General features: G+C 33.9%; 2 protein-coding genes across 2 annotated transcripts; one reads left to right on the top strand and one right to left on the bottom strand.

The window, feature by feature from the left end:
* The first annotated feature begins 49,808 nt into the window (after positions 1 to 49,808).
* LOC6036135 (tissue factor pathway inhibitor) lies at positions 49,809 to 56,796 on the top strand. Its single transcript, XM_001846176.2, has 2 exons — positions 49,809 to 50,280; positions 56,407 to 56,796. The coding sequence occupies exons 1-2, from the start codon at positions 49,949 to 49,951 to the stop codon at positions 56,516 to 56,518; spliced, it is 444 nt and encodes a 147-aa protein (XP_001846228.1). The 5' UTR covers positions 49,809 to 49,948; the 3' UTR covers positions 56,519 to 56,796.
* A 147-nt stretch (positions 56,797 to 56,943) lies between these two features.
* On the bottom strand, positions 56,944 to 101,332 carry LOC6036134 (dymeclin). The gene is given in 9 exon segments (XM_001846175.2): positions 56,944 to 57,670; positions 59,380 to 59,502; positions 65,042 to 65,076; positions 65,079 to 65,223; positions 65,290 to 65,634; positions 65,695 to 65,820; positions 99,725 to 100,349; positions 100,410 to 100,835; positions 100,981 to 101,332. Coding segments are annotated over 9 exon segments (2,118 nt in total). The 5' UTR covers positions 101,124 to 101,332; the 3' UTR covers positions 56,944 to 57,520.
* Between the last annotated feature and the right edge of the window lie 739 nt (positions 101,333 to 102,071).

The raw sequence follows: 102,071 nt of genomic DNA, 5'->3' as shown, positions 1-102,071 counted from the left end.
TTGCTTGTATTATAAATCATTAGAGCGTGAACTTCTCCTCTTCCATTCTTCCTCCAATCTCAAAACCACGAAACCCCTTTTCCCTCATCAGAAAGTTCAAAACTTTACAAAACGCTCGTCTCTTCTCGTAATCCAATTCACGCCTCCCGAAAGTGGTGTGGTGCCCAATCAATTGTTTATCAAATCGTCAAGAAATTCAATTAAATTTCCCCACCATTTGACAGCAGATAATCCCAAAAACAAGTGGGTGCGAGGGTGGGAGAAAATCTCACTCTGATAAACCCCTGTTATTCCGAGTTGAGCTCTCGAAATAACCTGTGTCGAAGGGAGGTTTGCTTGAAACAAGACAAGACAGTTGAAAAGGCCTTAATTTCCTGCCTGCACAGAAATCGAACCACCCATCAAACGCACGGAGAATGCTCATCTGTGGCCCATCCTCTAGGTCGGAGCAGAGTTCTGTTTCCTGCCGAGATTAGCTCCGAACGAACGAACCAACTTCCTCGCGAATTGAGCCAGGAAAGTTGTTCTTATTGCGATTACCCTCGCGAATAAATTCATAAACTGGCGTTTAAAGATTATAAGCTTCATCTGGGCGCGGGAGGTGGGGTGAGGTGGCAGGAAAACCCGGTATTGTTTATTTAAATAATAATACAATAAAGCGACATTAAATGAAACACGGCTGAGCAGCGGGGAAAAGAAGAAGAAAATGACGACGAGGAAAACTTTTCCGATACACAAAAGAACCAACGGGAAAACTTTTGCTTCGAAGATTTTGTCCTTTGCGTTGTCGTCGTCGCCGATGCTGCTGCTGTTGTTGTCCTCTCTCTGATGGTTCATACTTTGCGATGAACACGTGGGACTCGATACCTTTGGCTGATCCGAGACAACAACCTGAGTGGGGGGAGGGTTCAAACATTCTTTTCAATGAAAATAAAAAAAGGTTATTAGAAAAAAATACTATGTGGAGTTTTCACAAAATGTATGCCATAAAACCATGAGATTTGATGGTTGTACACTTTTTTGCATTTCTGAAAATAATTTTGATTTTAAATAAGTCTTCTTCAGAGATATTGTAAAACTATTAAGGATTAGTTACCACTATTTTTTTAAAGAAATTTATAAACTTAGCTTATTTTTCATATGACAGTATAAGGTTGGAATATGTCCAAAATAAACAACAGTATATCGTTATTGTTCCATGATAAAAATCTCTTTAATCTCTTTTATCTTTTAAATTTATAATTATCTTTTTAAGTGATTCCAAGTGATTGTAAGAGCAAGGCATTTTCGCTCGATTGGAACTCAGAGAATAACATTTCACCTCCTTATAAAGGAATTTAGAGTTATTTAATAAAAAAAAGTCCAAAAACAAAATTTTGATTTTCTTACTTTTTAGGTGTTTTTGAATATTAATGACTCAAAGCGGTTCCAAAAAAAGCTCAAACAGCCATAATTTAAAAATCAGTTTGCACTTTTTTGCTCTCGTTCGTGAATACTTGTGGATTTTAATATCAAATATAATATTTTACTTTAAAAAAATCACTCTGGAAAGCGAAAAGTACAATTAAGATATGTTAATATAAGGCTATCTCAATAATACTTATCTTTATTCAACATCACTCTTAAATTTGACCAAAAATTTTGATTTTCTAAATTGTGTGCTATTTTTTAACAAAATAATTATAAAAATCAATTTATTATACTTTTTTAGAAAATAAATCAAAATATGTAAAATATTACTTATGTAATTATATACTTAAATTGAATTGTATGCGCCAATATTTATTGTATTTCGAGATTATCAAATTGCATTGTTAAAATTAACCAAACAAATAAATTCTGACGTTTTGGATTCCTCCTCTGTAGATAACCTTTAATCCTACTATTTTATTTTACAGATCTGCTACTGATTGGCCACTGCCTAGAATTGAAAAATCTCCAAGAGATTTTTTTGTCAAGTGTCTTGTCTGTTTCAAAATGGTAGTTTATGCAACAAGTTGGAAGAGAAACATTTTTTCAATGCGAGGTTTACCGAGTTGAATTAAAACGACAAGTGCTGAAAAAATCTAATTTTGAAACGAGTTGCTTACCTTTTTTTTGCAATCCCTAAAAACGTTTTTTGAATGGAAATTCACCTAAGTCATAAAAAAATATTGAAAAAATATTCTTTATAGCACTGGTATTGAATGTTATTAATTTTCCATTCTGTTATTTTTAGTTTAAAATAGTAGATTGCTTCGTCGTTCGAGAATGACAGGAAAAATAAATTGTTTCACAACGAAATTGCACAAAATATTTTAATATCAATTTCATATTCGAAAAAAAATATTGTACAATTAAAAAAAAGTTTTGTTGAAACAATGATGAGTGTTTTATAGCTAACAATACCTGATTTTTTAAAACATATCTCAGATATATCAAATTGAAAATTGCTTTTTTATTATCTTTTATAGCCGCTGCAAGGAGATTTTCTTCAACTTTTCGTAAAAAGTCAAGTTCAAAATATTTTTTTTTTCATTTTTATGACATTTAGTCACAGATAACAATCTTTTTATCATTCTTTTTTTTCAAATCTTTTAATTCATTTCAATCATTTTTTGATAAATCTCCAATGACCCGGTCATCTCTGAATAAATATTCACAGTTTTTAAAGATATCTTTAAAAAATTTCATAAAAGTAATATTCTTAGTACAGTCCAGACTCGATTATCCGAAGGCCTCGAAAAAAATCACTTCGGATAATCGAAGCACAAAAAAAAAATTCGTTGTCTAATTATTGATTGTCAAGCTTATGTATGACCCCTAAACTATGCTAAAGTGATTTAAAATTTTTAAATCCAAGATGGCGCCCAATAAGGCGGTGACGAAATATTGAAAAAATGCATTTTATTATTTAATAGGCAATCAACTATTCGAATTGGACTAAAATTAGGTCGCAGAACTCGAATTTGAGGTTAAAACAAGAAAAAGAAATAAAAAAAGAACATATTTTTGTTCGTGATTCGATTTTCCCTTCGGATAATCGAAACTTCGGATAATCGAGTCTGGACTTTACAGTAATTTGTTATTAAACACATTGTCAACTATCAAAACGTCTTCATCGAACTGCTTATTGCTTAACATTAGGCCTCATTCTAATTTTAAGCTGACTTGGTTGAACTTTAGTTAGACCAGTGATTTTTTTAGAAATACTTCAAACCCCGTATAAATGATTTATGTAGGTATCACCTTTAATTTTATTAAAAAAATAATCATTTTTGCGATTAATTTAATTTTAAGGGTTTCGATGTATTACGATGAATTTGGTTTATATTTTTGTGTTTTTCAAACTCTGTCTCACGCAAAACATTCGAATAATAGAAAAATGTGCTTCATCTTTGAAAAATAAGTTTTGTGTGGAGATTTTCTCAACATCAAATAATGTGTTGGGATATCATAAATTTCAGTTTTCAACTTTTTCTCTATTTATTTTATCATTTCCACCACCTCGGGTATCCTCTTGCAGAAGCCTCTCTATCTCTCTCCCTCCCTCCCTTTTGTTCCTCGTGCAACAAAAGTTCCTCAAGAAGTTATTCAAATGAAAAACAAATTGATTATTGTGTTTTTCTTCATTTTTCCCTTGTTCCTCTCTGCCATTTCTAACGAGGAAGGGAGGGGTGATGGGAGCGCCACCGGTTCGGGCATAGCGAGTTCATCTCATTTTATGAAAATGGCTCAAAAGTCTCGGGAAGCCAGTGAATATGGCGAGGAAGAGTTTTGCTGCCTTGTGGGGTGGTGGAAGGACATCGTGTTTCTGAGAATCTTGAGTGTGTTTTGATCAGGGGTTTTAAATAAAAAGTTTTTTTTAATTAACTTAATTAAATGCAATTTTATGTAGTTCGAATTAGTTAATTTCCATTGACAAATTTTCAAAAATTACTCCATTTACAGTTTAGGTAACACACAAGTACCAGGCATTACAACGAGGCAGAATGGTACAAGAATGAACAAACGAACGTAAAACCGGCAGCATCATCTTCATTAAACTGAGATATCTTCCCCGACCTCCTACACAAAAATCAGTTTGGGTTCCAGTGTGGGGAGGGATGTCACTTTTTCACCGGGATTCTCTTGTTGATTCCCACGACTAGCAAGTCAAACCAAACCAGGCGTGGCTTTGTGATTTCTCAACCTTCTCTTTGGCATTTTGGGCATTATTGTAATGCATCTGCAGCAAGTTTTTGTTGTAGTTTCATCTCACAAAAGCGGAAATTAAACTCATTGAATTGTGAGTTGTTTGTTGATTGAAATTAATTTCATAGAAGATTTGACTTCACTTTCTATCTCTAACTTCATCAATTTATACTTACTGCCCAAACTGCAGTTTAACAACCTGTAGCAACCTTCTAAACTGTTTTAACTTGCTCCTTGTGCAGTACACGACACAAGAAAAATGTAAAAATTCAGCTAAGCGATCGTAAAACGTTTACTGCTACTCCAAGGGAAGCAGCTCCCTCTAGACCAGTCTGACGGTCATAACATGTCTGATGGAACATTCGCCTTCGTACGAGGGCCATAACCGGGAACGTGCCAGGATGGCCATCATTTCGGGGCCACCTCCACCGAAGACGACGACCGGAAGTTGTTGCAGATCTGGTCTCTGGTCGACAGAAAAAAAAACTGTCGAGGAAAAAATAACCGCACCACCCCAAAATGCTGAATCGCCACACCACCAATTTGGACTGTATGACTTCGAATTCACTTTGTAAATAAATAAAGCGAGCAAAATGTTTTCTCTATAATTTAGAATATTCTGCATTTTTCTGGGAACAGTTTCTTCTATTTTGCGGTGGACAAAGGGTTGAAGGGTTACGATTTTTGAGAAATTATCTACGTTTTTGTTAAAAGATTTTAGATGTGTTTTTTTTTTATTTTTATCAAATATCACCCGTGATTTTTGAATTTTCTGAAAATATTTTTTTTAAATTGAGATTCATCCCCTAAGCTCCTCTTTCTATAAAGGGTTACAACCAAATTTGTCTATGTTTATAGTCAAATTATTTCAGTAGTTCGACAATTTATCCAAGACAAAACTTTTCGATTTTACAAGAGTAGTCATCAATGAGACACGGGAACATGATAAAATGGCTCACAAGTCGTACCTTTAACTAATTAGGCTCATATTTGGGGGAAAGGCATCTACTGACACACACCTATAATATTGGCTTTGGTTATGGACGGTCCCTTGAAAAGTTATTCATAAATGTTTGATTCTGGGTGTAAAAGTAAATTATGATAAATATGCGCTAGTAGGCTGCGATATTTACACGAAAGCGATTTTTCAAATTTCTTTTCGACGTTCCATAGGGTTGAGTCGGCCAATATCTTTCATTAGGTTTGACCAAAATTTAATATACCCAGATCCAGGACTGTCTTATTGTTCAAAACTCATTTTCGTAATGGTAACAATACACTTTGATTTTCTTATTAAATTTAAAATTATTTAATTGTCTGCTCTACAATTGAAGTGATTTTTGGCATATTTATAAAGTTTTAATCCCATTTAACAAAAATACACGAAATTTTAAAATGAAAATTTTGTTTCTAAAATTTAATGACTTTTGAGTATATAATTTGAAAAGTTCAATTCATTTCCCAAAATTGACCCTAAAATGTTTTAAGTCGAGTAACGGAAAATGGGAGAATTTTAAAAAATAGTGTTTTTCTAGAAAAAAGTATTGTTTTTCGAATTAGAGTAGCTATCAAATCAGCGTCTCATTTTACATAAAAGTCCATGATTCGTTGAATAACTTGACTGTTATGTTGGATCGATTTCAAATGGTCAATGTTAGAACACTAAACAAAGAAAATGCACAAAAAGCTCATTAAAATATGCAATAAAAATAAGAAAATCGTTCAAAGTTAAATTTAGGAATCAAGAAGACAACCCTTGGTTACTGTGTACTCTTAAATATTTTTTTCTAAAATTTATTGTCTTTCATCATAATGCTATACTTTATTTATCTTTATCTTTTTCTTCTTTTAACTTGAACTATTTCTTGTTTAAAAATACATGAAAAAAATATATTTATTGTTGCTTTGAATTTTGAAAGCCTGTCGCTGGCCTTTTCATGTATATATATTTTTTCATGTCAACAATTCTCTGAGATTTCATCCACCCGAATTTATTGCATTTTTTTAATCTGACTGAAACATTTAGGGTGCCTTCCTTAAGCCCAAAGAAGCCATTTTGCCAGGTTATCCATATGTATTTTCCATACAAATTTGGCAGCTGTCCATACAAAAATGGTATGTGAAAATTAAAATGTCTCTATATTTTGTAATTATTTTTATCGATTTGTTGATGTGAAAAAAAACAGTATGAGCAAAAAATGCTGGACCAAAGTAAAACTATCCTTAAAAAGGTGGTAAGAATGGTTAACTAAGAAAATCTTTGTTTTTGCATGGCAACTTCTCAGAAGCCAAAGTTCAACAAGTCAAAATTCAAAATTTATTACTTTTTTTCTAATCATGTTATCTAAAAATGGGTTTCTCGTAAAACGGTGCACTTTATCGAAATTTCATTTTTTTTTTTTTTCATTGCCAATTTGCATTTAAAAATGCAGAATTTTTTGATGGCCTTTGGTTTTTCTTTTGAAAAATCATGAAAAAATAAAATAAGGACTTTTTCAAATATCTGCAAAAAAAACTCCACCTATCTTTTATTTCTGGCGTAGTTAATACCTACAACTTTGCCGAATTGATGAAAAGATTGTTGAAAACTTACAGATTTTTTTTATTTTAGCATACCATATTAGATGAACAGCTGCCAAATTTGTTTGAAAAGTGAAATTAAAATAAAACATAAATATTCAAATATGAAATAATGATTAATTGGTCATATTTAATCATTTAAAGTCTGCAATTCAGATTGTCATTTGCTTTTTGAATTCCAAAATTAAAAAAATATTGTAATTTTTTATAAGACTTATTCATTTCAGAGATACATATATAATTCACAGTAAATGATAATAAATACAAAGTTTAACAAAATTACTTTTCTGTAAACAAAAAAAAATGAGGGCAAATTTATTTTTTTACAAAATTAGGTCGTTGCAAATATTTTTAAAGTTTATGTCCCTCAGATCTGACCAAAGTCGGGGGAGCAAAAATAAAAATATAAAAATTTAAATAACAAGCCTAGGATTCAACATTTGGATGAAAAAGTGTTTTAAAATGCATTTTACAGGCGTACAGTTGCTTTCCAATCATCAGTTTAAAAATATCGAGGTATTGACGGATTTTTATTTCGCAAAAAAACTTTTTGTGACTGCACATTAATATTACATGAAAATTTAAAATGTTTTCATAGGAGTTCAAACATGCTGAATATGATTGTAAACGCGGAAAATGCATTTTAACTGGTTTTCAGTTGATTAAACTTTAATTTTCATTAAAATTTTGAAGTTTTTCGAAAAAATATTTTTTTGCCCCCTGATTATTCAGGCCATTTTTCAAACATTGAAAAATATTTGCAACGGCCTTACGCTCATTTTTATGAAAATTGCGAATCAAAGGTATGTTAATATTCCTTAATTATTTCATTGAAATTTAATCATTTTTTGTTGAAACATAAATATAACTAAAATAATTCATAAATTTCCAGCTTTTCAAAAAATGTCACATATTTGTTTGAAAAATACAGGTCAGGTTCGATTATCCGAAGACCTCGAAAACTTTTAACTTAAAATAATCGAATTATTAAACAACATTAAATATGATTTTTTTTATTTAATATGACCCTAAAAATGCAACTAAATTTTAACTGTTTATTCAAGATGCCTGCCAAAATGGCTATGGTGAATAATTGAGAAGAATTATTTGGTAAAGTAACAGGCAACAAATCGCTAGGTTTAATAGTTTTGTCAAACTATTGGTTTGAATTCATATAATTGCTGTATATAAAAGAGCTGTTAACAACAAGACGTTGTTGATTTGAATTAAGGAAATCAAGGATTATCATCTAATTTGAAAGGTACACAGTAAAAAAATAATGGTAGTATTACATCTGGAAAGGGGTACATCTTTTATGTCAGAATATATATGTAATTTTACCTCTGAAAATGTGTAATTTTACCACTTTTCTGGTGTAGTGTCACTTTTCCAGTCTAAATTGAGGTAAAATTACATCTTAAAAGAGGTAATATTCAACCTTCCAAATTTACACAATTTTTTACTGTGTATACACTACAAGTTATGGTAACCAATAATGCAACAAATAAAAAATATAGAAATAGGTACTGTAGGAGTCTATAAATATTTTTATTGCTTTTTTTTTCGAAGATTTCGATAATATTTTTTAAACATATTTATTTAATAAATTTACTTCAAATAAATGATTTTAGTACTAGTGAAATACTTCCCAAAAGTCGTTCTCCAAGCTGGCCACCAGGTTTGGACCATTTCAACCCACCCCCTTCTACTCACACCACACCACAACGCGCTCCTGCTCTTTTATTAATGAGCTCCACACCAACCGTTCCGTCCGTCCGTGAAAGAAAAAAACCGGGGGCAACCAAATGCAAGTTAGTTTATTTTCTCCATCTTCATCTTTTGGTTCGTTCTTCCGTGAAATGTTTATGCTGCCGCTCACCCCTTATTTGACCACCCACTTGGGGGGTGGTGAGAGAGAATTTTTTTGTTTGTTTCACTTTGCAAGTGTTTTTCGTTTTTTTTTTTTGTTGCTTTTTGTTGGCTGCGCGACCGGACTCATTATTAATGAGCCAATGTACGTGTTTATGTACGTATGATGCTGGTAGTGGTGGGTGGAAAAGCGTGCATTTTCTCAGCATATTTTTGCTTTCCTTTTTTTTTTTTTTTTTTGCTTAGCAAAATCGTGCAGATGCAGGCGACATCCTCATGTTCGGTGGTTTTGGACCAACTTTAGATAAAATTCAGGCATGCGATAAGATATGCACGAAATGCGCGCAAATTTCTAAACCAGAGACAAGTCTGAAGCTGTGGACAACAAAAAAACAGCTGCAACGTCAGATGCAATTTTCCGCTAAATGCTGGGACGTTTTCTGCGTGGTGGAAATAATTGGTTTCGGGAATGCATTTGCGAAATTATTTCCTCCGCAGCACGTCCAGATTCTCGGACTCAGAATTACTCAATTTTCCAAACCAGTTGCACCACGCACATTGTCGTCTTCCGGAAAACTCAAATTAGCTTCCCCTTGAATGAACTCCAAGTCCCTTAAGAAGTCACAAACGGAACAGAACTACCCGGACACAGCAATCATAAACATTTTTATTCGAAATTTACGTTTGCTTGTTCGCAGCAGCAGCCAGCAGCTGGAACCTTGTTGCCAAGCTAAACTCCGAGTTGCATGCAAGCGGTAGATATGGCTTAAAAAACTCGAGAAAAACTTGTTCTTGAGAAGGAGGGCGGTGAATTTTTATGGGGTTCTTTCTCCTTGGGGAGTGATTGTCGTTGGGAGAGCATAAAAATGCATACACAATAATTAAATATAAATAATTCTGAGGCGTGCTCCGGAATACGGAAACAGCACTTGACGAGGGGTTTAGGTTGGACAAGAATTTAGTTTTTTTCTGTTTATCGTTGGCTATTTAAGCATATTCTGCTGTGACACCAAAATTAAACAAGGCGGAATTATTGATTTAAAACTGCAAGAATATCAAAAACTTATTGCAAACATTTTTTAAGAAAGCCGATGTTTAAAGGGCAAGTTCTCGTGGACTAACTGCATTTTTTTCTTATGATGGAATATGTTTGAAGCACTGAACGACCTATGGTGACCTTTTTTTAGCACTCGCCCAAGACAACCAGCCAACGCAGTCCGCGGACACAAAAGTCGTTGACAGCGCCAAATTCTATAAAGCTCGCCACGCACAGCCCTAAAACCCCGGCTCAACCTCACGCCAAGGTCTGGTGAAAATTCATACACCCCCAAAAAATATGAGTTGTAGCCATAACCATAAATAAAACCATTGATCCGGGCGAAACTCTCGCGAATGTTCCCCGCCCCCAGGTTGGTTGGCCCTGACCACCAAAAGGACCTGGCCGCTGGTGATGATGCCCGGAATGGCCGTTACCTTTTACCTTCGCCGCAGCAAATAACTAAAACACATTAGAGGAACCATCTAAAACAGAGCAAACCGCAGCAGCCAGCGATGTTGGCGATTTTTTATGGACTCCATACCGTGGGTTTGGGCAAGACGCGAAAGCTGGTTCCCGCGGAAGAGATGTAGCGGTGTAGGGGAGAGTAGCATATTTTGAATAATTTTCTAAAATAATTCTTCAATTCTAAAACTAAAAACTAAAAACTAAAAACTAAAAACTAAAAACTAAAAACTAAAAACTAAAAACTAAAAACTAAAAACTAAAAACTAAAAACTAAAAACTAAAAACAAAAACTAAAACTAAAACTAAAACTAAAACTAAAACTAAAAACTAAAACTAAAAACTAAAAACTAAAAACTAAAAACTAAAAACTAAAAACTAAAAACTAAAAACTAAAAACTAAAAACTAAAAACTAAAAACTAAAAACTAAAAACTAAAAACTAAAAACTAAAAACTAAAAACTAAAAACTAAAACTAAAACTAAAAACTAAAAACTAAAACTAAAACTAAAACTAAAAACTAAAAACTAAAAACTAAAAACTAAAAACTAAAAACTAAAAACTAAAACTAAAACTAAAAACTAAAAACTAAAAACTAAAACTAAAAACTAAAACTAAAACTAAAAACTAAAAACTAAAAACTAAAACTAAAAACTAAAACTAAAAACTAAAAACTAAAACTAAAACTAAAAACTAAAACTAAAACTAAAACTAAAAACTAAAACTAAAAACTAAAACTAAAAACTAAAACTAAAAACTAAAAACTAAAACTAAAACTAAAAACTAAAAACTAAAACTAAAAACTAAAAACTAAAAACTAAAACTAAAAACTAAAACTAAAACTAAAACTAAAAACTAAAACTAAAAACTAAAAACTAAAAACTAAAACTAAAAACTAAAAACTAAAACTAAAAACTAAAACTAAACTAAAACTAAAACTAAAAGCTAAAAACTAAAAACTAAAACTAAAAACTAAAACTAAAAACTAAAAACTAAAACTAAAAACTAAAAACTAAAAACTAAAAACTAAAAACTAAAAACTAAAAACTAAAAACTAAAAACTAAAAACTAAAACTAAAAACTAAAACTAAAACTAAAACTAAAAACTAAAAACTAAAAACTAAAACTAAAAACTAAAAACTAAAAACTAAAACTAAAACTAAAAACTAAAAACTAAAAACTAAAAACTAAAACTAAAACTAAAAACTAAAAACTAAAACTAAAAACAAAAACTAAACTAAAACTAAAACTAAAAACTAAAAACTAAAACTAAAAACTAAAACTAAAACTAAAACTAAAAACTAAAACTAAAACTAAAACTAAAAACTAAAACTAAAAACTAAAAACTAAAAACTAAAACTAAAAACTAAAACTAAAACTAAAAACTAAAAACTAAAAACTAAAACTAAAAACTAAAAACTAAAACTAAAAACTAAAACTAAAAACTAAAACTAAAACTAAAAACTAAAAACTAAAAACTAAAAACTAAAAACTAAAAACTAAAAAAACTAAAAACTAAAACTAAAAACTAAAACTAAAACTAAACTAAAAACTAAAACTAAAAACTAAAAACTAAAACTAAAACTAAAACTAAAAACTAAAACTAAAACTAAAAACTAAAACTAAAACTAAAAACTAAAACTAAAACTAAAACTAAAAACTAAAACTAAAAACTAAAACTAAAACTAAAACTAAAACATAAAAACTAAAAACTAAAAACTAAAAACATAAAACTAAAAACTAAAACATAAAACATAAAAACTAAAAACTAAAAACTAAAATAAAAACATAAAACATAAAACATAAAACATAAAACATAAAACATAAAACATAAAACATAAAACATAAAACATAAAACATAAAACATAAAACATAAAACATAAAACATAAACATAAAACATAAACATAAAACATAAAACATAAAACATAAAACATAAAACATAAAACATAAAACATAAACATAAACATAAAACATAAAACATAAAACATAAAACATAAAACATAAAACATAAAACATAAAACATAAAACATAAAACATAAAACATAAACATAAAACATAAAACATAAAACATAAAACATAAACATAAAACATAAAACATAAAACATAAAACATAAAACATAAAACATAAAACATAAAACATAAAACATAAAACATAAAACATAAACATAAACATAAAAACATAAAACATAAAACATAAAACATAAAACATAAAACATAAAACATAAAACATAAAACATAAAACATAAAACATAAACATAAAACATAAAACATAAACATAAAACATAAAACATAAAACATAAAACATAAAACATAAAACATAAAACATAAACATAAAACATAAAACATAAAACATAAACATAAAACATAAAACATAAAACATAAAACATAAAACATAAAACATAAAACATAAAACATAAAACATAAAACATAAAACATAAAACATAAAACATAAAACATAAAACATAAAACATAAAACATAAAACATAAAACATAAAACATAAAACATAAAACATAAAACATAAACTACTTTTTTTGCTGTGTAAATATTAGGATGTTACAAAAATACCTGGGTAATTCTCCGCCAACTCACACAGCAGTTGCCCCGACCCCTCTTCGATTTGCGTGAAACTTTGTTCTAAGGGGTAACTTTTGTCCCTGATCACGAATCCGACGTCCGTTTTTTGATATCTCGTGACGGAGGGGCGGTACGACCCCTTCAATTTTTGAACATGCGAAAAAAGAGGTATTTTTCAATAATTTGCAGCATGAAATGGTGATGAGATAGAAATTTGGTGTCATAAGACTTATAAAATTAGACGCCCGATTTGATGGCGTACTAGAATTCCAAAAACGTATTTTTCATCGAAACATAAAACATAAAAATTTCCCATTTTCCGTTACTCGATTGTAAAAATTGGAACATGTCATTTTATAAAATTTATGTACTTTTTATCATATTGACCCAGAAGGGTCATTTTTTCATTTAGAACAAAAATTTTCATTTTAAAATTTCGTGTTTTTTCTAACTTTGCAGGGTTATTTTTTAGAGTGTTACAATGTTCTATAAAGTTGTAGAGCAGACAATTACAAAAATTTTAATATATAGACATAAAAGGTACTCGTGATGTTTATAACGAGTTATCATGATTTTACGAAAAAAAGTTTTGAAAAAGTTGGTCGTCATCGATCATGGCCGTTCATGGTCACCCGCGACAGACACGGACGACGAAACAAAGAGAAACGCAAAAAGTAACTTTTTCAAAACTTTTTTTCGTAAAATCGCGATAACTCGTGATGTTTATAAGCAAACCCCTTATGTCTATATATCAAAATCGGGCGTCTAATTTTACATAAAAGTCCTTTTGACTCCAAATTTCTATCTCATCACCGTTTCTGGCTGCAAATTATTGAAAAATACCTCTTTTTTCGCATGTTCAAAAATTGAAGGGGTCGTACCGCCCCTCCGTCACGAGATATCAAAAAACGGACGTCGGATTCGTGATCAGGGACAAAAGTTACCCCTTAGAACAAAGTTTCACGCAAATCGAAGAGGGGTCAGGGCAACTTTTCCCGATTTCGTGTGAGTTGGTAGAGAATTACCCACCTATTTAGTGGGCATTCAGGGCTTTGTTCCGGTGGTCATACTAGGCCAAAATCCCAAATATGAGCTTGATTAGACGTAACAGGAGCTGGCGCTTTGCATTTAGTCTAAATGGGATTGAACCCGTAATTTTTTTTTTTTTTTTTTTTCAAGAATGTCAATTTTTGAGAGACATTCTAGAGCTCGGTACACACTTCAAAGTTTGCATTTTTTTTTTCGAAAAATCGGCACCAGCAAAATCAAATAGTGTCTGAAGCGTCACGAGGTGCGACGTAAATCTTTTTTCCAGGGCCGATTTTTTGAAAAAATGTCAAACTTTGAAGGTCTGTACCGAGCTCTAGAATGCTCCAAACTTTAATTTTATATATACCAAAACATGCACAAGGATCTGGCCCACACATAAAAGTTGTTGAAAATAAACACTTTAGTGGCCAATGTGCCTAATAAATTGACATTTTTGAAAAAAAAATCTCTTCTTACGGGTTAAACCACATTTAAAATTCAAATGCAAAGCGCCAACTCCTGTTACGTCCAATCAAGCTCATATTTGGGATTTGGGCCCAATATGCACCGGAACAAAGCCATGAATGCGCGCCAAAAAGTCATTTTTGTTACGTCCTAGTAAAAATATCTTCAAAATATTTGTGAACTGTTTTAAAATTAATATCCATGTTTTTCTTATCAAAATTTTTGTTGGAAGCATGTTCCTGGGATCAGCTTTTTTTTAAATAATGGTAGAGGAGGACTAAATTATTAACCTCCATCCCCTACGTGCTCAGCTTTCCACAGTCCCCTGTACAAGGCCATAAAAATCGGCAAGACTCGACATCTCACAAGCACGGCTCGGTGGCCGGAGGAACAAATTGAAATAAAAATTTATGGATTCTAGGAAGAAACACTCCACTCCACAGGTTCTCACATCCTTTTAGCAGTAGCAGCCAGCAATCCACCCCCTTCGGCAGCAGTCTCATCCATTATGTTTCACCCCCTTACCATATTCGATGCGACTGCTGACTCTGGCTGTGCCACAGCAGCTCCGACTCGACTCATATCGGTAATTGAGGGGGAAAACATCTCGAGAATTGATCTTACATGTATCGAATGGCCGTCGAGGACCGGACTGGCCACGGCCATCAGCATCTTAACTTGCAAGTTTATGGTGGCTGCTCTCTCTTTCTAGTTTACATCAGCATAGTGAAAGAAGGGGGGAGGGGGAGGTCACCGGCCAATAAATATCGTCTTCGATGAAACGAGACTTTCCACGGGGCCGCCGGGACCAGCCTTCGGAACACCTTCCTCCGGTGAACAGAATCGAGAATCGAGAAATCGAACACCGATCCTAATATCATTGATGACGAAAATTATTTACACTTTATGCCTGGTGATGGCGAGTCGTTCTGTTCTGCAGGAAAAAGTCAGCCCTCTCAAACCACACTATTCTTAAGAAATTCTCTGAAAGAAATGAACCTTTTTAAATATTTATTTCAAAAATTTAAATGGATGATTCAAATTCAAAAATTTACCTTGCACTAACCAAACAACGAAATTTTCAAAAAACTGCATTTTCCAAAGAACCGCCTCTTGAAGCTGACTTTTGCGACGGGGAAATAAAAAACGACGAAACATTGCACCGGTCGTTGACAACGACGAGCATAGGACGTCATCGAGAACCACAAAATGTCTTGTTTCTGAAACCGGGACGTGACGGGGACCACTTGAATCCCTTCGCGCACCGGATGACGGAGTTGGGCGTGTAGCAACCGGAACGGAATTCGAGCCTTGGTTCAGGAATACGAGAGAACATCACTAATAGAAAATGGTTTTACGGTCGAATTTCTCCCGCGGAGTGGAAGTGAGGCTGCGATCTCTTGATGGCAACCAAGGTGGGTAATAAAATAATGCATTTTATGACTGGGATGACTTGGGGACTGGGGATTCTTCGATTCCAGTGAATGGTGGCAAGGATGAAGGAATTTTTCACCAACGATGAAAGGTATGCATTTTCAGGCAAAAAACGAAAAATTGTTTTGTTTGTGAACAAAATTCCACAGGAATCCCATTAAAAAAATAAGTTCAAGTGATTCAAATTTATATTAAAGCACAAATGAAGTTATTTAAAGTGTCAGGCTAAATTTGATTCTCAAATATTTTTTACTAAATGATTAGGTGAACAATTTTCGCCACTCGCGGAGATTGGTCAAAACGGCATTGAATCATGATTAAAAATAATTGTCTTTTTGCGAAATTCTTCAAAAAAAGACAATATCTGGGACCACCCCAGCTTGGTAAGGTCACCAAACAAATTGGCTAAGCTGTTTTCGTGGGAAATTGTTGATTATTTATTGAAATTTTAAGGCTAGCTTCTGGGGTCATAGCACTTTAAAATTCCGGTTGATGCAAACGAAATAGAATACTTTTGTCTTTTTCATAAATCCATGAACCACCCTAGTCTGTAAACTTTTACAGGTCAAAAGAGATTTATTCTGTACTTTTTAATGTTCATTCATTTTTATTAGTCATATTCTTTGAAAGTGGAGAAATCTGTTAGACCTATTAAAAACATTTTTTTTTGTGATCAAAAATAGCAATTACTGTATGTAAAAAAAGAATCCCTTTCCGATGCCACATAGGTTGACTTGTGAATTGTGGACCGGTTTGGATGTCAGCGGATTTCCCGACGACGTAATTCCGGGTTGGTACGCAATTTCAACGATAAATCTATTCTATCGATACAAAGACCCCCAAAACGGTGTTATACCCACTCCAAAACGTTTGTTTAGCTATTCTATGGTAGTATATTGACACTTAGTTAAATTAAAAGTTTGCAAAATTAAGTTAAGATAAGATAAGTACTAAGTAGTTAGTAAACTTAATTTTCAATCCAAATTATTTTTTTAATCAGTCAAGGTTGCCTATTTGGAGTTGGGAGACTGGATTCATGGTGATTTGTCAACAAATAACTTTATTTATGTTAATTTTTCGAAAGGCTTTTTTTGCATCTTATTTGATTTTTTAAAAGTATTTGTTAAATAACTTTTTATAGAAATCATCTTTTCATGAGCTTTTTGTAGCGAAATGTTCAGCATGAGTTTCTGAACAAAGCGTAGTACTAGATTTCTGTCAAACTTTAAATTGTTTACATGTTTCATCACAAATTGTGCATTGTGCCCAAGGGGTGTAAATACTTTTTTTACATGCTGTATAACACTTTTTTCAAACAAATTATGGCTGTTCAACCTTTTAGCCTAGCGGGACAGATCTGATTTGTCTGAAGCAGTTAAAAAAAAATTTAACAAATATACTGAAATCATATCAAATACTCTTAAAATTTGTAAAAAGAAGAAAAAATAATAGATTTCAATACATTGTTCTTTATATTACTTAAAAATATTCAAATTTATGAAAATATACATTTTGAATCTTTGGTTCTTTTTGATTTTTTTTATTTCTGAAGAATAAAACAATATAAAGTGACATTTATTTTCAGTGTGATGAATTTGCATAGTTTTATGATTTTTTTTTCTAAACAAATCATTATCCCTGAAAAGTTCATCTGAAAAATATAACATAGTTTTTTTTGGTTTACTAATTCTTCACAAAATATAAAATATATCAATTTTCAAAAAAAAAATGCAATTTTTTGCACATTTATAGCCAACAAAGTTTTGTTCATTTAATTCACATTTTTACGAATCGGAAAAAATAATTTTAAGTGTTTATTTTGTCAGTAAAATAACTGATGAGCAACTATCTACGAAATCGGCCGATTTCAACCATTTTTATTTTTAGTTTTTTTTTATTTGACTCAAACATTCAGGGGGCCTTTCCTATGACCAAAGAAGCTATTTTGTGTCATTGGTTAACCCATACAAGTCTCCATACAATTTTGCCAGCTGTCCATACAAAAATGGTACGTAAATATTCGAATATCTGTAACTTTTGAATGAATTTTCTAATCAAATTTTCGTGTTTCTTTTTGTTTAAGCCGCTGTATCTCAGCAACCAGAGGTCCAATCTTCAATGTCTCTTAGACAATTTTATAGCAAATTTGCTGAACTTTTCAAAAAAAAATATTTTTAGAAAAGGTCACTTATGGTCACTATTTTTAAAAATCGAAAAACTGCTAATGTTTCGCTAAAATCAAACTTCGGTGGCTATATCTATAACAGAGCCTTTTTTCAAAAAATCTATAAAAAGTACTTTTCAATTGGAAATTCAATTTAACATTAAAAAATTATGTCAAATTTGTTTTTGCATGAAATTTCGATTTTTTTCAATAATCACTATTTTTTTCAAAATTTATAACTCAGTGGCAGATTTTTGACCATGTTTCTCTATGTCTAAAAAGTTGCAGGTTTTTGTCTCCTAAAACATATCAAAAAATCTCGAAAATCAAAAAATACGTATTTTGGGAAATTGAGTTTTTATGAAAAAAATGTTAATCAAAAAGTCGGCAAATGTTTTTTTCCGTGTACCTATTTTTTCTCAATAGTCCTCAACAATACCTACAACTTTGCCGAAGATACCAAATTGATCAGAAAATTCATTCAAAAGTTACAGATATTCGAATATTTACGTACCATTTTTGTATGGACAGCTGCCAAAATTGTACGGAGACTTGTATGGGTAAACCAATGACACAACATAGCTTCTTTGGTCATAGGGAAGGCACCCATAAAGTTTGAGCCAAATCAAAAATACAAATAAAATACAATTCCAGTTTTGGTATATATTTATGATTTTTGCATATATTTATGATTTTTTTTTTTCTAAACAAAACATTATCCCTGAAAAGCTCATCTGAAAAATACCATCGTTTTTTTTTGGTTTACTAATTCTTTAGAAAATATAAAATTTATCAAAATTATCAATTTTCATTTTTTTTTTTTGCAATATTATTGCACATTTATAGCCAACAAAGTTTTGTTCATTTATTTCCCATTTTTGCGAATCGGAAACGATAATTTTAGGTGTTTATTTTGTCAGTAAAATAACCGATTTAAAAAATACTGAAGAAAAGGTAACAATTAAACACATACTTTTTCTTGTGGATTTGGAATAAATCACAAATGCCAAATACAAATAATATTTTGAATTTCGAATTTTATCAGAAACCTTTGGTGTTTTTTATAACTATCACGCTATCACAACTTCAGGTTGGCTGCGGTTGTATTGGTTATTTTAATCGTACATGTATTTCCAAGCTCTGATTTAATGTTTAATCTTCTCCGGGCATTTTGAAACCAGGTGTTGAAATAATAATTGAAAAAAAAATCTCAAAATTATGGGGGCATTAAAATAAAGTTTTGCCGAACGCAATAAAAAGAAAAGTGCAAATAACTCATTTTTGAACTTAAGCAAAAAGTATTTCCAGTTACCGTACTACCAAAAGTAAGGCAAAATTCATGAAAATATCAATTCATACAAAACTCTTCATAAATGGCCTCATTATAGTAGAGCAGTTCTCTAGGATTTCGGTCATTCGATTTTTTTGTATTTTTTAATCCGACTGAAACTTTTTTGGTGCCTTCGGTATGCCCAAAGAAGCCATTTTGCATCATTAGTTTGTCCATATAATTTTCCATACAAATTTGGCAGCTGTCCATACAAAAATGATGAATGAAAATTCAAAAATCTGTATTTTTTGATCGATTTGGTGTCTTCGGCAAAGTTGTACGTATGGATACGGACTACACTGGAAAAAAAATGGTACACGGTAAAAAAGAATTGGTGTTTTTTTATTTAACTTTTTATCAAAAGGGCCAAACATTCTATATTTCGCCCTTTTAAAATGTTAGTCTTGGTTTAAAAATTTTCAAAATATTGTTTTCGAAAAGATCGGAAAATTTCACAAATGTTTCATATTTTAACATTGAAAATCGGATCATTAGTTGCTGAGATATCGAAATTGAAAAATGGTGGGTTGTTTGGTTGAGACTTAGAAAACATCAATTTTCCTGTTTTTAAACATTTGCATTGCAATATCTCAGCAACTAAAGGTCGTATCAACATAGTCCGATAAAGCAAAATATAGAGAATTTTCTCAGCTTTTCAAAAATATTTTTTTCAAAAGTGGGCAAACATGTCCACTAATTTAAAAAAATGAAAAACTGCGTCTATTTTGAAAAAAAGTTACATAAAAATGGCTATAACTTGAAAACGGTGCACTTTATCAAAATTTTACTAAAGTACTTTTTGATTGCAAATTCAATTTTACATCGAAAAATGAAGTTGAAAAATTGTTGCGACCAAAATTTGATTTTTGAAAAATAATATTGATTAAAAATTCATAACTCGGTCAATGATTTTTGCACAACCGGAAATTTCTGAAAATTGGCTTTTTAGTCTCTAAAACATATAAAAAATAAAAAAAATAAAAATAGTGTTTTTTTGCAAATCAAGTTTTAGTGATAAAAAGTTTAATAAAAAAATCACCAATTTTTTTTACCGTGTACCATTTTTTTCCAGTGTAGTTCGAATCCATACGTACAACTTTGCCGAAGACACCAAATCGATCAAAAAATTCCTTCAAAAGATACAGTTTTTTAAATTTTCATACATCATTTTTGTATGGACAGCTGCCAAATTTGTATGGAAAATTATATGGACAAACTAATGATGCAAAATGGCTTCTTTGGGCATACCGAATGCACCAAAAAAGTTTCAGCCGGATTAAAAAATACAAAAATTAAAATTAAAGAAAAAAGACCGATTCCGTAGAGAACTGCTCGGTAGCGTGGCCAGCCTTTGACTGACGGGGGGGGGGGAGACAAAGGCATGGGATTTTTTTTACTACGGTGTTTTTGAATGCCCCTCAGACAAATCTAGAACAAATTTGTATCGAAGGGTGGGGGACCCCCCTGATACCGCCAGTGCTCATTACACAATAAATTTACATTTTAACAAGCATGTTGAGAAAAAAACTATAAATTGGAGAATCAATGTAGATTTCATAACTATTTATCTAACTTCAATAATCAATCATTTGCAAAGCCAATTTTGATATTTTGTATTTACAAGCAGTATGTTGATTTCATAATTTTTATTACTGAAAAAAATTACCAAAATTCCCATATTCAAGAGGGCATTTCGACCAACTTTTGTTCTATGAACAACGTTACTTCTCTTGTTTTATGTTTTCCTTCTTTATTTTTTGGCATTTCTTTTGGAAATTATCATGTTTAGTTTGTGATTCTTTCTGATAAAATTATGTCATGATTTTGTGAGAACTTCTTTCCGAAGTCTCAATAAAATTAAACAAAACAAACTATTGTTGACATCATCACCTGGTCATAACCAGGTTCATTCCAATATCTTCAGCAAATGTGAATTTTTGCTGTACACGTGAAATTTTGGAGAACCTTGAAGCTTTTTAATGATTTTGGAATTGGACTATATTCACGAAGTATTAATTTCACCGATTAAGCTCACAATTGGTACAGTTACTTAATGTTGGTCTTCTTAATCAGTTATGAAAAATCAGTTCCAACAATAACATATCCACAAAAAATTACAAAAAATATCATGAAAATGGTTTGTGCTCTCCGTTTATGACCTACCCCATACAGCCAGTAATGTCCCGCAAGGTTTGTCTCCAAACGACCGTTTGCCGCTCTGCAAAGTTAAATCACTTCATAAATTACAAGAAAGACATTTCCTGCTCGCCCATTAAGCGTTCACTCACATAATCTCTTAGTGCATGCACATACATAGTGTGGTGGTGGTTTCGTAGTAGCAAGTTTTAAACAGTGCATAATTTACACTGCATTTTGTTGTGCACAAACAGAAGCACAAAAAAAAGTAGTGAGTAAGTAAGTGCGTTGGCATAAATCCCACAATTGCCGGCGACATTCCGAGACCGTTTTATTTCTTCCTCTGAAGGTGGTTACTTGTCCTCAGTCTGTGCACTGTGTTTTATGTTCAAGTGTGTTGAAAGGCAAAATTCTTTCGAAATGCACGCGAAAACAAAGCTCGGAGGAATCCATAAATAAATTTACCAACGCACACACATTCACACCCATCCACCAAGTGTTGTGGTTCTGGAAAACCCATTTCCTTTCTGAGAGTGTGATGATTATACTCTTTTTGTTCGCTTTTCCCAGCACACCCTCTCGAGGGGTAACTATTTCCGTTACTTCCCGGCTGGAAGGGATGGAAAAAGTAGTGTGGAAAAGCTACCGCACTCTAGGGAGTGGTGCCAGCCGCGGACGGAGCCCGGGCTGATAATATATTTTCCACGCTGCAACAGGTGTTGAAATAATAAAATAATTTACAATCCATTCCGTTTGCCACCTGGCGCACACCACAACCCACCGCGCACTGTTTGGGAAAACGAGACCGGACGACTTCAAAGGGTTTTGGCGCGGAAAAGCTGGAAACGAGCGGTTGCCATGTGAGTACAGTGATGGGGGAAAGTTAGTGACCTGTAGGAATGCTTGTTCGATCATCAAGTACTAGAAACAAATTACCAAAAAAAAAAACAAAAAAATGCAATAACATTTTGATTTTCAAAATTACTAAAACAAAATTTAATATTGAAAAAACCTGTAAACAATGTATTAATTTATAAAAATGATTTAATTAGATTTGACTCAAAAATAATCAAAAGTAACTCAAATGTTAAAAGGTCCAATAATCTAAATTTTAATTGTTTGCTTTTTGGGAGATTCTAAACACGAGTAATGTGTATTCAAAAAGGGTGTACCCCATTTGGCATAATGGACATTTGGCATAACGGGTTTTCAAGAAGGACGTTTGGCATAATGGACGTTTGGCATAATTGGTCCAAGACATCAGGGACGTTTGGCATAATGGACATTTGGCATAATGGACGTTTGGCATAACTCGTTCAAATACCATCAAGGACGTTTGGCATAATGGACATTTGGCATAATGGACGTTTGGCATAATTATTGCTAGCTTTTGTTTTGTTAAATTAGTATTTATTTTTTGTAAAGAATAATAATTTATAACTTTTTTTTCATATTTTATAAACAGATAATTTTACTTTAAAAGATGATTTTTTCTTTAAGAAATTAAGTATCTATTTTCTTTCAATGGATGTAATTTTTTCCCTTTTTGGAATATTCCTCAATAAAGCTTTAACATGCATTTTTTTTCATAAATTTATTCAAAAAATAATTAAAAAGTGTCTACATAATAAAAACATTTTTCTCCTTTTGAAATTCTGTGCTGCTATTATTGTATTAAATTTTTCCTTCTTTTATTTTAAATTCAACTAACAAAGAGATGTATGTTTTGACAGTCCTTAAATATTTTGCAATGAAGATTTTATACTATTTTCCATTTTCCCTCCTTTTTTGAATTCAACCGAAAAATGTATGTACATTTTGCTCTTCTTAAAAGAAATGCAATTAATATTTTTAAAGCAATATTCTCTCTTTTATTTTGAAACTAAAAAAAGATAAAATCTCTCAAAAGATGTGCAGTTTTTGTTTTTTTTTGTTTCAATATTTTGCAATTATTGTTTTTTTATGCAATTTTCTCTTCTTACATTTAAGGGACGTACATTTTTCTTTTTTCAAATATTTGGAAAATGAGTTGTTATGAAATTATCCCTTCCTCGATCCCTTCTTTTATTTTAAATTCAACTTTTAGAAGGAAAATCTCTAAAATAATACTTGAATATTTGACAATTGAGTTTGTTTATGAAATTTTCCTTCTTTTATATAAAATTCAACTTATAGAAGGAAAAATTTCTTTATGTTTTATTATGTTTTGAACAATTATTCCTTCTTTAAGATAAGTTTTAAATAAATACTAGAAGGGAAAATTGCATAAAAATCGAAAAATGCAAAACAATTAATTTCATTAACTAATTAAAACAGTAAATCTTTAACAAGGGTCATACATCGATATCTGACTATTCTTGTGTCACCAAGCTGTTGTGGCCAAGGCAGTTTAGTCATTTATTTATTCTATTAAAGGTAGACAACACTTTTTGTTTTGAAGGATGAACTTTTTCTTAAAATGGACTCGAGGGTATAATTCTCACAGTCATTTAGAACTGTGTTCTCTGTATCTGTAAATCTTACCGCTACTCTCGTGTCGGACGAGTGCTGCTCAGTTCTGGGTGTTCTTTAGATTTAATTCGAAAAAAGAAGGGAAAAATGTGGATTTATTTAGAGATTTTCCTTCTTCAAGTTAAATGATGATCAAAAGAAGGGGAAATTACATTGTAACAGCTCAATTGTCGAAGATTTGAAGAGGTTTTTTCATATATAAGTTGAATTTCATATAGGGAAAGAAAAGGGAAAATTTTATTCAAAAAATATTATTGCTAATTATATTGAAAGGGGAAAAATGTAAAGATAACAAGAGATATTTCCTTCTTTAAACTATGTTTTCAATAAAAATATCAAAATTTCATTAAAAAGATTTATTGTGAATTATTCAAAAAGGAAACAATTTACTATTGGGGAAAAAATATAGAGATACCTAATTTTTCGAAAAAATAATAATAATCTCTTAAAGTTATATAAAAAAGGTAAATAAACAATACATTTTCATTCGAGAAAAAATAAAATCTAGTAATAATTATGCCCAATGTCCATTATGCCAAACGTCCAAGATGGTTTTTGAACGAGTTATGCTAAACGTCCATTATGCCAAATGTCCATTATGCCAAACGTCCTTGATGGTATTTGAACGAGTTATGCCAAACGTCCATTATGCCAAATGTCCATTATGCCAAACGTCCCTGATGTCTTGGACCAATTATGCCAAACGTCCATTATGCCAAACGTCCTTCTTGAAAACCCGTTATGCCAAATGTCCATTATGCCAAATGGGGTACACCCATTCAAAAACACCCTAAAAATCATGTTTTGTACATAAGTCCTTTTTCAAAGACAACTCCAGATTTTTTTTTAATTTAGCTGTCTTTATGAGCAATTCTCTATGATTTCGTAAATAGATTTACCTTAGTTTTTTCGTAAGTACGAAACTTTTTCGTTTCGAAATAAACCATCTGTATCATTTGTATCAATAGATAGAATTACTTCGATAATATTATCGTTATCTTTATCGTCGGGACGATAACGATAATCTATCGCTATTCCGATAATTCTATCTGAGATAATTATATCGACGATAACGAATGATAACTTATATTAAATATATTTCTAAAGTTGATTAAAACCAATCAAATTATGTTGAAGTTTAATGCTTCCTCTTAGTAAATTCTTTTTTGATAATTTGGTAATTTTTAAAGCGTAAATACTTTAAAAAAATCACAAAATAACGTATTTACAAAAAAAATACTCGATTTTTTATAATTTGCAATATGGGTATCAAACGATTCAAAACTTTGCATTAACTGTTTTCAAGTTTTTTGAATGAAATGCTTAAATATTCACAAAATACCATATTTTCTCGAAAATACTCATTTTTTTATAAATTGGCAATATGGATAGCAAACGATTCAAAATTTTGCATGTCTTTAAACTGTTTTAGAGCTTTTTGAATGGAATACTCAATTTTTCACAAAATACCATATTTTCTCGAAAATACTCAAATCTTTATAATTCGCAATATTTGTATCGAACGATTAAAAATATTACATCTATTTTCACTATTTTAGAGTTTTTTGAATAAAATACTAAAATTTTCACAAAATACCGTATTTTCTCGAAAATACTCAAATTTTTATAATTCGCAATATGGGTATCAAACGATTCGAAATTATTTTGATTGAAATACTAATTTTTTTTCACATAATACCGTATTTTTTTTAAAGCTTCTCAAATTTTCATGATTTGCAATATGAGTATCAAACATAGCGAAATTTTACCTGCTTTATCATTCAAAAAATTCCAAAACAGTTAAAAACATGCAAAAATTCAAATCGATAACCATATTGTGAATCATAAAAAATGAGTATTTTTGAGAAAATACGGTATTTTGTGAAAATTTGAGTATTTAATTTAAAAAAAACTCTTAAACATTGAAAATGCATGCAAAATTTCGAATCGTTTGATACCCATATTGCTAATAAGAACAAATTAAGTACATTGAAAAATTAAGGTATTTTGTGTTTTTTTATTTATTTATTTTTTTACTTTGAAACTTATTTTATATTAACAAAAAAAAACACTAAAAAAAGTTTGAAATTTGGTTGGCTTTATTCAATTTTAGAAATTTATTAATTATAAATTATCCTCCGTTATCGTTGGGACGATAACGATAATCTATCGTTATCGTAATCGAACCTAGATAAATTTAATGTTAACAACCTTGATTTGAGCATGAGCATGAGCATGAGAGATAGATAAATTTAATGTTAACAACCTTGATTTGTATCATTAGTTTCTTCATACAAAAGTGCTATAAAAATAATTGAAGTTTAATCAGAATTTTTTGATGGATTTGGATCATTCTTGTCTAGATAAAAAAAAAATCAGAACAAAATGGTTAGGTACTTCTACAAAATGAGTCAAAGTTTTTGATGATTTGTCTTCACAAGTTTTTGATATGTTTCAGTGGACAAAAAATTATAAGATATAATTTGAAATATCAATAAAAATTTCAAAAAAAAAAACATAAAGACAAGAAAGTTTCACAAAAGATTCATTTTGTGACAGTGGAAATCAAAAATCGGTTTTATATTTTTAAGTATTTCGCAGCTTGAAACAAGAAAGTAAACTGATAAGCAACTAGAAATAAAATAGTTTTCATTATTTTCAAGTCTTTCTCAGCCATAGCTCAGCAACAAAAAATCAGATCAACAATGTTTTTAAAAAATATGTAGAAAATACAAAAAATGTAAACGTATTTTTGTCGTAGATGTATTTACTACAATGGACGCTAGTTTTTAAATTTGAAAAAATCCATTTCAAAAAAATATCTCACAATAATAATTATAACTCGAAATCGGTGCATTTTATCAACAAATTATTAAAAGCCTTCGATTCACATCACAATTTCATTACTGACCGAATTCGAAATTCTTTATCAAAAATCCAGAGATAAATTTTAAAACCTTGTTTTTGTTTCAAACTGAGTTGCAATGATTTCACAGATTCAAGATATACTACCAAGTTTTGACAAAATGCATAATTTTAATTAAAATTTCTTTAACATCATTTAGTTTAATAACTCTTAAGGTCAATACGAGTATCTTTTAAAAAATGACAAAAGTTCCTGTTCCCTCATTATCTCACAAAATCAAGCAACCAAAAAAAACTTAAAAAAAATCTTAAAATTTGCATTGTAAATCATAATCAAATGCTTCTCAACTGATTAAAATTTATGAACGTTTATTTCCTCTTTTAAGTCAAATTGGTACAGTCTTTTACTTATCTGCCTGTGTGGATCAATCGGACCGCGCACTGGACTCACAATCCAGAGGTCGCCGGTTCGAATCCCGGGGCGGACGCAAAAAATTCTAAGTGTAAATATAGGTATTCGGTGCCCTTTCCCCGTGCCCATACCTCCACATAGGAGACCCGGGAGGCGGAGTCTTGTCGCAAAAAGAACGATACACGCCTGTGGATCCGTTGACGAAACCGCAAGGTTTAAGAGGGCCACATTCGATTCCGTTCCGTTCCGTTCTTTTACTTATATTGAAAACAAAGTTTTTTAAGCCAATCGGAAAAAAAATATTTTTTTCCAAATAACACTGCCTGAAATCGAGGAATACTGTAATGTTCAACAAGAAGCTAATTAGCATTTATTAAATTCCCATTGCTAGAACTTCATAGAAATAAAATTATAAAAAATTTAATAGAGAAAAATAATAGAAGCTCAAGCTCTGTGTACAGTCCACAGATTGGAAAGGAAACTTAAGTGAAAAAATATTTTCAAGAATTTTCAGATATTTTACATTTTTTGGCAGTAGCATTACTGTTACACTCCTCAAGCAATTTAAAGATAATTTTGCTTGTTACTTTTTTTAACTTAACTTAACATGATAGTAAATTTAAATATTTGTTTTTTTTTTTTGTGTCCCTCTCAACCTCGAATACCGTTTGAGAACATTAAAGCCTCTATACTAACAGCTTTTTATTTTTTTAGAAATAAAGTACTCGTAAAATTTTCTGATGTTTTCAATAAGATCATTGCAATTTTTGTCATTTTTTAAGACGATTCATTAAATTTAACGAACCAAAAATAATAAAAAAACGCTTAAATATTTAAACTCCAGCAAACCCTAAAAATATCTTTAAATGCATTATCTTCTGCCCTGCACTGTTTTTGAGTATGTGAAAAAGCAAAACTTCGACCACCCAAGTTCGCGAAAGGGTTCTTTATTCCTCCATTTTTCCAACATACCGCGCACACACACATCCAAACCGATAAGTCCAATTTTACCAGCTCTTAATTTCACATTCTGCATCCTCCTCCGGTGACGACGACGATGCCTTGGGTCTTTCGTTCCGGTTTTTAAGTTTTTCTTCCTTCCAATCCAGAAGCGAAGACGCCTCTGTTGCGCTGAGATTTCGCTGTGATTTAGAGACCCGAGGTTTTCCGGTCGTATATCCGGTGCTCTTAGAGGGGGACTTGTGGTTGAATTTACGTGGTCGAAAATGGAAAAAGGAATGGTTTTTCTTGTGAAATATTGTTTTGCAAAGTTATATATTTTTAAGTTTTATTCCAAAAAATTTAAAGCTCGTCAAACTTTGTAGCTTTTATACCTTTTCATACCCTTAAGTTTCTCCGCATTAAGTAATTGATTGCATGCAAATTATCGCGATAATCCCTTAAAACCACATAATTTTACAACCCTTTCAGCAAGCTGTTGATATATTTCAATTAAATGACATGGTCCCAGCCCCCTCAAACCAAGCCCCTCTCCCTAGTTTTACCACCAAACCACACATTCAACAAAACGTGTGTGTGTTTGTGCGTTTTTACGAGTGTGTGTTGTTGAACTTTCGCCACTTTCTCCCGCAACGAAATGCCACGTGTTGGACGAATTTTCCGACGACCATCAAGTGATTTACTCGTTTTAATGTTGGAATAAATCAGTTCTACGCCGATGCTCTTGTGTGTGCGGAGGTCGTAAATTTTCCCACCTGTTTGTGTGCGAGTCGGTGTGTGTTTGTTGAGCGAGAGTGTGTGACAATGTTTACACTGGCTGACCAATTTGTTTTGCAAGAATTAATATTTTTTGTCGCGAATATTCGCTGCGTGATTCCTACCGCAATTTGCGCATTTGTTGCTCAAATAAAACTTAATCACGGGGACACAGTCGCAAAACTTCACTGAATTGTTCCCACCTCAGTTTGCGCACTCGACGCCTACATTCAGTTGGTCCCCTAAGTCAGATTTAAGCCGATCAGTTGAGTTAAAGTTAGATTAAAGTTTCTCAACCAGTGTAACGCGGAATGGTTTGTTTACCGACGATGCTAAAGGTGCAACAAATTATTATTTATAGCTCTGGAATCACTTTCACGAGTGTGCGGCGTCGTCGTCGTCGTCGGCGCCATGCTTCCTGGTTTATCAATAATAATTTCCCCTCCAAATCATTGACGGCCTTGCCAGCGAAATAAGGTTTGAAGCTTTTTATGCTCGCCGGGGTGGGGGTTCATTTCCTCGAGGAAAAACTAGGAACGCGCAGCACCAATAAATATAATTAGAAATTTTACGAGCTTCCAGCACCAGCTTTGCAAAAAGGCCCCTTCCCCTTAAGCACTATAATGTTGATGCCAGCGGGGAATAATAAAGTGAGAGCTAATTGACATCGGAGGAAAAGTTTAACTTGTGAGATTTGGCAGCGGGTGTTTTCTCGGTGAAAAGTCATACATGCACAAAGAGTGTGGTGTAAGTTATGGGACTAGTTAATTTTGGTAGTTAATTGAAATCCGGTTCAAGGGGGGAATATTAACGAATATATGACGACTGACTTGGGGGGTGCAAGTTATTTGGAGATTGTTTACTGCTCTCTGGATTGTTGTTTTGTAATAGTTGTTTCGAAAGAAAGTAAAGTCAAGTGCCAATTTAATAAGCTCAGCAATTTATTTTTATACCATGTCATGTGTACAAAAAACGGTCTACGAAATGCGGCTTTTGGAATACATAAGCACATTTCCAATAAGAAATGCACTAAACGAGAAGCACTAGACATAAATTTCATGGTTTTTAAATTTCTGCAAACTGAGTTATTTTATCGAAAAAAAAATCTTTTAAATCGAACATCGCAAAGAGTATTTTTACCATTTTGATCAGTGTAAAAAACGAAACTATTGGCACTACGCCCCCCGGGGCATGGCCTTCCTCTAACGTGGGATTTCTGCTCCAGCGCCTCTGACGAGACAGGAGAAACCGGGACCGACGTTTTACTTCACCATCCGATAGAAGCTCAGTGGATAAGGCGGGAATCGAACCCGCGTCTCATAGCATCATCGGGATCGGCAGCCGAAGCCGCTACCCCTGCGCCACGAGACCACAATTTTGATCATTGTGTTGAGTGGAATTCCTGAAATAAGTTATAAATAAGTAAAAAGTGTCTCATAGCTTGGTATCATTTTGGGATGATGTAAAAACAAGGGCAGTTTTAAGATAACCTCAAAGCTCCAGCTCAGATTTTAAAATTAACGCTCTTTACTTGTGACCTCTTACTTCTTACTACATATTCGAAGCTTTTTTTGTAGGTTCTTTGCAGGCATTCAAGCGAGTTTTTTTGTACATTATTATTATTCAACAAAAAACTTACCATTTTTTTTCATAAAACATATTTTTACATTCGTTTGTGTTTTTGTTTTTTTTGTATTTTTTCACGTTTTTAAATAACCTTCAACACTTACCATGTAAATCACATTTAATTATGTTAAAACAAAACTTTACGTAAATATATTTTTAAAAGATGTTATGAAAAATAAAACATTTCCCAAACAGTTCTGGAGTTTTTTTTTTTTTTTTTTTTTGAAAAGGACCAATCAACCAAATTTCCAGTTTTTGCTTTTTTGGGTGTTTTTTAATACCTCTGACTCAAGGGTATTAAAACACCCAAAAAGCAAAAACTGGAAATTTGGTTTATTGGTCCTTTTAAAAAAAACTCCAGAGTTGTAACTAGGGCTAGTAATTTTTTTCCCGAATTCCGAGAAATTCGCTCTGAGCCGTGAAATTTGACCAATGCAGTGAAAATTTGAATATTTATATAAATTTCACCTTTACAAAAAAAAGGTTCCATTTATGTTTTCAAACGCATTTCTTAACTTGTTATATCTTATTAGGAAAGTAATTTTTGATTTTTTCTCAAATTAAGATTTTCTCTTTCATTTGCTCCAGCAATTTTTGCTTTTAGTTTTGTTGAAATTTAAACATATAAATCTGTCCTTTCAATTAGGCCAATCTAAATTTTATTTAAAGTTTTTGTCTCCGAAACTTTCTTCAATTTTTCTCTCAAAAATAAAAGCAAATAATATGTTTTCTTTGATGAACAGTTCTCTAGGATTTCGGTCATTCGATTTTTTTTTGTATTTTTTAATCCGACTGAAACTTTTTTGGTGCCTTCGGTATGCCCAAAGAAGCCATTTTGCATCATTAGTTTGTCCATATAATTTTCCATACAAATTTGGCAGCTGTCCATACAAAAATGATGTATGAAAATTCAAAAATCTGTATCTTTTGAAGGAATTTTTTGATCGATTTGGTGTCTTGGGCAAAGTTGTAGGTATGGATACGGACTACACTGGAAAAAATGATACACGGTAAAATTTGTTTTGTGATTTTTTTTTTAACTTTTTATTAGTTAAACTTGAATTGCAAAAAAACACTATTTTTATTTTTTTTTATTTTTTTATATGTTTTAGAGGACATAAAATGCCAACTTTTCAGAAATTTCCAGGTTGTGCAAAAAATCATTGACCGAGTTATGAATTTTTTAATCAATACTGATTTTTTTCAAAAAATCGAAATTTTGGTCGCACAAATTTTTCAACTTTATTTTTCGATGTAAAATTGAATTTGCAATCAAAAAGTACTCTAGTGAAATTTTGATAAAGTGCACCGTTTTTAAGTTAAATCCATTTTTATGTAACTTTTTTCGAAATAGTCGCAGTTTTTCATTTTTTTTAAATAGTGCACATGTTTGCCCACTTTTGAAAAAAATATTTTTGAAAAGCTGAGAAAATTATCTATATTTTGCTTCTTCGGACTTTGTTGATACGACCTTTAGTTGCTGAGATATTGTTGCATTTTTGTTTAAAAACAGGAAAATTGATGTTTTCTAAGTCTCACCCAAACAGCCCACCATTTTTCAATGTCGATATCTCAGCAACTAATCGTCCAATTTTCAATGTCAGTATATGAAACATTTGTGAAATTTTTCGATCTTTTCGAAAACAATATTTTCAAAATTTTCAAATCAAGACTAACATTTCAAAAGGGCCAAACATTCAATATTACGCCCTTTTAAAATCTTAGTCTTGATTTGAGAATTTTGAAAATATTGTTTTCGAAAAGATCGGAAAATTTCACAAATGTTTCATATTTTAACATTGAAAATCGGACGATTAGTTGCTGAGATATCGACATTGAAAAATGGTGGGCTGTTTGGGTGAGACTTAGAAATAGAGCGTCCAATTTCCCGTCCCGGGAATTCCCGGGATTTCCCGGAAAAAAAATATTTCCCGTTTCCCGGGAAATTTGTAAATTTCCCGGGAATTCCCGAAATACAAGCAGAAGCATTTTCCTACCTTTTTGGCACCAATGTTTTGAAATTATACATAAAATAATAATTGGAGAAACTGATTTGATTTTATTTATTTCCATCTACTGTTTATATTGAACTAATCAGCTTGTCTGTAAATTTCATGTCAATATTTAATTTAGATAATATTTATTTCTGAATCATATATGTTGGACCACAAAACTTACGCTGATATGGAATGAATATAAACTATTTTATTTTGACAACATTTTTAAATATTTTTTGTAATATCATTTGAAAATAAGATATTTACATCTTCCTGCCAAGATCAACATTGAGATTTGTTTTACTTTTTTTACCTTGAACAATTTGGATGGGAATTGAACTGATATAATTAAAAAATTTTAAAAGGTTTGTGTGAGAAGAATTTGAAATTACAGATTGAAGTTATTAATTTTAGAAGCACGTGAGCTACCAAGGGCGTAAGAGGGTTATATATGAAAAAATATCGTTGAATTTCAACCACTTTTAAATGCTCAAAATTATTTTAATCTATTTATTTTTTTGGGCTTTATACCATATAACTAAAATCATATCATAAAACCATGAAAAACCATTAAAAAACAACTTCGTATCATATGAAATTTACCCAAAGAATGCAACTTTATTTCAAAAACTCGCTCCAAATATTTGAAAACTTTGAGTTGTGATTTCATGAAATAGTGTTTCAAGTTAAAAAGCCCTAGAAATTAGATTTTTAAGGTGAATTCAATGATTATTTAGTTATTCACAAGTTGAATTTTTTGTTTTTTTTTTTTTATTTTAACTTTATGGTCACTGAGACAAATTTAAAAGCAATTTTATGGCTGTGGCACCTTCATTTTCACTATCCAAACACTTTGATTTCAAAAATCCTTCTGAACAAAAATACTAAAAATATTTTCTTTCATTTGGGACGATTTGTAAGATTTAAAAATTAGAAAGTTTATATATTTTTTCAAAGTTGCATGATTTTTTTACAAGCAGTCAAGCCATTAATTGATCCTCACACTCATTTTGACCATTAAAGTTGTTGTTCTATACAATTTCATTGCAGAACATTAATCAGAAACAGGATAAGAATAATTTTCGTTAAATTTCAAATTTCCCGGGAATTCCCGGGAAATTTGTTGAAATTTTCTCGTTTCCCGGGAATTTTGTAACCCCGGGAAATTGGACGCTCTACTTAGAAAACATCAATTTTACTGTTTTTAAACCTTTGCATTGCAATATCTCAGCAACTAAAGGTCGTATCAACAAAGTCCGAAGAAGCAAAATATAGATAATTTTCTCAGCTTTTCAAAAATATTTTTTTCAAAAGTGGGCAAACATGTGCACTAATATTAAAAAATGAAAAACTGCGACTATTTCGAAAAAAGTTACATAAAAATGGCTATAACTTGAAAACGGTGCACTTTATCAAAATTTCACTAGAGTACTTTTTGATTGCAAATTCAATTTTACATCGAAAAATAAGGTTGAAAAATTTTTGCGACCAAAATTTCGATTTTTTGAAAAAATCAGTATTGATTAAAAAATTTATTACTCGGTCAATGATTTTTTGCACAACCTGGAAATTTCTGAAAAGTTGGCATTTTATGTCCTCTAAAACATATCAAAAAAAATAAAAATAGCGTTTTTTGCAAATCATGTTTTAGTGATAAAAAGTTAAATAAAAAAATCACAAAAAAATTTCACCGTGTATCATTTTTTTCAGTGTAGTCTGTATCCATACCTACAACTTTGCCGAAGACACCAAATTGATTAAAAAATTCCTTCAAAATATACAGACTTTTGAATTTTCATACATCATTTTTGTATGGACAGCTGCCAAATTTGTATGGAAAATTATATGGACAAACTAATGATGCAAAATGGCTTCTTTGGGCATACCGAAGGGACCAAAAAAGTTTCAGTCGGATTAAAAAATACAAAAATTAAAATTGAAGAAAAAAGACCGATTTCGTAGATAATTGCTCTGATTATGTAATTCACTCAGTGGATAAAACAAATTTTAATACTTCTTGCTTATTTTTTATTAATATTTAGAACAAAAAGCATTACAATTTGATTTAAAAAATATCACCCCTCGTCGGCTTGGACCAAGAGAAAAAAAACATTAAAATTCGAACTAGATTTACTTAAGCACTATGGCTTGATTAATGTTGTTTGTAGTAATAAAAAAACGAAATATAAAAATCGTATTTTGAGAATCAAAAATATACACAAAACTTTCTCTGTCTGAAACATTGAAAAAATAAAAAAAAAACCATCGGAACATTGAAAAATATTTGCAAGGCTGTTGAAATCTTCAAATCAATATTGTTCACTGACCTAATCACACTCCAGACACACCTCGCGACTCCTTAACATTCGCACTTGGTACTAAATCAAAACGCTGTTATTGTTATTGTTGCTAACACCAAATGCCCCTCAAGTGGGAAATACACACACTCTCACTCACCATTTAACCACCGCCAGCCATTCCTGGGCAGTTCATTTGCAACCCCATCGCCGACGATAGTCATTAATTATTCCACCATTATGGAACTCCAGGCAGGCGTAAATTCGATTTGTAAACAGGCCCCTAATGAGATAATTGATTTCGCGTACATCTATTGGTTATTGTGTTCACCAGTAAGCAGCGGCCACGTGGTCAACGTTCCCCCCACAACAACAGTGGGTTCCACGTGGGCGGTGGCGTGCCATCGCGCCGCCGATCATCGTCATCATTTCATTCGATTTAACCAATCTCTCACTCGCTCGGAGTCTAAAGTCGTTAATATATGACACAATGTGAATATATGTGTGTGTGTAATTGTTCAGTAACAATGCGGTGAATTAATTTCATTAAATCATATTTGCAATCCAGCAGTCCAAACAGTCCATCAGTGCTGCAATCCACCCGCCCACAACGCGCAGTTTATTATGTGTGACGGAGCTGATGAGCTAAATTGACAGAAATTTAAATGAGCCAAACCTGATTGCCATTGACGGGGCCCGGTGCGCGGGAGTCATTGGTTCCCGCTGAATGTAGGTCATATTAAAGGATTAAAATATGCAATAAAATCTCAGAACCGTGATTGATTTGTTTTAAGTCTTACTGAAAGTCAGAATTTACAAAAATGTACTGCACAGTAAAAAAAATGACATCTGAGAATGGAAACAGATTTTGCGTAATAAAAATGTGTAATTTTGCATCGGGAACTGGAAAAATTCTCATAAAATCCGGACGAATTGAACTTTAATTTAAGTAAATTTAATTGATAAAAGCGGTGATATTCAACCATCCAAAATTTCACATTGTTTTACATAGTGAATTTGAAATTCATATGAAGAAAAAACGGAAAATATTTGTTTTACATCCAACGTAATATTAGTTTTGTTTATCCGAGTAAGGGCAAAAAAATAAAAAAAATAATTATTGAAATTACAAGCCAGAATTTGACAGTTCAATGAAAAAAACAATTGTGTTGAAAATTCATTAAACTTCAAAATATTTTTGCATTAACCCAAAAAAAAAATCAAACCATCCACATTAACGACCCTCGGGTCTTTTGTGGTCTCTATTGCAAGTTTCTGCTCGAACCTAAGAGTCCGAAGGCTTGAATGGGGAGAACATCCAAACCTCTTTCGACTCCAAGGAACCTTCCACTCCAGTGTTTGAACTGACGACCTTTGGATTGCGAGTCCAACCGCCGCCAGCGATTCCACCGGAGTAGGCTTGGTTTGGTGTGTTGTTTGTACTTATGGCATGGAGACAACTCCTACACCTGGAATGACTTAACGGCCTAACAACCAAGGCCGGGACCGACATTTTACTTCCTCATTCGATGGAAGGTTGCAGCAGATGGGAATCGCATTAACCCAAACATGCTAAAATACGATTCTAAACGCGGGGGACTGCATTTTAAGTTGGTTTTAGTTGATTGTACACAATTTTCATTGAAAATTTGAACTTTTTTAGAAAAATATTTTTTCTCCCCTGGTTTTTCGAGCCGACCTAAAAATAAAATTTGTACCAGTCTAATGGATATAAAAAAAGTAATCTTTTGCGTTAGAGCTAAGAGTGGTGCAAAATCTGGTACAGGAGTCAGAAGTTTAAAAAATGATTTTTGGAAAAAGAATAAAAAAAATCAAAAATCATTTTTAGATGCAAAATAAAATTTGCAATCGAAATAAACTCTACACATTTTGTGACAAAGCACAAAAATATAATTTTTATGCAATTTAAATTACTAAAAAAGATTTATTTATTTTTTAAATCAGGTTTTTCAATGTTTTTAACTACTCTTAATTTTACAACTTGCAGTACATTGGAATCAATTGGTTCGATTTTCATAGTGATAAATTAAACTTTTAAGAAATTTTCTTATCATTTCTGTAAAGTAATATAGAAATATAAAACGTCTTTTTTGATAATTTTATATTATTTTAAAGCTGAAAATAACTTCAATATTAAATCCTAATAAAATAAACGATGATTTCATTGAAAAATAATTGCTACCAATTTTGGAAAAAAGGTGAAAAAACGTTTTAAAAGACAGTTTCTTTCAATCATTTTTTTTTTTTCATGCAGATAAAATTCCATCTAAGAATATTTCTAAAAAGATTACGTTGAGTGGTTTTAAGCCATCTGAAACATGTTTGATTTTATAATGATCAAAATCTTAGAGAGGTCTTTGCATTTAACATCATGACATTCCTGAAGGAAACGTCTAAGCAAATGTTAAAAACTTTAATTTTAAATGTAAAATAAGAGGAATTAATATATTGCTCTAATTATTTCGAATGTGTGCAAACAGAATTTATTTTATTTTTAATGTTGTTGTTTATTCCAGAAAACTGAAAGAGTTTTGATGCATTCTGAAATTCTGTTGTTATTGTAACCCCAAAAATGAATATACTCAAAAATATTGTTTTCACCAAAAAGATTTGTTCTTTCGACTGCTAAAAAACGGGAATGATTTTTTTTTCAGCTCTATCAAATAGTTAAGATAAATGTTGAATTGAATTGAATGATAAACAATAAATTGAATTTCAAGCCGTTGAAATCAAATATTGAGCTTTACCCTGCAAAGCTGGCCCGTTCCGAAAAATTTGGAACTTGCAAGTGCTTCCATGCTACTTGATTTTACTGAAATGTGTTAAAAAATATTCTTTTTGTAATTTTGGCATTCGATGCCTCTGTGCTCTCTTGTCTAAGCCTGCTGGAATTCTAGTAAGCATTAGAGGGCACAGAGGTATCGATTTGTTGAGAGCTGTAAAATATAAACTAAATTTAAAAAAAAATGCAAAATGTATAGCTATGATAGTCAAAAATCATATTCTAAAAGGCATAAATACTCAATCTCCGATTAAACCAGTCTCATGTCGGGTACTTCCCCCTCATTTTTTAAATTTTTATTATGGCACGTATCGATGTCATTGCCTTTTTGGATCTTTGCTGTGGGCTGGTACTTTACATTCTGTGTGTGAATCACACAAGCTGATCAGATAAAAATGCAAAATGAACGGGGAATTTTAGCTGTAAATAGTATCACTTTTAGGAATTTAATGCAATAGTTTGAATTCAATTTGAACATTTCAAATTGATTGATCTAACGTACATTTGAACAACAATAGAGCTAATCTAAGGAACTAATCAGTTAAAAAAAACACTTACCTTTTTAAAAAAAATCTTTTTCATTTGCAAACATTTATAATGCACATACGATACATATGAAAAATAACAATTGCCGATCATTCCTCAAATAATTTAGCCAAATATTTATTTACAAATTAAAACATCTTTGCAAGCTGTGAATGAAATGGCCCAATTACGGACATCCCCCCGTTTTGGGTTGCATTTTTATTTGGTGGTACTCAGTGTTGATGAAGTCACAACCCGTCCAAGTTTACCTTTCCCATTAGCACCTTGAAGTATGGTGGCGCTGGCAGTGCTGCACTCTCTTTGATCTCTGTGTGTGCGTACGAACGACCTCGAGCGTCCTCGTTTGGGGAATTTGCAGAAATTTGTCACTTTTATTTTCACTCTGTGATGTGTTGCTGCGAGCCGGCCCACCACCATCACCATTTTTATTTTATTTTCTTTCTGACTTTTAAAATGTGTAGTGGTAGGGTAATGACACCTTTCTTGGATCTATGTTATTTATGTTATGTTATTTATAAGCCATAATTTGAGCAAATCCAAAGCAAAGCAATCCACTTAAACGACCCCCGGGTCTTTTGTGGGCTCTGTTGCAAGTTTCTGCTCATTTCTAGGCATCCGAAGGTTATGTGTGATGAGTCACCCAAAATCTCTTTTACGCAAATGGACCGACGTTTTACTTCCCCATCCGATAGAAGGCCAGGAGGATAAGGCGGGAATCGAATCGCGCCCCATAGCATCTTAGGGATCAAATCCATAATTTATAAAAAAAAAGCTGTATTCAAACTCGTACCCTCCGAGCTGAAATGCAGATTGAATTACAGTATGTAAAAAAAAGTATTTACACCCCTTGGGCACTATGCACATATTGTGATGAAACATCTAAACAATTTAAAGTTGACAGAAACCTAGTACTACGTTTTGTTCAGAAACTCATGCCAGACATTTTGCTACAAAAAGCTCATGAAAAGATGATTTCTATAAAAAGTTATATAACAAATACTATTACGAAAATAAAAAAGGTGCAAAAAAAGTTTGTACACCTTTCGAAAAATTAACATAAATAATGTTATTTGTTGACAAATCACCATAAATCCAGTCTCCCAACTTCAAATAGGCATCCTTGACTGATTTATAAAAACTTAAGAAGACTTAAGAATTATGGACCGGTTCGAATGCCGGCGGATTTTCCGACGACGTAATTCCGGGTTGGTACGAAATTCCAACGAAAAATCTATTCAATCGATACAAATACCCCCAAAACGGTGTTATACCCACTCCAAAATGTTTATTTAGCAATTCTATGGTAATATATTGACATTTAGTTGAATTAAAAGTTTGCAAAATTAAGTTTAGATAAGTTTTATATAGAATTTCCAGAGTTATATAAACTTTTATACTAAGTAGTTAGTAAACTTTATATTCAATCCAAATCATTTTTTTAATCAGTCAAGGATGCCTATTTGAAGTTGGGAGACTGGATTTATGGCGATTTGTCAACAAATAACATTATTTATGTTAATTTTTCGAAAGGTGTACAAACTTTTTTTGCACCTTTTTTATTTTCGTAATAGTATTTGTTATATAACTTTTTATAGAAATCATCTTTTCATGAGCTGTTTGTAGCAAAATGTTTGGCATGAGTTTCTGAACAAAACGTAGTACTAGGTTCCTGTCAAACTTTAAATTCTTTACATGTTTCATCACAAAATGTGCATAGTGCTCAAGGGGTGTAAATACTTTTTTTACATACTGTATATTAAATAAATCGTATAACAGTCTCGCGTGCCTGCCGAGTGGAGATGCTATGGGGAGGACTTAAAAACTCGAATACAATAAGAGTAATTTCTCGAGGTTATTTTTGAAACCCAAAGGAAGTCAAAGTTAAACCAAACTCACCTCTCTCTACCTTTCTACCACGAAAAGGTCGCCATACCAGCAGCTCGTGTTCGCCGGTGTGGATTGATCCAGAAAAAAAAATGTTTTATAGCCATCCTCAAAGCCATCCAACCTACAACAAGTGTAACTTTGCCACTTTAACTCTCTAGCGCAGTGGGACTCATTTAAATATATTGGTCTGCGCCGCACCATTCTCTGGTGGTGCAGAAAGGTAATAATTTTCGCTATCACCTTAAGCGGCATTCATCGACACAAGGAGAGATGGAAAAAGAGCCACTTAGCTTTAGTAAGCCTTAGGGTAGCAACAAGTACGCGGAGCAACAAGAAGTGAATACCGTTGGACACAAAGTTATTTTTTTTTTCATTTAACGCAAACACTGGCATAGTTGTCGCGAAGATCTTCAGGCGGTGACTTTTTGCCGGTATTTGTATGCAGCAGCAGCGGTTGCATAATGCCGGTGACTTTATTTAACATTTATTTGGTTAAACCGATCAGAATCGGTTCCTTTTAGAGTAGGTGGATGATATCATCGATTACGGTGACCTGTTTTTGTACAGCTTGAAACGTTTTGAAAGCTGCAACTTTATGTTCAAATAAAGTGTTTCTTAGTTGATCTTTTTTATGCTGAAATTTTCATAAACAATAAGCCACAAAATAAAAAAAGCTTTTAAGAGATTTAGAGTTTTGTTTTTTGTTTGTTTTCACTACCAAAAATAACAGAACTGAAAAACACTGATGTGAGTGTTGAATTTTTCAGCACTAGTATCGAAATGTAATACTTTTCAATATTGTTTTAATTCTAACGGCGAATTGATTTAACACGTGGAAATTCAACTTTAAATCCCATTCAAAGGGTGTTATCCAAAATTGCAAAAAAATATTTAGTTGATGAAATTTTGTCAATTGAATTTTAATTCTTTTTGGAAACATGAACATTCAATTAATAAATTTTGAGGATAAATACAAAGCTGTCTAACTTTCTACTAAAATGACATCAAGCTTATTTATTGCATACTCCGCCCATGACCACGGGTGACCCTGAAACGGTAACCAAAATAAAAAAGACAACAATTTTTACCGCAAGTAAAATTACACAACCTCACTTGTTTGTTTGCCTCCGATCTATGGGCACCACCAAAGTGTGTCCAATCCTGTGTGTCCGTTCGAGTTGAAACCAGAAAATTCAAAGTCACAAACCTCAGCAGCAAAAAAAAAGTGCACCTTCAGCAAAACAAAACATGACGTCACCTTTCATCGAACGGTTTCCAGCTGAGGAGGTTTGTTTATTCAAATGTTTGCAAAACGCGCGCCGCGATGTTTGACCATTATTGTTGCAACTGTTTGAAAGTTTAAATTTTCGGTAAAGCAACAGGTGACTGTTTTTGAGGCGCGCCCACACAACTTTCGATAATCGCAGATTTTGGCCGGTGATATTATTTGTGTTGACACTTAAGTCGGTCAAGCGTCGTCATCGACTGCGGCTTTGAGTGGGGAATTTTACGGTTTCATTGAAAAAATACACACGCATAAATACTCCGCCGATGCGTGCGGACGTGCGTACAAAAACGTGACGTCCGTTTTGGGGCGGATTTGGGTGATTGAACCGATAGGAGTTCTAGTTTTAAGTTTTTTGAAATGTTGGGATACAGTCATCCCACATATTCGGAACACCCACAAATTCGGAACACTTTTGTGATAATTTGTCAATAGCATGCTAAATGCATTTTTTCTGTCGGCCCTACTATTTTTAGGACCTTTATTTAGACATTCTCTTGCTGTTTCACTAGTAAAAGTAGTTTTTTTTTTTAAACAAAAAAATGTATTTCAAGACGAATTTATTCCGAGTAGCAAAACACTGCCCCCAAATTGCCTGTTCCATGATTGTGGGATGTTATTGTGCCTCCCACAATTGTGAAACACCTGAATTTAAGAGATATTTTCACAAAAAAGTTATCAGACCATTCATAAAACATTACTAAGCTTGAGTTTCATTGGTTCCAGTGTGTGAAGTCATTATTTTGTAGAAAATATGTACTCCTGGAGAGAATCAAAGTTTGTTTACATCCGCAAGAAAAAAGTGTTCCGAATTTGTGGATTTCAAGGGTCAATGTTTTTCTTTGAAAACTTGATATAAAATGTTAAAATGTACAGCTGGTCAATACATCAATCCAAAGATCGCAAGAAAAGCTTTCACATGCAGGTGGAAGTAAGTCATTATGTTCAATTATCGATTTTCAATGATTTTTCGAACATTGGCCGATCTGTAAACTGTTTCGAATATGAGGGATGACTGTATGTGGCAAAAAATAGTTTTTTATCTTTTTATCTGTTTTAAATTAAAATGACTCCTAAATGCTTGAATAGTTTTTTTTATAAATGATTTCACGAATGTTTCATATTTTAACATTAAAAATCGGACCATTAGTTTCTGAGATATCGATATAAGAAAATTGTGAGTTGTTTGAGTGAGACTTAGAAAACATCAATTTTCCAGTTTTCAAACCTTTGCATGGCAATATCTCAGTATCTAAGGGTCGTATCAACAAAGTTCAAAAAAGCAAAATATTGAGAATTTTCTCAGCTTTTCAATATTTTTTTTTTTCAAAAATGGGAAAACATGGGCACTAATTTTAAAAGATGAATAACTGCGACTATTTTCAAAAAAGTTACCACTTTATCAAAATTTCAGTAGAGTTCTTTATAATTGCAAATTTGATTTTACATCGATTAATGAAGCTGAAAAATTTGTGCGACCATTATTCCGATTTATTGAAAAATTAGTATTGATTGAAAAATTCATTACTCGGTCAAAGATTTTTTGCCCATTCTGGAAAACCTGAAAAGTTGGTATTTAATGCCCCCTAAATCATATCAGAAAATAAAAAAATAGAAATAGTGTTTTTTGCTAATCAAGTTTTAGTGACAAAAAGTTAAATAAAAAATCACCAAAAAAAATTTTACCGTGTATCATTTTTTCAGTGTAGCCCATATCCATACCTACAACTTTGCCGAAGACACCAAATAATGGCTTCTTTGGGAGTACCGAAGACACCAAAAAAGTTTCAGCCAGATAAAAAAAATAGAAAAAAACGAATGACCGAATCTCAGAGAATTGCTGTAAGTAATCTTATGGTTTTTTTTAAATTTAAAAGTATTTTCTATTTTCTTTCTAATTAAGTAAATCAAGTGTCTTTCATTTTTTGTGGGTGTTTTTCCATTTTTTCAAACTTAAGCAGTTTTCAAAAAATTGCTGAAAAAAAATAGAACAAATATATTTGGAAGCATTTGACACATTGTTGTAGTAAAGCAGCATACCTTAAAAATTGTACTCAAACATGTTTTATGGCATTTTTACCAATGTTTTTTTCCTCCGTGACGGTTCAAAACATTATACACTGTACATCTGTAATTTTATATACTTTTTCAAGGTAATCTATTTTTGTTTTGGAAATATATTTTTGTTTATTTTAATTGATGCTAATTTGAATATTTATTTGAACAATAAATAGTTTCACAGCTTAGCATTCTTGAAGTTGATGCCTGTAAACGCTTCAGTTTCGAAGTAATGATAGATTTGGGCTTCCTGATCATGCTCCAATCGACAGAACTGAATTTTAGTGGATTTCTTGCAAATTAATCAGCAATTCCCCACGAAAACAGCATGGAAAAAACAAAAGTTCTCAGATCGGGCTCAAAATTTTTCTGGGGGTTCCCTGACCGAAATAATTAGACCCGTATTTTGTTTGGCGATTAGGGTGACCTACGCCGTGTTAGGGTGGTCTGAAAAATGGCCATTTTCGTCGATTTTCGCGAAAACCACTTTTTTTGAAAAATCATAACTCTTCGCCATTTTAACCGATTTCAATTGTCTTATACGCAAATCAAAGGTGATAAGTTGGCTTTTCAAAGAAAAATAATAAGATGTTTCAAAAATCTAGGCCAACATATGAAAAGGGCGTATGAAACATTTAAATGCCGTTTTGACGGTGTCTGGACCAAAGAGCCTATGTCTGGAAATATTTTTATCGGATTCCCCGGACATTTTTACATAACATACTAAAAAATGGGAGGCTTCATTCTAATGCAATGGCGCACTACAAATGTTAATAAATGACAAGAAGAGTGCTAGGCGTCATCTAACCTGCGCTAGGGTCTGATTAGACATACTAAAAAATGGGAAAATGACGAAATCGGCAAAAAATCAGCTTTTTTCACTAAAACTGCGATAACTTTAAAATTTGATTTGCGTATAAGACAGTTGAAATCGGTTAAAATGGCGAGGAGTTGATGATGATTTTTCGAAAAAAAGTGGTTTTTGCGAAAATCGACGAAAATTGCCATTTTTCAGACCACCCTAACACGGCGTGGGTCACCCTAATGGCCAAACAAAAAAATTCGGGTGTAATTATTTCGGCCAGGGAACCCCCAGAAAAATTTTGAGCCCGATCTGAGCACTTTTGTTTTTTTATGCTGTTTTCGTGGGGAATTGCTGAATAATAATGTTGTAACTTTCAGGTACAAATGATTCGATTTCATGCTAAGTAAAAAGCCAGGTACCTCCATAGTTTCATTGTAGGACGGAGAAATTCAATGGAGGCGCTTGGTTTCTTAGAATGATTTCATAGAATTTATAACCAAAATTTACATTATTATTCTTTCGCAGGAAGTTCACTGAAATTTAATAATGTCGATTAACGCTTGCTAACGGTTGTCAAATGTATCATACTTAGTTGAAATTGAAGCGTTTACTGACACCAACTTAAAAAAAAGTCGAGTTTTGTTACTAAATTCTAGCATATTTTCTTTCGATTATTCAAGAGAAATTTGCATCGCTTTCAGCAATATTCGAGATCTTAAATATCAATGATTGTCAATGATGGTTCTTAATTTAGGGACCATAAATTATAAATTCAAAGATGGCCTATAGGAAATGATACCTTTTATAGCCTTAAGTGCTGTTTTTTCATCGGTTACTTTTTATGAAACAGAAAAAATGTTCTAATTTCTACCTGTGTGAAACCAAATCGTTCATGTAATGTAAATCCTTTTCAAGATAAAAAAAATTAAACAAATTTTGTAGAGTATCGAACAAGGTATAGAAAGAGTTTGTTAGTATAACTAACAAACACAAAGTATTGACCCAAATGAAAAAAAAAACGATTTTTATCATTTACCAAGCTTTTCTTTCTGTGTTTATTTTGCTTGGAAGATGTTCAGATGATAATATTGAAGATAAAAAAAGTGGATTTTCATGCAAATAAAAACATTTCAATCATTAAAATAATTTGTTCAACGTTGGTTGAAAAACAGAGTCGTTTCCAGTGCTACTCTATCGAGTGAAAACGAAAATGGAAAAAATACCTCAGTAAAAACGATACTTCCAACATATCGTACATCAGATGAACATAGATCAATCTGGGTTGCAAAATGCAATAAACTGCCTTAAACATTACAACACCATTCAGTACAATGACCAAACTTAACCATTTAACATATTTCTTATAAGCATATTGAGCCACAAACCGCTTCATTACAACACACATCTTATACCAACCGACCAACCGGCCAGGAAAACAAACTTTCCAGATTTATTTCACCAATTTCCGATGCAATTTCACGGTGGTTTTCCGCATGATCGGTCATATCTGTGCTCTCGGATCTTGGTTCGGGCCTGGCGACTTTTTGCATCTCATATCGTACAAGATCTCTCCTCAACTGGCACAACGCTTGCGACTCTTGCGACTGTGGACTAATCAGCGGTCAATGGCATTCCACGGTTCGTAACGTGGATCCGATCCGATCCGATCTTGGTGGGTTACAAATTGTTATGCTTCTGAGGTTGTTGTTGTTGACTGCACGATGTTCATACGAGAGAGAGAGCGTTGTGGAGGAGGTGGTAGTGGCGTGTTTTGGTATAACTTTGCGTCAACTAACCGAGAGCGGTGGAAAATACCAGCGTTCGTGCGCGTCACCCCACGGATGACAAACTCCGGATCCGAGACCACGTGAACGAAACATGCTGGCATATTTATGCTCGACAACCGTTACTTGGCTCGATGGCACAGTTCCACGCACAGCAGCTGCTGGTTGCCTGTCGATTTTGGTCAGAGTGCAATGAACGCGTGCGTGGCTTCTCGATGCATCGAATGCAAGTCGTCGGGCTCGTGCTATCTTGCCGCACGTGCATTTTCGACCAAATTGGGTGAAGAACGCGTTTTTTGTGTTGCTTTAATTGCCGCTCATTTGACCTTCACAAATTCCCAACATTACATTTCAATCCTGAGATATTCAACAAAACGTAAAAAAAAACTCCGTGCATTGTTGTAACTCTTCATATGAAAGAAGTTTTGATCCGATCGTGCTATCTTGACACACCCTGAAAATTGCTGCAAGTGCGACAACTGGCCAAAAGAAATTTAGTCAGAAGACGTTTTGACACACAAACAAAACGTATTTGTTATTGTTTACATTGCGTACTATAGTTTTTGTGTATTCAAGGTCAAACATTAAAACGCATTTTCTCGGTACGTTGGAAAGGCGGGTGCGACAAGATAGCACGATCACGTCGACGTGAGCGAGGATCGAATTGAAACGAAACCGTCACATTGCACATTGCAATTTGGATAAAGGTTCCTCACTGATTGGATCGTTGAAGTCACTGGTAAAGAAGACTGGATTTACACTTTTATTAATGCTAATAGAATTAGTGTAGAAAATGTGAGCATTTCTCTACCAAAACCGGAAATTGATTTTATTTGTATTTTTTTATTTGGCTCAAACTTTGTGGGGGCCTTCCCTATGACCAAATAAACTATTTTGTGTGATTGGTCCATACAAGTCTCCATACAATTTTGGCTGCTGTCCATACAAAAATGGTATGTAAATATTCAAACAGCTGTAACTTTTGAGTGAACTATCTGATTTTTTTTTGTGTCTTCGGCAAAGTTATAGGTATCGTTGAGGACTTTTGAGAAAAAAAATTGGTACACGGAAAAAAATGCAAATTTTTTAATCAACTTTTTTTCACTAAAACTCAATTTCCCAAAAAAACGTATTTTTCGATTTTCGAGATTTTCAATTTTCAATTCGGTTTCAATTCGGTTTTATTGGTGAATAATCAAGATACAATGAGTTATTTTGAAGTGCATAACAGAGTTTTGGAGTTCCTTTCAGCTGTGTGTTGCATCATAATCCATTTTGGAACAATTGTTTCTATAACTAAGGCACTAGCAATAGTAAGAAAAAATTAAAAAAAAAAACTTACAGAAATTGCAAAGGAATGGGAATAGAGGAAGAGAAAGCTTAAGAGAAAAGCAGGTTATTTATCCTTTGTAGATGTATTTGATCATCAGTTCCCCAAGGGCCAGAAATTGTTCCGGCAGTTCCGAAACCGCGTCATCATCTCCCCCGCGAGAGCAAAGAACTCCGGCAGGGTGAAGAGATCTTCCCCGGTGACTTCTTGCTGGGCCGTACTGCCGCTACCGGCAGCGACCACGCTGGCGAACGAACGACCCCAACCAGGAGGGAACGCTGAGTTTTCCACTGGAACCGTAAGCTGTCCAGCTGCAGGAACGGCTGCGCTCGTACTTTGCTGAGAAGGGTGGGATGCTGCTGCTTTCTTCTTCCTCTTTTCCTACTCCTCGAGGTAGGCCTTGCGCGCGACGCATCCGCGGTAATTACCGGTATGGTTGCCGTCACAGTTGGCGCACTTAATGCGCGCCTTGGTTTGCTTTGCCTTGTCCCCCAAGTCCGCCTTGCACGGCAGTGCACACTTCTCCGAGAGGTGTGTTTCACCGCACTTCACGCAGCGGGGCGGGAGGTTGCAGTTCCGCGAGCCGTGGCCGAACTTCTGGCAACGGTGGCATTGCGCTACGTCCATTGGGTTTTTGGAGTAAAACCGCCAGTTTACCCAAAAACCGTCCGACGCAGGTCTTGGATTTTGACGGTGCCGCGGTCGAAGTACAACAGGTACAGAGTGTGCGTACCTGTGACTGTTGTCTTGCGCGAGAGCACTTTTATCTCCCGTGGCGTTATTCCGGCACCCGAGAGGTGTCCTTTCAGGTCGGCGATTGGGCGGTCTTGGTAACCCTGCAAGACGACCTTAACAGGGGGCTTCTCTGGGTCGTATGTGTAGAAGTTGAAGTTGCTACGCTTCAGTTCTTCAAGCACCAGGTTGAAATCTTTTCTGCTCAGTGTGATCACTTGCACTGCCGACTTACCGATTTTCAGACAATATCCGAGGCCTTCCAGCAACTCGTCAACATCGTCCGCCAACGTGTCCAAAACAAAAATTAGAGGCGGTCTTCGTTCCGTTAGAGAATTGTTCTTTTTTGACGTCGGCACTTTTTTCCGTGCACGACCATCGTCGTCGTCGTCGTCGTCGTCGTCGGTAGTGATGCTACCGTCGGTGTTGTTGTTGTTGTTTTCTTCGTCGTCGGCGGATGTTGATGTGCCACTGGTCGTGGCACCGGAAGTACCGGAACGGGTTCGCACTGGTGATCTCGGAACATACCCGGGATGTAGTAACTTTTTGTCGATTCCATCTGCGCTCACGCTCCCCTGCGCGATGGCGGCCGACACGGCGTTGGTTTGTTTACCTTTTTGCACACGGCCGGTAGACGAACTTCGCGGGTTTTTCGAGGCCGCACTCGAACTGCCACGGCCACGGCCGGCCTTTGGCATGCTGGAGAAGCAAACTCGCGGATATTCACAATCAATTACGGCGAAAAAATTTGAAAAATCGATGGAGCACTGAGCACTTGACTGCTGCTTGCTCTCGTGCGTACACGGAGGTGTTTTTCGAGATTTTTTTATATGTTTTAGGGGACAAAAATCCGCAACTTTTGAGCCATAGAGAAACATGGTCAAAAAATCTGCCGCCGAGTTATGAATTTTTGAAAAATAGTGATTTTTAGAAAAAATCGAAGTTTCATGCAAAAACAAGTTTGACATAATTTTTTAATGCAAAATTGAATTTGCAATCAAAAAGCACTTTACAGATTTTTTGATAAAGGGTTCCGTTTTTCAAGATATAGCTACTGAAAGTTTGATTTTAGTGAAATATTTGCAGTTTTTCAATTTTTAAAAATAGTGACCATGAGTTACCGTTTCTAAAAATATTTTTTTTGAAATGTTCAGAAAATTTGCTATAAAATTGTCTAAGAGACATTGAAGATTGGACCTCGGGTTGCTGAGATAGAGCCGCTTTAAGAAAAAGAAACACGAAAATTGAAGTTTTCTTAATCTCACCAAAACAACCCACCATTTTCTAATGACCATATCTCAGCAAATAATGGTCAGATTTTCAATTTTAACACATGAAAATTTCGTGAAATTTTCCGATCTTTTCGAAAAAAACATTTTGAAATTTTTTAAATCAAGACTAGCATTTTAAATGGTCGTAATATTCAATGTTTGGCCCTTTTAAAATGTTAGTCTTGATTTTAAAGTAGCTAAACATAAAAAAAATTGTCTTAATTGCTAAAATATTGAAAAAAATGCAATTTGAAACAATCTGAGCCACAAATTTTTTAAATTTCTTCAATTTTGCTGGAACAAATTAATTTTAACATTCGCCTCTCCGAAATGCTTACATCCTTGGCCGCTCACGAACACACTACCCATAAGTAAAAAAAAAATATATCGAAGCTTCTCCAAATTCCAGAAAATTCTTTCAATTACCGTAGCCCCATATAACGGTAGGCCAACCAGCATAACGACGACAAAAATGCACGCGATCTTCGGCGATCGTCAACCAACTCTCCACTCTCTCTCTCGCACCCTCTCGCGCTCAAGAAATGGCGGGAATTTTCTGGTAGTGTGGTTCGAAAAGGGGCGAAATAAATATATAAGATGCGCGTAACGGCACCGAACCAGCGCCAGTTCGAGTCGCGAAGTGAAACGATCAACCTCTTGTGATCAACGACAACATTTGATTCGGTGAAGACAGTGAAGTGATCCGTCGTCTGTGGAAAGTTTGGCAAGGACAATCCATCGAAAAAAAAAAACAAACCAAACGAAAATGTATTTCGCAAATTCCCGGTGGTTCGGCTTCGGTGTGGCGGTGATCCTGGGACTGCTGGTGGCCACGTGTCCCGGCGAGGCCAAACCGGTGGACGTGTGGGACCAGCTGACGGCCGAGGGTGGCAAGATGTTCTACAAAATGTTGGAATACCTGAGTGATTACGACGAGTTTGACGATGGCCGACACCAGAAGCGGGAGGGTTCGGCCCCGCTGCAGCAGCTGCAGACCAGCAATCGGGTCGAGCAGCCAGCCGGAAGTGGTGTCAAGAATGAAAAGTGCAAACTTCCGCTGCGGAAGGGAGTGTGCCGGGCGCTGCTGCCACGGTGGAGGTGAGTCGAAGAGATGATAGGGGGAAATGTGGCATTTGCATGCAAATGTGCAGATGCAGATGTGGTACAAGTGGTGAAAGTTGGTAGCAATGATAGTTTGCTGACGTCTTGATGAAATAGGAAGTGAAATGTGATATGGACTGTTTGGAGTGTTGTGAAGAGAAGCTGTTTTGATGCTTGAAGTGAATGCTTCTTCAAATTAAAGAAATCATTTCATCGAAAAAAAAAGTGAATCTAAAGACAATTTACTTGATTTCCAATCCAACTTGCGAGTATTTTCATAAAGTGGTTAGTCATGATTGATCACTTTCGTTAGGGACCACCCCCAAACCACGTGAAAACCACCAGAAATGGTTATGATTTGGAAATTTGCTGTCGAAGTTTTTAATGTTTAATTAAACGCTTAATTAAAATTGATGGCGTACTTAAAACAAAAAAAAATTTTTTTCATTTAACAAAAAATCAAAAAAAAATTCAAAAGCTTGGGAGTTTTTTTTATAACATAATTGCCATTAGAAGACAAATTTAGTGTCCCATACGAAACTGCAATAACTCGGAAAATTTATCTTTTCATTTAGAACAAAAATTTTAACACTAAGCTTTTTTTTGTAATTTTACAGCGTTACAATGTTCTTCCAAGTTGTGAACAGTTAATTACAAACAAAATCATATTTGATCCAGAAGGCTTTAAAAAGTTCTGCCCAAGCTTTTTAAAACAAACATTTTGCAACCGGAAATCACCTCCAGTGCCCTCTGGGAAGGGTGCTACCAAAATCTGTTTTTTTTCTAGTGCAATGGATGAAAAGAATGTTTAAACAAAAAATAATGTTAATCATAAGGCCAATGCAAATATTTTTAAAAGTTTTTGTCCCTCGGCTCTGGCCGGAGTCAAGGGAGGGGGGGCAAAAAAATAAAAAAATATAAATATTAAAATAACATGCCATAGTTTCAACATTTGCATGGAAAAAGTGTTTTAAAATGTATTTTACACTAGTTCAATTGTTTTGCAATAAAAGTTTTCAAAAAATGTAAAATTTGACGAAAACAAAAATTTTAGCGAAAAAAAAACTTTAGCGATAGTAGACATCGAAAATTTTCAAAAAATCAAGAGATTTTTAAATCAACCCAAACATACTAAAAATGATTCTAAACGCAGGGGAATTCATTTTAAATTGATTTTAACTAATTGCACTTAATTATTCTTTTCGCCCCCTGATTTTTCGGGCCAACATTGAAACTTTAAATAAAATTTGTACTAGCCTAATGTTAAACATAAAAAATCATCAAATCAACAAAATCAAATAGAAGTGCTGCAAATAAGCTTCATGTATTATACTGCTTATTTGTTTTTATATTTTGTTGTGTTCAAAATTATATGAAACAATGATTCTGAATAAACTTATAACTTCATGGATAAAATTTTTGATCATATTTTTAAAGTAAAGGTTCCTCGACTCTGGTTGAGGTGACATAGTTTTTTTTTTTTTTTGTAAGACATTAGCTTGGATTAAAAATTACTTTTTGAGCTGCTGTGCATCTTTAACCATTTATCAATATAAGATTCCAAATCATTGCTTTAGAAATTTCTTTAAAATTTCAAATTTAATTGAAAAATATTATTTTTCTCTCTCATTTTTTAATCATTTTTTTTACTTTCGATGCTTCATCGCATTGTAGAATATTTGTAAACATAATATTTTTTTAGACTCAATTATGGGGCATTGAATAATCGAATCGCGAGCCTATCGTTTTTTTTAATGTGCTTGCTTTTATCATAAAATTCGAGTTTTTTTTTTTTTTTGCTATAAGATTTGAGTGGTTGATAGCCTGTTTGCATACCAAATACATCATTTTTAATATTTCATCATAGTAATTTTAATTAGTGTTAGGGTCATATTACACAGAACAAAACTATGATAATATTCATCCGGAAATGGTGACAGATTTAGTGTCAAAAATTGTGTAATATAACATCAGGAATTTGGTGAATTTTCATCAAATTCTGATAAATTTTCATCAGGTTTACATTTTTACAATTTTTTTGAGACGTATTACTCAAAAAAGAGGTAATATTCAATCAACTAAATGTTGAACATTTTAAAATTCAACTTTTCATTAGCTGTGTAGAGCGTTATCAAAAAAAAGCAGGGCTGTGGAGTCGGAGTCGGAGCCGGAGTCGGTGGAGTCGGGTCTTTTTGGAAAGCCTGGAGTCGGAGTCGGAGTCGTAAAAACTCGAACAGCTGGAGTCGGAGTCGGAGCCGGACTCGGCTAAATTTTATTAGCTGGAGTCGGAGTCGGAGCCGAAAATTTCTGATTACCCGGAGTTGGAGTCGGAGTCGGCGTTATCTTAAATTCAACAAAAAATATTTTTATTTTTTATTTTTTTGGTTTTTGCTATAAAATAGATTAATTTACAAAACTTCTTATATTTTTAAATTAGTTTTTTTCAAGTTGCATTCGCTGCGTTGCGTTGCCATTTTTATTTTTTTTTAGAGATCACTGATAATCTGTTAATCAGCTCTTACCCAAGTATGTAATATCATCATAACTAAAAAAATAAAAACAATAAAAAAATAATAAAAAAATAATGATAATAATATTTAATTGATTTTTGACTGCATCCTTTTGCCAATATTTATGTACCATTTAAACTCAAATTTGACCAAATTTAATCTAGTTCTTTCTGAAAAAAGTACACACACAGTCATCTTATACCCCGATAGTGAATGTCTTGGTTGTTTTAAGTAAATCCATGTTCAGGAAAAAAGTTACGAGGTACATCAAAAAAATATAAATAATAATCACTATTTATGGAAATCGAAAACAAAAACATCACTGACAGGATAACTCTTCCAACAAATATTCAACGATTATAACAATCTATTACTTGGAACTCAACATGCGCATTTTGTTTATAACTTTGTACAAAAAAAATAAAGCTGTCTGAGAATGTTGATCCTTAGGCAAACTATTTAGATATTTATCCTGTGGAACTTTGTTTTTCATCCAATTCTGAGTTTTTTCATATATTTTTATGGAGGCGCACGACCATTCATAAAGCTTCGTTTTAGCTGAAGATGCAAGAAGTATCGCGCGCCTCCTTTTAAATATATAAAAAAAAATAATTCAAATGAAATCAACATTCCGAGGTAAAAGATTTTCTAGGTCACGGATATTTGAAAAGGACCCCTTAAGCGTTCTTACCACGAAGATTTTTTAAGATACATTGATTTGTAATAATAAACTTCTTCAGCCTTGGCGTGATCTTCATGTACGTCTTAAAAATATCAATGGAGCTTCAAAAAATAGTTTCGTTTAAAATTGTTATTTAAAGATACAAGGTGACTATGATAGTCACTGTGCTTCTTATAAATGTCAACTTAAAAGTGAGCAAATTGAATTTACATGTTAAATCAATCATTAAGGCCAGCTTCATTGATCATTAAAAAATAACAATTAAATATTTTAGCTTTTAATCAATTTAATGATAACTTTGGGTTAAGTAAATGAATCCAAATTTACTTACCAAACTGTTCTTCTGAAAATGCATTCAAAACTGGCGTTTTTATTTTATTTCTGTTTCAATAACGTCTAAAACTTGTAGAACTAGAAACTATTTTCCGGTTTTTTCCACTTAAAGAGTTTATAAATAATCCTATTTATCAATGTTTCCGAAATTATACTAAACTAACTTTTGAAATATTTCAAAATATTTGGAGTCGGAGCCAACCATTTTTTGAAAGCTGGAGTCGGAGTCAGAATCGACTAGAGTTGGTGGGCCGAAGTTGGAGTCGGAGTCGGTTGGATCTGAAAGCCGGAGCTGGAGTCGGAGTCGGAGTCGGCTAATCCCAGAAAGCCGGAGTCGGAGTCGGAGTCGTTTGAAATATGACCCGACTCCGCAGCCCTGAAAATAAGCCAACGAAAAATTATTTATTTATTTCGTGGTTTGTTCGAGTTTTCGATTATATAAGTGAAATTTTTCCGAGGCCTTCCGATATTTGAGATATTTTTTTTTTGTTTTATTATAGAGACTTTACACCATTGTGCATTCATCTCTTCAAGGTGGATAGTGGAAGAGGAAAGGTTACAGAGTTTTAAATCACTTGTCTGGCTATATTTCAATAATTTTTACCATGCCTTTTTTCTAACGATTTCTGTCTATGTTGCAAATATTTAGCGGAAAATTTTGATCTTAAATTATCAAGTTCTTCAATTTTATCTTCGTCCTCTTCCTCCAGGGATTTAACAGTTATCTCATAACACTTATTCCTATAATATTTTGCTTTTATGACATCTTCGTCTTCTTCATCTGTTGTTTCTTCTTCAGCCATCTCTCTTCGTTTTGTCGTCAATTCGTCATCCGCGTCCAAATATGCTTGAAGGCGTTTCCGGGTTTTGCGAGTGTGCTTAGAAAGCACGGTCTCAAATCCATCGTTGTCTTCTTCGTCAATTTGACTTGGTTGCATTGGATGTTGGTCTGATTTACTGTTGTTGCTTTTACTGCTGCTGCTGCTGCTACTTGGCTCAAATTCAATCGGTGGTGTACTGCTTTTTTGGTTCACCTTTTTAGTTGAATCCGCACATTTTTTGTTCTTTGCTTTGAGTTTGCAAAGCGATTTTTTGCCTATAATCGTCACTGTTGCAGCAGCATTGTTTACAGTGATTGATTTCGGCGTTGGCTGTTTCAGCAACATCCGCAGGGTCCGAACTCCATTTGGGATTCCTGGGAAGAAGTTAATCCAGCGGTCGTTGGTGATGGTCAAAATTTCGCCGTATTTACTCATCACTTTTACTACGTCGTCATTGCTTATGCCTAGAGGTAGGTCAAGCACACGAACTTCCGTAGCGTTGTTGTCCAGGTAAATCGGGATTTTGCAACCCTGATATACCAGAGATTTGTCGATGATGGACGAGGCCACTGCTGAGTCGGCGAACTGCAACACGGCTATTCTTCTTCTATTGCATAATTGCAATGCTCGCAAGTTTTCATGGTTTACTTGAAGGTCTGCGAGGATTTTTTTTACAAGCTTCGGGCTTGGTTGGGTTTGGAGTTGACTGTTTTTGTCTACGGTGCACATTTAAAAAAAAGCGGCGACGCGCACACAAACTGCGGACTGGCGTTGATAATGCGACTTGTAAGGTCGGCGGTTACTTTGCAACTGATTTGAGATATTTGAACTGTACCAATATCGTATACATATTTCAATTTACATATTCTGAAAAAAATGTTGAAATTTGCCCTTGAAAAATCCTCTTAAACTTTACAAATTCATTGAAATAACTACACTCTGAAAGTGGCCAAATGGCTATCTTGTCACACGACACTTTTTGACGTTCCGAAAAAAAACGCGTAATTATGTTAATTTCAATAACAAACACGTTTTGTTTGGTTGACCATCTGTGCACTGTCCGGAAATTTGGGTATATTTGGTTGCCTGATTCCCGAGTTATATGTAATTGCAAATGTTCATAATACTCGGGCAAGTACGTGTGTCAAACGCGTTCTGACTAAAATCCCTTTGGCCAGTTGTCGCACTTTCATCAATTGAACGGGTTTTTTTCGGTTTTGTTGATTGTCTCAAGATCAAAATCTAATTTTGGGGATCTGTGAAGGTCATCAGTGAAAGGCATTGAGAGCTGCACAAAATGGCATTCCTAACTCAATTGGCCCAAAATGCACGAGCGACAAGATACCTCGACAACGATGAAATGATTATCATTCGAACGACTCATCTTGTTTGCTCTGTGCAGCGCTCAGTAATTAATTATTCAACAAACTACTTTCCCAACATTTCGCTGCCAGTCAATGGATATTCGATTGGTAACACATACACACACACAAAATGATTATAACAAATGGGTTAACTTTAAATATTCCAAGTGTAACTATTTTTCACTAATTCTTCTAATCGATGATTCCAATTTTTCTGGAGACACCAATATGATCAGAATGAAACGGCTTCTTTGTTTTGAGTATTCCAGAGTCCTTCTCTGAACAAAAAAAGTTAACAAAATAATTTAAAAACCATATCTCATTCTTTAAAAAAATTAACATAATTTTTCTAACACATTCCATAAAAAGACATTTATTCTAGGTAGTAATCCTTTTTTATCTCCCTCTTCCAGATACGACCCCGAGTCCAAGAGCTGCCACGAGTTCACGTTCGGCGGCTGCGACGGCAACGCGAACAACTTCATGACCTACGAAAAGTGCATGGACACGTGCAAGGGAGTGTGATCGTTTGGAGTTCGCCCATCTCAAAACCAGCAGCAAACCAACCAACACGCCACGTGGTACAAATCTAAGACAGAGAAAAAAAAAAGTGCGCCGTCCCAAGAGAAGATAAAAAGAGAGAGAGAAATTGCTTTCCTCCTTTTTCCCCGCCCCACCAAGTGATACTTTTTAGGCTTTAAGTTATCGGAAAGTAACTGTAATAATTATACACGCAACAATGTTTTTCGTTTTAAGAATGTTTAAGGTATTTATTGAATAAATATTTTTCGTTTTAACTAAAATGTAAGTGACCGTTCGACTTTTACTTTTGTCTTTTCGAAGGTTTCCGCGAGCTCTCGTTTCGATTTTCGATTCGCCAAGTGAAACGCACCACATTTCTGGGGTTTTTCAAGTTTTGTTTTAGTACATCCGTCTTGTATATTATTTGCTTTTTTAAGGGGTTTTGATTCTGCTTAAATGTTAGTCCTACTAAATCCTACTCTTCAAAGTTTGTTTTTACAATCATTGTTGTCATACTGAAGGTTTCTCGCAAGTTTGGATTTCACTTTTTTAGTAAAGAATATAAGATTAGTTTACAGCTCTTTTTCTGTTCTAGAGACGTCTACGATTTTTCGTACGCACTAAATTATTTTAAACAGAAACATTAGAAAATTATTGCAACAACACTTAAAATTACCATTTTGAAACAAAAGATTACATATCAGAAACAGGATTATTTACAGAAACTCGGGACAAAATTATGCTTTTTTTGTTTGGAAAGAGACAAGAAATGCACCGAAACAAAAACACATTTTAAAATCAACCAATTGTAGTTGCCAAGGAATGCTACCGATTTGCAAATCTCCTAAAACAAACTGCTCGTTTTCAATATATTATATAATTCATATAACTCTTCTGGTAAGATCCATTCTGTACTGTTCTGTTTGTTTCCGAATCACTTTCACAAAGTGGCTTCGAGAGGAAGCAGCGTCATCGTCGTCGTCGTCGTCGCAAGCGCCGAAGCTGTTAACAGCCGATTTCCGTCGTGACGCCCCGGATCGACTCCGAGCTAAAGTGCACACAGCCGGCCTTGCAAACGAGCGTCCACACGTACGGGATGAAGAACTCCTCCGGGGCGTCCTCCTCGACGTACTTGAACTTGAGGTCGGGAAATTTCTGCGGGAAGAAAAGCCGATTTTTAGCGTTAGTTCTATGGTTTGAAGTAGAGCAATTCCAGCTCAAATCAGGCATTTTTCTGGTACTTTTGTACCTGACCCTCTCCGATTTCAATGAAACTTTGTAGACATGTTATCCTAGGCCTATATAAGCCATTTTTGTGTATATGGAGCCAATAGTACTCGAAAATAACATTTGAGAAGGGCGTAAGGTATTTAAATATTTTTGTATTTTGTAATTTAAAAATTACTGTATCTCAAAGCCGTTGCGTCGTATCAAAAAGTGGTCAAAGACAAACTTGTAGGAAATTGGACGGGCTTTCTGAAAAAATACACTGAAACAAAAATACACGCCACATCTATAAGATTTTTTGATTTTAAAGTCTAAAACTTAAATTTAAAGGTGATGTCACGATTTTTTTTCGTTCAAATTTTTTGAAGAAATAGCCTAAAATGTTACCAAAAGACTGACGAAAAATGCAGGATGGTATGTCTCTCCTAAAAAAATACAAAAATCATTTACTAAAACTGTTTTTTTGAAAAGTGGTCTAAACGTTAAAATTTTTGAAAACCGGTAGTGGGAATCGATTCTCCAGACAATTTTGCATAAAAGTCTCCATATTGACCATTTTCCTATCTCAAATCCTTGTGAAGATACAGCGGTTTTAAAAATAAAAATGTTGAAAAAACGGGTGTTTTGGTGATTTTTGACAATTTCTATATGACAGACTTGGTTTTTCAGTCTCGAAAATATTTTTACCGGAAAGCTCGTCCAATTTCCCATAAGATTGCCTTTGACAGCTTTTTGATTTATATCGTTTTTATATTTACGTAAGCAAATTTAAAATCCTGGTTTCTACCACACTGATAAAAATATTCTATTTTCAGTTATTAGCAATGTAATAAAGCTTATATCTGTAAGCCCATACATCCAATTGAAAAGTGGTCAAAGACAATCTTATGGGAAATTGGACGAGCTTTCCGGTAAAAATATTTTCGAGACTGAAAAACCAAGTCTGTCATATAGAAATTGTCAAAAATCACCAAAACACCCGTTTTTTCAACATTTTTATTTTTAAAACCGCTGTATCTTCCCAAGGATTGGAGATAGGAAAATGGTCAATATGGAGACTTTTATGTAAAATTGTCTGGAGAATCGATTCCCACTACCGGTTTTCAAAAATTTTGACGTTTAGACCACTTTTCAAAAAAACAGTTTTAGTAAATGATTTTTGTATTTTTTTAGAAGAGACATACCATCCTGCATTTTTCGTCAGTCTTTTGGTAACATTTTAGGCTATTTCTTCAAAAAATTTGAACGAAAAAAAATCGTGACATCACCTTTAAATTTAAGTTTTAGACTTTAAAATCAAAAAATCTCATAGATGTGGCGTGTATTTTTGTTTCAGTGTATTTTTTCAGAAAGCCCGTCCAATTTCCTACAAGTTTGTCTTTGACCACTTTTTGATACGACGCAACGGCTTTGAGATACAGTAATTTTTAAATTACAAAATACAAAAATATTTAAATACCTTACGCCCTTCTCAAATGTTATTTTCGAGTACTATTGGCTCCATATACACAAAAATGGCTTATATAGGCCTAGGATAACATGTCTACAAAATTTCATTGAAATCAGAGAGGGTCGGGTACAAAAGTACCAGAAAAATGCCTGATTTGAGCTGGAATTGCTCAGTAGATAATACTAACCCTTAACCGGTCGCTGGACCACTGACTCGCGCCCTTGGATATCACCTCGAGCACCTCGTTGACGCCCAGTTCACCCCGCTGGTCCTGTACCCGCACCAACCGGGACGAGAAGAATCCCACAACCTGGAAAAAAGAAATCGGAAATGAATTAGACAAAAAAATCAATGTTAATTATTCGTGTTGGAATTCAAAACACTAAAAAAAATTAACTCCAAATAAACTAAATTTTTTTCATTTTTTTCGCATTCGTCTATTCTTCTTCCAAATTTTTCCAGCAAATATAAGGCAACAAAAAATAAAAAAAAACATGAATTTTCATTGAAAAAACATGATGCAAACTTTCAGAAAACTTTTACAGCGTGATTTCTTTTAGGGACCACAAGCATTTTTGAAAAAAAAAAAAGAATATTTTGAAATTCAATCTTTAGTCCAAATCCGAAATTCAGTCCGTTCATCCCCCTGTCCACATTTTTGCAAAATAAGTTTTTCAGTTTTATTGAATTTTCTAGGAATTCCCGTTATATAAATCAAAGTATCAATAATCTTATGTTTTCTGCAACAAATAATTTAAAGATTAGCAATTCTCTATGAAATTGGCCTCTTATGTGCTTTTTTTTTGTTTTTTTTTAATTTTGTTCAAATTTTGTGGGGGCCTTCCCTATGACCAAATAAGCCATTTTGTTTCGTTGGTTCACCCATACAAATATCCATACAATTTTGGCAGTTGTCCGTACCTAAATTGAACGTAAACGTTTGAAAAACTGTATCTTTGGAAGGAATTTTCTGATTGATTTGGTGTCTTCGGCAAAATTGTGGAAATGATGACTTTTCAGAAAAAAAACAAGTGCCCAAAAATCTTTTCTGATCTCTTTTTTTCAATTTTTGGACACTTTTTATTAGTTTTAGGAGCAAACAATCCGCAACTTTTGAGTCATAGAGAATTGCGAGCATAAAGTTGACCGAAGAATTATGATTTTAAAAAAATAATGTAAAATTGAACTCGCAATCGAAAAGTACTTTCGGAAATTTTGATAAAGTGCACCGTTTTCGAGATATGGCTTAAAAAAGCAGTTTTTCGATTTTTTTAAATTGTGTACCCTTAAGTGATCATTTTCGAAATATCTTTATCGTAAATTTCCCAAAATTTCGTCTGAGAAGTATTGAAGATAGGTCCTCTGGTTGCTGAGATACAGCGAATACAAGATTTCAAAGTTTCACTTAAGTCGCAATTCGCAATTCGCAATTCGCAATTTTCAGTGTAAGAACGGGCCTTGACCGATCTTATGCACTAGGTTCCCGACGAACACGCACTGCCCTTACACCTACATCTCACCCTTGCTCTGAGTCAGTACGAGCAGCACGCTAGAACACGCTTTGAGTGTTCGTGCCAGGCATGCACACCTTCTTTTCCGGTTACGCATTTTAACTCGGCCGGGGGTGGTACATTACGTAGGGTTTGATGTAAGTATAAGCGCCTAACCATCTATAGTGTGCCTAACAACTTTCATTAAAGCAAAAACTGTTTTATTTTCAGTATGAATTCAAAAACTAATTGTTATTTACTGTGTATTGTTTTCTGCTGAAATCTTCCCTATTGTTGAGTCGTGTTTATCTGTTGCTATTTCTTTTGTCGCGGTGCTGTGTTACAATATTTTGGTCCTAAGCATTTTAGAAAAGTTTTTCAAAAGTACAATAGTAATATTTGTGTTAATCCTTTAACCATTCCATAAATTGAGTAAGGGCTCGAACCTCACTTGCTTAAGAAAAAGGTGAAGTTTCAAAACAATGGACAGTGAAGGAAATATACTATGTAAAGAATCAATAGTAAGAGGAAGATAGTAATTTATGAAGTAGATATATAAATTAACAATAGTTAATAAAAAGAGGTAACAAACAAGCTTAGATTGTATTGAGGGCAATTTACAGGGAAGATGAGAAATTATTCAAATAGATAAATAAAGAAAAGGCACATGATAAACAAAATTGACATCGCTGCCAAATTAAGGGAAAGCAGAAAGTTTGTTACAGCAGCATCAATTGGTAAAATAGAGTGGAAAAGCGTTGAGAAATAAGAGAATCAAATGAGTAAAATCGAAATCAAATGGAGGATAGCAAACAGAAACCGCGTTAGAAAATCAGTGAAACAAAATAGCCAGAAGATAGGTGGTAGCTGAGAATGAAGAGAAGAGAAACCCCGTTGTGCGATGTTTCAGGTACATCCACAGCAGTTGACTCAACATACTGCGAATCAAAACAATACCGTCTACAATCACAAATTACTTTCCTTTCCCACATTGTCGCGCCCCTTTCTTCTAGCCGTCTCTACTCTGACCCTCGCTGGTCAAAGGTTTACGAGTCGTTTCCACAGGCCACCAGCTAGGTTACACCTTGTCATCATGATGACTAAACCAAGCCAACGTGGAGGTAAGAAAATAGGACACTTGCAAGGAACCAGAGCCATGCTGTTTTGTCCAAACAGCACTACGGATGTAGTTGGGCTCTTTTGGGATGTTCCTCGCCTAGGTGTGTCAACCGACGAGTATCATCAGTATCATGCACCCTTGGCCTGCATTTCAAAGTTTCACTTAAGTCTTACCTAAACAGCTCTCTATTTCAAAATGATAATATCTTAGCAACTAATGGTCCAATTTTCATTGCTAAAAAAGCATTTGTGAAATTCTAATCTTTTTAAAAAATATATTGAGATAATTGTGGAACTAAGACTACCATTTTGATTCTTATTGCGTTATACTGAATATTTGGCCCTTTTGAAAATCTGATCAAAAATGACACTTTGAATTTTTAATGAACTTCCTTAAACTCAATAAAAATGCCCATTTTTTCGATTTTTTTTCTATTTTTACAAACAAATTTCGAAAAACTTTACATACCTTATTTTATGTTTTTCTTGTTCTACTTTCAGTATTATCAATTGCAATTATCTTGACCAAAGAATATTACTATTACCATAAAAAAAACAATGTGTAGAGCAGGGATGCCCAACGTGTTGGCCCTGCGGGCCAGATCTGATTTTTCTGAAGCAGTGGAGGCCGGAACTAATATTTGATAAAAGTTGAAAAAGTAAACACATTTTTTATTTATTTTTACAATATTGGGTTCTTTTAAAGTAAATAAATAAAAGAACTAGTGTTAAGAATGAAAAACAAAGATAACTTTCAAAAATGTGTCTATTTGACTAGTTTTGATTTTTGCCTTCCTCACCTTACTGAGGAAAGGCTATAAAATCACTCGAAAACTGAACTTCTCAATTAGACCTCCTAGACCCACCTTCATGTATACCTATCGACTCAGAATCGAATTCTGAGCAAATGTCTGTGTGTGTGTGTGTGTGTGTGTGTGTGTGTGTGTGTGTGTGTGTGTGTGTGTGTGTGTGTGTGTGTGTGTGTGTGTGTGTGTGTGTGTGTGTGTGTGTGTGTGTGTGTGTGTGTGTGTGTGTGTGTGTGTGTGTGTGTGTGTGTGTGTGTGTGTGTGTGTGTGTGTGTGTGTGTGTGTGTGTGTGTGTGTGTGTGTGTGTGTGTGTGTGTGTGTGTGTGTGTGTGTGTGTGTGTGTGTGTGTGTGTGTGTGTGTGTGTGTGTGTAGGGATGTGGGTCTGTGCACCAAAAATATGCACTCGATTATCTCAGCACTGGCTTAACCGATTTAGACCGTTTTGGTCTCATTCGATTCGTCTTGGGGTCCCATAAGTCCCTATTGAAAATTATGAAGTTTAGTAAAGTACTTCAAAAGTTATGCTAAAAAAACGATTTTGACTAAAGTCCGGAAGATTGTAAAAAGGGTGGTTTTTGTAAGAAACCCCAGCATGCTATACATTTTTAGAAAGGTATTTAAAAGACCTTTCCAACGCAACCAATACATTGAAGATCTGACAACCCTATCAAAAGTTATTAGCAATTAAGTGTTATTTATGCACTTTTTGGAAGCCGGATCTCAGATATCACGATGAAAACGTTGTCCGGATCTATCATGCAACCCGTCGTTGAACAAGTAATCAAAAGACCTTTCCAACGCGTCCAAAACATTGAAGATCTGACAACCCTATCAAAAGTTATAAGCACTTAAGAGTTATTTATACACTTTTGGAGGCTAGTTCTCAGATATTTAGATGAAAACGTATTCCAAATATATCATGCGACCTATCTTTGGATAGGTAATTTAAAGACCTTCCCACGAGCGTGTCTATTTTGGATAGCATTACCCTTTGAATGAGAGGAAGGCACCAACCACCTAAGGGTGGATTAAGTAACGTTTTGTTTGTTTAAAATTGTATAGTTATTGTGTTTGATGATTGCAATTATAAAACCTTGACACAAGTTTTTATAAAAAAAACCATTCAAATTTCAATGGTCGTTGCATATTTCAAGTTTAATTTCCTCAACGCTACAATATTACAAAAATCAATCAGACATGATAAAATTTATTCAAGCGAAATTTGGGTTCGAATATCCTTTTCAAAACAAAACTTTTTGCGTTGTTGAGCATCTTAATTCAAATATTTTTAAAAAATATTTTAAATGATTTTAAACACACACACAATCGAGATAAATATACATTAAATCATTTTCAATTCGTTATTCTTAGAAATTCAAAGTTTATGAAAAAATATATTTTTTGCTCCCTAATTGCTTGACTCATTTTAAGAGATTTTTCAATATTTTTAACATATTTGCAGCAATCAGTATGATTAATTTGCTTTTTTATCACAGAAAAGTTTTTCTGGAAAAATACATTAGTTTTTGCTTATTTAAAAAAAATAGAAAGTTGAAATTGAAAACTTCAATGAGAAGTAAACACAGTTAAAACTGAAAGAAAATTGACTTTAGTGTCATAAGTTTGTTTTCTTGCACCATTTTCCATTTTAAAAATATCAATATAGAAATTATAACAATTGAAGAATGTTGTTATAATATGTTAAAATTTGATCTCAAGCTATTTTTTTTTAATTCAGACATTCAATTTATTTATTTAATATTTCATGAACAGCCTAAATGGCCGGTCAAAGAACTATTTCAAAAAGCCGTCGCGGACCGGATGAAATGGAAAGGTAATTAATTTTGCGCCTAAATGATGTCTTAAAGCGAATATTTTTATTGAAAACCGAAAATTTAAAACTTGATTTTTAAAATGATTATGTATTAAACAAGCCTTACCCGACAAACTTCGTTCTGTCTTTTTTACTTTTGTTGACGTTTTTTAAAGGTAAAAAATGAATTTACGAGCCACGATTTTAACATTTGAATGAAAAAGTGTTTAAAAATGCATTTTACATCTGTCCAGTTGTTTTGCAATCATTAGTTTCCAAAATACCTAAATATTGACAAAAATCAATGCAGAAAAATGCGTTTTAGATTGTTTTCAGTTGATTTGACTTTTATTTTCTTTAAAGTTTTGAAGTTTGTTGAAAAAAAATTGCCCCCTGATTTTTCGGACCAATTTTGAAAGGGGAGGGGGGTGACATAAACTTTAAAAAATATTTGAAACGGCCTTAGTTAGAAAATGGATTTTTGGTGACCAACAAAAAGTTAAAAATGTATCTGAAAAATCAGCTCCATTTTTTTTTAATTGCCATCAAACTGAACTATTCTTCTGAAATTATCATCTCAAAATTTCCATAAATCAAATTGGAAAAGAAAAACCACTCACCATATCGATATTCTGGATGATATCCTGAAAGCCGAGTGGCTCCGGAAGGCCTCGAAGACGTTACGCTTGTACAGCAGCGTGTACACCAGGTTCGGACAGTACACCAGCTGGTGCGACAGACACGAGTTGAGAATCTCCAGCACCATCCGCAGCACCTCCTCCAGCACGGACAGATCCTGCAACTGAAGCACGTGACGCAATCATGTTCCAGCCAATAAAACTAACAATAGTATAAAGAAAGAACCTACCATATCGTCCGGATTGGATCCGGCGACAATCGGAACGGCCACCACTGCCGCCGCATCCCCGTTGGCCGCCACCGCCGCAGGTTGCCTCAGCTGCTGATCAAGGCGGGCGTGCTTCTTCGCGAGCGTCTCAAACAGACTAACCAGTCGCTGGGCCACGTACGGATGCAGAGAGCGGAACTGGCCGGACATGTTGGCCAGTGCCGCCAGACAGTTGGTGTGCAGATACTTGTCGCGCATCTTCAGCATGTTGTACTGGATGGTCCGGATGACGACCAGGATGAGCAGGCCGCCGAGCGAGATTTCGCTGATCGAGCGCTCCGTGTACCACGTGATGTTTTTGAGAATCTTGAGAAAGAGACGATTTGTTAAGAGATCAAACGGTAATTGCATGGCTGACGTGCTTACAATCTCGTGGACACTCTTGTTGAAGTTGTCGTCCTCGCTCAGAATCAGCAGCACAATCAGGGACATGTAGATATGATGGGAAGTGCTGTCGGGTGCGTTGTACAGAGTTTGCAGGATTGGTATCACCTGAAAGTCGTGAAAAGAATACAAAATACGATTTAGAAGTAAGTTTTATTTGAAATAGTTTTAATGTGGCGTTTCATATTGATTTGGAAACTGGTGTTATAAAACTGAGCTTACCACCAAAACATCACTACACAGCAAGACATGTTTTTCAGCTTATAACTATTCTAACTTATTTTTAATTTGTACAATCGTGCAGACTTAGCTTTTAGTAAATACATTCAGTTGCTTCCCGAGCAGTTGGAAAAAACGCGGGAATATTTTTTTGATATTTGAAAATACTAGGCCAATAACATTTTATGTTATTTATAACAAGTTTTGTTATTCGCCGTTTTGATTTTTTGTTATTTGATTGTTATTGTAATAACAGACTAATAACATTTTGAGTTATTCTTCGAACAAATCTTTGTTCTTCTTTTTTGTCATTTCAACAACTAATCCGATCTTCCCCTGTTATTGGGAGTTATTTTTCCATAACAAAAAATGTTATTCTGAAGTTGTTTTGGCTTTTAATCAATATCAGACCGATAACAAATTTTGTTATGATAACATAAAGTGTTATTAAACTTTTAGGCAAAAATGGATTTTGCAAAAATATTCCATAACACTTTTTGTTATTTTATCAGTATTTGTTATTGAAATGGCATGAATTTTGTTATTACCGTCTGCCGGGGTTCTTAATTCAATCTTAAACTCGAATATTTTTTTTTTTAATTATTTAGAAAATAATGTCAATAGCATGAGATCCTACATTTTATTAATATATACTTAATCTAATTCAAAAACTGCAAAAAAGAACTGAAGAGTTCAGTGTATTTGAGTTTCAGATATTTTTTCGCATAATTTGATTTCTTGTGACCTTATTTTGAGCTAATTTTATAGTGTCCTATTTTGTGTCGTTTCATGTTTAACATTTTTATCTTCAGCCATCTTATTTAGTGTTTTTCTTCTTTTTGATAGTATCAGGCCATTTTTAATTCTAACAGTATTTTTTTCTGCTTTATTTTTGTTTTAGATATTTTTTGAATCATTTTCTCTTCTTTTTTGTTGTTTGCTATAAAATTTAACAAAACCTGTTAAGTTGCAACTAATCGCATTAAATCTTGGTCTAGAACAGAACAACAATAACTGTTTAGGTTGGTACAAATTTCATTCAAGTTTTGCCTCTTGGCGCTGATCGAGGAACATTAAAATAAAACCTAATTTAAAATATTAAGTAAGGTGCAACTAAACAATAATGTATTTTTAAAATAAGTTACAAAGACTTTGAATATAAATTGATACGAGATTTATTTATTTATTTAGTCACACCGTCTTTGATACAAAAAATATCCACAGACTGAATTTAATCTATACCCTTAATTCTACTTTTAAAGCTAAGTTTGGACATTCCGTTGGTAAATTTGACACAGACAGAGTTAAAACATTTACAACATTCATAAAAAGGGTTAAAATAACTTCTCCAGCCATCGTTCGGGATTCTAAAGAGAACTGATGGAGTGTTAAAAATGTGTTGTACTGTGGTAATTAAATTCTGATAACTGTGATAAACTAATTTTAACGAATTTCAGTCAAAATTCTGACTTTTTAGCATTTTTACCTAAAATTGATATGTATTTTCTTAAAAAGCTAAGTTAACTAATTATCAAGGTTGTTAACGATAAAATTATCAAGACTCGATAACGATAATCTATCGTTACCGTTATAATTTTATCGGCGATAATGTTATCGCCGAGATTAGACGATAACTCATTTTTATTTTTATTTTTTTCTAAAATCGATATTCTTAATATATGTTTTGAAAATCTAGTAAGTTTCAAAGAAAAATATGTACTCAAAATTGTTCACAAAATACTCTACTTTTTCAAAAGTACTCAAATTTTCATAATTTGCAATATGGGTATCAAACGAAGCGAAATGTTGTATGCTTTTTCACTTCATTAGAGATATTTTTGGAAAATACTAAAATTTCCACAAATTACCGTATTTTTTCGAAAATACTCAAATTTTCAAAATATTTAACATGGGTATCAAACAAAGCGAAATTTGGTTTGCTTTTTCACAAAAATATATTTTTTTTTAAATGTATAATAATTTTCCAAAATAACCGCATTTTTTCGAAAATACTCTAAAATTCTCTAGCGGTCAGTACGAAATAGGGTTACTGTGGAGAGAAGAAAATGTATCATTTCCTAACAGTTACCAATCTGCATTAAATAGATTGAAAATTCAAGAAAGGAAGATGAATCGAGATCCTGAGCTAAAAATGTGGTATTCCAACAAAATAAAGGAATACGAGTTAAAGGGTTATTTACGAAAAGCAGCACCGAAGGAACAAGTAGAATCAGAACGAACTTATGCCGCGAAAATAGGAGGTGAATCATTAAATTCAAAATTACTTTCAGGATCGGATGGTTTAGCATCTCTAATAGGAGTGCTAATACGGTTTAGGGAAGGTAAATATGCGGTTTCAGGAGACATCCAAGAGATGTTTCACCAAGTTCGCATTCGAAAAGATGATCAAGAATCACAAAAGATTTTGTTCAGGGAGGACCAAAACACAAAGCCTGATATTTACATAATGGGGCAACTTGTTCACCTGCTTGTGCCCAATTTGTAAAAAATCAAAATGCGCTTAAGTTTCAGGAAAAATATCCAGAGGAAGTGAAAGCTATAATTGATAATCATTATGTCGATGATTACCTAGATAGTTTTGACTAAAGAAAAAGCCTCCTTGATTATTAATAAGTCGGATTATGAATATAGTTATAGTTATATAGTAAAAGAATTCACTCCGGATGAATGCTTAATGGCCCAAATACAACTGAAGAAAGGACTAACATGCATATATTCCCACGGAAAGTGCCTAGACTCCGAAGAAGGATACATTACTTGGAGCGTGAATTTGAACAGGATCTGTGAAGACATTGAATTCGAAGTATTGTACGAGGGAATTATAAATAAAACAATAGATAACAACGATAAGAACTCTAATATTAACAGAGCAGTCTACAGTACAATATCTGACGCTCATCTTTTCTCGATTCGCACGAGACAGGAAACCGAAATATGTGGTCACAACGGTTACAAGACAGACCACCCCAGAATCTTAATTGTAGAAGTGACTGGGTTTAGATCACCATTTAGGAAACAACCAAATGGGAAAAATTATGATCTGTTTACCTACTTCAACTCGAAGATAACATTAGTCGAAAATTATATCGGACAAAAGTTAAATGACGTGTACACCAATATCATGACAGAATTGTGCAAGTTAGATAAAACCATCATGGAAACTAAATTAACCTTAGCTCGATTGAATCCTACAGAATTTGTATCGAGCATTGTAAAACGATCTGGTTACACCGCAGTCGTAACCGGTGAGGTTATACACATTTTACAGTGTAAGCCGGTATACGTGACCCCTAAGGTCACTGAAAGGTGCTATCAAGAAATTCCTGTAACTCACAATAATAAGACAATGTTCCTCGCTCCAGTCACGAGAATAGTACAAGATAGGGGAACAGAAATTGACTGTACTCCACTACTACCGGCAAAATTTATGTTGGGAGGACGATGGTACACGACTGATGGACGACTTCGTGAATCCACTAGCCCAAATAAATTAACTACTGATATAGTTACTAGCTGGACCTATACACCCCTTCCAAGCCTAATGGAGAGTGGAGTGTACGATGCCTCTAGTATCGAGAAAATGAGAAGCATGATAAACGAACAAGGAGACCGACGTGCTGCCTCTACGGTACTTCATAAAGTTATGAAGGGCCAAAATCCCAATTTACAAGGTTTCAAGCTAGATGCGTTCGTTACCGAAAATGTCATTGAAGGAATGATAAACAAATATTGGAACAAATTCGTAAATTGGTCCACATGGTTTGGTACAGCAACGTCGACACTTATAGGAGTCTACATGATCGGACGCATAGTCAAGTTTGTCATCGATACTATTATGCACGGACGTATATTGTACGATATTTACGGCATAGGATGGCAATTGATAGCATCCTTTTGGGACTCATTGACGACCTTTTTATCACATCGAAACGCCATGAGACAAACCCAAGAAGATAAAAATATACCACGACCGACGCGCAGACAGCGTGTACAGTGGGAACACCCTGAGGAAGTTTACACACCGATGGACAGGCCTTCTTCATCAAATAATTAACAAATATATGCAAACTCATACGATTATACAAACATATAGAATTGTAATGTCATTAATAACAATTATACAATCAACAATCATTAAAACAATAATAGGAAGTATCAGTAGAGTAGCTAAAACGCAGACCTAGAATTATAATGATCATGTAATATAACTATTAAGTAAACTGAACACGATTGTTATAAATGTCTAGCTACTCGTCAAGGACATCAACCTTTAACAAGGAACAAATCAACAAATAATGAAGCAAATTACTGACCTGGTAGCAGACATAGAGATTAAGGAACACGACCAAATCACGGAAAAGGAAAGCAAGAAAACTATCCAGACTACGGATCGAAATAAAGACGTAGACAGAATATACACGGAAGCTTGCAACCTAGGAGATGCTTTATTAGAAAACATAAAAAAGCTGAAAGAAAAAAAAACATGAAGATATTTAGGGAAGGCCTTAATCCTATTCCATACCAATACCACTAAATGAATTAATTCAATATTTACTGATAAATCAAGAAGAATGACTACGACACTTTCAATTATGAATAATAATAATAATAATAATTTACAGAACGAAAATGCGCGCCAAATTATGAAAGAAACAAGATTAGAAGAAAATTTGTAAATCGGCGTGATCGATTTACGAGGGGCGGTATATCGCTGACGAGACCGACAGGACGACGCTAACTTGAAATTGTAAAATTTATGACGGACATCTGGTTTCAAGAACTTGAGAAAATTTTTAATCCTTTCCAAGAACTTGAGATCAGCCATTAACTACTCGAGGACTTGGGAAATTACGCCCGACAAATTCCCAAGGACTCGACAATTTACGACCAAAGCTTGGAAAACACAAGGCCGTAATTCCTTGCCTGACGGCGGGAACGGAGCCAAACGACCGTTACGCAAGCGGCGTAATTTGAGAAGGGTTTTTCAAACAAACCCTGCAGTATTGATCTCCCGCGAAGAGATAAATTTACGACTGGACTCTTTCGACGGGACAGATCGGAGCCAGATCCCAAGATGGGCATCTGGCGAAAGTGCGTGGGAAGCTCAGAATTCGGGTTTCCACGCCTACTAAATAAAAAAAAAACAAGGATCGACTAGGACGAAAGACGAAAAGGAAGCCACGGGTCCCCCACAGACCGTTATTATGAAGACAAAATTTCCACCCAAACCAATGATTGGACATGGTTTCTGGGACCATTCTGCACCTCTGGGCCAAGTTTCAAAATATTTGCCGGCAGAAATTTCGAATACGGTCAGTTTTAGTATTTTTAGTAGAAATTAAGGGGAAATCACATATAAAATGCATAAGAAAACTTCAAAGTTTCAATGCTTAAACTCTAAAACGTTACTGATCATAGTTTTAAATTGTACTTACATGTAGCAAAATGATAAAAAACGATTTACGGAACTGACTTAGCCGGATTAAACCGTAGTTAAGTGACTTAAGTACATTATTTACAAGTTTATATCTAAATATTTTTTTAAAAACTCCTACATTAGGCAATTTTAAGTCTAGGAAGACTAGATTGCATAAAAATAATTAAAATGGGGTGACTTTGAGCCAAGGGGTGACATTGTACCAAATTTTAGGTTTGTTTAATAACTAAATAGCTTAACAACAAGCTCGACAAGCTTGAATTGTAAGGATTACTCGTTGCAAATATTGTTGTCCTCTCCCACAATTTTGAAAAATTCCATAAAAAGTTAAATAAGAACCTAACCTGACAAGAGTTTTAAGACACAAACTACATTGGAAACTTACATCGTCCTTCATGTGTAAATATTTATAAGTTCAATAACCTATACATATTAGACTATACTATTTTCACATTTTCTTAAGATATGTCGGGATTGTTAAAATAGTGGATGAGTGGTTGTGTTTTCACATGAGACAGGAGTAGGTTTTGTTTTAACTAAATATATTATCAGTAAAAGTACTTGCTGATCAATAATAAGTTTTGATGAATTTCATTGATGATCAAACTGTATCAACAATACATTAATCAATTATAAAATACAGTTTTTATGATGATTACCTGCAATTTTGCAAAATCATATTTAGTTTGAGATATTAATCCTGTGGGAAATTATAGCTGAAATACTCACTGCATTTCATTCGTATGGTTCAAATTTTTAAACGTTTTAAAACAAAAAAAAACAATTTTATTATTAATGCAATGCTACAAACTTGCCACGTCACATAATTGTTTTTCTTTTATTTGTATTCAGAACGAATCGATTCAGAACTGGAACATGTGCGCAGCATTTTTAAATATGTCACTTATAGGCGATTTAAAATCAATAGGCCTATTCAAACATATTAATTTGCGATTTGCGAAGCAATATCATCAAATTATTTTTGGGTTTGGGAACATAAATAGACCAAATTAAGCAGTCTACAAACAAATATTGACATAAACTTAATGCTTATCAAAACAATCTTTTGTACATTGTCACCCCGTGGCTCAAAGTCACCCCATTTTAATTATTTTTATGCAATCTAGTCTTCCTAGACTTAAAATTGCCTAATGTAGGAGTTTTTAAAAAAATATTTAGATATAAACTTGTAAATAATGTACTTAAGTCACTTAACTACGGTTTAATCCGGCTAAGTCAGTTCCGTAAATCGTTTTTCATCATTTTGCTACATGTAAGTACAATTTAAAACCATGATCAGTAACGTTTTAGAGTTTAAGCATTGAAACTTTGAAGTTTTCTTATGCATTTTACATGTGATTTCCCCTTAATTTCTACTAAAAATACTAAAACTGACCGTATTCGAAATTTCTGCCGGCAAATATTTTGAAACTTTGCCCAGAGGTGCAGAATGGTCCCAGAAACCATGTCCAATCATTGGTTTGGGTGGAAATTTTTTCTTCATAATAACGGTCTGTGGGGGACCCGTGGAAGCGATTACCGCAGTAGGAAGGGCTTCTTGGCGGACAGAAAGTAAAAAAGGAAATTAGGATAGGAACGAGTGGAAACTAGAATTAGAAGCTAGGTTAAACAAAATTTAGAAATAAAATTGAGTTGTTAATTAGCGGTAGGAGAAGAAACGTCTTTTCGATAATACCGATATATCACCTCCCATAGACTGCACGGGCAGAAACATGGTGGCTCCAGAGAGGAAGCTAGAAAGTGTTTGTTGAAATCAGACATTTCGAATCGAGGAACTTCCAGTTAGTTGAAATCTAACTGCTATTCCGCAGAGTTGAAGTCTGAACAATGTTTCAAAAGTGTTGATTTAGTGGAAAACGGATCCACATTAAGAAATCGCACAGCCGTGTACTTGTATTGTTCATCAGAAGAACAAAATTATTTGGTAGACTGGAAGCAACTCCAGATAACCGCATTCGGACGCAGCGATTTGGCGTCAATTAAAAGAGCTCAAAAGGGAGTTCGTATGGACATAACAAAAGTGTTGTGAGTGATCCTGGAATACGAAAATCCAGGAGAACATTGGAAGGAAGAAGCGTCTCCGGTGCTTAAATCGGAAACAGTGCAATTAAAATCACTTATGTGAGCCTGGACATCAAAGCCAAAAAAAAAGGTCCAGCAAGTGGACGCAGTGCCAACATCGTGGGATCAGCAGAGAGGAAGAAGTGAAAACTTGATGGTCCAGAAGTAAGGACCAAGTGTTTGTGGAAAACGCCGAGCTTCCACAAAAAGTGGCTCACTGGTACAAGTGAAAATCTCACTTTCTTTTCGGCCCCGACCAACATCCAGGTTGAGTCGTGCTCACAACAAAATCCGATCAAGTGCCACGTGCCGATCGGTCGCTTTCAACACTCGGTTGAAATAGAGCGTCCTGTAAAACCCGAACAAACTTGTTCGATCACACCCGAATTGCGGATAAGTGTGCCTGGTCCGGACATCAACAAAGTCCGGTTTGAGTCAGCAATTTCCACCATCGTCGTGTTCAACTGAGGAGCACGTTCTACGTAGAAATCCGGACAATTAAAGATTGTTCGGTTGCATTCGACATACGGTCGAGTTTAAATGCATCAACAAGTTTCATGGAGTGCCAACATCGTGGGATCAGCAAAAGAAGCCCAGCATTAATCAACGTTCAACAATCATCTAGTGTACATAAAGTATAACATCGAGTATCAGTAACAACGAGATATCAATCATCGCATCGAGCATCACTTTGGGCATCACGTCGAGCATCGCAGAACATCAAGCCATCATCAAGTCAGGAATTTATCAAAGACACACATCTAAACACTTAAAAATAATTAACATATAATTATAATAACAAAAATAATCATATCTAAACAAAGATGTCCAAATACGTGTACCACCCAAACCCTCACGGTGTTTGCCCATTTCAAACTCAAGTTCGATAATTGAATGTATTCCTGAAGATAAAAGAATGCAGAAAAAAGTAGTTGATCTTGGAAACGACGAGCAAACCTACGAGAAAGTTCTTGGTATCTATTGGGATACCGATGTAGCGACCCTCAGTTAATCAGAATATAATTTTAGATTTTTAGTTCGACCAACAGGGAAGAATTTGACAGAAGTACATTGGTCTTTACAATCAGTCGAAGTGCAACATCTTCAGATGCACACATTAACACATGTTGACACGAGTCAAGTGTCATATTTCTAGGAGCACGTAGGTTAAGACATAAATAAACACAGTAGGAGGATGGAAGGAAAAGCACAAAGCGAAAACAGAAAGGTCATGAACTCTGCCAGGATCCCTGCTGAGAATTTTCGAGCAGAAAGATTTCAAGATCAACGCGGTGTAGTCAAAACGCACGTGGCTGAGCTACTCCCGTAGAGATGAATATTGCGCATGCGTCTTGACTAAAAACGCTTCGGAGTATAAAAGCCTAAGTTAGATTTAGAATCAGGGTAGTTGAAATTAGGAGGGAGTTGAAATTGAGAGTTGAAGTTAGCAGTTAGCAGAAGAGAGATGCAGTTAGGAGTTGGAGTGGATTATTCGGTGTAAGTGCTACGATGCACAGATGCAATTCTACCAAAATGCCACGGGGCATATCTTAGAAGCATAGTGAAATGTTACTATAAGTTTAAGGAAAATCTTAGAATACATATTTTGGAGTTAAACTGAAAATGGTGTCGAACTGTGCTAAAGGAATGGACATGAAAGAAATCCCGCTGTTAAATCAGAGACTAAGGTTACACACCGAAAAGGATACTCTTAGATATAGGGTAAAAAATGATAATTTCCCAGACTGGCCTACAAAGAGAGAAATGTTATCCATAGCAATGAGTGTCTACGATCCTCTTGGACTTATTTCAAACATAAGCATAGAGAGTCGAGTCATGATGCAGGAATTGTGGAGAACAGGGACGAACTGGAATGAAAAGATTCCACAAAAACAGTTAAATAAATGGGTTTCATGGACGGACAGACTAGAACAGTTAAAATCAATACACTTCCCAAGGTGTTTGTCGCTGACGGGACCGACAAAATGACGCCGTACGAAATTGACAGATCTACGACGGACATCTGGTTTCAAGAACTTGAGAATTTTTTTAATTCTTTCCAAGAACTTGAGATCGGCTATTAACTATTCGAGGACTTGGGAAATTGCTTCCGACAAACTCCCAAGGACTCGACAATTTACGACCAAAGCCTGGAAAAACACATGGCCGCGATCCTTTGCCTGACGGCGGGAACGGAGCCGAACGACCATTACGCAGGCGACGTAATTTGAGAAAGGGTTTTTCCAACAAACCCTGCAATATTGATCTCCCGCGAAGGGATAAATTTATGACTAGACTTTTACGACGGGACAAATCGGAGCCAGACACCAAGATAAGCATCTGGCGAAAGTGCGTGGGAATCTCAGAATTCGGGTTCCCACGCCCACTAAAAGGAAAACCGTGCGATCCTCGTAAGAGAAAAGACGGAATGTGCGATGACGGCATTCGTGCCACATGACCGACAAGGACGAAAGACGACAAGGACAAAGTAGCGACTGCCAAGAGTAGGAAGGGCTTCTCTACGAATAGAGAGCCCAAAGGAAAACTAGGATAGGAACGGTAGGAAATTAGAAACTAGAAGCTATGTAAAATTAAAATTAGGAAATATAAGTTAGTTGATATTTAGCAGTAAGAGAAGAAACGTCTTTTCCGCTAAAACAAATATATCACCTCCCAAATCCTGCAATGGGCAGCGACAGTGTTACTCTAATTTAAATAAAGAAGCGATCTCAAGAGAACTTCATGTTTTTGTAGATGCTTCAGATAGGGCCTTTGCTGCTGTCTGTTGTGCATCTAAATTGCACAACTATACCTTTTCGGGTATATTCCTTAGCGTAGCGGCAATCAATGATTGCACAAAGCACGCGTTGCAGCTGTCGCTAAGGGAATGACAATAAATTAAGTCTCGATCTCGAAATCTTCACGCATTGATGCGTGGGCCAACCAAAATAGATGACCCATATTCATAGACAACGATGCGTGGATAATACAAGAAGGGACGTAGGTTTGCGCAGGTTAGTTTGGAGACTGGTTAGAGATAGTTTGAGAATAAAGGGGCTGCGCGTGATGCACAGTCAGTCTGTTCTGGGAAACCAGCAAGAGTAGATCATTTAATATCACATCCTGGGTAGTCTCGAGATATAACACTGGTGCCGGAAAAAAATGTGAAAGTAGTGAAAACAAAACGCAGTTTATTAAAGATGACGACCTCGCGATGACAATGGACACGAATGGTAAGTAGAAAATAAATAATAATAAGAAAACAAAAGTTATACATTTTCAGCAATAACTTTAAAAAGATGGAAAATTGGTTCAAATTAGAACACATCGAACCATTTGACGGTTCGGTGCAAAAATTAAAACCGTTCATTGAAATGGTAGATCTATTCCACAAAAGTACTAAAACGGAAGCCACAAATGAGAAACAATTCCTAACAGTGATTAAATACTGCAAGCTCTTGTTGTGCACACGGATTGCACAACTTTGCATTCTTAGCGTAGCTCCAATGAATGGTTTGCGTTAATCACAACGCACGCATTGCAGCTGACGCTAAGGGAACGGACGATAAATTAAGTCTCGTTTTCGTAACATTCACGCATTGATGCGTGTGTCAAGAAAATAGGTGACCCATTTTCTAGAACATTGATGCGTGGATCAGTAAAAATAGACTAAGAGGATTACCCAAAAGCGAGGGTGACGAAGTTAACGATTCCGTTAGTCCGTGGTGCAACCTGTTGAGATGCATGGCATGAGTAAAATTAGATTAAGTGATTCCTAATAAATATGCCCTGCTCCGAGGAATCGGAGTCAGTTATGTTCGAGAAGTATAGTGAGTCAGTTCTTCCATATCACAAGTCCCAAGAAGATACAACACTGGTGTCGAAGTAAAAATTTAAAGTGTTAAAGTGTTAACCGAAATCAAGTGATAAGTAGCTCAAAAGAAGAGAGCAAGTAAAGTTCTATCAAAAGTTTACAAAAGAAAAAAGTTAAGTGAACAGTGAAAACCAACAAAACATCGGAAACTGCAGCAACAACAACAACATCAACAGGTTAGTACCACTCTCAAATAATTGACCAAATTATTTTTTTTTTGTGAATTTATGTGAATTTATATAAACTTATTGAAAAATTATCTTGAATTTAAGTTTTGTTTTGAAAAATATGATTTTTAATGAGTGATACTACTCCAAGATTACTCAGATCTGGTATAGTACCAAAAAAACTGTCATTACCAAAAAGTGACGAAATAAAATTAAAATTAAAAAGCCCTTTAGAAACCTTATTTAAAAGGAAAGTAAAGAATCAGGGAACTCAAACAGATCCTGAACTAGATCCAGAAACCGATACTTCAAGTGAATCTGGATCAAGTGAAAAAAGTTTTGTAATTAAAACACCAAAAATGGCATCAATTAAACTGGAAAGTGTCCCAATTTTTGATGGGACTTATTCAAAATTAAAACAATTTGTAGAACTAATCGACGTAATTTACGAACTTGAAGATGGCAAAGATAACGATAAAATCTTTGCCAAAGCCGTTTTTTATTTACGTTTGTCCGAGTCAGTTCGGAACAAAATAAACGTAAATTTTGAATCATGGAAACAGTTGAAAGAATTGTTGGAAAATCAATTCAAGCATGATCCAACAATATCTTTCAAACAGGCAACAAAATTTAATCAGTTGGCAATCATGGAGACTGAAACACTTTCGCAATTTGTCGATAGGTTAATCGACAATTTAGAAGCAATCAGATCGTCAAGTGAAAGTGAACAGAATTTGTGGCGGCTTGCTGAGGAGCAAGCCATAGAAAAAGTAAAAGAATATTGTCCGAGGAATAGTCGGATAATATTAGGAAATCCCTCTTCTTTAGAAGAGGCCAAATTTGTTTTAGAAACCAAAGGAATTGGTCAATCTAAAGTGACAAAGAATTTCAAAACAGTTGAAGAATTAGCTCGTTTAGAATGGCAATCAGAGCCAGTTAGTTCTCAAAATTGTTGGGGTGCTCCAATTCAACAAAATTTTAAAAATAATTACAGACCTCAAGGAAATTTTAGATATAACAATCAAAACAATTTCCAAGGTAATTCCAGTTATTTTCCACGATATCAAAATCAAAGATATCATGATCAGAGATATCAAAATCATAGATATCAGGATCCAGGATATCAGTTTCAAAGATATCAAAATCCTAGATATGAAAATTCAAACTTCAGAAATAATTTCAATCATAACAACAATCACAATCACAATAATCATAATAATCAAAATTTCAGACTACCAAATCAAAATTCTTACAGAAATTACAATAACCAAAACCAAAACGGTAATCCATTTAGACAAAATTATCCTAATGGTCGAAATTTTCAAAATAATGTTATGAACACTCAAAGTTTTCCTGCTATCATGCCTAACAGTGAAAATCCTGAGACTGTTCAATTTATTGACAAAAAGGAATATGAAGAATTCTTGCAGTTCAAATTGCAAAAAAACTTGTAAATAATAGTGATTTATTCTGCGTCACTAAAAGAGAAATTGATAAAAGCCAGAAAATCAAAAGAATATATTCATTTAATATTAAAAGTTCACCAATGAGCATTCATTTCACAAAAAATAATAAAAAACTTAATTTATTAATTGATACAGGTGCAGATATAAGTCTGCTTAAAGCAAGTTGCTTAGACACAGGTGACGAAATCTATTTGAATGAAAAGTTTTAGTATCTGAATTTCTAACGGAATTCTCCAAACATTTGGGACTATGAAAAGTTGTTTTTCTTTCCCTAATGGAGAATTTCATTTCAAATTCCATGTAATGAATAATGACATAGGACTTTCTAAAATTGATGGAATTTTAGGAAGGGATGTCATGTATCCATTAAAAAGTATTATAAATATGAATGATAAAACATTCAAATTAAAACATAACAATGATGAAATCATTTTTAAAATTCAAGAAAGAATCGAAGAAAATACGGAAAATACTATCAATGAAAATAAAAAGATAATTGAAGAAGATAAAATTTGTAACAAAGAAGTTTATGAAGATATTAAAAAAGAAGAAAACAATGATGAATTAAAAGATGATGAAATAAGTTAAAAATAATGTTCTCAATTATTATGAATCTGACGATTCCAAGTTAAACGTATGCGACGATACCAGGCCAGTATCCGAAGAAAACGAAATTGAACTGAATTGTCATAAGCATATTAATATGAATATAGCTAATGAAGTTGTCTATTCGGAAGATAATTATTTATTAGATGATTGTTCGAGAACTGAAAACATATTAAAAAATAAAAATATACACTCAGATGAAAATTATACAATGAGAATCTCTATACTAAAAAAAGAAATAAAAATCGATCCACTATTGAATGAAGAAGAAAAAATATCATTAAAAAAGATTATTGTTAAATATAATGATATATTTTTTATCGAAGGAGATAAGTTATCATGTGCGGATGTAGTACGACATGGTATAAATTTGTCGACAGATAAACCAATTTACGTAAAACAATATCCACTTCCACAAATTTACCGCCAAGAAGTGGACAAACAAGTTTCAAAAATGCTGAACGACGGAATAATTGAATCAAGCACAAGTGCTTATAATAGCCCATTGTTGGTAGTTCCAAAGAAGTCGGATAATGGAGAGAAAAAGTATCGCGTAGTTGTAGATTTTCGTAAATTAAATGAAAAAACAGTTGCAGATACTTATCCAATTCCAAACATTTCAGAAATTATTGATCAACTAGGAAATTTTGAAATTTTGAAATTAAATATGTCTTTATTGAACTTTCTTATAATAATTACATTTCATTTACATTCTAAGTGGTATGGCTACATGCTCTTCATCTTTGTTATATTTTTCGTTTTCTTATTAACTGTTCACATTCATTTATTTACTTCAAATTGTTTTACATTTTTGCATTAAATCGAATACATTTGGGTAAAAAAGAAAAAAATCGCTTTAACAACTAATCCTAACTTAAAACTAAAAGTAAATTCATTGAAATATTCAAAATCATTATAACGAGTAAACTACGAACTGTATTTTAAGATGAATGCTCCAAGCGTTCGTACTTGTTCCTGGCGAGTTTTGCAACCACGCAGTGTTGTTGTCATCTCGATGAAAATGTTCAGAAGTTCTTGTGGTGAAAACAGGTCACTACTGCCTTCATTCGTTGATGCTGGTTGGTTTTCCTCAGTTGCTGACTGAAGCCTGGAGGTGTTGTATTCTCTGCAACTCTTTGCCGCTGATTCAACGGCAATGGTTGCAGATTTGGAACCACTCGAACAGATCCCGCTCCAGGTGACGCCAAAGCAGGAAAATCCACGTCCGTGAAAGTTGGTGGTGTTTTGCGACGATTTGGTTGGTGCCTCGTCGTCGCTTGCTGCCGAATTTTCACAAACTCAGCTCGTTTTGGGCAGCTCCGATTCTTGGTAGAATGGTCGCCGCCGCAATTGAAGCATTTCGCTTCGATGTTCTCGTTGATTGTTTCGCAAGCTTGAGTTTTGTGCTCACCTCCGCAGGTTGCACAACGACTCTTGATGAAACAGTTCCTTCCACCATGTCCAAACTGCAAACAGTTCGAACACTGCGTCACGTCACGGTGCACTGACGATAACGTTCCCAAGTCACGATGATGTTGAAAATTGCCCGAACTGCTTTCAGCTCAGACGGCGTAGTCGATCCTTTCTCGAGATGAACCAGGTACAGTTGATCACGATACTTGATGTCCTTGTTGTGTCTCGTCATCTTGAAGACTTCGATCACGTTCAACTTAAGAGTTTTGAGCTCTTCTTTCAGCACACTCACATCCATGTCGTACAGGCCTCGGAGGACCTGTTTCATGGGGCGTTTACCTGGATCGTCATGGCTGTAGTATTCAATCTTTGTGTTGTTCAGAAATCCCGAACGTAGTTGTAATCCTTTCTGGTAGGTAGCAGAATTTTGAGTCCATCAGCACACAAGCGAATGGAAGCTCGTAAAGCACCAGATTTGATAAATCCGGTCAGCCACTTTCGCACCGAATCCGATGACGATGTTTTCACAAAATGGGTGGCAACTTTTCCCGTCGTTCAAATTCTTCCTCTCGCTCACGTCCACAGGGAGGGTAGCGAACTGGTTTCCAGACAATTTTTGAGCGTCCTTGCTCAAACTGCCTGGCTTTGCAGGTAGCGCTTCGGCATTCTTTAGCTTCTTCAAATCTGCCGATCCTGCTGGTGAGGACCGCCTCTTTTTCTTGCCGTGAGGCATTTTTGCACTTTTTAAGCACTTTTTTGGTTTGTGAGGGACGCACGTCTGACTCGCTTCTCTGCTGATCGCAGACTGAACTAGGAAATTCTTCGTTTTTCTCATCTTTAGATTTGGCATCTGGTTACCACCAGATACTAATGGACGAGAAAGATAAAGAAAAAACCAGTTTTTCTACTAACTTTGGAAAATACCAATATGTACGAATGCCATTTGGTTTGAGTAACGCTCCGAGTACTTTTATGCGTTATATGAACAATATATTTGTGGGTCTTCAAGGCCACAAATGTTTTATTTACCTTGATGATATTATTGTTCATGGCAAAACTTTAGAGGAACATAATAAAAGTTTAGAAGAAATTTTCTCTGTTTTAAGAAAACATAATTTAAAACTTCAACCAAACAAATGTCATTTTTTAAAATCTGAATTAAATTATTTAGGACACATTATTTCCAGTAATGGTATTTTACCAAACAAAGAAAATATAAAAGCAATTGATAATTTTCCCATTCCAAAAACTGTAAAACAATTACAATCATTTTTGGGTATGGCTAATTACTATAGAAAATTTGTTCCAGAATTTGCAAAAATTTGTCTACCGCTTTATAAAATTTTAAAAAAGGATAATAATTTTAAATTTGACGATAACTGTTTAAATGCATTTAAAATACTGAAAAATAAATTGATTACTCCACCAATTTTACAATTTCCAAACTATACTAAAATATTCATCATCACTACTGATGCGTCACAGTATGCACTGGGAGCAGTGTTATCACAAGGTGATGACATTGATCTGCCAATTGCGTATGCAAGTACAACCTTAAATAAGGCCGAAGTAAACTATTCTACTATAGAAAAAGAACTTTTAGGCATTATTTTTGGAGTACGGCAATTTAGAACGCACGTATTAGGGAGAAAATTCATTATTAGAACCGACCATAAACCATTAGTCTACCTTTTCAATCATAAAAATCCTTGTTCTAGATTGATAAGGTCGAACTGATGGAATATTGCTATGACATAACATATAAACCAGGTTTAACAAACGTGGTAGCTGATTGTCTCAACAGGATTCCATCAGAAACATTAATTGGAAATTTCAAAGAAGATGAATTTGAAGAAAATAAAATTTTCAAGTTTAACTTATATGTTCACTACACAAAAGTACAAAAAATGAACCTCACAAATTTAATTATATCTAAAGTTGGTGTCATAACAAGAAATCACAGTAAAAAAGATTTTCAAACATGCATTGAAGATAAATCTGATGCCCTATTTGCTTTTACCAAAGTGGATAAGATTTCTGAATCTTGTGTTGCTTTAACTATTAAACAAGTAAACAAAATAGATGAAAATATTCCAATTTTAAATTTGATAACAAATAACTTGGTAACTATAACCGTTGATAAAACATACCAGAAAAACCCGGAACAATTATTTAAAAAAATACAAAATTTAAAAGAAATTCTGGAAAAATTAAATAAAAATGAATTATGTTTTGAAAAGAATGATCAACATGTATTGAAATTTTCTTTAATTTTGAAAATGCTTAAATATGTTTTTCGAGATACTAAAGTTAAGCTATATTTACTAAATAATACAACGGAATTCAATCAACAAACTTTAACATCCCCGGATTCTCTTGAGGAAATACCAAAAGAATTTAAAAAACAAGAAACAATAAATAATGACAGATTAAATCAGTTAACAAATGAATTAAATTTGTCAAATTTTAATGAATTAAAAAATAATTTTGATATAAATAAACTAAATTATAAAGTCTTTCAAAGCCCAGTAACGCTAGAAAAAGTTTCAAACAAATGTTTAAAAATATTTTTTAAGATTGTCCAAAATATGAATCATTCTAAACATTACAAAACAATTTGCAAAAGCAATGAAGTAGAAATTGAAGTGATGGAAGGATCACAACTTTCTGTGGAGGATATTTTTGAAATTTTACTATTTATTCGTAATTTCTGTTCAACAAACTATTTTAAAAATATTGCTATAGACTCTTTCCCAAAATGTTGTTTCGAACACGAATCTGAAATAATCAAATTATTAACTAAATACATTTTTAATAACAGCAACATTAGTATTATATTAATACAGAATACAGTGAAAACTATAACTAACATAGATGAGATAGAAAATATACTCCATTTATTTCATAAATCAAAACTAGGAGCTCATACTGGTACAAAGCGAATGCTTAAACGAATTCAAGACTTATATATTTGGAAAAATATGCGTAAAGATATTGATGCATATGTGAAAGATTGTGTAGAATGTGCACGATCAAAAATTAGAAGAAAAACTAAAATGCCAATGGCGATTACGACCACGGCACATAAAACATTTGAAAAAATATGTATGGACATTGTTGGACCTCTGCCAGTTACAGAAAAAGGCAATAAATATATTTTAACAATACAAGACGATCTTAGTAAATTTTTATTTGCTTTCTCCATTAAAGATCAAGAAGCTATTACGATTGCTAAAGTCTTTGTTGAAAAATTTATTTGCGTGTTCGGAGTACCTAAATCTGTTTTAACAGATAATGGTTCGAATTTTATATCAAATCTTTTCAAAAATGTTTGCAAACTTTTAAATATTAAAAAAATAAATATAAGTGCTTACCATCCTGAATCTAATGGGGCACTTGAAAGAACACATCGCACTGTTAAAGAGTTTTTAAGAGCTGAAATCTCCCATAAGCATAAGGATTGGGATACGCTTTTACCGTTTGGTTGTTTCGCTTTTAATACAACTAAACACACCAGTACTAATTTTTCTCCATATGAATTAGTATTTGGGAAAAAATGCATTTTACCTCAGACATTAATAAGAGAACCAGAAGTGTATTACAATTATGAAGATTATTTGCTAGATTTAAAAAACACATTACGGCTAACTCAAAATGAAGCTAGACGCCAATTGATCGAGAATAAACAATCTTCAAAAGAATATTTTGATAAAAAAGTTAATCCAATTAATATTGAAATTGGGGACAAAGTGTATATTGATAACATTGCAGTGGGTGTTGGTCAGAAGTTACAACCTTTGCGTAACGGGCCATATGAAGTTATCGGAATGAACTCAAATGAAACGGTTACTTTAAAAATTGGAAATAAAGAGTACAAAACTCACAAAAATAGACTATTTAAACCATAGATAGTGGAAGGTTGATAAAAAAAAAAAATGTTAAAACGCTGTGCTTACGAATAAGATGTAATCTAAAATGTCTTATCCGTATGTATTGCGAAGTAGAAGTACCTGTTATTTATTTTTTCTAAGTTACTGATATTATTTTTTTTTCTTTCTCATAGCAGCAGTTGTATGTTTGTTTTTCTTCTCTTTTGTTTTGTGTCATTTTTATTTCAGAAATCATGTGGATTCTACTTCTCCTAGTTGGATATACGTCAGCATTAGACCTTAGTTCAACAAAACTGGACAAATCAGGAGCAGTGCTGGAGAGAATTCCTAATGTCGCTTTTGTTAAACAACATCTAAAAATGGCCACGTATGTCGATCTGGACAAGCTGAAAGAGGAAATGAAATTTGCACAAAACATGACTGTCATGACGAAGGATGCTTGTGACAAAATGTTGGCTGTTAATATATCAAAAAACTGTGAGTATGAGTTGTCATCTTTAGTGAGTACATGGGATAGTGTATCTCATTCAATTAGTATTTTTAACAATAAAGATAAACGTTCTGCTCCTTGGTTGGGTGTTGTCGGTAAAATAGCAAAAACTATTATCGGAACTCTTGATGCTGATGATGGACTGTTTTACGAGGAACAGTTTGCGAAAGTAAAAAGCAATGAGGATCTTTTATTAAAGCGTATCAATAAACATACAATAATCTTAGATTCCATTTTTGATTTGTTAAATAAAACTAATACGCCAACCTAATTCAAAAATTTTAATAGTAAGCTTGACCATTTTGAAAAATCATTTTCTGAATTTCAAACAAATGTTAAAAATGAGTTAAAGAGAATTAGCGCAGAACTCGTATTCAGAGATTGTTATGCAATTACAGAATCTGTTGTTTTAGCATTAAAGTCAAAAGTAGATCTTTTAGTTACACTTCTTGGAGGAGATAAAGATCATTTAAATCCATTTTTATTTTCACCGAGTATTTTATATAATAAACTAAGTGAAGCAAATACCTTTATTCCAAAAAGTTCTAAACTGCCATTGCCAGTAAGTTGGGCACACATTTTTGAATACTACAGAATTTCGACAGGATCTCAACATAGATTCGGGTCTTATTTAATTTTTACAGCAAATATTCCATTGGTACATAGCGAGTCTTTCAACGTGTTTAAATTAACTCCTGTCCCGGTTAGAATTGAAAACAACAAATATTCAATTTTTAAATTTGACAATGATATTTTGATCGCGGACAATGACATGAAAAAATTTTCAATGATGGACACGGAACATTTTGAACATTGCCAGCATGCTGAGAATTTAACTTTATGCCCACATATATTTATTATGAAAAGTAGTCCCTCTTGTGAAACGGAGATCTTGAAATTTTCAAATAATATCGAAAAAAATTGCAGAAGATCCATTATTCAAATTGACAACTTATTATTTATAAAATTATTCAAAACAAATTCATGGGTTGTTGTTAATCCACAATCGGAAGTTGCGCATTTGAACTGCTTAGATTCCAGCAAACCAGTCCAGTTACGGGATTCTTCTATCATTGAAATAAAAGCCAACTGTAAATTAATTTCAGAGCATATTAATTTATACCCTGCTCAAATGATAGAATCCAATATAACAATTTATTTTAATTGGAATCTTAATTTTTCCAAAATTAATTTCAATTTTTCTTCTGATTTTAACATTGATTCAATTGAATTTCCAAAAATTAATGTGCCAATTATTAACATGAAAGATGCTAAAACATTAGCAAATCTTGGTAAAGATATCGAAGTTTTAAAAAAAGAGAAAATCGAATTACAAAATCTAAATAAACAAAACACTAGCGATTTTATTATTCAGACTTCTAGCATTTTGTTAATATTTGCCATCTTTGGCTATATAATTTATGATAAATGCATAAGAAAAAATAAGACAATTAATATCAATACAATAGAGATGCAAAAAGAAGAAATACAAGAGAAAACATTGGTACCGTTTAGAAGAAAAAAATAGTAATTGTTTTTGATTATTAATTCTTGCAAAAAGAAAATTACATAAATATATTAGTTAAGGAAATATTAAAAAGTTTTAAATTTTTTAGACCGAACGCACTTTAAAAAATTTGAAACTTAGAGATATTAAAGTATATTAAGTAATGGAATCAAATTGAAAAAAGTTGCACTCATGATGAATTCAATTAAAAAAAAAAAAAACACGGTTATGAATTAAATATAAGAAAAAGGTCATTAGGATAAAAATAAATGGAATCTGTAAAAAGTTGAGATTAACAAAGAAGACAATTATTTCGGCTAGATCAATAAAAATGTTTGTAAAATGTATACTCAAAATGATTGAAAAATTTGTATTCAATAAAACTAGTAATACTATTCTCAAAAAAAAAATAAAATTGAAATTAACACTTATTGTTAAATAAACATTAGTATCAATGAGAAAAAAAGAAGGAAGAAGAAAATTTTCAACAAATTGAGATCAATGTTCATCAACGTGGTTTACAAGATATATGATTTTAGGATACATTTATTACATATTTGTTACATTTATTACAGACAATAATAAAATTATGAAATTATATTTTTAAAACAATATTTATTTTAATAAAAGTACAAGTTAGTTTATAATCATTAATGATTAGATAAAAGCACACAAAAGGAAAAACATACAATAAAAGGATTTATAATTATTTGAGTGATTCTATGTTCACTGGTCAGATAGAAAAGGAAATTCGAATCAAATGTTACATATATATATATTTTTATTTTTATTCCCACAAACTAAACATAATTTCATAAAAGACAGTAAAAAAAATGAATAAAACATGAATACACTTTTATAGAATGATAACCTAATAACTTGATATTTTAAAACACTATTAAAAACAGATTGTAAAATAGAAGAAATTCAGTAAATAAACCATTTATTTTAACAGAAAAAAAATGTCAAAAAAAATATTTTAAAAAACATTTTTTGTATTATTTAGCAAGACAATTTAGTTTTTATAATTTTATTTCAATCAATGTAACTTTAAAAATTAATAATAACTTGAAGATAAATATGATTATCATAAAACAAAAATACTGGAAATTAGTTAGTAACATTCATTTATATCGGTAAAAAAAAAAAAAAAAAAAAAAAAAAAAAAAAAAAAAAAAAAGCTGTAAAAGAGTTTTTTTTTGTTAGGGGGAAGGGAACCCCTTCGTCGTTAAACGCATCGACAGTGCAACAATAACACATCCCCGCAATCTACAGAACAACAATAGGACCAAGGACAAGACCAACAACTGCAACAAAATCGTAATAGTGGAGAAAATCATTTTCGGACGACTTCGGAGATTCAACGCATTTTCAACGCCTACATACAGCCATCCTGATCAACCATAAACATTCAAAAGTTTCAAAACAAATACAATCAAAACATTTTTATGAATAAGCACATTACCAGATAAAAAATACATTCTATAGCCAATTTGCACATTACATCTAACTCAGCTATACGGGAAATATTTATATTAAAAGAGAAAAAATGTATAATAGAAACCACTGACAAGTATAATTGTTTTATAACTTGAGAATCAAAACTAAATGACCATATTATTTACACTATCTATAAATTCCATAAAATGAAGAAAAATAAGAAGAAGAAGAAGAAGCTAAACAAAAGAACACACACAAGTGTATATACATATTCACTAACACGAACTCAAATACAATCAAATACAACATTTATGATAATTTAAGGACAATGCAGAATAACAATTAGGTTATTAACCTAATTCACTTTAATTCCTTTTCCTTAGTATCCATCCCGAATAAATTGTGTCCTACTAACCCCGAGTCAACCGCGGGTAATCGGTTTCCACCATTAACATTTAGTTTTAGTTTAGTACGTAAGTAGTTTTAGGAAATAAATTGAAGAATGCAGAAAAATACATAAGCCAGTAAAGAGCATATAAGAATACCCAAAACAAATTTAAACTCAGATGTTTCTCTGAAAAAAGTCATGTCAAGATATTGACCCAAGTAAAAGAAAATTAAACTTGTAAATGCGTAATATTGAAGTAGAAGACAAATTTCGAATTTGGCATACAAAAGGAATATGAAGACGTATTATGAGATAAAGAGCAAAACACTGTATTAAGGAAAATCAGCAAAGCATAGTGCGAAAACTAATGTAACATTTATTAACGAGTAAACATGCAGCCTTCTTTCGGAGGGGGTAGTAATGTTGTGCACACGGATTGCACAACTTTGCATTCTTAGCGTAGCTCCAATGAATGGTTTGCGTTAATCACAACGCACGCATTGCAGCTGACGCTAAGGGAACGGACGATAAATTAAGTCTCGTTTTCGTAACATTCACGCATTGATGCGTGTGTCAAGAAAATAGGTGACCCATTTTCTAGAACATTGATACGTGGATCAGTAAAAATAGACTAAGAGGATTACCCAAAAGCGAGGGTGACGAAGTTAACGATTCCGTTAGTCCGTGGTGCAACCTGTTGAGATGCATGGCATGAGTAAAATTAGATTAAGTGATTCCTAATAAATATGCCCTGCTCCGAGGAATCGGAGTCAGTTATGTTCGAGAAGTATAGTGAGTCAGTTCTTCCATATCACAAGTCCCAAGAAGATACAACACTCTCTGAAAAAATTCAATCAGAAATAAAGAACCATTTTTTCCAAACTTGGAATGATCTCAAACTGTTTTTACAGGAGAGATACAAACCAAGCTTGAAACAAATGCTTGAGCTGCTCGACTCTGTTAATTCAATATCAGTCAGGCAAAATGAAACGCTTTCTGAATTTATTTTCAGATTAGACCAAAAACTAATACAAATTAAACAAAATTGTGGCCATGAGTATGAGTTATTTTACGACCATGCTATGGACAAATCCGTATGGAAAGTAAAAGATTTGCTGTCCACAAACGCGATTTTGATTTTAGGTTCGGCTTCTACTTTAGAAGAAGTTCGCAATTATATTGAAAAAGTTTAATCTCCACAATCTAAAAATGTTTGGAAAAATTCAACCAATTATTTATAGAGCCCAAAACGAATGGGTGAATAAACAAAACATCTTTCACAATTGGTATCAAAAAAAGTCAAGATCTCAGAATAAACAACCCTAGTTATAAGGGCAAATATTACAATCGGTTTTCTACTGGAAAAAGATCCAATTATTATGATTACAAAAGTTATAAGTGGAATAATATCAACCATTATAATGAAAACAGTATGAACAAACTAATCGAAAAAGCTGAAACGTATCAAAACGATTTAGAAAAAATCAAATACAATAATTACTATATGCAAACACGTGAAAAACGACAAGCGACACAACAAAAGGAATGTAAGGACATAAAGGAGGAGCCAAAAATAATTGAAAACAAAATGCTATCAAAAGAAGCTCAATACAAAATACATACAACAAATAAAGGAAACAATGAAACATCTAACAATTTTAAGTTAAAAGAATTACAAAGTTATGAAAGTCAAAATGGCATATCGAAAAATATTATAAATTATAAATCGTATATAAATGTTACTGAAAACAAAGAAAACATTAAAAGTGTTGAAATTAGAACGCACCAAATTCAAAACGAAAATCAAAATAAAAACAAATCCAATAAAAATGATTGTAAAAGAGAAAATAATCTTGAAAATTATGATGGAGAAAATGAAGTCAAGGGTTCAAAAAAATCAAAAAAGTTAATAGGAACTGAAAAATATAAGAATAAACTGAATTACGTTCAAAACAATGATAAATACTTGTATAAACAATATTTTGACTTTATTGAAAATTTAGAAAACATGTATTGTTAAAAAAAAATCAACAGCTGCAATCATAACATAGTACATCTTAACTATACATTGTGTTTATATCTGGCCAATATAAACATTTAATGAGGAAGACCTACTATGTATTGATCGTAAGAACATAATACTTGAAACAAGAACAGTTGCTAAAGAAAAAACTAATGTCCATACCAAGACTGGAATTACAAGCAGCTGTACTTGGTACCCGCTTAGTGGAATCAGTTAAGAAGGAAATTCGGTTAGATTACACATCTATTACATTTTGGTCTGACTCTCGTACAGTACTTGCTTGGATTAACTCTGAACCCAGAAACTACAAACAATTTATTGCCCACAGAATCAGTGAGATACTCGATTGTAGTACCGCTAAACAATGGAGATGGGTTGAATCCAAAAATAACCCGGCAGATGAAGCCACCAAGACTATAATTAAAGATAGTATTTGGATTACAGGTCCTGCCTTTCTACATAAAACAGAAAATCATTGGCCATTGAATAAACAAGAAGAACAAACAGATGAAGAGATAAACCCTGTTCATATGATAAAATCAATCGAAATCCCTAATTTCAGTTTTATAAATGAGGAAAACTTTTCCTCATGGAAACGAATCAAACGATCCGCGGCTATAATAATTAAGTTTGTAGAATGGATACGTATTCGTAAGGATAAACGCAAATTTGATGCATTCATATCAGTTTATGACTTACAAAAGGCTGAAAACTTGCTTCTAAGGAAAGCTCAGTGGAGTGAGTTTAGCAATGATATGAAAGCACTTATTATTGAAGAAAAGGTTCCAAAAGATAGCTCAATTCGAAATCTCACTCCTTTCCTTGATGAAAACGGAGTTTTGAGATTTCGTACAAGGTATGAGAATGCCAAGGTTCTTCCTTTAGGACCTACTTTACCAGCGATTCTTCCCAAAAAGCATTACATTACCCGTTTAATTCTTATGTTATACCATGAACAATTCTTACACAAAAAAATGGAGACTGCAATTGCAGCCATAAGACAAAAGTATTGGGTGATAGACATACGTGCCGTAATGAAAAGGATTAAAATTGGATGTCAGAAATGTAAAAACGATAATGCGAAGCCGATACCTCCAATTATGGCTGCACTCCGAAGTGCAGATTGCATGTAAATGTTAAACCATTCACATATACCGGAGTCGATTATTTCGGGCCTATGAATGTATCGATTGGACGAAGAGTTGAGAAAAGATGGGGATCTTTGTTTACTTGTTTGAATACAAGAGCTGTCCACATTGAACTGGCAAACGCCCTAAGCACAGACGCCTTCTTCTTATGCCTTAAAAACCTAATTCATAGAAGAGGTCAAATCTTACAATTATATAGCGATAACGGTACTAATTTTGTCGGGGCAAGCAACGAAATAAACAGAATCAAGCAAAGATTGGCTGGAGACGGAATCGAATGGTTTTTCAATCCTCCCGCTTCTCCACATTTTGGAGGAGTTTGGGAAAGGATGGTTAAGGAAGTTAAAAGTTTGATGCCATCGGTTCAAAAGACTATGCCTGAAGATGAGCTTCGATCTTTACTGATTCAAATAGAATTTATAATCAACAGTAGGCCTCTCACGCATATCCCATTGTATGATTAAATAGCAAATTTATGAGTCCAGAAGGTAGGGACAGAGAACAAATATATGTTGTAGCAAGACCAAGCCAGACCCAAAACACTTGAAGTTTTATGGGTTTTTGGTTACATGTTTTAGGAGAAATTTGAGTCGTAAAATTCGTCGTAATTTTTGTCGCATGAAGAAGCGACACAGTAGGAGACACGTGACAAAAATATGAGTTCAAACAAACGCTTGCTGCGTGTTAGGGAAAAACGCCTAAAAATATGTAAAGGCGGAAGATTTTAAACAACGCGGCGAAAAGTCAGAACGCATGATGCGAAGCAATCTACGCAGGAGTTAAAAGAGCGAACATTGTAGCGCATGCGTCTTGGCTTAAGCTGAGAGGAAAATAGGAGAGGGAAGTTCCATTTTTCAGAGAGAGTTGAGCTGATGGCAAAGGGACGAGAGAGTGTTACGCTCAGGTTTTTGTAACACACTCTCTTGTGTCTCGGCTAATAGCTTTTTCTCTACTCTGATTGGAGCTAGAATAAAAAAGACCCCAAACTGAGAAGAAATTAGAGGGGCAGTATAAAAAGCTAAGTTTTCAAATATTAAGTTGTCTTCTAGTTCGGTGTTTCAATTGTGCAAGTGGCACGAAGTTCTTTTTGAGTAGAGTTAAGTATTCATTTTGTAATTTCAAAGTTTTCTAAAGAAAAATAATATAGTGATTTTCTGTGTTTAAAATTTAAAATCAAAAGTGTTTACTTCTTGCAAAATAAGAACAAAAGAACTCCTGGGTAGAAGTCCACCGTCGGTCCGTTCGTCGTTGACAATTCGTTTTACATAAAAAAAGAATTAGAGGTAGTGATACAGAGGAACAGAATTTATGCCATAATTCAAATTGTAATATGCAAAAAAAAACTTCAACCGCATATCACCACGAGACAATTGGTGCATTAGACACAATCAACTTGAAAATGATTACGACTTCAAAAGAGAGGAAACCCCTTTTGGATTAATAGTTTCTACAAAGACCAAATCACCCGAACAAGGTTGCCATTCGTTGGAATGTCTATCATAAATTTCTCCTCTCTTACACTTTTGATTCAATTACAGTTTCTACCTCTTTGTTTGTTATTTGCTTTAAGTTCTGCAATATAATCGTCATAATTGATGAGCCATTCTACAATAAGGTAAAGTTTGTCATGGCAGAGCAACAGTTAAAAATCTAGTTAAGTCGGTTAAACTGACTAAACTGTAACTAATAGAAATCCCCGCAGTTGTATCGAGTCCGTTGTTTGCTGGACAAGGCGCACTTTTGGCGCAAATCAAACCAGTTTCAGAGAGGGTGCACCATCTGGACGCCACACGGACCAGCTCCGCCAGCCGCTGCTGGCGGTCCGTAACTTCACTTCACCATTCTAAACAAACAAACACTGCACACGATCAACACACGATGCTCGCAGAGCAAAAGTCGGACGAGAACTGATGCAAAAGGATCCGCCGGCGAGGGTTTTTAAAACGGGAACCGGGACAAGGAACAGGCAAGGATTGAGAGGGAGAGGAGGAAAGTAAAACCCGCCGTCAAATTCTGGGAAATTTTCAGGCAGAAAAAAAACCCGATCGTAAAAAAGGACCTCAAGCCTTTAAAGTTTTGCATAATTTCGGGGAAAAACAAATCCCAACGGAAAAGGAAAGGCGTAATTCTTCGCGATGCAGCAGGCGCTTGATGAGTTTTCTGAAGTCGTTTACAACCTCATTTTCAATAAAAAAACAAACACAAATTCAACCCAACTTTCGACATTTTCGGGAAAATGGATCATATAATTCTGATGACATTATCGTAGTTCTTCTTTAGCTCATAATTTGCCACATATTAGTGAATTTATTAGCCAAAAATAACTAGTTTTGAGGTCTGTTTAGAATCCGTGATCATAAATTACAAAATCCTTGAAAAAAATAAAAATTGAACTCATTTGGCCGAAAACTAACAATTAAACGTTAGAAAACCTTTTTTTACAGTTTCGTTACAAGAATCAGGTTTAAAAATCAATCTATTTTTTAGTCACTGATTCTTCAGGCCATTGCAAATTGTAATTCAAATTTCCCCTTCAAAAATTTCTTGAAGATTTAGGGGACAAGAAATCATATACTAAATTTTACATTAAACCGATGCAAATATTTTTCAAAGTTTTTGTCCCTCGGCTCTGGCCGGTCAAGGGGCGGGGGTCTCAAAAATAATAAAAATTGAAATAACAAGCCATTGTCTCAACAATTGATTGCAAAAAGTGTTTTGAAATGAATTTTACATTAGTTTAGTTGATTTGCAATCATTAGTTTTAAAACAATGTAAGATTTGACAAAAACAAACATTTTTGCGAAAAAAAAACGTTTTGCGATACTAAACATCGACATTTTTTTCAAAAAATTCAATTTATTTTTTTAAATCAATTCAAATATGCTTAAAAATTATGCTAAACGCAGAGGAATGCATTTTAAATTGGTTTCAGCTGATTGCACTTAAATTTCCATTGGAATTGTTAAGTTTTAAGAAAAAAAAATGTTTTGCCTCCTGATTTTTCGGGCCAACTTTGAAGGGGGTTGGGATAATGAGGTACCAGCCTTATTATTCAAAAAAAAAAAACTCGTAGAATCGATTGTTAACTATTCAGAATACATTGCATAATGCTTATTTTCATATTGTTACTAAAACAAAGACTTTTCAATCTCCTTAATAAAATAATTGTCGGAAAGTTTAAAAATACATATTTTTATAAATTCTTTGATAATGATGTATGTATAAAACATAAAAACATTTTGTGATAATTTCAACCTTAATTGTTTAAATATCCGACTTGAATTTTGAAATTTAGTTTTGTTTTTAATTTAGAATTAACTTTAGATTTTTTTTAAATCAAACCCAACATTTTTATTTTTGAAATTTCGATATCATGGTGAAAAAAGTTTAACATTTTAATTTTTTTGACAAATAGATATGATGTTTAAGAGGGACGAGCGATTTTGGGCCTTTTCTTTCTTCAAGGTTTTTCCCCACAACACACAATCGAACATTTTTTTACAGGCATAGAAGGAGATGGCGTTACATGAGAGCCGGCATCTGGAATTGCATGAGCAAAAGTGGAAACATGTGCTGAGCAAACTGACAGCGCCATGCCTCCTTTGATGAAGAGCACTGTCCACAGTAGAGGTGGGCAAAAAAAGAGCGAACGAAACATGGCTCACACAAAAAGAGCCGCGGTTCTTTTTGAGCCTCCGGTCTTCTGAAAGAACCGTTCCAAGATGGATTGATTTTAAAACTTTTGTATTTTTTGAAGTTTTATAGTTCATTTTATTTTCAACAAATTGTAGTATTGAACTAACATTTTCAATTCAATTCAAATATTTCAATGCATAAATTAATGCCAAATTTGTTAAAATTGTCCTAAGGTGTACTTTGGGATAAAAAAATATGAAATACAAATTTGAGCATTTCATATTGCTTAGCTTGGAAAATTTTACCAAAAATCTACTAAATAGCTCGATTAAGCTTTAATATTTAAAACTTTATTGATTAAATCGGAATGTAGAAAAGAGTTCGCAGAATATTTTCTCAAAATAATTTAAGTATTTTAACATTTTAGCAGAAATTAACGCAATTTTGTAAATTTTCCCCAAAATCTTAAATTTAAGTTTAAGTGCCGTCCAATTATTTGAACGTTTAGGTTCAAATAGAAATCATTGACATAAAGACTTTCTTCAAATAATGCATAAAAGTCCAATTAAAAAAACTTAAAAACTCACCTATCATAAAAATAGCCTTTTCATCAAAATTTTGAAAAAGAGCGAAAGAGCCGATCACAAGAACCGCTCTTTTTAATGAGCGAGCGAAAATGAGTGGCACCTAAAAAAGAGCGATTTTGCCCACCTCTAGTCCACAGCAATCCTATGCCTAACCAGCAGGATACAAATTATTCCGTTTTTCGAACATAATTTTTTTTCAAGACTGGGGTGGGTGCTCCTAGCCGAGTGTGGGTGATCGTAAAAATGCCATTTTTTCAACGATTTTCACAAAAACCACACTGTTCAAAAAATCTTATCTCTTAAACGGCTAAACCGATTTTAGTTATAAAAGGCGTTATCGTGCTATCTCGTTGTACGTCGCATTTTGGCGCTTCTGGAAAAATGAGTTTTTTAATGTTTGACCCGCAATGCACACCAAAATGACCACGTTCAGTTTAGCTAAGATTCATTGAACAAAAATATGTTCTATCGGTTTCAAGGGATTTAAGACTAAAAGTCGAAACACATCAGGTCGAATGCCAAAAGGTCGTAAAGTTGATAGAACATTAGAGCAGAGATGAAAAAAATAAAAATAAAAATTTTCGTAAATGAACAATGAACAAAACGAATAAAAATAATTTAAGTGATGCTAAAAATCATACAAAATAGGCATGTGAATATTCGAAAATCTGTATCTTGAGAAGGAATTACACTCATCCCTCATATTCGGAACAGTTTACAGATCGGCCAATGTTCAACAAATCATATAAAATCGATAATTGAACATAATGAATTGCTTTTACCTTCATGTGAAAGCTTTTCTTGCGATCTTTCGATTGATGTATAGACCGGCTGTACATTTTTACGTTTTATATCGGGTTATCAAAGAAAAACATTGACCCATGAAATCCACAAATTCGGAACACTTTTTTCTTACGGATGTAAACAAACTTTGGATCTCTCCAGGAGTACAGATTTGTAACAAAATAATGACTTCACACTCCGAAACCAATAAAGCTCATGCTTAGTAATGTTTTATGAATGGTCTAATAACTTTTTTTGTGAAAATATTAGTTAAATACAGGTGTTCCACAATTGTGGGAGGCACAATAACATCCCACAATCATGGAACAGGCAATTTGGAGGCAGTGTTTTGCTGCTCTGGATAAAATAGTCTTGAAGAGAAGTTTTTGTTCAAAAAGTAACACTTTTTCCAGTGAAATAGCAAGAAAATGTCCAAATAAAGGTCCTAAAAATAGTAGGGTCGAGAGAAAAGCTGCATTTGGCATGCTATTGACAAATTATCACAAAAGTGTTCCGAATTTGTGGGTGTTCCGAATATGTGGGATGACTGTATCTGATCGATGTCTGGTCTTTGTCAAAATTTAGGCTATGATTAGAACTGTTCAGAAACAATTGAACACGGAAATCAAATTCCTGATTTATTTTATTTTATAACTAAACGATAAATTTCTAAAATATGTAAAAAGAGTTTCGAAATTATTACATGTTCAAGAGAACAGAAAAGAGGCGCTAGGGTTTATACCGTTTTTAAGTAACAGGTACTTTTATTAGACAATTGGTTTCGGAAAAAACTTTTTTTTTCAATTTTTAAATTCTTTATCAGCAAAAAAATGTTTGAAGACCTGAGGAAATTTCCTACATTTTTTACTTTGGTGATCAGTAGGACTAGTGATTTTTCGCGATTTCGCGGAAGCCGCGTAATCCGTGAAATTTTTCCCTGGCCGTGAAATTTTCACGGTGCTTAAATGCCGCGAAATTTTAAATATTTCACTGAAAAATCGCTTCTCAGTACATTTATTTTATTTCAAACGCTTTACAAGCATTTCGGTTGTAGTTTCCAAACTAAACAAATATTGCTTGTCAGATTTAGAACTATTTTTTAAAGATATTGTTCATTAAAATATTGTATGTAATGCAGAAATTGATTCTACATTTCCAGCCAAATTTATTTATTCCTCAAAATTCCAAAAAGATTGTAAAAGAACATTATTAAACACTACAATGAAAGAAAACACAAAAAAAAAGTTGTTTGTTGAGCATTTGCATTTGCATTTTTATAATTTTCTGCAATAATCAACTGCTTTTATGAGTTTTGCCTAAAATTTATTCAAATACTCGAATTCCTCTATTGTTGAACCTAGGAAAACAAAAAATGTTTTATATATTGTTAGTTTTATGACGGTCGGGACCGTGGTGTAGGGGTAAACGTGATTGCCTCTCACCCAGTCGGCCTGGGTTTGATCCCAGGAGGTTCCGGTTGCAAATTTTGAGACGAGATTTGTCTGATCACGCCTTCCGTCGGAAGGGAAGTAAATGTTGGCCCCGGACTAACCTAAAGATTAGGTCGTTAGCTCAGTCCAGGTGTAGGAGTCGTCTCCCTGGGTCCTGCCTCGGTGGAGTCGCTGGCAGGCAGTTGGACTATCAATCCAAAGGTCGTCAGTTCGAATCCCGGGGTGGATGGAAGCTAAGGTGTAAAAAGAGGTTTTCAATTGCCTCAACAATCAAGCCTTCGAACACCTAGTTTCCTAGAGCTCATTTTTACATTATTTTGAGCAGTTTTTAGAGTACCGTGAAATTTCAATGTTTTGAAATTGGCATGCAGCGAAATTTCGATTTTTTGCCGTGAAAAATCACTAGCGCTAGTGATTGTGGATGGTCCCAAACCGGGAATACACGAATACCGGGATTTTTTTATTTTGTCCCGGGAATTCTTGAAATTGAAAAAAAAAAACAAATTTTGGTCTGGAAATTCAGATTTGGCTGAGGAAATAGATGAACAGTTGAATACTTAGTTATCAAAAAAAAACTTTAATGCATTAAAATTTGTATTCGACATAATTATATCAGCATTAATTTCGTTTATTAGGGAATTATTAAATCATTAAAATTTTAGTTTACAGATCCGCAAAATGCCTAGCACTTCAAACATTTTCTATTTAATTTTATTTATTTTTAAAAAGACTTTGTTTTATATTTACGAATGTTTATAATTTTAAACTTTAAAAAATCTGGAGCAAATCTAGACAAAAGTAACGAATAAAGACAGCTGTTCAGGCTAAATGTTTTGTTTTTTTTTTCGATGTTTTTTTATTGATTTCGGTTAAAATAGGAACAGAAAAAAAAATTAGTACACTGATTTCCAAATTAGCGGTAGTGACTTAAAGAAAATATGTTTTATATAAACATGAAATTCTAAACATATAAAAAATACATTGGATGTTATCATTTTATTTGATTTTGTTTCTTGTTTTTTTTAATAGAGAGTTTAATTTTTTTAAGCTGAATTTTTTTTAATTTGAATCACATTGGATTAAAAATAGTGGTTCATTTGAAATCCAAAGCACATACATTAAACATTCTTAATATTCATTCTTAGGTTTAAAGTGGAATTTGAAATTCAAAAGTAATTTAGAGCTATTTGGTGGTTTAAATTTTCTATAAAGATGCATTTTTTCTTTTAAATGAATAGAAAATTCTCTTTTTGGTCGATCAGACCTACTTTCCTTGCAAATAACTTGATTGGTTGAACTTGATTGAGCACCACCAATTTGTACCCCCTTAACTACCAGTTTCCAAACCCCACGACTTCCTTCCCCCCTATCATCATCTACTCACCAGCTGCTGCAGATTTTGCTGCGCCATCACGTACTTGTAGAATCTTTGGTTCCGGTGCAGCAGCAGGTACAGCAGCAGCGTCGTCTGGTCTATCGTCACGATACGGCACAGCGTGTTGTACAGCGACGAAAAGTCAATCTTGAACGTAACCGCCTGTTCCGGCTCCTTCGAGGAGGCGGAAGAATCCGCCGCGCCCTGCGAATCCGCACACCCAAACAAGCTCACCCGGTACGGATTGTCCTTTGTGGTGTAGTGGTTAGTCAGAATGAGGATCAACAGCAGACTCTGGTTCGCTAGCGGGTAGTGATCCTTGAAGGCCGCCGGAAGGTCGTGCGCGGTTAGGACGTCCGGTTGCTTCCGCGCGAACGTTAGGATCGACCAGAGGGACTCGGCGATGCCGAACACGAAGGAGCCTCCGCTGCCGAAGCCGAATATGGTCGCTGGGACTTGGGTCATGCGGCTGAGGAAGTGCAGCAGGGCGCTCATCAGCGTGTTGGCGTGCTGGCACTTGTAGATTGTTCGGAAGATGGTGGACTTTTCCGTGCCCTGCTGGGTGAACTGCGAGACCGAGAGCAGCACGATCAGGCAGTTGACCGCCTCCAGGTGAAGATGATATGTGAATTCTCTGCAAAAGGAAGGTAATGTCAAAAGATTGGACTAACAAAATCTCCTTCCCGCAACTTACTTCACCGGTATCACAACGATAATGTTGACGAGCGCCTCCAGGAACGTCTCGAACTTGGTACCGTCAATCAGCTTGGCCAGCGCCGTCCGCGTCTCGCCGGTGACCGTGACCGTCACAGCTTCGCTGCCCTGTTCCACCACCTCACCATCGTCATGCTGCTGAACTGGAAGTGCCTCAAAGTGCTGCAACAGCTGGTACTCGGACCCGGTTTCGATCATGTACTTCACCAGACAGCGGATGATGAACAGTGCGTTGAAGGCTTGCCAAATGTGAACGGTGCTTTCGGCGTCCGACAGGGCCAACAGCTCGGACACTTTCACCAGGAACACGTTCACCAGCGAGCCAAAGTTCCCCGAGGACAGATTGTGCGCTATGAAGCTCTGGCAGAGCGACTCCAGCCGGGAGTCCAAGCTGAGCTGTTCCTGGCTGAAAAGAGGTAAGAGAACGCAGACAAATTAGTAGAGTAAACAAACACAGTTTTTTTTTGGGGAAGTGGAAATCGCCTTTCCTTTCGCTGCTGATAACAAAATACAAGACGCAACATCAAAGTTTTGTTGATAAGCCCCCTCACCTATTGGTCGGCAAGTTGATGTGGTACTGCAAGAAGCTGTTCCAAAAGTCGTCGTTGTACGCCGGAACATGGTCCCTGCCGACGAACCGCTTCAGATACTCGTTTTCAGCCAGGTCGACCTGGCGGCTCACGTTCATTCCCATCTTGAAACTGCACTCTTTTCGACCCCGAAACAGTCCTCCACCCGCACACAGAACCACACACACGAAAGCCCGCGACGTTCCCCCGGACGGCGGCGTAGATTCCGACGGTAAATATCCGCACTAAAACGAAATTTCTACGGCGAATCGCGACTCTGGTGCCAGCACAGCTGCATCGAACACTTTTATTTTTTGATGACGTTCGTTTCGCGAGAACTGTCAGATTGAGTCGGAGTTACACGCAAAACGGACATTAGGTATAAATTCCTAATTTTTAGTATTTTTTGAACTTATGTTCTAGCTTGTCAAATTATACCTAAAAATTAGTATTTTTTTCTTCCTAAAATTTAGGATTTTTTTAGAACACTGAAGTACTTCTTAAAAATTCCTAAATTTTAGTATTTTAGTTCTAAAATTGCGATTCACGTTTTGACAAGTCAAAACAAAATAATTTCGTGGCTGTGAGTTGGTGTTCCGCAGTGCTGCTGAAAACTAAGGAACTTTGGCAAGGTAAGTTTTGTGCAGGAAGAAAAGTGGCTCTCCGGTTCTGCACGGAGAACGGAACCCGGAGCATCCTTGTTAGAGGAAGTGTGGCTCGCGTACTTGTGGAAGAGGAGGAGGAGGAGGACGGAACCTTCAACTCCCGGCGGAATTAAAAAAGCCGCCACTTCCCTCTCGTGCTCTGGAGGACGGATCTCGGGACGGATATTTGCGGAAGAGCTGGAAAGGGGAAGTATAAACGGACCCCAACCGTGGAGATTGTGCGACCGTGGCGATTGTGTGAATGAAAAGTTGTATCGAGTTTGAGTTTGACGAACCAATTTTTATCTTTTTGTGATTTGGTTGGACGTTGCGGGTGTGTATATGTATGCGTTTGTGGAAGTGTTCGTGTGTGTGTGTGTGTGTGTGTGTGTGTGTGTGTGTGTGTGTGTGTGTGTGTGTGTGTGTGTG

This window comes from Culex quinquefasciatus, chromosome 2 (assembly GCF_015732765.1).
Source record: "Culex quinquefasciatus strain JHB chromosome 2, VPISU_Cqui_1.0_pri_paternal, whole genome shotgun sequence".
Taxonomy (NCBI): Eukaryota; Metazoa; Arthropoda; class Insecta; order Diptera; family Culicidae; genus Culex; species Culex quinquefasciatus.
The sequence above is the reverse complement of the archived record's forward strand: the minus strand, read 5'-3'. Positions and strand labels throughout refer to the sequence as shown.

Coding starts and splice junctions, on each gene's coding strand:
- LOC6036135 (XM_001846176.2), top strand. CDS start 49,949: ATGTATTTCGCAAATTCCCGGTGGTTCGGCTTCGGTGTGGCGGTGATC. Junction 50,281..56,406: donor GCGCTGCTGCCACGGTGGAG/GTGAGTCGAAGA, acceptor TCCCTCTTCCAG/ATACGACCCCGAGTCCAAGA.